We start from the raw sequence: 140,761 nt of genomic DNA, 5'->3' as shown, positions 1-140,761 counted from the left end.
TGTTTCCCAAAAAAAACTTGATTTTTAACAATCATACTTACGACCAACTTCCACCAAAGTGGTGCCATTTTATTCACGCTTCATGACCACATCGTCCACACCCTTGCATCCACAAATCTCACACCCACCACCCACAGACGAGCCCGTTATTTAGCTAGCCCAAACTCCATCCCACAAATAATGCCAATCCCGAGGCAAGGGCAGCAGAATCAATAGAGCAAAGCAGCGGATATTTTAAAATCCCTTTCTAATCGCATACCGACGGGGAAGTGACACCGGCGCATGGAGATCGGTTTCCTGCCAGCGCGCGAGAGGGCGTACATCCGAAAATCCCCAGATAAAGCCATCCACATGGCGACGAATCCGAGCGCGCGGCGTCTTCGTGCAGTGGCCAAACGCCAGCGGCAATTTTCACCATCTCGACCAGCGACACAACACTGGAAGTGGTCGCCCTTTTTCCACCCGACGATGGCGTCTTTGCCCGATCCAGCCACATTCAATATTCACTAATCCACCCGCACACCCAGTGTGAAGATTATCGGATTACGAATTATGCTCCTTCATATTCCTCTCTGCTGCTGCTGCTGCTGCTGCCGTTGCCACGACGTGTCTTCCTTTTCGCAGGAGCGCTTAGCAATTGTGTCACTTTGCAGGCCCTTTGCTTTGCTTTTTCGGTCCGGTTGCGCGTTTGCGTTGTTCGTTTGAAAATACAGACCCCCGGACCGGATCCGAAACAAAACTCTCCCAAGGACAGTCGTGCACGCGATTCCAACCGTCGGATGGTCGGCCCGGGAAGAAAGCTCACTTGGGTGGAGATATATTTTTCCTTTCTCAACGCGCATCCTCTTAGCGAGGCTCGAAAACCGTGCCACCACCGGGGCCGATGTCGCAACCGTAGGTATTTGTGAGCCTTTTTTCCACCACCATTTGCTTTCCCACTCTCGGGTGGGAACTGATCCGATTTAGCGCGAGACCTAGCGAGTGGGTTTGTGTGAGTGTGAGTGTGACGGTGGCGAGCAACAGACACTAACCGGAGTGCCGGGTACGGGTTGCAGCCTCAGGCGGTGGTCTGATCCTTGTCAGGTTGCCGCACGATGCGAAATGATGGCCACCACCAAGCACTCCCGTTGCCATCGGAATTTCCACGATGGAAAACGTGGAAATCGTTCCGTTTTGGCCGCGCGCCCATCCCACACCCGACTGGACGGGGGAAAAAAACCGACGACCATAAGCACGGAACGGAGATTAGCCCGACCGAGCGGCAAGCAGCGCCAGTTGAATTCACGCTCAAGGATCGCTTTTCATCGTTCGTGAGTCGTCGTCGTGCGCTGGGCTGCGAGAATTTGTTGCTATTGTTCTACGGGATTTACACAGCGGATTTCGATTTTTGGGGTGGATCCGCGGAAAAGGTCGCGTAGCGTGGTGGAGTTTCGAGGAGATGTTCTTGCTTTTGAATATCTGATTGTTGGACAGCCGTAGCCAAGGCAGCGGCACGCTCCGGCAATTTGACCGGGGACGGAGCGCACGTGGGTCCGGATATTTTGATAAGGGTTTCACTTTTCGCTACGATGATGCTGGACTTCCCCAGGACGGAAAACAGGACGTGGCAAGGGCACGACAGTCTCGGAGATTTCTTTTTTTTTTATTATTTCATTTTTCCCTTTTTTTAGGGATTTTTTTTTTGCGGACCATCAGATCCGGACAGGTACAAGGATTCCAAACCAGCAGGGTGATAAATGAGCGCGTCAAGTGGCGTGGCCTAGCGGGATCGAGAGGACATCTGTGGGTGGGTGGGTTTTTTTCTGCTTTGTTTCCTTTTCAACTACGCATTTGTCGTGCGGGCGTATGAAATATCTCGAACATGGAAAGCCAGCTAGCGCGCATCAATGAATAATGGTGCCTCATCTCGGGGCATTTTATTACACCGTTTCCATGACGACCGAACGGGAAGCATCCCGAGGTGGCCTAGAGAGGCCTGAGTTTACTCTTCCAGGAAGGTTGCAATAAAAAACGCCCAGAATAGGATGCGTTCATCCTCATTGACTGATGATATTAATCCCTACTCTGATCCTCGTTTTGCTTCATTTAATCCTTTCTAAACGCAGTCATGTGGCTGAGAGAACCGAACAGCTGCCATAATCAGTTTGAAATACAAATTCAACATTCGATATGACCAGCTTGCGAAGGAAAGCAGGTTGCAGAATGATTTCCACTGAAACAAATTACACCTTACTTGTTTCTGCGTGTGTGGAGACGATGGAAAATTTCTATCCCACAAAATCTTTGACGTTATTTATCTATTTATATACACTCTGACCAGCCTTCATGATACGACGGAAAAGTTCATATCGTTACGCATAAACCTCCATGTCTGGTGCACTGATTTCACTTCATACAAAATAGCCTACCTGCTCCATTGACGCGAACACTCTGGCATTTACGGAGTCATCATATAATAGCACCGATGGAAGGAATTCTAGCCATGTTTTGCGGTCGTCGGCAACGAAACGCCGAGTGCTTGTGAGCCCGAAACCACATCGCGCTAATGAAGGTATCCTTTTCCTCGTTTGCTTCCCTGCTCTGTTTTGCACTTCATTTTTCCCGTACTCGCAAACGTTCACTACCGAACCCAGGCTAATCCTGTACGAACTGCTTCACTAATCCGCAACGCCAAAAACAGAGCTCATTGGTGGTAGTGCCGTAGCGTGGCCTTAGTTTCGATGGGGCAACTTCTGCTGCCATCACGTGCCGGGTACTGGTTGGGTATAGCCTAAACGCAGCTCATTTACCGAGCTCGCGTTCGAGCGAAAATGGCAAGAATTCGTTTTGGGGGGACGCAACATCCACCCGAAGGATTCCTTTGGAATGAAAAATACAGTCACACTCTCACGTACGCTGGCAAGAAGTACACGGATTCATCCTTTTTTCATTAGGATCCAAGGATGTCCTTTTTGATTAGAGCCGCCTTCTTCGGATAGTGAGGGTGAGTGGGAGGAGGGAGGGCGGGTTTACCACGACATTCCAGCAATACTGACACGCCGTGCTTAATTAACAGGCTTGAGAATGCGCCCGACAAGCTCGAGCTACGAACGTTGTCAATAGCACAGTAGCTTTCGTAACGGCGTCGCATCTTAGCGTTGTGATGCGCGTTCAAACTTAAATCTAATGAAACACACATGAGCAGCTCTAATTTTTGGTGCTTGCAAACAAAATACAATGGTGTAGAGAAATAGCTTTCCGGATGACTCTTGAATACGCACAGATAGGATATTATATATTTGTGAGCGAAAATTGGCAAAAAAATGTGTGTGTGTCACTGTAAAACTGTAAATAGGAAACATGTTACCTGACTTGTTCCAGCCTTCTGTTGCTAATGTAATGTCTCTAAAATGCTTACTCTTCTCTCACCGGCAGACTTTTAGGCTCATAACACAGCAAATTTGTATTGAAAAAAGGACATCTCGTGTACGTGGTCGTTGTTATGTTTGAATGTTTAATTGCATACAACCAACATCCATGCTGATGTTTTCTTTTGTGTTACAAGACCTAATTATCAAACGACTAGCATTCATCAGATTTGTCACATGCTGCAGTATCACAAGCAATAGTCGTTCTGCTTTTCACCATCTGCTGTTTTGTGAATAGTTTCCTTATTCACTACTTCCCTGTTGACATCCAGAAGCAAGCTCAGGTTAATATTTGAGCACGATAATTTTCGAATTTAGACCCACCTCATGCTAAAACAGAGCCATCCCATCTGAGCTTGAGGCAAACTCACGCTACGTGTTGAACATCGTGCTCCCTTTCGTTGGGTAGTTTGCAGCACTGCAGACAGCACTTTACCCTTCTGTCGTCTAGAGACGCTCTGACGCAGTCGAAAAGTTGTTAAGCAACCGGTTCTTTTGGCTAAAGTTACACGTTTTGGCCATGAGTTTTTCTTCTACACTGCATTAGCTTTGCACAACTTTATCCGTTATAAAACTTCACTTCATGCTGAAATGCTGTGCTACGCACATCCAGGAAACAAGAAAGCGCTTAAATTTCTCTACTTTGCTATTCGCAAACCAAACAATTGCATTAAAAAAGCATTTCCCCATCGTTTTATGATTACTCTTTTAAAATTTGTTGCACATCATCAAGGAAGCTTTTGAATGCACTGTTCATCAAAATGGTTCCAAAAGCTTGCACCCATCGGAAAACTTGTTGTAATGTTCAAATCATTACAACAGATTTTATTTATGTTTGAACATTCAGAAAATGCTTCCGAAACGATTAATGACGCCGCGCCCAGCTTTGAAATGCGCTATTTACCGACAACACAAAAACGTACATTCCATGATTTCTTATCTCCACCACAGGGAAAGCAGTGAATGCTCATGTTGAATGTTAGTGCAAGACATTCCAAAGCCAACACGGCGCTGAAAGAGAGAAGCCACAAACTTCCCACAGAAAGGATCAATTAATTGCCAAGCAAATACACTTTAAGGCCAGTCTTCCGGTCGTTGAACAATGGTTCAAGGCACGATAGCAAACGTTGCCCGAGCGCTCCATGACCAAGTGCTACGAAAGAAAACATTAGCGCAAAAGGATGGCTGTAAAGTTGTGAACAAGCACCATATATCTTTCTTTGGTTTTTGCACAACCGGTTGTTTCCGGTCGCTATGGTACGTTTCGGTTTACGATGGTTCTTGCTCCCAAAATGCTACATAGACGCCGTGCAATAGCTTGTTCACGCTGGCGGCGATGTTGTTTTCCGTGGGCATGGGGTCTTTTAAATTTCTTACACACTAAACAGATATTGTTATAGGCGAACCAAAAGCTTCACATTTCTATCTATTAGGTGGACTGACGTTCTTTAACCATATCAAATTTGTTGAGCAAACGAAAGCTACTCTCAAACCGGCCACATTTCAAATGAAAACGCCACAAAGCACCTAAAATAAAGTGGGTGCAAGCGTTTGTGCATCATTGAAACGGCAGCGAGTATAAATGGCCCACCCTTTCGGTGTTTCCTGTGTATCCCTTTTATCGACTGCAAACTCTACTTCAATCCATCGCAGAGAGCAACGATAGATGGACGACATCGCTCGGTGCCAATCGAACGAAACACAACATCAACGAGACCCTACGAGTAGAATCCAACGTAAAAAAAGAAGGTTTGGTACTGAGACCACTATTCGAATACAGTTTCCATCCATTTCAAACAGAGAACGGAGAGGACGATCAGACACCGACGATGTATATTGGATGAACGACAACGGCCCTAATGCAAGATGCTTTTAAAGAAACCAGGTTCAATGTTCCCGTTTCGATGAGCGCCGGGAATTGCCACACAAATCATGCCTTTACCATTCACTCGGCCATGTTTCGTCAGCCATTTCTCATTGGTTCTCAGCCGCCCAATACGCACTTTCTGATAAAGGACCATTGCATAGCAAATGCTCGCTAAGGTGTGCGTGAACGTGCATCCTGTACGATAAGAACTGAAACGTGAACTCCGACTGTACGCAAACATGTGGTGAAAAGCGGATGAAAATTGTTTCATCACAGATCAAATAGTTCATGAACAAAATGAGTTCAATGACTATCTTTAATATGTTGTTTGAAATACATTTCTTAAACTAATTAATCTCGACAAAATTGCTTTACTTTATCAGACACACATCCATCAACTGGTTCGCCATTCCCAGAAACATGTAATATGCCTTTGTCAGCTCGTACTGCGAGAGCAACATTGTAAGCAGAGCGATAAGTCTGAAATTCATTAACGCTGTATTTTGGGAATCTCCTCCTGTCTCCTGGGATCAATTTTACTTCGTCCACCCGTTTTGTATGCCCCTTTCGTAACGATAAAAACCCGTTTAAAACGTCCGCTGAATTCGTTTCGTAATGCTCATTAATTTCGATTCGTCCCTATGGAGATGCACGAACGGAGATAAAAATCAACCATCTACGCCAAATGAATGGCATGAAGTTGTAAGCGGTTTTGCACCCGAGGATGCATCCACGGCCGAAGCATAATTACGATTCAACCCCACGCTGCGTTGCGGTGCGAATACGAAACGAGCCCCTCCGGTATATCTGCACACAATGTCATTGATTGCCAGTTCCTGTCGTACATCGCGAGCCATCCACGCGAGAACATTGTCCTTATCAGGTTCATCGTTCCCTGAGCGGAGGTAAAAACAAGCCCCGTGGTTGTGCATGTTGGCTTCCATCGTTGCCGGGTCGGTTTTGCAAGGACGATTTTGACGAACGATCAAGCATAAAAGACACCCATTAAACAACACAGAAAAACGATGCATTTATTAACCGAAAACGATTATCGGCAACTACAAAGGGGAATTTTTTCAATGATCCTTTTTCATTACGCCGGTTGTGGAGAGCAAACTGTAAACATATTTTATTTTACAAAAAGGTGTAGTACATCCAGCAGCCCCAATAAATACCGAGCCACTCAAATGAAGGATTGAAACACGCGTAAAAGCAGAACACATGTAAAAAATAGACATTTTTATCATCTCCATTTATATACCTCTATATCTGCATCATGATAATTGTGCAATGATGCGAAGAATTTCGTCAGCATTATTGTGTGACCGATTTATTTTTCGACATATTACCATTTTTTACACTAAAAAAGCCAGCATAACGAGTCAGAGTAAATAAAATGGTTTCTATATATCGCAGCCTACTTGTGCAATAAAACAACTCCCTAGGAATGGCTTTCAATGTAGCAGAGAAGCAACAGGAAGCAAACGGTCAACACAATCTCGAGGGATCCCTGATTCGTCAATTAGCGAATCCGAAGTGAAGGAACATTTATTCTTCACACCCTCGACACCGAGCAGATGCATCCAGCCGTGTAAATGCAAACTTTCCGGCCATGGTGATAGCCCGTTGATTTTGGCCAAAACTTTCCTCGCCCATCACCTGCCGGGGTGGAAAATAATTTCCGATCGGAAGGGCCACATTCCCACGGACTGTTTTACAAAAGTTTATTAATTAAGTTACCCCGCTCCATCGGCGCTCGGAACTACGTCCATCTGCCAAACGAAGTTGGTGCTGCAGAAAAAGGTCCTGCCGAGGTCCGGGTGCCCGGAGACTGGCAGCGTAAGGCTGGTTTGGTCCCGCACAGCTGTGGTAAAGATCTCTCCAGTGCAGGGACCGAAAGACCGACGCCGAGAGGCCCATCACTGTCAAACAAAGCCACAAAGCCTGCTTTCTGAGGCTCCCGCTCGAGTCCTTTGGCCGCACCCTAAGTGGGATGGTTCGGAAATTTTGTTTAGTATCCCAACCTGCCTGCCTGCCTGTCCGTTCGACCATCCACAGCTCACCTCGGACCATGCAGATAATGGACGAACCGGCATGCCAGTGGACAAGGGCACACCGTTGGCAGGTTTTCACATTCTCTTGCTAAATTGACTGCAAATGATTTCAATCCTTTCATCGTGCCCGGACCGGAGGTGGGTCGAGCTTTTAAGGTGTTTGAATTGCGGAGCACTCCCTAGAGCCATGGCACCGAGCGACTCTGCAGGGAGCCAGTATCATTCCGGTGCAAAACTTTCCGCCAAACTCGTCGGTGGTTGCGGTGTTCGCTCCGTGGTTGAGGTGGCCCTTGAGGTGGGTTTACCTAGCACTCGGCAGAACTGTCGGAGCTAATTCACTCGCAGCAGCCAGCCAACCAGCCACCCTGTGCGAGCGGTGTTGCGCCAGAACAATCTGCCGGGCGGTCCTCGAACTCGGTCCAACCCCAACCGGCTCAATTCTTACGCCAAGGGTCCTCGTCCTATTCTTCGATCCTGGCTAATGATTCAACCGAGGGCACTTGAACGTGACATCACATATCTCATCGACCACGGGGCGGTGGAAAGCCCTGTGAGTGACATTGAAGCTGCCCGTGGTCCTCCGAGGTCCTGTCGTGCAGGCGTGCTATAGGCTCATGCGTTCGTGTGTGTGGTCGATGCGCCACCATCACACATCCCAAGCGCTCGATTATCATTTCCCCGCACTTTTGTGCCGCACGGTGGATGGTGGGAAAATGTTCACACTTTCCCAGACAAATGAATCTGCCGTCCTTTGCCGGTGGCCATGCTGCAGTTCCAGCAGGATGCCGGTAATTGCGTACGGAAGCGACCCGGTGGCGGTGTCCCGGTGGCATTGAAAGCGTACGGGATGAGCCTGCCACATCGTAGCTGGATTTTATGAAGTGTTTCCTTTTTGCTGCTCGCAATTTTCATACGTTCATACGTTTGGCACAAGCTCACTAACGCTAACCACGGCACGGAACCTTCAAAGTGCTACAGTGCGCGCGCGGGGAAACACCTTGCTGCTAATTTATTCTATTTCCATCCTTCTAGATCTCCTGGCTCAGAATCGCTATCGCTCCAACCGCCCATTCGTTTCTAATGGGTAGCATAATGGCTCCACTGCACACCATTGCCGGGCAATCGAACAAGAACGCTGCTGCCATAAAACTCCAATTTCGATCCTAAAGCCGCCTGCGAACTAGCTCACAGACCAGGCATTAATGTTCGTACGGTCTATAACCACACACACACACACACACTCACGGACCAACTCCCCGAGCTGCACATGATTTGCTCCTGGTAGCTCCCGATTTTGGACAGAAATTCCCCAGCGCAGCGTAATGTTTCGATTAGGGTCGTATCGCTCAGTGTTTTGCGTTGCGTATACTTACAGATAGAACTCCGAGCCGCCGCGTGGTTTGCCTGCAATGACAGAAAAGAGAAAACTGTTATAGAAATCGAGTATGTTGCGTGGTTGGTATGGCACACACATTTGAATACTGCTAAATTGGTTGAGCTGCGAAATTTGCGCTAACGATATCATACACCGATTATTGGAATTCATTATGGGCCTGAAATCTATCGGATAAAACTCAATACAATGACTCAATTGGACATAAATTATTTGTTTGTTTGTTTGTAATGCATTCTCCTCGACAGTTAGAATATTTTGACTTTTTCAAAAACTGTTTTCCAGCCTATCATGTATCAAGCAATGACATAGAAAATTCACAGTAAACGGTGAGCAATATGAACAAAATTAAAAAAAACGATAAAATGCCTTCCCACGACCGATTTTCCATCTCTTTCAATGTAATTTAACAACCTGGCATCCAAGTAACCGAGCATCCTTTGATGTGACATTTCTAGCGCAACCTTCCCTTGCAGTTACGTCAATGAATACATGTGTCACCAAGCCGGAAAAGCGCTTCTTTCCTAAGTTGCGCTTCTTTTCTTCTCTCTCATGCTCTTGCTCTTTCCCACCCGTTTTTCTAACCCCTCACCATCGGGCCATCTGAAAGCGTGCAGCTGTGTGATAAGCTCGCCTCGTGTCAACACAAAACCCGGCGCCAGATTGCGAAAGTTAAGCCCAACTGCACGAGATATGATCTTGAATCGCTCGCTGAAAATCTGCACTCGTTCAGATTAACTTACTCGCCTGCTCGAGTGCCACTTCCGGCTATTTGCTCATTCCCAGCCGGGCAAACACATTACTTGAAAGCTTTCGGCTGTGTCGGCTCGACCCGCTCGGGCAGCGCACACGGGCCGGGCATCTTGTGCCGGTGTTCGCCAACTTTCCCATTTCAAACTAAGCCACTTAACGCTGATGCATTCACCGTGAGGGACACTGGAAATAGACAGCCACCTCCGACGCCGACGCCGCCGGATGCTGGCGGAGCATTAAATATTAATTTCCACTCCCGCGTGCCGAGGTCATCGCCATTGCGGCTTGCCGTGTTTTTCTCTCTCTCACTCTCTCTCTTTCTCTCTCTCGTCCTGTCTACGCGAAGATTCGCACTCATCGCTCCTGGAAAAAGCGATAAAGAAGTGTATCTTCAGTTTCAACAACGCGCTCCGCACCGGCGGCTAATGCAGCCGTAAAGTGGGTCTCGCTCGTAACTTCGAGCCGGTGAAGAGAAGCGAGATGGCCATAACCTAGCCACCGTCCCGTTCCGGTTAGCGGTAAGGACCTTCGCATCCTGCCATCCGTGCGGTGCGAGAGTGAAGGTCGATTTGCGTTAAGGGCTTGCCTTTACGATGATGATTCATATTTAATGTTTAATAAACGGAAACTTATCCCGGAGACAGTGAGCGAGCGATCTCACCACAGGGTGTAGTCTCGCAGGCTTACAGGGTGGTTCATCGAGCGAGAAACAAGTCCGGAAACGCACGTCACCATCGACGGTACGATCTGACAAAGTCGTTCACAAAAGAACACACCCGGTTCTGGTGGTCACGCTGGCAACGGTAAGTAAAATCTGCACTTCTCGCCATGGCACTTCAAAGGCGTTGTTTGTGGTCTAAATTCAGTCGGATAATTCCACAGCCTTAGTCCATTTTAGCGCCGATACAGCTCCCTAATCAAGTCATCCATTCGATCACACGAGAAACGACAGTAGCTTTGTCAACCGCAGCAGTGTTTGCATGAAAAATTTACAGTAATTTCGTGCAGTTTGTGCAATTGTCAAGCGACCGTGAAATCTCCCAGCTTGTTCTCCAGCAAAAACCGGTCCAAAGCTCACAAACACGAGATGAAACACGAATTTCCGGAAAAGCACAACCATAAACAGCCGTGCGCTAGGGAGAACGACAATGTTGATTCCGTATTTCGTCGGAATTTTTCAGCTGCAGTCTTGATTTCCCGTGAGACACCCGACTAGGTCGAAACTCGATGGAAATTCCACGCTCCACGCGAGATTAAGCGCTGCTAAGGCTACAGGAGAAAGATACTTCCGGAGGGCCCTGTGGAATCAATTCACTCTAAATTCGCACCACCACTTCCGGGTGCGCAGTTGTGCTTTTCTTTCTGCTATGGAGATTTGCTTTTAATTGCTTCCGTTGGCACGTTGATTTCTACGCCAGTGTCTTCGAGCGAGTGTTTCAAGCACTCAGCTATGCTACTTGGACTCCCACTCTAGCCGTGAGCCCCAGAGTATTGTTAACGCTGGGAATTATTTATGAACACACGTATCAACGTATGCGCAAATGCGTACCCCTAAAGTTTCGAAAAACTCCCCATCAAATTAGCACCCGATGACACTGCAGATGTTTGGATGGATGAGTTGTGTATGTGCAGTAAAGCCCGGCTACAGCGTGCGTAGCGCAAAATGGCGCCCGTTCCCGAAATCATTTGTTACGGCAACATTAGTCATTCCATCAACCGGGTTACTAATGATCTGCCGCAGCCCTCGAGACGGTCGCCCCTTTTACTGCGCGAGTTGGCTCGGTCAGCTAATTTTTGATTCTCATTTTGCCGTCATAAACACAACGAACCCAAAACAGGATGGCGCCCACCGGAACCGTCACACCGGCCGACCGTGGCGTTGCGAGATACTAACACCCCCTCCCCACTCTAAACCCTCGCTCCCGGTCCACGGTTCTGAAACATCCCGGCCGCGTCGTAAAAAGCGACCAATTTTCTTGTTTAATTAAGGTCGCCTTTTCGGAAAATTCGTGCTTCCCGACGACCACCCGTTCAAACCAAGCACGGGGGGCGCAATCAATCCCGCCCGGCTTCCACGAAAGCGTGGGCATTCTTACCTTCATCACCGTTCCCACCTACCCACCAATCCCGAGGCAGTTCTTCCACGCACCGTTCCTAACGCCGCACCCAAAACCCCATTCGATGAACTCACCATTCCCGGGACACCGGGAAAATGGCAAACGCGACGGTGGCAGCTTAGCCGGGGCTCCCCCACACGCTCGGACAGGATGGGCAGGCTATCAGCAGCAGCCAGCCGGGCTCGGTTTTTGCGAAACTGCCATGGCAACCAAAAACCATTCCGTACCACCGTCCGGTGCCATTTACGCAGTTACAATTTTTAATGAGTGTCATTTCCTTCGTCTCAAAATCAGATAATTAATTTCTCTACACACCGGTGAAATGCTTTCGCTGTTTCGGCTACATCAAGTCCTCACTTCGCCTGTGGGCCGTTTCCCTTCTCCCCTCCAAACCCCCAACAACCCCCAAAAAGGGCCCCCGGAAATTGACTCCACCCCACTCGTAGGGTGTGGGTGATCCGCCGGAAAATGCTGATGCTTGCTGATGGTTATTGCCCCAAGACGCCCGCCATTCAAGGACACCACCGATTGCCGCTGGGTCGGAGGGTTGTTCGCGCGAGGAAACTATTGTCGAAACCAGGACACTGCCACAGGCCGTGTTCTGCCATCGCTGTCGTTGATGGCAATGGTGATGAGCTCTCGGAATGGGGCGCACAACCCGGGTTCGGAACGTTCTCGTAACGCGGCTCGTGCTGTGTACGAGCGCTCGGGCGTGTTGCGCTGTAAAACGGTGGAGTGGAGAAGAAGAAGCAAAAAAAAAAAGACGGGGAAAACAAAATGCAGAACAAACACATTATTCGCTGCTTTGTTTTGCAGATTTTTCACCGCCCCACGGTCAGGGCAGCGCGGTCGTGTCGCGCCAGTGTGGTAGCATCTTAGCGGGCAAGTGGCTTCATGAGTGTCATTAAAAGTAGTGCCATCCGCCTAGATGCCGCCCGAGGACTCGACACGGGCTGACATCTGCTTGGCTCTTTGACTTGGCGGCGCGTCGCTCGTAAAGGTAGCGCGAGGCCAACGAAAGAGTCGGTGCTGGGGTGGCTTTCCGTTTTTTTTCTTTCTGCTCCCACACAAATGAGTATGCTTCACCTGAGATGACAAAGTGCACCGTCGCGCTTTGGCCTCATTATCTCGCAGCACTCAAGGAGGCTGCCCGGTGGCAGAAGGTACATGTTATTCGGCCATAGTACACCGGGGTTTTGTTCAGCTGAAAGGATCAGCCCGGGCCCGGTGGTTGGGCGCGCATTTTTCATTCGCTCCCTTCCGCGCTTGTGTTTGGCTGATGAGACCGGGATGCTTCAACGACATTGTACGTGACGTCGTCCTTTATGAGCCCTCCATTACCGGATGCCATTAGGGGAATGAAGATGCAAAATTAGGCCCCCATCAGAAGAACATCCATTTTGCTGCGTTGTGTTGCCCTGCTGCAAATCGCATACGAATCGCAGTAAAGTTGATTGTATTACAGCGAAAAAGGTTCCGGTTAAATTAATAACAGCAGTTGCAGCACGATGCATGGATGGATTTCGCTTGCTTGCTACTTTCTTGCTAAAGAAAAGGAAGCAAAACTACGACCCCTGGGGGATTGTATAAAAGCAAACTCAATCAAATGCTGAAAAGCATTCTGAGGAAAGTACTTGTTCCAGCCAGAAACGAACGATAAGAATCGAACGGTTGCAAATATCGGCTAATGCAAAGTGTGCTCAGAAAGCAAAATATTCAACTCCAGAAAACAATCGGTGCACAGTGAACGATGAAGCTTAAACAGATGGCTAATGCCCATGAGATGCTGCTGGCCTGCGTGCATTTCTCACAGCAAACGCGCCCGGGTGCGGGTAATTTGCAGATTCCTGTTTACCAACCAACCAGAGCTTTAACGGCTCGATTCGAGGCCAATCCGTGTGCTTCGGGTCGTCCCAAAATTGCCCCCATTCCCAACATCCCAACACGTTCCAGTGCCTGTCAGTGGCAGTCACCGGTGTTCGGTTGAAACTCCGTCTACGCGAGAGCCCTCCAGCCGAGTGCGGTGTTGGAGAAAAACTTTTACCGCTGAGAAACTTGCTCGTACCATCATCCCGGTCGATTTTCCCACGACCTCCATACATAATTTCTCACAGCTCGCTCCTGGGCTGGGCTGGGCTGGTTCACCGCTGCACTCGGATCTTGGCCCACTCGCACTCGGACCCATCAGAAACCGGCCACCCATCATACATCCTTTCTGCTGAAATGCGTTCTCATCCCCCGCACGCAAAGGAACCGGTTGGGATTCGGCGGGCGGTGACACTCCCGTACGCCCGAAACCGAACACTCCACGAGCTAGCCGGGCAGGTGGTGGGCAGCAGCATGATAATTGAATTGTAATTGAGTTTTCTACCGACTGCTGGCCACTGGTGTTTGGCTGTGGCGCTCCAGCACCAAAACACCCGGATGCCGGAGTTGGAAAACTCGACCACTAACCTCTTCCGGCGAGCGAAGGCGAAACAGGATAATGGGTCTACGAAACCGGGCAGGCTGGCACGAGCGTGATGCTGAACAGGTGTCGGCAACACTCGCAATTCAAGGACGCTACCGACGGGCACCAAGCCACACGCCCGACGCTCAAAAACCGGTCCCGCAAGGAGCGGAAAATTTATTACCTTGATTAAACGGCACCGGCCTGCCGCACGTGATCGGAAACCAAAAACTCACAGCCGCCTGCCGAGAGCTGGTAAGTAAGAATTACAGACCAGTGAAGGCGGCGTTGGTCTCGTGCGAACGGAAGTCTTATTTCATTAACCTTCCTCAGTGGTGGCGCGAGATCCTGCCGTGCCGAGAGCGCTATGCGGGAGCACCCTGTAATTGGTTGAAGAAGTCCTGAAACGGGTTCGCGTCTCCCCGATGAAATCATGGAAATTCGCACCTAATTACATTTATTTGTGCGAAATGAACATGGGCTACGTGCGTGTCAGGAGTCCGCTCAAGTAAACATCCAATAAATAAACCCCGAAACGCGTTGTTCTAGGGACGCTGCAATATTTTGCACCCCACGGGATGTAGCGAGCGATTTGATTGTGATCGCTATTCGTTCGCGTGATTAATACCTAGCTTTTGAGGTCATTTATCCAACGAGAACGTTCCCAGTAATAGGTGAGCCTCGAAGTTACTCGACGTAGAACAACTGTCTGTCTACCCGATGCATTCTGTAGTGCAATTTGCTGCACATTTTCTCTCACGCCGGGCATAAATAATGCATGAATTGCGCGGATCATCTTTAAACCAGCACAACTTTTCCGACCAAGCGTAAACTTTCCCGGGGCATCTCTGGCGCAACCCTTCCGTGTCACGGTGTCAAATGAAAGCGATAAGCCGCGTTGGAAGCCGAAACGCACCGATGAAGCGCAGTTGAAGGAGTTTCGCCGCGTTCGCAAGAATGATCCTTCGAGCACGCGAACCCACAAACTTTACGTAGCCAGGCTCTCGCTGGCACGCTGAAACGGAATACACTTCCGTGCTACAGGTGCAGAAAGTTTGGCCGTTTCTCGATCGAATTAATTATGCGTTCGCATTAGCGGTGTACCGTATCCAGGAAGGGTAGCTCGATCGAACTAACCCGAGACTCGAACGCTTCATCGAGTGGTGAGTTCAATCGTCGTATAAACTTTTGGAAACAGCTCTGCTTCATCTCTCCGGTCACTCGCTTCTGCTACTTGCCGTAAAAATATCGGTGTTGGGGTTTTTTACTCTTCATAGGCTCCCGAAAATTGACTCCACTCCAATGGCACTGGTTGGACTGATCGAACCGCACAGATTACTATGCCCCGGTCCGGCAGCAAACGGTTCGTGGTTTGGCTGCGGAAAATTACATCCCCAGGCCGCACAAGTACGAAAACAACAACCACTCAAACAACCCACATCACCCATCCGGCTCTGGTCGATGCTGCCCGGGTCGATCCGATAGCGCCTCGATCCGAACCTCGCACCTACACCAGCAAGCGAGCGATGGTTTGACCGATAAGAAACGACTCGAGAGACATCCGAACCCGAAACTCATTTCCCACCCATCCACCCACTGGCCAGGACAACGCCGCACTTACGAGCAGACGGCCGCGTCCGTCCCTCTGAAACAACAGCTGTCGTTTACGCCCAAGTGCTTGCGGTTGCGTGTCCTTGTGCCAGGGCCGCCAACCAGCCAGCGGTTCTTTGACCACTTCTTGAGCCACTTCTTTCTTCGCCGGCGGTGTTGCTTCATTTTCGGTCCCAACCCCCGGTACCAATCCTTTAAGAGGCATTATCCTTCCACTCCTCGGTTCACTTTACTCGGTTCGGTTGGTTGATTCTTTCGCCGCTCGAGCATGGCCCGTGTTTACAATTGTCACTTTGTTCCAGGCAACTTTCGAGAATGGCGCAATGGCGCGTTGACCGACCACTCGGAGCACTTGAGCAAAAGTTACCACCCCCCCCCATCGACTGCGCTTCCCCCGAAAACGGAAGCGAAGAATGGACCGAAATCCTCCTAAACCATCTTTCGCCGGCCCAGGACCGGAGATTGGTTAGCTTATTGCGAGCGCGCGAGCGGGAATGCCTGACCCGGTAAGTGCCTTGACCCGGTGGTTACCACGTGATGAGAGAATGTCACCCCGCCCGGTGACGAGTCTGATGAGGACGAAAGCGAATAAAAAAAAAAAGAGGACACAATGAAAGCTCTCGCAACAAATTGTGCGACGTGTGGGACGTATGAAATATCAGGCGCTATCGGTTTTCGCTACCGGTCGATGGGTCAACTACTTGAGTTGTCGAGTGTTTTCGAAGCGTACCGTAGGTTAACTGTAGGCTTGTCGATGACGTGTGAAAAATTCAATTTATTTTTTATCACAAGAGTGAAACCTAGTGGCAGTCTATTCCGTGAAGTTTTAGCAAAAAAGGCCAGGGCATATGTGAAATAAACAGGAGTTTTATGCACTTCTTGAAACCGGTTTTCAGTTACACTCTATTTTTCCTGCTACATAAATCATTTTAGACTTACTCGAAAAAATGTGACGTTGTGTCAATGAAATGTACCACTGCTGGGCAATGGTTTTTTTTATTGTTTTATTCGATGGAATAATATCAACACAGCGCCACGTACAAACTTATTATTCCAATCAACAACAAACACGAAGCCATAGCAAAAAGGATCCCATTTCATTCAGCTCGGCGGAAAAAATCGGACACCCGTTGCCGGTGGGTCATAAACTTTCATCTCACGTACAGCGCGTACTCAGGCGCAGCAATTAAATGTACGGCGATAGCAACCGGATGATGCGATACGGAAGAAGACAAAGTGCAACGCGGGCTAAACTATTTACCACCCACGCGGGGTCTCCAAAGAGACAAATGCAACACGCGTTGAAAACAACGCAAAAATCGATTCCCTACCGTGTCGTGGCTCAGTGTGTTGGTTTGTTTTTTTTCAGTTTTGTTTTACTAAACCAACATCTAGCCCTTTAGCGCTATACACGTCGACAGTGGCCAGTGATGGCGTTTGCGGCCCCGGTGCAATCGTCAAAACGCAAAAATGATCGATTTCAATTTGTAGCGGCCACCGCAAGAAAATACCACTACCAAGTGAACCATTGCACAGCTGGCAGGTCAGCTCGCCTATTTGTTGTGGGGTGTTGTGCTTTCACCCGAGCACGACACATTTACACTTGTACATGCGTGGTGCACCCAGCGTGCACAAACATATGTACAGGCCGCGATTGTCTGTCACTGTCATTCAATTTCCGGACAATGCGAACCAACGGGAGGTTTTTGCTTGTTTTTAATCCTCGTTACGCTCTTTACCATGGCTTTCGGGCGAAAGAAAAGTTTCCACCTTGTTGCCCTGCATACATTGATGTCGTTACCGGTCTATTGGGTGTTTTTTTTTACATTCTATATATTTTTTCCACAAACCACCAGGCGCCTCCATTTCTTTACACATTCAACAATGGGTCAGCGAGGAAGTGTACCACGGGGATAATAAACTGGAATATAATGGTATTTTGAAATAATTTTAATTATGAACTTTCAAAACTGCACCCATATTCAATAAAAAGCAATAAATCCAGAACTTACAAAAGGAATGTTTAAATTTCCTCTACGATTGTTCAACACACAATTTAAAAAAAAATTACTATTGATATTTTACTATTGATTATCAGCATTTTTTACTACTGATTTTGTCTGAGTGTTTCTTTTTTTACTGTTAAAATTGTTTGAAAATTTAAATTTACGTTTTTAACTAGCCTCCAAATCTTCAGCGTCAATTAAAACTATTATCAAAAGTTGTCGAATAATCAACCATCATCATTTCATGAAGAAAGGGATGTAATGGATGTAATGGGTCAGTAATGCTCAAACAGTTACTACCCAAAAAAAAGTTTAAGGGGTCCTTCTTCAACCACGCCTTGCTGTTTTTAATGCAGCTCTACTCAAAAAAAAAAGACAACTTTCCCGCAAACCACCACAGTCTAGGGTGGCATCACTGGCGAGGTGGCTGATGGAGAATCAGTTATTGGTGCGGTTAGTTGTAGGCGGCAATAAACAGCCATCAACTACCAAAAGTACGGTCGATGTCGCAAAACCAAGCCGCGCTCCCAGAAGCAGGCATTTCCCGGCAGGGTGTCAGCACCGAACGACCAAAAACTCGACCGAGAACCGTTCCCGGGTGTTGTTCCGGAATCGCAATAGAGTCGCAAGACCCCGTTTACGGAGCTCAATCACGTACAGTTTATTATCGCTATTAACACGAAGTGTTGCCATATTTATAGGGTAATGCCATGTCGCTGGCGAGCAGCTGCCGCCGTCCTTAATTTCCACGGGTGAAACCACATAATGGCTTTTCCGAACGGGTCGAAAATAAGTAGTGAAACGGTAGGCACTTTCGAGTGCCTCCTGGCAAGCGAAAGGTACGGGAAAGTCTTTCCCCTACTTCCAGGCTCCATTCAATTACTTACATGAGAAAATGCACCAACGGTCAGCACCAAATCGGCTCTATTTGCTGAGTTAAATTGCTGTACGTTTTCCCGAACGCACAAGGGGATCCCGTGCGCGAGTGCGTTCCGTAATCAGCCGGATGGTTAGATGGCATGCAACCGCTTGACCGACTGGCCCGAACCGGTTGGCAATGCACCACTCGAATGCACCGAAGCCCGTGTCCGGTGCTAATAAATATTCAGCAGCATTAAAAGACAGCCCGCTCGAACACGACGCACCAATCCCCGAGCTCGGACGCGCCTGTGGTTGTGGTAGCTCCGTGGAAAGTGTTTGCATTAGCAATGCATAAATAAAAATTGAATCGACCACCGACGCGGCGCCCTCGCGAGCACGCGTATCACGAAAACCAGCCCAGCTGCATCGCCGCAAGCCGGAACGTGTTATCGCTCTTGTAGATGGGCTCGAGCCGGTCGATGCAACGCCAAACTGCACACCGGCACGAATGCATTCACAGCGATGCCTCGGTGTACGTGCGAGCCCCCGCGGTGCATTCGATGCGATCGGTAAAGGCTAACTAGTTAATCCTTTCCTCCGAATATCCGGCTCTCCGGTGGTTCCGGTCAATTTCCCAACCGAACAGATTCCACCGCTTCCGTGCGTTTCGTGCTCGCGGTCGTCCCGGCGAGTGCATTTTATCTCCACGGTGCGCGATGTGATTGCAGCCTGCTCGGTTGCAGGCGTTATAAATTTTACTTTGCCAAATTTATCAGACCATAGCCACCGAATGGCGAGCAAAAAACGGTCACACACACACATACACACACACACACATTTACGCGCATGCACCCGCGAGGGACAAGGAACAATTCATCCACACTGCATTACGGTCGGGTGGTTTGCGTTGAGCGAATACCGAGGATTATATGGCACGGAACGAAATCAAACCAATCATCGATGGCATCGAGTGGGCCGAATTCAACGATGGTCCTGCGTTGCAAGCGCTTATGAGCATGATGGTGCAGTTTCCGTGAGTGGTTTGAATGGGCTATTGAAAAATATTATTCAATCATCGCAACAAAACTGCAGCCGGTTGGAAGATTTTTGTGCAATTTTAATAGTTGTGAGAATTTTACCACACATTTTAGCTGGAACCAGAATCAATTATAGATTCTGAAATAACAAGTCACGCTTGGCAAGATACGCTTCGAGGGATTCAATATCGAATCTCTCAGTTCAATATCGAATTCCTAGAAATCGTCCACATGTGTGAGCAACTGGGCGTCTCCATTGTACATAGACAAAGCAGGAAAAAGGGCAGTAAAGGATAAACTGTCTGCTTTATTTTCAAGCTTACCGTTACTAGTGAATGGCATAACGTTTAAAAAGGCAATCTTTTTCCACTTTAACCAGGTTTCTGCACGTTTAAAAAAAATAACACAAATTTCGTGTTAGATTACACTTCCATCGCAGCAAAAATGCTTCTCACCGACTCGCTGAGCGTAAATGATTTGCAATTGACAATTAAAACTTTATCTAATATCCTTTACGCACCAGGCACCGAACAGTTGAATTTCCGTTCGTTTCAAAAACTCCGAGGACCGCCTCCACGACGGCAACTCAATCAAAGTTTATCCGTTCCGAAGCCAATGTTCATAAACAAGAACCAGCAACGGGCGCGTTGTTTGCGTGTATTTGTGTGTGTGTGTGTGTGTGTGTGTTGCATGTTTTTGTTTTCTTTTCCGTTCTTAACGAACCCCACGAACCGGCCGATCCCATCACGGCCAACAACGGTAATCCATTTATAATTCCATGGAGATGGCTTCGTCCCCAGACATTATCACCTTATTTCTTGCTCACTTTACCGAGCACCTCAAGCCGCGGCTAGGCCAGGCCACCTAGGCAACATAGACGCAAGTCTGTGCCCACTTATGGGAGCAGCGAGGTTTCTGGGCCCGAGAGTGGGTGATCGACGGGGGGAAAACCCAGAAAACCATGGCTGATGTAGACCGTAACTTATGTCAAACAAATTTCGAAAATTTTCGGCCCTGTCACTCAATCCACTCAAACCCTCCTGTGACTATTTATTGCCTCGCACTCGCTCACCGGGCGCGCGCGTACGCTTTGGGGAAATGAAATTTTCCACGAAATAAAACTTTCACCCCAATCGACCTCACCACCCAACGGAGGCCACCATAAACCATCGTACGCACGCACATACACGCACGTTGGTGGGGGGGGGGGCGTCTTTCTTCATCCCTCCGATCGCTAGTCCGTACCCAAAACAAAGCATTCCGCGTTGGTTTGTTTTGTTTCGCATGGTTCCGTCCCACCGGCGGGCGGATTTGATGCAATCTAATCAAAGACCTCACGTAGACCTCACGCCGGGAAAACCCACCCTAGCGCGTACGCCCCACCGGGAGTATGGGAATTGGGAAACGCAACCACAACCACAACTGGACGGTTCCTCTGAATGGTGGGGACACATTGGTATTGTTGGTCCTTGCGGCGACCTCCAGCTGAGGGAGAAGTGGTCGGGCAAAATAAGCGTGAGCTCGGAAAATGGACTACGGGCTTCACCAGGGGTAACTAGATCTTATCGGGTTGCGGTGTTTCCGAAGTGACGACGACGGTATCCCGGGGGGAGTGGTGGCAACCAAGGGGGGGCATGCAGACGGTAGGAAATCGTCATCAAACGCGAACGATCCGGGAAAGGCGTACGCCAGAAAACTAGCGGCCAGGGAAAATGAGCGAGAAATCAACCGAGGAATAAATATCGCGTCCCATTGCCACGCCACGCTATGAGTCGTGTTTTGGGGTGGCCAAGCGAGAGTGTTGTGTTAAGTCTCCCCCCCACCCACCCACCCACTCCACGCAGGTCAATCATGCTAGGTCACGTCGCGTGCCTGCCTGCCTGCCTGCCTGCCTGCTTGCTTGGGGTTGGGCAATGAAGTGGCAGCGAGTGATGATAAATCATGGCAAATATTTCATTAGAAAACGGCAAAGTTCGGCAACCATCCGGCGAATTTTTCGCCCGAAAGACGGCCCGCAGGACGGAAGTGAAAGAACGCGCACCGGAAACGGAACCATTGAAACACGGAGCCACGTTTCGGAAGCTTAAAGACGGAAACAAACCGAAACGATGCACCAAACGAAGGGCAATCCTTCCGCATCCTTTTCGCGTTCTTCCGTGTCCACCGCCATTCAGCCATTGTGATGTGGCAGGTGCCGCAAGATGGCGCCCAGTGGGTGGTTTGCCGTTCGCTGCGACCTGCCTTTTGTTTTGCGCCCATTTTGTCTCCATCTCCCCCGGTGCACGTCATTCACACGTTTCGTTCGGGTTTCTTGCTCCTTTGGCGAACGAGTTGATTGGCCGCTCGCTTCGGCTGCCATCCTGGGTTGGCCTCGGGTGCGCTCCGGTTTTAATTTCGGTCCCATAAATACCGCCCACACCATTCACCGCGCTCGCCTTCACAACACAAATAAGCCGTAAGGCTATTGTGTGTATCGTCCTCGTCGTTTTTTTTTTATCGTGTTTTCATCCGTCCTTTCTTGTGCGCCCATTTTTAAACGAGCACACACTCCATTGACAAAAGGCACCCCAGTCTATTGTCCCACCCAGCGTTCCGGTCTTGGGCCAACAATCGCGGCAGGATTCGGTGAAGGGAGAAAAGCCCCCTCCGGAAAACCGACAGGCGGCTTCTAATTGGATCGATTTGAGATAAACTTCAATCGAAAACAATGGCATGAAATAAATGGTTCTCCCATGACAAACGGCTCCGGTTTTTGGGGCTGGAGTGGTGGTGCTTGAGACAATCAAAACCACCAGGAACTCGGGCGGGGAACCGAACCGAATGCGGGACCGGAAAATTAAGACCCATTTATGTGTTGGCACACGCGGGTGCCAATCGGAAGCATCGGCATACCCATTTAATGTCCGGATGACGTCCCTGGGCACACGTGTGAACGTGTGTGTTTGTGGCGATGTTACGAGAAGCAGAACGGAAGCGGAAATGGTGGGTAATAATTTATGAAAGCGAAAACTTCCAAACTTCAGCCCTGCATGTCCTACACAGCAATCATCTGGTGCGTGGGTTGGATCATGCAAGAGACCCACCACCAGTGGGTACATCCCGAGACGAATAATTAATTAATGTAAACCAAAGCACTGAATGATTAATGGCGGCCGTGGCAGAAGCGATCGCTCTCGAGCGACAAATATTTGATTTGTTTGTGAAAAATTAAAGCCCATTATGCGCCCGCACCCTCGGGAAAACCGGCTCTCCGGAAGCTCGGAAAAGATGGACCGTATTTGTGGCGGATGCCTTGGTCGGGTTCGTTCGCGATGGACGATAGGAAAAACACGCGAACATAACCGCGCTGACCGGGTGCACTTAGGTACCCGCGCGAGGTAATTTAATTATTTCTTCGACCCAACCGAAGGTACCCTTTTGCGCGAAAACTCATTACAACCCGCACATCCGTCCGCTGGGATGGCGCTGTCGGGACGAGTTTCGGACTTTCCGTTGGGACGAGTTTGATAACGAAAAACAAAAAAACAAAAAAAGAAAGAAAAGATATTTTCCCACACGCCCCACCGGCACGCAGCCATCCAGCAAACGTGTGTTTGCGGACACATGTTTATTTACCATTCATTACACCCGATCAACATTATTTATAATGGTTTTGATTGCATTATGGTTGCGGTATTTTTTTTTTTGTTGCTTCGCTTTTTCGAATCGCCCTTCAACCCATTTGCCATGACGCGGTGTATGGTTTTGCAAACCACTCAACTGAAAGTTTCCGTGTGGGCGAGGGAATCGAGAAAAAGGTAAAAAAAAAAAAGATGCTGCATTTCCCAACCACGCCAAACAATCCCAATCAATTTTGCAAACGATCCGCGCGTCCACGCACAGCTGCCCACCAGATGGGGCCGAAGCGGGGCGCGGACATGATTACTTCCGACCGGTCGGCGTCTAATTATGGTCGAGATTATAAATTTCATTCTCGTTTCTCGCCACCGCGCAGTCCGCAAACACTAATGACTCGGCGGAAATGCGAGCAGATAAGCGGAAGAGAAAAAGTAAAACAAAACGCACAGACAGAGAAAGAGCGATCGCACGCGCGGGTGCAAGTTTGAACGAAGAAAAAAAAACAACCTTTTCATAAACAAAGAAAGAACGAAACCGAACGCTGGGGAATGATAAAACTTTCACCCTCGAGAAAAGTGGCGCTTCCGCAGTACCGACCGGTGAAGCATTTCCCAGCCCTGTCGAAGCGATATGTTCGCTTACGATAGGGAGAGAGAGAGAGAGAGAGAGAGATAGAGAGAGAGAGAGAGGTTATCATCGAAATAATTAATGCTGAGGCATAAAGTAGGAATCGGAGGAGAGAAAAAAAAACCCATCCACTTTACGCGTACTGACCACGTCGAAAACTCATCCCGTAATGAGCTGCAATCCAATCCGCCAGCAGACGGACGACGTAGCGATCAAAATTCAATTACAGTACACTCCCCCCCGAATGCTTACCTTTACTCTCTCGTTCACTCTCACTCTATCTCTCAGCTGTTCCGGAAGCCAGTAACGACAGCCGTCGTGCAGGTAATTCGCTTGATCAAAGTGTAGCTTTCGAACCGGAAGCCCTCCAAACAGTTCAAAGGCGCTTCTGGCGCTGAAGGAGCCGTCTAAACAGCCGCCTCGGAGCCGGTGGATGCCGATGACATGATGCCACGCTATGAGAACGCCAATCTCCCGGCTTTGCTGGTTTTTTCCCACCCAACTCGCGAGTCCCCCCAATGCCTATCCTTGTGGCTTCACCAAACGCTTCGCTTCACTTCCGGTGGTGGTGCATGAGCTTTTTTGCCTGCTTCTCTTCCGTATCTGTTGTTATCTTTCCTGTAGCACCCTCACACACGCGCACACGCAACGACACATACACACCAATCGCACACGATCGCTTGCAATCAAACGCACACCGCAGTTATAATCACATCACCGCTCAGCTAGGCCTGCACCCGGTGGGTGGTTATTTTCACCCGTGAGGTACTAGGCGTCTCCACCGGGACCGAAACTAGCCCCGTTCCAGAAATCCCCCGTCCGGGCGCGTATCAAACGCTAATGACATTTGCTTTCCCGACCGCCCGTAATGAGTTGATCCGACACTACATTCACCGAACATCTACCGCGCGCACAGTGGCACCCTCAGCCAGCCGGCAGCCACACACACACACGGCTCCACCACGTCCCGACACCCGTTTCATCCCTTACAATCGCAAGTGGGGCGATGGCAGGACGCTCCCAGGCAAGAGAGAGAGAGAGAGTGAAGTAAATTAACGGCGAATGACAAGCGAACTGCGCGCTCGATGGCTAGTGTTCGCTTTTCCCGCTTACCGGTAGCCGGTGAATGCACAAGTTCAAGACGTCAGCGAGAACTTTTCCGACCGCGTGAGGCGTTGGGAAAAGTTCCGATAAGGGGAGGAAAAATCTCCGAAAATTCCTTCCAGCCCGCTCAGTGCCGGATTCACCTTGATGGAAAATCTCAACCACGAACACACCACGCGCTGTCCGGATGAATGGATAAGCTTTTCCGATCCACGCGGGAAAAACCTCCCGTCACTGCGATAAGCGAATCGTCGAACAGTCGCACACGCACAGATAGACGGTTGCCTGCGGTTGTAAGCGAATCGAAACAACAACACCGCCAGTTTGCGTGTTTCTCGACGTGTACTTTCGCGCTCGTGGCGATTCGTAGCCAGTTGATCAGCTGACGACCGATTCGATCAAAGTCCCGATGAAAACTGGCCGCCACGAGCTGGCGAATGAGTTTTCCACCACGTTTGTCATGTCGGCAGGCGGCCTGGCCCGAACATACGCCTTCGGTTCCGGGAAGGAAAACGACAGGAGCAAAAACAGGGCCAGCATCCTGCCACGTTCGGCTGTTGATGATGATACGATACGACCGCTTCGACGGTTTTCCCGTGGCATGTTGCACTACGACGCGTTAGTGCGCATGTGCACGTGGAAATTCCATCCCCTAGCGAGCGGCTAGTCCTGTATGGGTTGAGGTTTGTTTACGAATTTTCCCTTCTAGCAGGCCATGGAAGCAGACGTTAGCCGTCACGAGAGCGATTATCAGCCGCCTGGACAACTAGCCGCCCGGCGGCAGGTTTGCCTATGGCAACCGACAAGATGTTCATCGCTTGTTCACGGCGGCAAGTTACAGCTGCAAGAGAACGCCGTAAGGACCTTTACTCTCCACGTAAATTGTATTGAGGGCAGCTGATTCAAAGAATTATTAATTAACCGGTTTGTGTTTTCTTACTTCCAATCAAAAACAAAGAAAACTATCCTCTGCTGATGAGTATTAATGGACTCCTGGTGTAATGGAAACCAAATCGGCTCAACTTGCCAATGGTGGCATGTAAATTTCACAATCAACCCAATTCATGAGTGTAAAGATAGCACAGCTATTGTTGACTGCAAATTCCGCAAGTCATCAGCTGGTCTTGCAACACGATTAACCTACGTAAATACCAACAGAATCTCTAAGAACAATCAAGACATCCATAAATCACATAAAGTTACCACATTGATAGGTGGAAGCCCACCAGCGGCCTACAAACGGGCCTTTGAATCTTGCATTTGTCATGCAGTTACATTTTAGCTAAAGCAGAACAATCTCGTATGATAAAAGATGAACGAGATTTGCAAAGAGTTGGTCAAATATTCTCAATTGAGCTAAACGCACAAGATGACGCAGTCAATTGATTTTGTTAAATTATTCACAGATACTTGTTAGAAGCTTCGCAACTCTTGATGGCCTGTGACCGATGTTCTTCAATAGTGTGACGTTGCCTCTCAATAGGTTGCCATCTCATATCTTGTTACATTATGCAAAGGATTTTATGAGCGTCTGTCTAGTTTCAAAGCCTCAAATATTCCAGGAGCTATTTCTATTGTCCTACCAAGTGTCTCCTCAGCCATCACGTACCTCGTCTTAAGCTGCTCGTAAAACGGTATGAATGTGGTTTCATTATCACTTGAATTTCATATCGTAGATAAAATGCAATGCGTTCTTTCCAAAAAAAGAGTGTTCAGAAAAAAATACTGCTATGCGACGAACTTCAAAATTAGCTTTTTCAAGAGTGGATATTTATATGTACCTTTAAAGCTCACTCCGAACCACGCGTACCAAAATCGACAATCAAAATCAACCCTCTACAGCTCTCTCTCTCTCTTTCGTCTGCTCTGTTTGCATACAACATTTTTCAACCCTCAATGGGCGAAGAATAAACATGTTGAATTCACCTGAACAATCAGATAACGATGGAAAGAGAGCGTACACACACGCGAAAAAAAAACCCGCGCACAACCACACGTAATAGCAATTTAGAATGTGCTCGCTGTGCCAACCATTCCCACCATCGAGTCCACGGGTGTCCATTCGGCGGAAGCGAGCTGCCGCAATTTCGCATATTAAAATTGTGTTTACCGCCGGCATCATTCGGCCGCGATTCAACAGCTTCCCGACCACCGGAACGGCCGCATGTCGACACACGACACGGAGATATCGCATCCATCGTCGGGCTACGGATTATCCCTAGCCCTTTCTCCGGTATCAGCGCTGCTGACCAGAGCCGCGTGTATGCAAAATCATTATAATGAACAAACAATCCAGCAGGTGAGTATCGCTCGCACAGCTAAAGGACTCGACCATCGCCGTTTTTTTGTGGCCCACAAATTCAATTCACCCGCAAAGGAGTACGCCTTCTAAACGAGCCGCTTTTAAGGGTTCCCTTACCCTATTTGTTGTGCAATAATTGTGTTGATGATGTTTAATCTACCCACTTGCTAAAAAATTCCACACATCCCGTGTCGGTCAGGATAACAGGATAACGAGCTCCAGATCCGGAAAAATGTCATTTCACGTACCGTGAAAACTGGACAAGCCCAAAAGCCATATTTACATACGATCGTGGCATATCGAATAGCGTGTGTAAAAACAAACAGCACAGCGTCAGAAAACAAGATCCGTGAACGTAATTCCGACGAACGGACCCAACCAAACGAGTGATGAGTGGAGTTAGCTAACAAATAATTTCCCGCAAGGCTGGCATTCAGGTAAACCACCTGGCCACTAATGATTCTCGAAAGTTTCACCTTTACGATGGTGCGAATCAGCTGCACGTCCGATGTGGGAAAAAGATGAAACTCTCGAGTGTTCCAACAAACGCACAACTCCCCACAGTGCATCGTCCTTAGGGAATTGGACGCGTTTCCATTTTTAAAATAATATCACTTCGCTGCCGCGTGACTCGCCGGTGGTTCCAAATTCCCCAACATGGATGGTGTGTGTTCTTTCCGGTTGCACTGCACTCTTTCATACACTTTCCTCGGTTACCCGGCATATTCCCGTCACTCGCACACGGCAATGCAGCACCAATGGACGGACCAGTTCGGTGGAACCGACCGTCAGCAAACGCAAATTGAATCATACTCTACGGTTGCGCTCCAACATCAAATGAAGTTCTCGCGTCTCTGTGGCTCGAATTTGCCCGCCCGAATGCCGCAGTGCCAGGAGGCAGAAAATGACGCCCTAAACCGTGTCCTTTGGTGACCTTGGTGCTGGTCTCATCGTGACTCATCGCTGTAATGTGCAATCGGCAATGGTGCAGGGCGCATTGGCACACCCAACGGGACCTCGTTTTCGATCTCTCGCAAATCAACCGTAACCATGGCAACGTAGCGCCCATTTATCTCCACGCTTCACCCAAAAGGACGTTTCTTTCCACAGCACAACGAAGCATAAAAGTGCCACCCAGCGGTAAGGTAAACACGGCTCGACGGTACCCGTTGGCCAATATTTATTCGCGCTACGCGAGGATTAAAGCAGCTTACGGATTTTAATAATTCAACGCCCAGTGACCGTGAAATGGCGTTCAGGGAACGGTCGCACATCTCGTCCGGGCGGCTTCGATCATTTACTCGCTGGAGCTGCGTTACAATGGACGAAGCTGTTTAAATGAGATTCATGCGCTAACGCATGCACTTACGCACGGCGAGCAGCAGGCACGCGGGAAAGCGCACCGTGGCGAAGGGCGGCTGTTTAACCTTCGTAATTGATTTCGATTGCACGAACACACACGCGCGTGCTAGAACTCGTCCGAGGCTGGAAACTTGGCCAGTATCACCGGCACGTAGTCGTCGTACTGGGCGATGAAGAAATTTCCCGCCACCGGACTGCCCAGGCTGTAGCGGCGTGCGAAATCTCGCGTGCTAAACCGAATCCGTGGCGTACGGTTCCTGTGGGTGGACGAGAGTGTGTGTGCGTGTGTGTGAAAGAGGGAGATTTTATTTTTCGCCTCAAAGGACACCGGCTTTCCCAGGTGACACTGGGTGACAACTTGCAACGCACTTGCTTGAGGCACGTGGCGCTTCGGAGTAGTCATTCCACGACTGCTGCCGGAACACGAGCAGGATGTAACGATGGAAGCCAACACCAGACCTCGGGAACACCGGGATGTACTCGAACAACGTCTCACCATTCTGCACGTGTCGACCCGGGATGTTCCCAACGAGCCAGTGAGCGAACTCTCGATTCGACGGCTCAGTTCTGCTCGGTGAGTCCGGATCAATCAGGACGAGCGTGTGTAAATCCGTCGGATCGGCGTACCACTCCACCTTGGGCTCTTCACGCACCTCAGCCGGTGAAAGCTCCTTACCGGCGTCAACCAGCTTCTTGCCACGGTACACCACCTTAGCAAATGCGAGCGGTGCGCGATCGATCAACACCGGCACGATGTCGTGCTCGGCGAAAAACTGCCCAATGTCCACCTGCATCTTGACAGGCCGACCAGAGGCGACTGTGGCAATCACGCCGGGTTGAGCTATCGCTCCCGGTCAGGGTTTGTGTGTTTGTGTTTACGGCCGATAGAGGGCTAGAGCCAGACAAAATCGCAGCCAGCATCCGGGTGTCCCGTGACGAGGTAACCACAAGCACTCACTCACGAAACGAGTGATAACCTGCGCCCTGGGGCAATTCTGAACGATCGACAAACACCATCACCAACACCAGCGCAGCTGGCTTCGTACTTACCGGAGCGAGGCCAAGTGCAATCAGGCGGTCAGGTCTTATCAGCACTTCCGATCGGGCGGATTACGGCGCGCAACCGCGCATTGAGCACGTGCGCACGGGTGTTGACTGTGAGGTGTCTTATTTTTAGACCCAAACGAAGAAGGTCACTTCCTACGCGAAATGGCCCGCAAGTGGCAATGGCATCCCGATGACGCGTCGAATAAAACGCGCTCGTTGTTCCGCGGGCTGGAGAGAAAAGGAGAATTAAATGGAAGCAATATTAGCGTCGAGAGCATGGAATGTCGGTTTCGTATCTGGATTTATTTGCCAACCGCATCGAGATGAACGGTTGCTATTTATCAGCACTGATTACATCGCTTTTGCAGCCGTTGTGGGGTTTCCGTAACGAGTGCGTAATGAAAGCAAACCACGACGGCTGTACGATGCATTGAGTGCATTGCTGTCACGTTTTGTCGTTTCATGGCGCCGTTGAGAAACGAATACGGTTAAATAAGCCGTTTCGAGTGCCCGTTGTTAAACGGAACGTAGCGTAATGAGTAAGCAGGCGAATGCGATTGATAATGGAAGGTTTCTTTTCTTATAATAATGCAACGGACGTTCCGGTGTACGAGCGATGTTAGTCAAACGTCAACCGCGTAGTGATAACATCGCATTCCACAGCCTACTAAAATACTATAAATAAACGCACGTAAATCTTTTGGTATTGTTAAAAGCATTCCACTGAAAGCTCTCTACAATGTGCCGCCTCGAATAAAAGCCACGTGATGGTAAAACTCCACCAGCGGTATCGAATCGAATTCCCAAACGCTGCTCAACGCTGCTCCAACCGAACCGCGCTATGGTGCCACAAATTGACCCTACTTACCCCAGCAGCCACAAACAGTTTATCGATTCCACTAGAGGTTAAGCTGTTGCCACGGCCTATCTCCACGGCCGCACTTCAACAATAATCGCCTCCATCTTCCATCAATGGGCACCGATCACCGATCCACGGCAGTCGTGGGCTGTTCGATAAAACTTTTCACTCCCCCAAAAAGGACCCTCGAGAAGAGAAGCACCGGCCAGCAGTACAACAAACTGTCGCTCGAAACTTTTCGACACATTGTGGCAGCTGACCAGCCAACAATGGCGATTAGCAGCAATGATGCGCAATGCTACGGATTCCGCCATTCTCACCGTCATCGTCCGAAAAGCTGACAAATTGTTGCATATTTCCCAAGTGTCCCCGTGCGGCCGTCCCGTGGTGAATTGGTATGAAAAGCTACGAGCAGCACCGGACGCGGGTGACGCAATGCAGCGAGGTGCGATGGGTAGGGAAGTGAGCCGAAAATTATGAAAGCTCCGGCAAACTCAACCCGCGTACCCGTCCGATTCGTCCTGCTGCCAAATTCTTCACCCTGGCTTCACCCTAGAATCGAGGCGGCGTGGGAATGGCACGCCAACACAGCACGGAACCCACATCAAAGGGAACTTTTTGCGGGTCCGGGCCCTATGCCCTTGCGTCCTGCGCCACCACCAGCAGCACCGGAGATAAGCCTCCCTGTGTGGGTCCCCCGGGCTGGGCGGTTTGGGAGTTGCGGAAGACAGTTTTGGCAGTGGCGCACCCGCAACGGAACTTCATTAGCAGTATCATGCGGATGCAGACGGATCGGTGGGGTGAGAATTTTCCGACTCCACTCACACTGTTCACGGAAGGTGCCAGCGAGGATCGGAAAAGCCCGGGAAAAGCCACCCAGTACGTAGGTGGCGATGAAACATGCTGCCGAATATTTGCCGTGCACATTTCCTAGGGCACCTTTGGCCGCTTTCGGCACTGCAGTGGCCGCGGGCTGACGAACCGGACTGCATTATTATTACTGTCAGCTGCCCCGGACGGTTTATTTATGGTGCCTAGCCGTGAACAACCGTGACCAAGCACTTGAATCTGCAGAACAATAGCGGAATCAAGCTGACCGTGACCAATTTTGATGACAATTTTGGCTCTAAATGATGCGAAAGATAAGCCGTGAGGGTTTTATCTTTCGTTTTTTTTTTTTGGAGTCCAACACACCTTACAACACCCCCACGATTGAATGTAATCAAATTACACTCCAACTACTCGTCAAAGTCGATTTGAATTAAGTTTTTCCGCACCAAACATCAGCTTCGTCAATCAGCAGCGAACCGGTCGAAAGCGATGATGGAAAAATGTAAATATTTATTAAGTAGAAATGACACATTATTACAACACAGCAAATTATTAAAATTTGCAATACCATCGAGCTGTAAAGCTGAGGAAAAAAATCATTTCCTTTTAATTAGGGCTACCTCAGCACCAGCGAACTTCCGGTTGATTTGACACATGTTTGACGTTTAACTAATGGATTTTATTGGGACGTGTTTTGTGCTTGGTGTTTTACTTCATTAAATATTAAAATATGTACCACAAAAACCATAAACTTATCAACGACGTAAAGGCTATCGAGAAAACCATTCGTTCATGCGTCAAACACACACAAGGCCCTCGGACGGCTCGGTGGTAGTGGTTATTTTTTTTTTTGAGCACCAAAACCTCCCATCCCATTTCGTTCGAGACATATATATTAGCAACTCGGGTTGATAGACGCAAATAATTAGCACTTGCAAAACCGGGCATCAGCTCTCGACCACGAATTGCGGCACGAATTTCGCACCCTTCACCACCCCCCCATCGCCACCGCTAGCCACCCCCCAAAAACACGCCAGCAGATCTCCCTTCGAATCGTCCACTTGGGTGCCGCCATATCAGAAACTGCGGTTTTCGCCGGATGACAACCACCGGTGCCGATGTTTTTCCCCCTTGCGGCACGTGGGACGGTACGCTTCATTAGAGTGCGTTTTCCCGGCACCTCTTTCTTTGTGTGGAACGGCCTTTTTCCACTCGCTTGCGAACCAACCAACCAACCCGTCTCTTTGGCCGCATCCGCGTGCTCGCTCGGGCGTGTTTCTGCGGTCCATATTTCACCGACCGGATGTGCTGCCGTTCCTTCCGGGTTGCAAGTGGGAGCCCACTGCATGTTCTCACTCTCTCTCTCTCTCTCTCTCTCTCTCTCTATGCATATTTATTCATCTGTCTATTTTCACCCCGTTACCAGCGGGAAGCCTTTCTTCAGGGCTGGCGTCTCACGGAGCGAACGTGCCACCATTCGTTACCGTCAGTTGAAATGAATTAATTTATTTTATCTATTTCCCTGTTCCCCACAGCACGGTCCGTGTCGACCAGAGCGGAGAAGGACCACCCAGTCGAGTGGTGGAGAGTAAATCCTCTGTCGCATGTGCCCCGGCTGCTATGTGGTGCTGCTGCATGTGGCTGATTTTAGCCAAACGAGCAACACTAAATGGGTATCCGCAAACCGACGCACCGTTGTGGGGTGTCCTGAAGGTTCCAGACGGTGGCCACTGGGAGAGGGCCACACTGGGAAATTGTATCAAATCATTACGGGCATACATTTCACCCCCATTCCGCTCAGTTCCCATCCACCCTACTCACACATTGGCATGGCTTCTGCTTGTTTAATATTAGTTTCGCAAAACAAACACGGCAGGCACGAGGATTCGTTCGCATGGCTCTTGTTGCGAGGTGAAGCGCTCCTTATGCACCCCATCCGCCTTTAGGGAGAGGAGAGGCCCCGGTACAAGGGCGGAAAAAGAACAGCCATCACTTGTTTACCTTTCACATCCACCTCTCCCTCTCGTACACTCCCTTCCAGGCCACTCCGCCCACGATCAGGGTTGTGCAATCAAATAGTAGCAAAACTATTTCTCCCCCAACCACGCGTGAGGAGGCCACAGGCGAGTGCCCAATTCCCGACAGATGATGATGATGGTGCTTCAATTATGTTGGCGAAACATTTAATTTACGGCCGCACATTCCACTAATAGCTTTTTGCGATGTACTGCTGCAGCACCACGGCAGGTGTTGAACCGCGAGAAGCTGATAAAACGATGCGAACAACGGAAGAGTGCGGGAAAAAAAAAGGTAGCGCAACTCGCAACCGAAAGGAAAACGAATCTTCATTAACGCGACGAGATGCCACCGGGCTGGGAATATTAAATACTCTAATCGGTTTCGACCGAAAAACCCCCTTCGGTGGCGACACACTCAGAATGACGTAGTGGCGCAAGGCGCTCTGGGTCTTATTTGGTTTGAGCAAATATTTAAATTTATAGCCAACACATCAACACACACACACGCTGGCACACGTTGGTGACTTTTCGACTGCATCCACAGGGTGGTTTTTCGATTTGCTTAATACATTCCAATTCCTCTGCACGAGCAGGCCTTTTCCGCCCAGTCGTCACACTTTGTGACCTGTGACCATGTCGAAAGGTCTGTAGGTCGAAGGTATGCCAAAGACAAAACGTCCTTCTGCAAAGCTGTGCCAAAGCTCCGCCGAAAGCGAGCATGAGGGATATATTCTTCCATCGCTCAATGGGTCGGCCCCGAAGGGCGAGCGCCCTCAAAAACTGACGTCCGCGTCGACCTTGCGGACGCCTGCAGCTGGGAAAAGCGATCCGTCGGGAAAAGAACACCTGGGCTGGCTTGCTGACTCGAGCAGGCGGCCAACGTCAACGACGGGAACCACCAGCTAGAACGCCTCGGAGGGCCCGTGACCGGCCCGCGGGAAAAAGGGCAAATATTTGACCGAGAAATTTTGCACAATTGCAAACATTCTTACATATTTATGCGTCCACCGTTCTCGACGGCCAGGCGCCGGGTTTTGGGTGGTTCTCGTGTCGTGCAGGGGAAGTGACCGGGTAAGGGTGGCCACGGAATGAGGGCTCTTGGGCACACGAAGGGCTCGCTGTGAAGGGCTCGCTCGAACGACAGGGCCCGTGCGCGACATAACACCGCCGATAGCCGTGGGCCGGCGTGTTTACTTGTTTTAGAATCTTTGTTTGTAAAGCTTTCGCTCTCGGTCTCGCTTGTTATTTTGGTGATGGGTTTGGTGTTTTCTTTTTTCGGGCTCCACCTCGCTGCCCTTGGCACCCTGCCTCGCGGTGGCCCTGCGTAGACATAAAGCATAGCGTAAGCGTTGCAGACACGTTCAGCGAGTGACGTGGAGCGATAAATATTCAACCCCGCACACCGATATGACGTTATGACATCGAACATGCGCGTTTTTTAATCATTTGCAAAGTCACACTTTTTACCTTATCGGCTTCACTGTGCAATGCGTCCATTTTAAGGCATTTTTAGAGACACCGCCTACTTAGACCAAGGTGACCAAACACCAAGGTGAAAGCAGGACTATTTATGAAATTCTTGGAATCAGAACGTTCAATGCTCTGTGGCTTTGGGTAAATTGACATTCAGCAAAAATGACGTTACGCTTGAACTATAGAAAGCTTTGTCCATGCTCTGCAAAAAAAAAAATGAAACCCAAATGAAGGCTCCCTGTTTTATTGCCGATTTATCGTCTACATCGCAAAGCACACCTTCCATTATGCTTCTGCGAAATAGCTCCACGAGCAGCTAACAGGAAGCATGAATAATTTTCTCTTCTTACCGCAGAACAAACACACACACACACACCAGCACACAAAAACTACTCGAGCAATCCGCATCCGGCGGTGTTCATTTATACTAAATGAGCCATCACCGTTTTTGCCATCGCTGGTCTCATCCTGGTATGGGAAGATACAAAACTCCCGCCTTACAGTTGTTGCAGGACCCGCCAGCGACTACCTGGAGCCGGAAGCACCGAGCGCACACGAAAAAGGAGACGGTCGGTTGAAAATGGTTCATCCCGGATGTCGGTACTAGCCCCGGTGGCCGGGAAAATTATTCGCAAAATCTCGAAAGTAACCCGTATGCGCGACGGGTATACTTTATTCATTGCCCTTTTTCGCGGAAATCTTTACTCGTCGCTTTTCCTACCTTTGTCTCTCTCTCTCTCTTTCTCTCTTTCCATCTCTATCTCTCATTGGCTCGTCGTGCAAATGAGGGATAAACCAGCACCGTTGAGACGAAGCTGTGGCAGCAAAAAAACAAAGCACAAAATTAACGGAACAAACCCCCGAACGCGCCCTGATGAAGCGCAAAATGGGAAGTTTTTGGGGGTATTTGTGTGTGTGTGTGTGTTTTTGGCTTGTCTCCCTGTTATTCAGCTCGGTGAAAGTCTTTTTTCCCGCATTTAACGCCCACTCGTTTCCGCTGTCGCTGAGTTTCTTTATTTTCATTAGCTCATCTGCACCGCAAGATAACGACAGCGGATGGATGGGGTGCTCGCATTTCCCACAGTCGGTGGCCATTATTTGTGTGGGGTTGAACCGTCGCGACGCGGTCCCGAACCCGAGTGGGTGACCAGTTGGGATGAGTCAATTAATAGCACGACCTAACCTCAACCTCGAGCGTGGGCCCGGGTCCGGGTCCGGGTAAACCTAATTGCGGCCGTTCGACGGTCCCGGTCCGGGAACTGAAAACGGTCTAACGAACGAGAGCTACTCCTGACGACCTGCCCAACGCTCTATTATCATTCAATTAAGTGAATTGTGAATCGGTACCGGTGTTTGTCGCTCGGCTCGTTGTAAAATACTCCGTCATACATGGTCAGGGTGAGCACACAGCGGTAGCGTTTCACATGCGGGTTGCTCGGAACGATCAGCGCAATTGCGATTACTACGGCTACGGTGAACCGCGGATAATACTGACCATCAATTTCGTAATTGGGCTCCAAGCGAGCTGATTCACCGCTTAGAGTGGCATTCTCAGTGGTTCCCTCATCGCTGGCGGGATGGCTATAATTTTCAATATTCAATTTTGCAAAAGGCTAAACCCTTCCAATCGTACGCATGTTACGATAATCATCATGGTGAATCAACTTCAACGACGCTCGGCATTGATTTTCGTAACCCGTTTTCTACGCCATTACCTAGAGTCCTGCCCTGGCGCTATAAAGCAATCGATTGCCGAAACAATCACGTGACATTTATTTCATAAAATAATTTCCATTTCATAGCAACCGTTTGGGAAAAGCTCTTGCAATCAATTGCTGTTATTTGTCGTAAATCAAACTACTGCAAAATGTAGTGTCGTGCAATCACTCAACAAACTTTAATCGTATAATACGATTGCCATTGTCGGGCATATTTTCATCGCTTTCATGAAAGACATTCAATTAAGATCCGGTGAGATAAAGCTCGTTAGTCCATGATACACGGCGACAGTTATTTCTCACTGACCTTCCGTTTTCGATTTATTGCCCACTCTTTTTTGGTTAATAATTTAACATCGCGAGAAAGAGAAATGGAACTAAAAAACTTATGTGATAATTTCGATTGAACAAGAATAAACGACAAGCTTTTCGGATGGCATTTTAGAGCATTTTTATGAAGCTTCAAGCGCAAAATCTTTTCAGCATCCAAAACGAAGAAAAAGAATGAACTTTCGTTTAGTTATTCTCTCACGCAATACACCACACGTGCGATTGTATCATAAATGAGGAACGTATTTGATTTTCAAATTGATTCAAACTGCTCGAGTTGATTATCAAGCGCCACCTTGGCTGCAGAGCGCATTTTAAGTAATATGTTGTCGCAAAAAAAACGAACCAAATTCCAACGGCGTTCATCGTTCCCATCTCACATCAGCCGAGCGGCATTACCCAAGGGAATTGTTGCCGAAACCGTCGAGGCTGAACGATTGCGCAAGCACGGTGGCCAACTTTTCGGTACACACAGTCAAGCTTTCCACCGTCACACGACCGTGAATCGTAGGGCCGCGATAAGTAATTCGCACCGAAATGAATTCATTTCGGTGCCATCACCCTTCCATTGCGTTGCGCCGTGAAATCGTGACACAACCGGGCCAGAAAAGTGAGAAAACAAATCCACCCTCGAGTGCGCCCCCGTTACCACTCACACACACACACATAAACTCACACCCTACCTCCCAGGGGGTGGTGGATTTCGTTAAAATGCAAAGATCGTCGCGAAACGGCCCAGCAGCCGCGCGACGCCAAGATCCGTGAAGCCAATTTCGTTAAAGGGCGTTTACCAACACCAGCGAACGTTGGTGTTACATTTCGCTGTTCGGCGTGCTCTTTTTTGTGCCTTTCATTTCCATCATTTATCTCTGGTTCTCTCATTTGTTCGTTCATATTTTCTTTCTTTCCTGCAGTTTCTCTATACATGCTCCAGCGGATTGCCTGAGTCACTGCAGCATAAAACTCATCCGCCAGGTGGTGCGGCAAAGCTCATCGCACCAACACACCCGGAGCCGACATTCCAGTACCGGAGAAAACTGGCCACCCGTTCCACGTGCACACTATGGATATGGGCCAGTGGCCGAGATGTCTCCTTCGCTTTCGTCATTCCGTCACTGTACCGTTACTTGACACCGTCCTGGGAAGTTTCGAGGGTTGTCCGATAGTCAAGACGCAACAGAAAGAGGAAAAAAAAGGAAAGACAACATGCCTGATCTACGAGGAAATGCGCCGTCCGATCGTTGTTTGGCAACGCACACGAGCCAACCGTTGCCAGGCATCAGCAAAACATCAAACGAATGCTCCCGACGAGATGCAAAAGGGCGACAGGCGATCGGAATGCGTTTAGGTGTCCACCCTTTGGCAAACATCAAAAATGTTGTTGTTACGTGGTGCGTACGGATTGGGATTTTCCGGGAAAACCCGGCCGGGGAGCTTCGGTGCGGATAAAGGAATTTCAAACACCTGCCCCGTCAGGGAACGTTCAAAACATCAATCGCGCGTCTTCGAATCCGCAAAGCTTGCTTTGATCCGGACGATCCGGGCACTCGTCTGGCGGGGGGTTGAAATTCGGGCGAAAGCTTCATTCGACCCCAATCGGACCTGAAGCGACCCGTTCCGGGAACGAGTTTCGAACGGCGGATGAAATCGAAAGAAACGAAAGCCTCAACAGCGCTCCGTCACAATCGCGTTCGTGTTGCACACTTCAGAAGACTGCTTTTAGCCATCGTTTAGCGGCTCTTGATGACCGCTTTGGTACATCTGCGTCTCGATGGGAAGAGGAAATCACGCTGTGAAAAAGCTGCCCTCCATGCGCTACGTAAACTGGGTGTAATGCGATTGTTTAGTAAAACAAGCGTAACCTGTTTGGAGGTCATTTGGAGGTCGAGAGGTGCGATTTAATTTAGAGACAAAAAACTCAATTACATCGAAACATCCCGCACGACATCCGGTAATAATTACACGCAGTTCTTTCGATCGATCGTCGGCTCATTTACACGTGCAACAATTGTTTTGCTATGCGCCGGCTGGGGAACCCTCTAAAATAACGAAACAAATCGGAAATAATCCGACATAAGCGGCTTTCGGCGTGCTATGCCGATGCGAGTGGTGAACTTGTATTTATGGATGATATTAATTTTCTCTTTCGCTCGTTTTTCATTCGGTCTGGTGCACCGTATTGTGTTTGTTTTCCACACGTGTGTGTGTGTGTCGCTGGATTTTAACTGGTTCATGTTTTTGCAGCTTTTTTTCTTGCTTCCACATGAGCCCAAACAATACATCCTAATCCCTCGTAGCGTAAATCTGATGCGAGGAATTTAAATTGCACCCAATTGAATCATCGCTAGGTTCCACAACGATTTTTATTGGCATCAAGCTTTGTGCTAGAAATTGTACGGAACATGTTCTTTCACATTTATCGGCCGCACATATTGTGGTACAAAAATAAAAACCTTCACCCGGCGCGCGGGGCGTAATTTAAACTAACTGAGGTGCATAATTTGCTGACCACGGGAGTGGAATCAAAGCCAAACATTATTTCTGTGCCGCTCACAAAGCGATATAAATCCCGCTTCCTGTGCTCCTGCACGATCGCCACCAAAGGAAGCACTTCGGTTCTGGCAATTTCCGGTCTCTTCCCGCCATTGCCAGCGTGCGTATTTCATATGCTAATTAACGAGTGCGATGGCGGTCGATGTCGGGCTGGAAAAATCCACCCGCAAATACACACACACACACGGTGGCCATTGCTGACCGACCGGAAACTTTTCACCCCTGAGCGGGCTGTGGGAGAGCAGGATTTCATGGTAACCGCAAACATCATCCACATCTGCCGCGAAATCTCTCACCACGTCTGTTAATTTAGCACACAAAATAATCCTCCAGTCCCATTTCGGGCCGTACGTCAGAGATGACTGCTCACCACACACGATATCCCCCCCACTCACGGTCGGTTTCCGATCGTGATAAGCTTTCATCGCACCGGCTAAGTGATCCCTTTCGTCCTAGCCGTCAATAACGAGCCGCCGCGACCGGTAATTTCATCGACTGTAGGGGCCAATCCCCGTCGATTCGTTTGGTTCGATTTAGCTTTTTGAGGTACGCCACACAATGAGCTAACCGCAGGCTGACCAGACCGCATGTCCTCTATATCACACCCTGGCAAAACCACGGCGGTGAAACAGCACCAGCCTAACCGGGGGCTAGTTTTGTGTGCGTGTTAGTCTGGGAAAAGGACGATTTTAGCGGATCCGCCATCCGGTTGAACATTTTCAAAAGAATTTTTTACTTTGCACTGGTTCAAATTTGCATGTGGCCTACTTCAAACGATTGTTGCACTCGAATGCCGATTCTCGAAAAAAGGTAACTAAAATACCGAATAGGTGCTAATACGGGGTAGCAAATTATTTTAAGCCATAATTATTTACCGATATAAACGAATCACTCCCCGTTCGATTAGCGCTAATCGCAAATGTGAAACTTTGGCGGAAAAATGAATTTGTGCTCTAAATGAAAGCTCGTTTCAAAGGCATATTTTGCAGAAATCTATTTTCCAAACGACCAGATTATTTTCCACACGAATTTCGAAATTAAACCAACTGATTGCGGTTGTCGGTTTGTTGGTGTTAATATTATAATTTGATGGATTTTCCGCTACAATTAGCTCTATCGAGCGAAAAGGCAGACATAAACACTGGATCAAATCAGCAGCTAGTGAGAATAGGGGGCTAAAGGGGTGCGTCAAATTCCTTAAAACTTTTGGGGATTATGTTTATCTCATCGACAAATGTCTCAAATATGCATATATTAAATACAACGATCATGCAACGGAATCGACTTGCTTGAACATCTTTCGATTAAACGCTTTGCGACATGATAGTACAAAAAAAAGCCTCTTGCAAGACGTTTTGAAACTTGAGCCTAAACTGTTGATGTTGGATGAACCCTGCACAAAGCATAACATGTAACAAAGTGCCATCAACAGGAAATATAATGGCAAGTGCAGCCGTATGGAGTCGTCCTTATTTTTTTTACTTTCACCCGCATCACCCACGCACCGTTGCCTAGTAAAGATGTCGTCGAAGCGCGCAAAATGATAACCGCCAGCACACGGTGGCTGGTTTACCTTTGCTACTGTGACACAACTTCGCTACCATTCACCGTGCTCGTCCTTTCTACCAGCTCGATTGCCTCTCAAGAACGTTCCATGTCTGCTCCCACGGGTCCACCGCGCTGGGACCCGGGTGGGTCAGAAAGTGAAACCATCACCCCGATCTCGAGTGGGTTCCTCGGTTGTTTCTGCTAGCATATCCTTGCCTTTGATGTTGCCTACCGACGGCACATTACATCGTTAGAAGTACCCCACGAGCGACCCCACGGGGGCTGGAAACGTGAGCTGCTGCTCCTTAAAGCTGCCGAAGCTTCGTCCCATCGCGTCTCGTCTATTCGCTCTCACTCTCTATCTCTTTTGCACCTTCCTTTTACCTGGTTGTGTGCTTCATCACGATTAGCGCCACCTGGTGGCTGAAGCTCGCGGCTTGGTAACAGGATTTTCCTGCAACCCACGAACCGGCGGCGTAAAGCTAACTCCGGCGGCATCGCTGCATCCAGCCAGAACCCCGACGAACCCGGAGATTTGCTTCACTCTTCACCAGCGTGCTTTGATTTACGCCTCGTTTATCATTCAACGCGAGCCCGCACACCATTCCCGCAACATTCCGATCCTCTAAGGCTAAGGCGAGTGGAGACGAGACAAAAAAAAATCCACCACGAACGACCGAAGAACGTTGAAGGGGAAAATTTAATTAAATATTTATCCACCCGCCTGTTCATTCGCACTCGTGACCCAACCCCCTACTGTTGCTGGGGGGTAACATCTTGCCGTTGTGCGTAATTTACCCGCACCGGATGTGACCGGTGCCAGGGGGTGAGAAAAAGAATCTTCCCACCCACCCTGTCACGCTAATCATTGTCCTTATCCAGTAGTTTTCCACCTTCGAGCGCGCGCGCGCGCGCGCGATCACGACACGGCACTATGAATAGATGGCGCCACTTGGCTTTTCCCGACAGTAGTGGTGGGAAGGTGTGAAAGAGGTACCGTGCGAGTAAAAGAGCCGGATGGAGCCAGCGCAACATTATGATTCCACCCGTCACGGGAGGGCTGGTTCATTATTTTCTGGACAATTTGTATTTAAATGAAGCCAGCACTTGCCGTAAGTTGCGCCCTTCGAGTGCTCTTGGAAGGAGTTTTGACCGGTCCGGTACCGAAGGCGAAACGTTTCGTAACGTCAGAGAGAGAGAGAGAGAGCGAGAGAGAGAACACTTTTGCCGGGTGGATGTGCAGAAAGTTTCGGCCTTGCCACTCGACTCGCACAAGGACTTGCCGGGACGTGCAGATGTTGCCCCCGGGGGCAGCTGCGACGATGTAAAGCAACCGTGCCAAGCCGAGTGCACAAGTGCACTTTGCTATTCGTGGCAATTTTCGTTCTCTCAACCCCCACTACACACACACACACACACACTTTCGTGTCGCTTTTCCCTTTATGAGCACTTTTTTTTTCTTATTCGGTTCATTTTCTGGCATGTCAACTGCATGGCAAAGTTGCGCCAAACGAAAAGGGGGGTTGAATTCGCTACAAATTCGCCCGGTTCGGGCGCGATGTTTGGGAAGGATTATACAAACGTTCCTGCCAGCGGAACCGGCTAAGCCGAATGCTGCTATATTGCCAAAACAATCGGATTACTCGCAAACTGAGCGGTGTCTTACGTTCGCGTTCGAAAGTGGAACCACCATTCGTTCCATTCCTCGGCGGAAAACCCTCGGCACACAAAGTAGCACAAGTTTTGGTCGTACGTGAGCGCGAACATCGTCCCCGGAACGACGGCGATAACACACGCCCGGAAGGATGCAAGCGCGGCTGGAAAGTGCGATATCCTGTAGCCGGAAGTAAGGCTCGAGTGGGGGGGAAAAAAAAGCTGCACACTTTGCTGAAAAAAAAAACCCCCTCGAATGGAATGCATGCGAGGAGACGAAAGTCTAGCGAGGCAAACAAAAAAAAACGAAGGACGACGGAACCGACCAAATCATAAGCATTAATGTGTTTCTCGTGCGCAGGCCGGACAAAACTTTGAGCCGTCCACTTGCCGAAGGAGACAAGTTTCCGCAAGCCATGCTCAGCTATCCTGGGCCAAGTTTTGTCACTTCGCTCATGTGCACGGACCAAGCAAACAGGGCAAACTACTGACCCAACGAACCCAGCCAGCGTGAATCCATTATAAATATCATCAATTTTCCCCGAACAAACTTCTCAACCGGCGCGCACACTGGGCTGGAAGCTTGGCTTTGGCACCGATGCTTGAGCGACGCAGAGAGCGAAGAAGAGTTTCCGTGCGAAGAAAAACCTGCATGGTCGGAAGGCGAGCGAGAAAGAAGCGCAAGATTTATACACCATCCGCCAGCAACTGGAAACAGTCACTCGGAAAGTATTATGCAAAAGAGAATCAGGAACTATACTCGGTGGATGGTTTGTGACGCGCAGGAATGCTGCTGGTGCGAGGGAAATAACTCCGAATCTCGACCACAAATAAATCATGTCGCTCCGGATATCGCTCCGGCGTGGACTGAAGCCACGGTTTGCGCAACAACTGGTTGTCGCATAATGTCGGGTTCGGTTCGGTGTTCGGTGCCAAAAACCTTGTCAGATAATGGAGCGTTTTGCATCTACTTGTAATGCTCTCGGGGGCGCGTGCTCTCGATTTCGACGCTGGAGGACGATTGTTTGGATTAACATTCGCCATTGGATCGTTTGTAATCGCTGCGGCTTAAACTCACCGAGACTTTTGGAATGTTCTTGGCCCTTTATTTGAGTCTAGCTGCTTTGAGCAACTAAAAAATAAGCACATAAAAACATTGCGGGAACGCAAAATCATTTCTTATCTTGTCGATTTAGTAAGAAAAAAACGTACTTCAATGGGCAAGGCCTTATCAGGCGTTTTATGTTTGCTGCCCAATCTAATAGTTCTATTGCAAACAAAAAAGACTCCAAAGAACGTTACATTCCAGCGATGAGAATCACATCTTTAATCGAAGCACAACACACAACAAAAAGTTCTGTAGAATGAGAGTGAATACTAGTGTTCGCTTCTATCAGCTTTTGACCGGGTTTAATGCCACTCGCTTCAATAGGTTTCGTCTCAAAGTTATGCCACTGACAGCACCAGTCATCTTCGTCTTGCAGACGCTCATCGACAATGTGCCGGTAAATAATATACTTGCTTGCATTCATATCACCCTTCGAAAGTATTTCCAGCGCAATCAAATTTCAATAAGATGCCAAGCGAATTAACTACTTCTTGCACACGAATATCCGAGTCGCCGATTCGCAAGTCCCATGGCAAACATTCTATCCCGTTCACTCTCCCCAGAAGGGAGCCCCAAAGGAAAGCGCATTCGCTGTGCTGGACTGGAAAACGAGATGTTTAGTTTATTGTGCAGCGGAAATTAAATTTCATCCACCATTCAAACAACTCCGGAAGCGATTTGTGTGCCAGAGAGAAGGAGACCGGCATCGAGCTTGAAGCCAACGAAGCGAAACGCAAAATAGCGCCTTCAGCCAGGAGAAGAAGAGCAAAGAAATATCCGCATCTTTATTCCTCAGCCGTGCATCCACAAGCCCGAAAAGCGCTTTCGACGAAAAAGAAAAATAGTTGATAAAAACTCCCGGGACAGGAGCGCCTGGCGGATGGCAGATTTTAAGAAATTAATTTCATACAATTTTCTTGCGCGTCTGCACCGCGCGCGATTGGTTTTGTTCTTGGTGCCATTCTGCACGGTCGTCTCGGTCGGATAATATGCTGCACGGTACGGCACGGATGCACCGCGATCCTTGCGCGATTGTTTAGTCAGCTGTTCATCAAATAGATAGCGCAATACGATAAATTACGCTGCGCTTCAAAGACGCCTTGGAAGCGCTCCTTGTGGCAGCATTGGATTAAAGAAAGCTTTAAAAATAAACCCCATGACCCAACTCAAATTTACGCTCAGACAGGAGGCGTTAGACAGGGAGCAAATATTAACTCAATAACAAAGTATATGACAGAAGAGGTAAAAGAAACTCGGAACTCGGTGCTATTTTCATAATGAAAAAGGGCGCATTTTTTGCTCAGTCCAATCGTTATGAATTACGCCGTCTTAAGACACCAAACACATCGTATTTCTTAAGCAAACTCGTGAATCCTGATGCTAGTCTTGCCATTCCTAGCTTCCACAATGAACATTTCTCTTACGGCTTAAACGTTACATCATAAAGCCGATTTAGGCACAACTTTTAAAAAAGCACTTTGCAACTTCCCCACGGCGTTCCCTAATAAGCCCATCATAATCATCATCTACTGATGGGCAAATAAAAAACAAAACAAAAAACAGAAGCTTCGTCCACATTCCATCAGCATTTTCCGGAGTTACTTTGCGCGGTTTGAAAAAGTGCACACATAAAACCCACACCGAAACAAAAACGAACGGTACAATGCGCATCGGCATCGTAAAAGCCCGGCTGCGTTACTTTGCATTCCCACCATTACGATTCACCGCAAACCGACCTTCCCGAAGTGTGTCAAAACTGTTTCCACCGATAACCGCAAACCAGCTGGCTGTACTCGCGACCGTTTCGTTTTCCCAAGCCCACGGTTTTCCCGGTTGTCTGTTCCCCGCAAACGGCGGTCGCGAAAATGCCAAAACAAAAACCATATTATCAACCATTTGTAGCCATTTTTTATGCGCTCTTCGGCTTTCGGAAACACTCATACATGATGCGCGCCCGATGCTGGCGTAAAATTATCTCATCCTCTGCCACGCTGCTACCACTTACTGGTTAGTTGCTTTTCGCGGAACACGGTCGCCCTTTTATCGGCAGCTGCGAAGGACGTACTTCACCGTACGGCAAGGCAGGTGGGATTCGGATTCGTTCCGGTTGCGAAAGGAAAGCAACATTTCCATTCGGATGCATTTCGACGCTGCACTTGACAGTGCAACCGCAAGGTCCGTATGTCATGCACGCTGGCGTCCTGTGGCACAAGATGCCACTCGTCAACGGTTTGCGATAAGGCGAGGTTTCGGTGGTTTCACTAGACAGCTGGTAAATGCACAAACAGGACGAACATGGTGCACCTGGTACAATGGAACATTGGTGGTGGTTTCGAACATTGTGGGCAAGAATCGTTACACAAAAAAAAAATAACAATTTATCGATGATGAACCTCACTAGGGGTTTATGTTTTACAATTTTTCCAACTTTTACATGACTCTACAACATCCACACTCATCGCAAACACTTTGTCGACAGTTTTGTCAACCTTTTAAGATAGTTCCTTCAACAAAGCGCACGTTTGAACTCCGAGCATCATTTCCATGCGCAACTGCGTGTCCTGATGAGACAATTGTTTTGTCGTACCAACGTCCCTCGAACAAACAAACAACGGGCGAACGTCGTTTTGCATTAGGCTCTTCGGTCAGATTCGCTTCTGTCACCCTCGCCACAGCAAAAACCCTGCAGTCCGGCTGAAAGGAAGAAAAAACATCCTTCCCGACGTCCAAGGACACTTTTTCCACCAACCAACCGACCGACAGCAAGACATGGGGCAAATCCAAATCGACATTCCTAAAACCGCTCGAATCCGTTCCCACTGGGGAGCTGCCGCCGGAAGGGACTAGGTTTTTTTTCCATTCCGGTTTTTGCCTCTCTTTTTTTTGTCTTGCCCCATAATCGAGAAAACACTTTGGGGGAATTTGTGTTACCCCCGGTCCGACATTGCGTTGGTGAAGAACGATTTTCTTTGTTGCCCAGGCAGCGTTGTGTATCGAAATTTTGGGAAAACCAACGACCCTGGCTGGAAGCGAGTGCTGCTTCCGGCCAGGGAAGAAATGGATCGACAAACCAAACCGAGACGGAATTAGAATCAAAACCCCCGGCTAGTTCCCGGGGTGGTTGTTCATCTTCCCACCACCACCCGAGCGAGTGGGGTAGTATTTGGGATGACATTTAAATCTACGAATTCATTCCCCAATTCCGCAATGTCCGGGAATGTTTTCGGAGGTTGCAAATTCCGATACACTGTCGTTGCTGCGCTTCGAGAGCAAATGTATGTTGCTGGTACTAACAACGATGTTCAACATTGCTGATTATTTTGCAGTACGTTGGAACTGTATAACGATGAAAATGCATCCAACAACAAAAAATGACATCATAACGGCACATCCGTTTGAACGTTTTTTCCGATGGTTTGTTACGAAAAATAATATGTATATGGTATGTAAAACTGATATCATAAAATACATCTACAAATATCCAACTCAGTTATATTTCGCCCATTCTGTTTTCGCATTAAATTAATATCAAGGTGCAATGAAATAAAAAAAAATCCGTGAAGTACATATGCTTCTCAATTTACCACAAAGAGAGTGTAATATGTAAAGGATGCGCGTAGTTATTTATAAATAAACTGTGCTGCATTACTATGATGTAGTTTTTATTGAACTTTTCTCTCATGTTTTTATAGGATTTTTTTAAAACGAAAAAGATATTTAATGGGCTGAATCAGTGCAATGTGGAATATTTCCACTCGTACAATGGAGTAAAATTTTATTTACACGACCACAATCCATGTAACATAGTCATAGCATATTCACTGGGCACACAGTAGCCGAAATTTATTTTTGTTTCACTAACCATCCACGACACCTTGCAAGCACCGTCCCGACCGAGTTCGTTTTCCCTCCGGGTTGGTATCACGCTAGAATTTTGATGCTGACATGATTCCCTGGAGCGCTGGTCACCACGTATACCGTGCATAAATTTGCTCCCACACTTCCGGTGGGCGCTCAAAATTCTTCTACCACCCTGAGCTCCCTTACACGTGCCACAAGCGGTTACCTCAGCCAGGCAAGATGAAAGCACAGGAATGGGAAAAGGTTTCGCATCCGCAGTTTTTTTCCTAGTGTTATCTTTTTTTTTTTTGCAACACAACTCTTCCCCTTCGGATCGACCTCCCATAGGCGTTCGGATACGCCTTGGGGTACCAAATTTGCGGCCGTTCCGGCGTGTGTTAAGGTCCCCGGGAAATGCCTATAATTTTCCTAATTTGAATGAGCATAATGATACCGTTTATTATCTGTGCGCCCCCGATCGGTCGGCAGTTTCCGGGTGTTTCCCCGGTTGCCTAACGAACCGGGCCGGGATCCGTTTCGATCCCACAAGCGAGAAGGAAGTAGATTTCCACAAAAAATCCCGCACGGCAAATATTCTATGCAAATCCAGGAAAAACCCCAAAACTGATCTCTTGGCTCGTCCCGGTTCCTCGTATTTGTGCCTCACGTGCCCACCAAATCGTGAAGGGCTGTCGAAACCGAACCGAGACACGGGTCGCCCGGAGGATGGAGCGGAGGGTGGCGAAGAATAAATTCGCTTCAACATATGATTTGTGAGCGATCATAAATACGACGAGGAACCCCAATTTGTCGGCTTCCCGTTTAAGCGCCTTATTGATACCAGCGGCATCCTAATAGGGCCGGGCAACGGTGCCTGATTTTCGTTTTCTTCTGTTTTTATTTTTTTTTTTACTTTCACCAAACCGACCAGTGCGAAAGCGAAACAATACTGCCGCAAGGAGGGATTTGCGGATTTGAGCGCCGTTCAAGGACCTCTTGTGGGTGTGTGTGTGTGGGTGGGAGTTAGCAAGGAACCGGAAAACGCAGCGCCAGCTGAAAGCACCATGGGGACGAATTATCGTAGCGAATTTATGATACATCCAAACCAACCCTTCACCGTTCGGGCTCATTTGCAATTTGGTTTAGCGTGGGATGCGTTGTTTGCAGCCGGAAATGGGTCGGCAGCCTGCGGGTAACGTGAACTATGTCGAGGTTTATCGACGCGCCTCCGGCAGTCACATCCCATGCAAAACAGAACATGATCCATTTCCCCGGGGGCGTTTGCGTTTGTACTATCGTATTCAATCACCCGGATGGAGCCGGGCGCCTGGTAGCGCGGCAGATTTCATTTTCAATTTCCATGACGAAGGTAAATATCGATATCCTTCCAGGCAGCGCAATTCAAGAACGGACGCTTTGATCTAAATGTTTATTTTATTGCAATGAGCAAAACGTGGAATCGGCAAAAAAGGATTATAGTTACATGGCATGGTTCCTAGTAAAATAGCAATCGTACAGTTTTGTCATCAGATTCCACTTTTACAAATTACAATGAAAGCAGCCTACAGCAGCTACAATAATATCAATTACACGCGGGTACCATTTTATAATTGGTTTTTCTTTCTTTACTCTAGCTGCTCGGAGTAAAAGCTTACAAAAAACATCTGATCTGCACGCAGCGACTTATTGCACTGGTTAGAACCTCAAGATACGAGCCCCAAGCATGTAATATGCAAGTTTTAAAAACGACAAAACCATCACAAGCACAATTAAGGACGAGCTCTCTGCCCAAGAAGCTAGAAGCAAATTAAGCCCACAGTCCGCTGACGCACCGGTGCTGAAAATTGTTGTTTACTCGCCCACAAAACGCTGGCTCGCCCTCAAACGCAAGCCACCAATTGGCTAGAATGAAAGAACAGCAAGGGCTGCCCTAGCGCGACCTTCGCCCGTGCTGTCTCCCTGCCATGAGTCGCGCATGAAACTGGCGTCTTCGCTTAACGAAGGGCACCAGCCCAGCCCAGCTGATGCACTTGTCGCCACCGTCGCCAGCGCCACCGGAAAGCGGATGAAAAATATCGCCACAATAAATTCCGGATTGTAATTCAGACTTATTCGCTTCGCTTCTCACTCGCTGCTCCTGGCCGCGGTCACTGCAAACAACTGCGCGCCGTCTGCTCCCCCGTAATGGGATGCCGTTTTCCCGGTGCTGGTTTTTCCTTTTTTTTTGTTTCGATTTCTCTCTGCCACCTCTCTGGGCGGTAGTCACACCAAACTGTGAGTGCCGTTGTTCTGCCCATGCTGCAGTTGCTGGCGCCAACACCGGCCAACCCTTGGACGTGGTTCTTACACCGACGGAAATCGCGATCGCGACCATCCATGGCGAAAGTGGGCGAGTTTTCGCCGCCACACTTATGCGCTTGTCTGATTTCGGATGCTGGCTTTTTGTCGGTCCCTTTCAGCGGTCATAAGAGCACGCAGCCGGTCACGAACGGCAAGGAATGTTGTGCGGGATCGTTAGAAAACCCTTTTTTTTTGCACCCGCTCCTGGTTTGTGTTGGTTGAGGCGCGAGCAGTTGTTGCACTTGCACGCTACCCGCACAAGCAAAACGCACTGCAAGCGTGGTGCAATTTTTCCCTTTATAAACTCGTCACCACCGAATGACTAATGGGGCTTCTTTCTTCACGCAACAAGCTCGAGGTGTTCGCCTCTTTGGAATTGTTTTTTGGGGCACCATTTATTTTTTTTTTTTGAACATTTTGATAGGTCTTTCCCTTGGGCAAAGACGAACCGGATCGTACGACGTCGAAAAAGTCCCAATCAGCAGCGCTGACCACCGAGACAGGGGCGACAACGCAACAGCAGCAGCAACGGCAAACATTGAGGCCCACACTGAGCTGCGAACGCATTGCGAACGAGATGGACAGCTTTCTTAACGAGTTTTGCCATCAAACGGGGATGGCAGCTCAATCAAAATGTAAATCAGTCTCATCTGCGCTCGTTCCACTGCGGGCTTTCGAACACCAGCGATTGCCAGGGAACGGGAAAAAAAAGCGTCCGGGAATGGGGTGGCAAAAACACGCCGCCCGTTCATTAGAATCATTCAATAGTGATCGCTTTCCAAAGGCGATGAATTAAGGCCATGGGGCGCTATTGTTCACGGCCAGCAGCTCAGCAGAATACAGATGAACCGAGGGCGCTTTTCTTTGGCACCGAGTGAGTTTGCTGTGGTGTTAAAATTGAGTTATTTCTTCCACCCGCGAGTTGTCACATGGTGGTGAGGGTTTTCGTCCTGATGAGTGAAGGTTGCCCCACCGACAGGACAAATAGTTGTTGCCCTAAATAGTGAGTGCAGCAGTCAACCGTAGGCGTTCAAGTGAACCCATCTTAGCTACTGCTGAGTTGGGGGGTGGATTTTCCACGCGAGCCCGCTCATTGCGAGCTGCCGCCTGAGTTTGGTTTTGGTTGGAATTTCCCCCATCCCAAAGTATCCGAATCCCGTCTCGTGGAAGTTCACACCCACCACCTACAAGGACCCCACCCACGAGGACACGCGGGTGGAAAACCGCTCTCGTATGTAATTCACCAGCTCCCGGCAAAGCCAAACTTTTCCACTTGAATACGAAATCAGCTCGCAGTGAATGAATTTCAAATTGGGTGCCGAGACTTTGCCAGCAAACTTGGTTCGAGGGGAAAAACTTTCAATTTTCTTGCCACCCACGACACCCCCTTTCCCACGTGGCAATCACGGTGGCCCCGTGATTGTTGGCAATGGATGTTTAAGCTGCGGTTCGGGACGGTGTCTAATTCTATTCGAGCTGTAATAAAGGTCCCCCCAAAAAAGGGCAGATTCCCAACGGGGGCTCCCGAGGTCGCGGCCCAAAAAGGGTCGGTGAAGCGGGTGGCCAAAGAAAGAGGAAGAAAAAAGAAAAGCACAAGCGCCGGAAATCTCGGAGGAAAAGAAACACACCGCCCCAGCGGCCCCGTTTTGAGAGCTGGTCCCATTCCCGCGAGGGTGTAAAGAAGTACTTACCTCAATGTTTATACAATTTCGCGCCCGGACAGTTCCCGGAGCAGGAAACGGCTGCTGTGACCCTTCGAGCCGCGAGTCGTTGAACGGTGCCTAGGCTTATGCGGAGGCCTTGCCGCTAAGCTTCACTTCACTGTACCACCTTTTAGCCTTCATACACCTCGGCGCGGTACGATCTTTGGCCGGCGGGTGATGGTAGCAGCAGCAGCGCAAAAAAAAACCGGGAGCTTTTCGGATTTAACCGGCTGCTGGCCGATTTACGCCACACCACTTGGTACGGTCACCACTCGAAGGTAATCTGCAAACGCGCGTGTAGTAGTAGTGTGACTGCTAAAAAGAAATAGTCATCTCGTGCTCCGTGCCACGGCGAGAACTTTCAAAACGACACGAAATGGCTTGCTGAGATTTGCACTGGAATGGAGCGTAGGTTTTTCTGTATTTTTTTTTGCTGTAGCTGGAGCTGCAAATGAATGCATCATACGTTGGCATAAGAGCTTGCTTTCAAGGAATTCTTGCAAAGGGAAAGAACCCCGACCCGTTGAAGAGCCCATTTTGAAGCTGTTATGAGCAAAAAATAAAATTCCCCCGATCCGGTAAGCGCTGCTAATGCAATCTCGATCCCACGTGCTAATTCGAAGGCGAGTTAAAATACGGCAAGCCTTCTCCCACCGGGTTTCTACTAGCCCAAATTCCAGCAAGAGAAATTGAGAGACGAACAGCAGCAAACAAAAAACACAGCCCAACAGCCACCTCAGCAGCCAGAAAGGCCCAGAGAGACCCGCTCTTGCTGCGACCGACTTTGGGACGGGCCCTCAACCAGACTCCAGATCGACTGCGGACGTCGATCGTACCAATACCAGCAAGCAGGCAGCCTCACGGCATCTGGCAGCTCGCTAGAACTCAAAAGGGGGTGATGAAGAAAAACCAACCACCCTTTACTTTTCCCACCCATCGATCACTCATTTTCATCACGTTTCACCACGCGACCCTGTTAGCACTTTAGGGGTTTTTATTGGGACGAAGTGGACGTGTGTGTTTTTTTCATTTTTTTGCGCTTTCAACCCCTTCACACCTCCCAGGTCAGCCCACCGGAATAACGAAGAGGACAACTCCACGGCCCCACCAATGCACCAATACACGGGTGTTGCCAGCTTGGCGTGTACATGGTCAACCCACTTAAGAAGCGATCTCACTCCACGACGAAGAAACGCACGTTGCCAACGACGACGATGACGACGGTTTTCTATCGAGCATGATCACGACTTATGCTGCACCCCACCAATGCACAGGTCTGGCTCACGATCTCACTCCCCCACAAATTGCTTCAAAATGCTCATTCATTCGCTGACCTTTCGCGAGCTCAACAACAGCGCCACCAAACAAACAAACAAACGAACACCATGTTGCACGCGTCACTGAACTATCGAACGGTAATTGGGCACCGTCTCCTGCGGCTTTTTTGCTGTAACTTTTACCAAACGGAACTTCCGGATGGAAATGGGCGAAACACGCGAAAAACTGATCACCGATTGCCGCACATTGCGTGCCGTTTGTTGAACCTTCGCTTTTCACCCATGTTTCGCCTGCGTCGACGTGGGATCAATTTATTTTATCCAACGTGTATTTTTCTCTTCTCTCTCACCATCTCACTCACTCGTACTCGCTCTCTCCCTCTCGCTCTCTCTCACTCGCTCTTTCACTCTTAAAACCGCGATCTTTGACGGTTTCTTGATCGCTTTTGTTTCCCACTTTTGTTGCGCCTCACCGTCCACGGAACTGGCACCTGCATGTACGCACACCGAGACACTCGATCCCGTTCCCGATCGACGATCACTCGCTGGCCACAAACGGATGCGGGCCACTACGCGCGCACTTGGCGTGTTGGTCCGCGGTACACACTGGAATGAGTCCGGCACGAACAGCATCAACCCGGCCAGGCCTAAACGGTGCGATCCACCCCGGGTTGGTGTTGGTGTCATGCACGCGAGGGAACTTGTTTGGCAACTTTTTCTCCGCACGGTAGGAGGTTTGGGTTTTTTTACCATGTTTCCCTCATGACACCGTAGCGCTGTTGCGCCTTTCTCGCTCGCTCTCTCTCTCTCTCTCGCACTGAGGCCGGAGAACAACAAGTCGAGGGTCATAAAATATGATGCTCTAGCGTACCATGCACATCACAACCACCACCAGCAGTGGGGGTTCAGAAACGGAACTTTCGACAGGAGAGAGCTAACACTTTGGGTCGTTGATCACCGGTGAGATCAGAGACAGAGTCGCAGCATAAGAAATAACAAACGCCGGTGAGAGGATCACAAGACGTTAATGCTGGTTTATGTTGTGAGAGCGCTCAAGAGAGAGAAAGAATGAAGTGGCGCAGCATAAAATGCTACCGATCACGTACACTGTGCAACGATCATACGCACACTCGCCTGCGTGCGATCAACGTGAAATCAGCTGTTCCAAACTGAGCTGTGGCAGGGTTACCCAACGAACATCGAACGAAGCGCTAAACATGCGCCACGAACGAATGACCTTGCTGCTTGCCAAAAAATGATCTTAAATATTTGCCATTAGCCTAGCAAGTTTTGTTAAGATGTCCCTGAAAGGAACACGATCAGTTTGGTAATGGAAAAGCAGTCCTCAACATAAAACTACTCATTGATCTTGTTAGCGCGGTTCGCATTTCGCTGATTAATTTTAACGAACTTATCGGTAAGCATAATTTATCATAAGCAGTACAATGATGGTCTCGCACCCGAAAAACACACCCATAAATGTCACACCATAAAACGAGCACTACCATTGAAAACCCCGCAATAGAACCATTTCCAGGATTGGCTGTTATGAAAAATGCCAAAGCACTCACTCCCCCCCAGCATCCAGCATCGCCGTCGTCCCGAGCTGGTGATGCTGCAGCTCCCATCCAGCCATCTGCTTCCGGCATTCCCACGGCCTTTCCCTTTGAAGCCAGCATCGCCAGCACGGAGTGGAGATTCAATTACGACATAAAAACCCGAGCGCAAAAACACCGTAACAAAGCAGCATTAAAGCCACGCAAACGGAACGAGTAATGGCGCACCGGGCACCGGTTCGACAAGTTGCGGAGGAGAGAAAATTAATTTACTTTATCAAGTCAAACGACAACGAACGAACGGCCCTAATTCATTCGAAGGTCCGCACCGCCCAGGCGCTTAGGCAGGCGGGTTCACGCGCCTTGTTGTGTTTTTGTCTTTAGCTGCTCTGACCCGACCCGGACACCCCGAACGACCCCGGGATGGGCCAAGCCAAGTTCCACCCTTCCTTCCGGTCCAGCTGACGATCAAGATATCAAAAGGAAAAGCATCGGTTCCGGGGCTCACCCGACCGGGCATATGGTTGCCGGGACCGAGCGCCTGTCTGTTTCCTTTCGCCGTTGATGATTTTCTTCTTCGCTTGTATTGCTATGCCTTTTTTTTTTGTTTGGTTGTTGCGAGTGCGCGCGAAAAATGGATTTCCACTTCATTTAGTATGATTAATGAGGATACACGGTCGGGTCGGTTGGGCGGGTTTGACCCGCGGTGGGTCAAACTGTCGGTCTCATTACGGTTCGGTTCGGGCAGCGTGAATGCGGTAGCGCTACCGTGGACCGAGGATATTTCTATTTTCGTCTTTTTGTGGGCTGTTTCAAACAAAATTAACACGCAGAACCATGTTACACAATGATACATCGCAATGAACGCAGGAGAGTGCGGTCGAACCGTACGCCGTGATGGGTGGAGAAATTCAAGTAACGATTCGGGTCATCGCGAAACATCATTTCACCAGCCCTCTCGAGGGCTTTTTCACAACACCGGCAACGTGGGGGATATCATAAATGTAACAGGATGATTTTAAAGCTCCTGATGCTCGGGAACGATTATTATTAATTTTAAAGCAATCGTTCAGTTAATCTTTATTTAATTACATTAAAAAAAATCAGAACATGAAAAGTCCCCGTTGGGTAGCTGAAGTAATTGCAAATACGAATTTAAAAAACGAATCGTTAGAATCATGTCAATTGTGCTCTGTAAAGGTGGCTTCAGACGGTCCAATGTTAGACACTGCAACACAAAACCCTTCCATTTATTTCTCATCTTAAATCGTCTCGCATGCAGTATGAAAATAAAATACTCATCCAGCATCTCTACGGAAACTACGATTTTCCCGGTATGCTTCTGCCAAATGGCCAAAGCGTTCCACAATACCGTCAACACACCATGACGACTCGACTCGCGACTGTGACGTTAAATTACAAATTCTTTGGCGGCATTTAACGGCGTGCTGACTCCGCTTCGCTCGCTTGTAGCATCATTTGCGACGCTTTGTTTGATTTATGGCCTCACCTCGGTCTCGCTTCGCCCGCACAAAAGTAGCCCCATTAGATCCTGCAACCCCTTCGAATTCGCGCACGGCCCTGTGTAACAGTAAATGGTGAAATGTTAAACAAGCACAAATAGAGGCCACCGGAATACATTATAAGTGCGCGCCTGGAAGTGCGTGGAAAAGGGGATCCCACCGGCTCCAGGGTGGCACAAGCATCAAACTTCCACGATCCACTTCATAACTATTCATTCATCTGCGCAAAGTACGGACAAAGCGCGCTTCGTGTCACACCCACGGGAACTTGGCCCTTCATCGTCGAAGCAGCGCCCCAACGCACCCGGAAGTTTGTCGCTAGAAGTCCTTGCTGTGGGGGTGTGCACGAAGAAAAGGCTTAAAACAGAAATGTCAACAATTTTCCCTGCCATTCAAAGGCATCCCGGGTGGGCCGGGATCACCATCCGGCACCGCCAGGACGAACCCGCCTCCGGTTAATTCCCGGTCTAATGATGATGGAATGTCCATTTCCGTCGGAAGTGAAGTGTAAAGAACTTGCGTATGGTCTCAGTGTGGCGCACTGGCGCAGGAAAGCGAGGTCTGGGAGCCGGTTATTAAAAAACTTCCTGCAGCTTACGTAAACAGGACGTCGAGTCGAGGGGTTCGGGCGTCGTTTCGCTGGGAAGGGAAAGTTTTGACGTTCAAACGCAAACTAGAAAGGATTAACAAAGTGCAGGACGACGCCAAAGAGCGGAAGGGATTCTTTTTGCACAATCTCCACCACCGCTATTTGTCGCCTAATGTTTCCATTTCATTTGCCTTGCCCACCCACGGAGTAATGCTCGTCCGGCAAAAAGGTGCCCGGAACAACCTGCCGTACGTTCCGGGGACTTCGGAAGCAATTAGCACCAATGTGGTGACGCGAACAAGGCACGCTAGCCTAACCAGCGGGCTTACTTGGAGCGTGGCAAGGGTCATGATAAAAAGGGCCACCCGACTGACTTAATGGCACCGGCACCCCCCACAACGCGGATGGGTTGGAGTCGGTGTGGCAAAAGTTTATGCGACATTTATGCGATGATAACGGACTGGATTATGCAGTTCTTGAGGGAGCGAAAGGAACGCACGATTCGCAGAAATCGCAGCCACTCGGTGGCGTTGGCGTTAGGTGTGACGTTGTTAAAGGCTAACTTGTAACAAGAATCCTGCTAACGTCTGGGAATTTTATGTAACTCGTTTCATACATTCTTTGGATCGCTTGGGGGTGGATAGAGACTTTTCCACAGTATCAGGACCTTCGTCAGCTAGGAGAAATAAATTCAAATGCTTGATCGTTCATGGCGCAGTCGAAGGACGCAGCTGAGGTGAGCTTTTTTTCCTCCTAGAATGCTTCTAATTTTAGCAGTGCTTACGCAACCGGCAAGCATACATGTGCACCGTACGGACGTTGCCATTCTGAAAGGACTAATTGATAACCTAACATTTTTGCTCCACACGCCACGGGCCAGTCCGGGACGGGCACCGGATGCGACCGTGGCCCCGGCAAGCGTTCGGTAGTATCACGCCGGCGATAAATTCTGCGAATCCAATTAGGTCGCAGTACTTTATGACAGTTTGCGAGATAAGTTTGCCCGTGGACGTGGGCGTGTATTGGCGGAAAACTGCTTCGGGTCAGCTGTTTCTCCATCGCCGTGCTGCCATCGCGCCAGCAAACGGGCTTTAAACTTCCGTTCAGCAGGAAAGTTTAACCAAACGGAGCCACCCATGCGGTGGCATCTTCCAAAAGCCCGTGGTTCAGAAGCCACCGTAAGGACGGTGGCAACACCGGTGTCAAATGGCTCCGGGCAGGATGGCCGACAAGACGCAAGATGTTTTGCGAGACACGGCCCGTTCTCTTTTTGGAAAAAATTTCTTTCCCTTTTCTTGGCTTATATGGTGTTTTTTTTTTCTTTAGCTCATCTCACTTTAGATCGAGCGATCCCGAAAGCTCGTCGGCGCCAAAAGTATTGATGCGTGGTGATGATGGCGCGCGTGGTGGCGATTCATGACGATGGCAATGATGACGCCCGTGGGGATGCGGGGAGCAACAATTCATCCCGGGATAAGAAGTAGCAAAGGCAGAGATAAAACTTAATAAATTACCTTCACACCCGGCGGTGGTCGGATGGCGACTAGCAGCGTGAACATCGCGTGGAAAAGCGCCCGAACGGTGAAGCGATTCTACGCGAACCAGGACGAAATACAACCACCGGGAAAGCGTGAGCGAGGACGAGTTTAGCAAAAGTACCACACACAAAAAAAAGGAAAGCTTTTGCCACTCTGCTTGCCGTTCGCAAACCGATGCCGGGTGCAGAGCGAGATGCCGTTCGGTGGAACGAAAACTGGGAAAACTAAAAATGATATTCGCTTTGGAATCGTTTTGCTCCTCGCCCTCGATTGATTCCGGCGCCCGCAAGCGCTGCCCTTGTCAAGGGCCGGCAGTTCCCGAGCCCTAGCCCGTCCCGGGTCACGTCCCGTCGGGAGAAACCCGGAAGATGCGGCGGGTGCGATTGATATGCGAAATTCCTCCACGGGAAAAGATGATCCGGGACGATTTGCTCCCGTGGCGAGCGATCGAACGGTGCGCAACCGGGCAGCGGAACACCCGGCCAGCGGGTTTCCGGAGTGTTTCAGCACACTCCGGCTCGACATGATTGATGAAGTGCGGATTTGGCACTATTATGAAAAATTTCTGCAACGAAACGTGCAAATACTCGGCATTATGATGTGCGAAACCGGCTCGCATGGGGGGTGATTTTTTTTCTTTCTTAGTGTGGCTGTACCCATGCGTCTTCTGACACGTTCAACCGTTCCGGTGGCGCAAAACCTTCGTAAAATTGCTCGTTTCAAGAAGCCCAATCGACCGGAGAACACGCGTTGCTTTGAGGGAGCGCCATAACGAAGCCTCGAATGATGCCATCGAGAGGTTGGGCGGTTTTCAAACACAACAGTACACAAACGAAACGTAGCAATAATAGGTCGAGCTTATAGGGCTTTAGACACAGATATTTGAAAGAATAGTTGCAAAAGCCTCATTAAAAACAAAATAAAATAAACGTTTAAATAAGGACGGTCATACGATGAAGCAGGCTGAATAATCCAAATACCTTTAAATTATTGCGGAACGTTTCTCCTGATTCTCTTCAGTACTTTTCAATCCTTTCTTTAAGTCTGTTTGCCGTTTAATAAATATTCGGTTGTGAATCATAGTTTTTAAACGAACTCCGTGTCATAGTCAATTTTTAAACGAGCTCCGTCTCAAAATATTTTAGGCTCGTGCATCATACTTACCACCCACGTGGGTCTTTTAAAAATGTATCTCGTACTTTTCCAACAGAAAGCGGAAAATAAAAATGATCTTATAGCAAATATCCCATCTCAGTGTATCATGCCGTGCTTTTAGCCACGCCATATTTTCCCAGTTGCTTCCATCCATCGTTTTATCTCACCGTTTCCCGTAAGGCTAATCCCCGTCTCTGTTCGGGAATAAAAATCATGCAGAAGATACGTTGCATCAATTTGTCTCTATTAATTTCTGATTATGCCATCCCATATGGAACGCTCGGAAGGATTTATGCTGATGCGTCCGCCTAGCGATAGGCCATAAAATTCGAATCCATCCGTATAGGTTGAAAAACAACATCATATCCATTGCGTTATCCTTCGGGGCGCAGCCAACACGTTGGGACAAATCGCACGTACGTGAGTGGAAAAAATTGCTCGGATCGCAAGGTACGGACCAAAATGCAGACTCCGTTCAAGCAGATCTTTCTGCTGGGCATCATCGCTGGCAAGCTTGGGGACAGATGGAAACAAATGATGAAACGTTGCGTCCGAAGCGGACCTGTAATATTGAGAAATATCAATTTCTAGTAACCAGACGTGCATTTCCAATCCATTGTGTTCTACATGATTTTTAGTCGATATTATAAATCCGGAGGCTTAAGTGTAGCTGCATCAAAATTTCAGGAAAATATAAAATACCTTTACAATTCATGGAACATTTCTTTAAATATTCAGTATGGATGATTTTAGTAGAAATCATATCCATTTTCTCATTCAACAAAACGGAATAATAGCATTGAATAATACGGAGAATGTTAATCAGCTAGAGGGAAATACAATTGGAAAACATTTATTGAAGTGCGCTAACCTACACGGAGATTCCACACGCGAGCAAAGGATGCACCTGTTTTAACAACCCATTGTTGCGTAACAACATAACGACCTGTCATTTGCAGAGCTACGAAAAGCTGTCAGCCATCGTAGTAGCCCAAAATACCACCCATCAGCGCATTCGTCATAATTTCCATTGTCTACTCCTTTTTTATATTTTAAAAGCTATGACGCACGCAGCCTTTGCGGGAGTTTGCATTTCCTGCAAACTTGAAACCAATAGCCAGGTAACGGCGCTACAAACCCTGATAAACCACCCGCACCAAACCAACTTGGGTACCATTTTATCTCTCACGTGTTCGGCAGCTATCAAATTCGCCAACGTAAGCTGAAATTGCAAAACGAAAAAAAGGAAAGCAATAAACGTAACGCAACTAGATCTTTTTTTCTTGTTCCTTACCGTCTTCTGCAAACCTGTCATATGCCGTCAACAATCCCCTGGGGATCTGTCATTAATGCGCCAGCGGGTAGGTCGGAAAAACGGAAATCCGAACCCCCAAAAGAAGCCCCTCCTCAGCGCTTGTGGCCCGCTAGCTCCAGCCTGAAAGAACGGAAGAAGCGAACCACAAAATCTCTCTCGAATTTTCCGGTGCAATTTGTTCGGCCTTCTTTTATTTCACGGTTTCGATTCGTGTGGCACCGCACGGTTACATGGTTGGGTGCGAACGGGCACGTGCAGAAAGGTTAAGATATCTTGTGACAGAGTCAAAAAGTTTTAATTACTTTTTCCACCCTTCCCGAATTATTGACCGAATTTTCCGGAACAAGAACCTGCAGGCGGGAAGCACACAATGGCCCGCCGTCGTCGATGTCTCCCGATCCCGGCTCGTCTCCGTGGATGATGCTGCAAGCGAGGAAGTTTTTCCATCCGCTTAGCGGCACATGGCTGAACCGATTGGGGCATGTTATTAAATATTAGCCAAGAGTTTCTATTTGCACTTGCGAAAGCACCATCCGGAGAGGAATTCGTGGTAAAACGGTGCCCTGATCTGTTTCGTTGGCGGCAGGTGAGTTAGGCAAGATCGTCCTACAGAAAAATCGAATGTTTCAAGAATAAAAATGAAATAAATCTGCTCCACTGAATTGTGCTTTAAAAGGATTCGCTTGAACACGTCATATTGCAGTGTGTTTGATTTCATACGATAGCTATTGCATAATCCATCACAGTTCCATGATCCATAGCAATGTTATTAGCACCTTTTGATTAATGCAGAGAAAAAACTAATCAATGTTTAGTGGTGCTTTTATGTGTGTTGAACGAGGCGTAAATGAAAATGTGCAAAAGTGTTTATTTCATCAATCCTGTCTCAAAACACACGTTATGTAAAGCAAGAATCCCTAAAAACCTAAGCTCCACTCGAAGCACAATCCTGCTGAAACGTGAAAGTTCTGCTCAAATAAAGAGTTTTGTTGAACCATCAGCGTGCCCCCATCAAGCCACCATCTTGACGCACCGGTTCCAGGACCTTATTTTGTCAATCTGCTGATGCACCCATTGTGCGCACCGTGTCACCGTGATGCCGAATGAAAAACGCAAAACCCCATTCCAATTCAACGCAAATGCTGCGCAAAAACGCGAATCAAAGCCCGAGCGCGAGGGCTCGGGGTGGAAAAAGTTTTCCAATTGTTTGTCAAACGCCTGCATGCTTCAAGCGTGGTGCTACCAAATTTTAATTTAAGATCGCTCCTTTCTCGCGCCCCATCATTAATTCATTCCAGTGCTCGCCCGAACAATGCGAGCGATCCGCTCGACTGGAAAGGATAAATAAAAAGCACGACAGACCGTGCGAGGGAGCCAGCACTAGTGAGTGAGCGAGCGAGAAAGAGACATTCTTGCTGAGGGTGGGAAATCATTTTAAACTGTTGTTTCTTCTGCGCTAGTTGCTGGTTGATGTATTTCGAGCCTTCGTTTCTCTGCCACCCACGTGGCGCGAGCTCCCAGCGCTGTAAATGAGGAAAAGAAGCTGTCACAAAATTCATGACAACCCCAAAACAAACACGAATTTAAAGCATCGACTACAATAGAAACGAGGCAACAAGAGAGAGAGAGAGAGAGAGAGAGAGAGAGAGAGAAAGAGCAAAAAAAAGCAGAGCAAAAAAGGCAAAAGACAAAATGGTAGATGAATGGAAAACCGCCCCATTCCGCGCCGGCCGGTGGGCGAACATTAGGAACAACTTTTAATGAGTTTCGTCGGGACGCGACACGGCACGGGCCACCTCAGCCGTTCATTTTCCGCGGTTAAGGGATGCCATTTTAAGGGAACAATTGATTTCATTCTCCATTCTTTTTTTTTCTTATTCGGTTGCCTTTCGTTGGTCCTAATCCACCCCATACATCGTCGGTACTGTCGAACGTCGATCGACGACCCCAGGATCCTAAATGGGCGTCGGTGGTGGTGTTTAGGTAAAGCCCAAAATGACCCAAACATGCCTTCTTTTTATCGGTTTCTAAAGTTAATTGCGAGCGGGAAGGACTGTAAGGCGAAAGACAGGGGGTCAAGGGGGTCGCATTCCTCCCCAGACCCAACCGGATCACCGCCATTTTCCGAGCGCTCCGCTTTTGGCTTACTTTGTTTATGACCGTGTAACGATGATGAACACATAAATCTTAGATCTCCCAGAGTTCGCGTGCAGCTGCCCACCGGCAACGCCTCCTTCGTTTGCGACGAACGCACCGGAAACGGAAACGCAAACACTCGCGATTAGATATCGGTGACAGCGCGCAAGGACGATAAATTCAGCCACCCCACTGCCGTTACGCCGTTGTCACAGTGTTGCGAATCCATTGTTTTAGCACGTCGCCCGCACGATAGTTGATCCTGCGTTGCTGTCACAACCGTCGAGCTTTGAATTGGCCAACAACCGAGGCGTGCCTGCCGAGCGGAACCTGGCGGAGAACGAGGAGCCGAAAGAATACGCGAGAAAAAGATTATTTTCGGCAGCTTGGGTGCTTACATATTTTGCTAATACATTCTGGGACCCACCCAACGAGGCCAGCTTGCTTCCGGTCCTGCGCCGCCTCGCAGCAAATAGAGTGGAAACAAGATTTATGTGCTCTCAAGTTCAAAGCCCATTTAGTCGTACCGGTGCCCGGTTTCGGTGGCAATCGGGTAGGCCGGGTGGCGCAGGGTGATTCCTAAAAGGGTGTCAAAAGGATCACCAACCAACACCCACAAGTGGGAGGGAGAGAGAGACAGAGAGAGAGAGAGAGTGGGGAATAAGATGAATAGTACAAAAAAAGCTAAGCCGTCACCTCGCCCCAAGACGTTCGGGCGAACAGATCAAGGACCCGGAGTATTGCCGCTCTTTTCCAATTCGTTACACGACCACGGAAACACAATACGCCTCAACAGCCTGCGCCACCCCGCTGGCGACGGGGGCTAATTTTTCCACCACCCTCAAGCTCACTGGCATGGGCTCACCCTCAACAGGGCGCGTATTGACTTAGGCAATCTGATGGAAGCTGACAACACTTTCCGGACACGCATTTTTCGGCGTACAAATAGTCTGGCACTTCGGAGCGTGTGCCAAACGACTACGGAGAAGCTGCAAGCGGCTGGGAAAGCCCGTTTGGCTAATCTTTTTATTGCCCTTCTGGATCATGTTTATAGCGCCCTATGAAACGATGGTGGGAATGGAAGGGGAACGCTCTCGGGATATAATTTGTTGGCTAATTTTCACCATTTTTCCCTGCCCGAGTGTGCCAATACAACACTTCAGATGGTGGGTATAATGAAGCACGTGATTGTGAAATCAAAACATTCTGGAGCAATCAACATGCATTTTATGAAGAAAAATAACGATTTTTTAAACATATAACAACAATTCTCACAATAGCTAAATTTAGCGTCCTTCATCAAGTTATATTAGTCCCATACAATGAGCTGCGAAAGGATGATAGAAGGTAATTAATGTACTTGAAGTGTCGGCTACTTAAGGCTCTTCTACTCTGATCAAACAAAGTGCAAAGCTTGCTAGCCATTAATGAGATTACTTTTGCTTTAATGATCAATCTTTCTAGCGAGTATTAGATCTGACAAGTTTAGCAACGCGCTGTGATTGCACCGTTGGCTTTAGCGTTAAATAATATATTTAAAGCCGAGTCGTGAGAAAGCTGTATTATTTTCCTTTTCCTTGTTGCTTTCTTCTAGATATTGAAGATATTGAATTATTAGAAACAAATGTGAGTACTGTTGCATTGAATCCTTTAAATGATTTTAGATCCAATCAACACGACTGTTTTAATGAATAAGAAAGTTTTATTTTCATTGCAAAATGTGCAGATTACCAACAACCACGTGCGTTACTCAACTGAAATGGTATTGCAGATATTCATATAACAATTCATCCGATTTACCAATGAAATAAATATTATGCATTGTACCTGAAGTAGAAAATATTCTTCTTAAAACACAAACAATCTGAAAAACGTTGCACTTTGAATATTAATTACAATAAAAACAAATTTAATTTGAAAGTTTTCAACACTAACTAAATGGTACGTTATGAGCTAACCTCTAGTATTTTATATTCCTCCAGAGTAGACATATTGAATGGAATTTTGACAGTTTGGTAATAAAAATGTACACCCGCGTCAGAGCCCACGCACACAGCCGATGGCAAATGTCAGCGGGTTCTTCTTGTTGTTCTTGTAATCGGTCAATTGTCAAGTCGTTCTAAACGGCCCTACCTTCTTTCTCTCCGCCCGCTTTTGTTAATTGTATCATCCTGCTAAATAAACGGGCAGCTTTAGCGGCACTGACGTGGCATATTGTAATGTTTTGAATCGTGTAAGTTCAAGCATTACACAAATTACGCTAGTCCTCGCCAACGAGCTAGCAGTGGCAGAAACTACCAACTAAAACATACCCGAATCTGAGGTGGTGACACGACGACGTAGCGCAGAGGCAAGGTAAGACGACAGACAGGTTTTCTTTCTTCACCGCAGTTCATTCTACATGACGCACTTCGTTGTTGGGGCCGCGGCTCTTGCTGAATAACGCCCGCAAGGCAAACTATTAGTGCGTAGTGCGTTTTGAACACATCTAATAATGGTTTTTTTCAATTTCAGGACAGAACTGAAATCGTGGCATTGCTGTGAAGCACCATCATCATACGAAACCGGAGCAAAACGTAAACACAACCAACCTCTACAAAATGGGTCTGACGATCTCCAGTGTGTTGACGCGATTGTTCGGCAAAAAACAAATGCGCATATTAATGGGTATGTCTGGCTTTGTATATTAAATAGTCCTTAGTTACCCTCTCTGCAGAAGCTTTTTATTTCCTACATTCATTTGAAAACAAATTTGAAATACCTAAAACCGTGCACTCCAAAACATTTACTCGATTTTGGTATATAAAATACATATTTTTTTGTTTTACGAAAATGATTTCATTTAAATACTTGATTTGCTTAGAGCTGGTACCATATTACTATCATACCATAGCTACTTATCTAGATCGATAGCTCCCTAGGGTGCTGTGAGTTGGTAACATATTTTGCGGTTTATCCGTAGTGGATTTGCATCAATCGATTACCGTGGCAAGTTTTGCTCAATTTCAGTTGGACTTGATGCGGCCGGTAAGACGACAATCCTGTACAAGCTGAAACTAGGCGAAATCGTAACCACCATTCCGACGATCGGTTTCAACGTCGAGACGGTCGAGTACAAGAACATTTGCTTCACCGTGTGGGACGTCGGTGGTCAGGACAAAATTCGGCCGCTTTGGCGCCACTACTTCCAGAACACGCAGGGGCTCATCTTCGTCGTCGATTCGAACGATCGTGAACGTATCGTCGAAGCAGAAAAAGAGCTGCACAGTATGCTGCAGGAGGACGAACTACGCGATGCCGTGCTGCTTGTGTTTGCCAATAAACAGGATCTACCGAACGCGATGACCGCTGCCGAACTGACAGATAAGTTACACCTCAACCAGCTGCGAAACAGACATGTAAGTGGCTTTTCGTTACAATATTTTCCCTCGTTATTGGTCCCTTTTGTGGTATTGACTCTTTCCGATTTGCTGTTATCATTTTCTAGTGGTATATTCAAGCGACATGTGCAACGCAAGGCCATGGATTGTACGAGGGGCTGGATTGGTTGTCAAATGAGTTGGCCAAAAAGTGATGATAATCTGGTTGCCTCGACCGAATGAAGCAAGCAAGAGGTTTATTTTTAAGACGCTGATGTACCGCTTATACATTTTCATTGTTTCGTATGAATAAACGATAGGATGGAAATTCCAACCATTCACAGGAGTATAGGAGTCATTGCAGTTGTTCAACATGATTTTTTTACATTTCACGTATGTTTTTCTCGTAGCGCTATTATTAATAGTGCGCAAAGTATGGAACGCAATCGCATCCTTTGATTTTAGAGCCACAAATTGTCCAAGATGTACCAAATCTTGTGGAACGTGATGTCGAGATAAGCGTTATCAGAGTCAGACAGGGTTTGCGTTCCCGAAAGAAGGAAACATATTGCTCGCCCCTCTACTCGTTCTCATCCAATAAATCACTAAGAGAAAGCTAATCCATGGTTTTGTACATTTGTATATTCTTATACCCGACTACATCTGATCAGATAATGTATATTTTTATTTATTAATATTGAGCATATTTCACGTTCACCACACTTGCAAGTGTTCGTTTTATTGAATAAAAACATGCCTACAACCTACCAAATAACCTTTATTCAATTCCCTCCTCTTAAGGCGATCTATCATTATTTTAAGTTATCGTAATATTCTACAGCGGGAATGCGCCCAAGTCTTTTTGTCGTCCCTTTCAAATCATCCCAAGTAATCACAATTTTGGATCTCGTTCCTCCCACTCGAAACTATCTACACGATACTTCATCAATATTAATTGTTATTGCTTCTATTGCTTTCCGTATTCAACACATGCATGTTGTGTAAGAAATAAATGGGATAACACAAAGCCTGATCGCTACGCTAAAACACTAGACGACAACGGAATGCTACGGGACTGTTGGTAGCGTGTAATGCATACAAAATTTTACATTCTTGTTCAACTTGACGGTATAGTACCGTGTAGGAAAATCCATTGCTTGGTGCACAATTTCTGCTCTTCAATACAATTAGGGCACATTCCGTGCTATCTCATTAGTTTTAGCTGTCGTGTTACCGTAACCAGAATTCTTCTGCCTCCTAAATCCTTATCATTCTACGAAGGAACGGTAGTTAATTTTTTTTCTTGCTCAGAGGCACGTAGTTTTTGCTATTCTTGGTCTAAATTATGAAGTAGTGTCCTTTCGATTTTCTGGCAATAATCAGACATCTCGAGCACAATCAAACCTGCAGTTGTTTAAGAAAAAGTTAAGTCAAATATTGTCATCAGATAAAGTGTACTTCATCAGTTAATTGAGCATGCTGAAGGGTACTGCGATATGCTAGGACACACTATAGCTTGAGCAAATATTAACCTTAACACCACCCTTGAATTAAGAATTGAGTCCTCTAATTCCCCCATTGCTCTACGCGTTTTTCAACGTGATATTGTCAATGTAGCGCACACCTTGTTGCGTACGCATTGAATACCCCTTTAGATACTGGATCTCGGCAAGAGAAGATTGCTTGAAATACTTTGTCCTACAGCCAAGGAGTACATACTGTTTGTTCGTATAAAATCCTTAAAATAGTAGCAATTTAACGGTAATTTCACCATATGTAGCAGTGTTAGTAAGCACTGTAGCAAGAGCATCCACAGTGTCGATTAGAATTAATAACGAAATAATAATATATGATCACAGTTTACCGTTTACGGTATAGCTTTTTAAAGAAAGGAACCTCGAAAACAACAAGCCTTAGGTTGTTGGCAACCAATAGTTAATAAACAGGACAAAATAAGATAATCGGAAATAAACCGTCACACCACCAGCTAAACTCAAGGATCAGCATGAGAAAATACTGAGTATAATGAAATAATACGACTAATTGCATAAACCAAAGCAACAAGATGATTTATCATTCTCATTCGTTGTCCGTTGTTGCATCGCAGCGCCCCCGGTAGTTCCAGTTGGTAGTACACCACGCCTAAAAACTTGTACTAATTGGCAATTGGACCTAATTGGGGACGAAGCAAGAATAGAACGTAGTTAACTCCCAAGAACAAACCTGGCCCATTTCACAGAGTTCGCCATGCTTACTCAACAAGAATATTGGTGTCCACCAACACTTCACCATCGCAGTTCCATTTGGAACGGCGCATTCTACCCGTGGAAACCGCAGGGACTGCTTCACTATTCGCGTCGGTCTGTCCGTTGGCGACGAATCGGAACTCTTTCGTTCGGTAAATTTCGACAAACGGTAGTTCACTCTGTGAATTAAAAAAAAGGGAATTGAAAATAGGCCGCGTTTGCACCATTAGAAAAGCTTTTCAGCAGAAATACGTACCAATTTTTTGGTTTTTGACGTCATAGTCAGCAACAGTCGAAGGTTGTTAAACATCGACGTGTGCCGCACGAGCACCAGATCCAGCAACCCATCTCCAAGGTGGCAGTAGGGCGAAAACCCTTGCGGGCTGCGTTCGCACGAGCAGGAGATGTTAGCTCCACTTACCATTAGAAACTTACCGCGCACTACTAGGGGCTCCGTGTCGGTTTCCTCGAAACCACCGTTGCCGTTGCCTGCCAGCAATGCCTTTTGGCACCGAGAACACTTGTCAATGCAACGAACACCATCGTTCGGGTCTTGTTTACCACAACGATCAAGATGCACTACAATTTCTGCATTGTAGCCACGGTTTGCGATAAATTTCTTAAAACCTGCCAAAGAAATTATACAATTATAAATAAAAATACGGGATACGAGACAGTTGTTTCTATTGCTCCCAAACTTACCGGAATAATCATATCTCTTTGGTCCCATCCAGCGATACTTTTCACTATCGTAAGCAATATCGCCCAGATAACCGTACGAAAGTGCACTTGCGAACAGTTTCAGCAAACGGGGCCGTGTCTCGGAAACCATGGGCTGAATGGTGGAATCTCTTGCGGAGGTATCCGTGTCGTAAACCGCCGATATGTCCAGCCCGCTGTGCTGCCCCAGAATGATGTGTATAATCGAAGTCTTTATGTCAGTAGTGCCGTTTAGGCAGCACGCAACCGTATCGGTGCTGCCGGCAGGAATGATTCCGATCGGAATGTTCGGTTTTGGAAGGTAGGACGGGTAGTTGATGTCTATACCTGAAAACGAAACATCAAGAGTTTGATGTGCTGCAACTTGATCATGTGTTCTACTACTGTACCAAGATCCATCATTGTCCGAGTCACAAGTCCGTTGAACAATTCGGCAAATGTGCCGTCTCCACCGCAACAAACCAATCCATCGTAATTATCCAATACGATTCCCTTGGAGGTGACAATGTCGTAGATCTGTTGTGCGCGCTGTGTTATAATTAAATTAATATCCACATCCGCCAATCGGAACAAAGGCTTTGCGAACCGCTCGTACAAGGCCAATGCGTTCTTTTTCCCTCCGTATGGATTCAAAAATAGCAACAAATTTTTTGGCCGGTTTAGCTCTACAAAAAACAAATTAAATATTTAATAGACGAATTTAAGCATTCATCACATACACGATCGACATCAGCCAGTACCTCTAAGATCATTCGTTAGACGATTGCACCACAGTTCTACGATGCGTTGTTCGCTGTTGTACAACGCAACGGACTTCACACGCCAGCGATTCGATTTCATGCTCACGAGGGCGGCATAGTGGATGATCAGGTAGTTCAAATTGCCCGGTGGAGTGCTTTCAATATAAACGGCACCCTCGCGATGGTCAATATTCGAATCGAATAAATCATTGTTGCTTGCTGCAATAAAGTAAGAAATTGTATGTTGAGTATCCCATAGTACGATTGACACCGCGCAAAGGCTTCTTGACACAAAAACTCCACCAAAGCATGATTTGAAGTAATTTATGCGGTCATTTTTCGACAGTACTTCAGTTTTGCGCAAATCATTCTGCTTTGTGACGTAACAAGCAGCTCTGCAGCGAACTACCTGTTCGACGGAGGTCATTGAAACGGCTGCATGTAACAAGACTTCTAACGAGTAAATCGTGTTACGGGTTCTCCTTGGAACCCCCTTCGCTTGCTATTACCTCGGTTGCTGTGGCTGTGCGGAATGTTGCTGCTGTTCGTCGCGAGCGTGTTGGTTGTGGTCGAACTCGAGAGCACTGGAATACGATCGCTATCCAGGCTGCCGTGGGCTTCGTTTCGCGCTATGGTTGACGATGGTGAAGGTGGCTTGCTTCGTTTCGTCCATTGCTTGCTATTGGCATGGGGTAATTTTGATAGTGCCACCGACAACACATCCGTTATCGGTACGGTGTTTTTGGCTGTTGGAACATGACAAAAAAGAAAGAATAAAATTCGATTGTAGCTTTCGGTTTACGATGGGTATGATAAGATATATGTAATCTTTAATATTGTAGCAGCTTAGCACAAGATTAAACATTCCTCGCTAAAAAAATTATGTTCCTCAAGAAAGCATGAAAACTTTATGGTAATCATTTTTTTGCTTTCTTCATCCATGTTTCATGTTTGGTCTTAAAGCGAGATATGCTAGTTAGTTCCTGTTTGTGGTTGTTTGTTTGTTATTTTGCTTCTCAAGACCGATAAGTGTTACGTGGTTTAAGGTCAAGGCCATATTACGGCCCCTCCCCCACATGAAACGACTAGTACAATATCGGGGAACTACCGTTAAATACCTTTCTTGGACGATTCGTCTTCCCACACCAAAATGCCTGCATTATAAAATACACGATATCGTGTTTTAGCTATCACAAACGCGTTAAGCAAAACTTCGTGTTCTTTGTCCATCACGGAAATGGGGCTAAATGCAACTCGGCACTGAGTGTTTCCTGTCTAATGGAACTTTACATCGATCACGTATTCTGGAAGCGGCGAAGGCAGCGAAGAATGGAGCACACTCAATCGAACACACGCACGACGGCCAATCGCCAAACAAACCGTACTGGGCTAACTTCTTTCTGATTTTCCGTTCGTTGCCCGCGGACAGGTTGAAGGATTTTTTTCAAGGTTTTCCTTCCTATTCCGATCGCACTTCGTTCATTCCAGTTTCAAACAACACAAAACGTCAAAACACCCCAACGTCAGAACCGCTAACGGTTGAGGCGGTAAGTGATGGTTGATCGAGAAAAAGAGAGGGACTGAGAGGTGCACGGATACTCTCGGTCGTTTTTGCTCCTTGGCATTTTTTGGAAACATCGAAGATTTTGAATAAGCTCGTCCATCTTGAACGCTATTTTATACTAGGTGTTTTTTGTTGTTATTTACAGATGTTATATGTTCACAACAGAGAAGAACAGTAAATCGTATTTTCTCAAAAATTGTTTTTATTTTTAATTGAATTCATCGATCGTGAGTTATACATTGTAGTTCAGGGGTTGCATGAAAGATTTCGATCTTGTGTTGTATACCTACAATACGCGTGAAAAAATAAAACAAATTATTTGTCACGATTTTCCAGCGTAGGAAAATCAACAAATTCAAGAAACGCGTTCTGTATTCTATTCAAACGTTTATCCCTAAAGTACATTTATTTTGCTTCACCAAATAGCATTTTTTGTTTCCGAACATCAAACGGAGGTGAAGGATTATTACTAGCGTAGTGGTAAATTTCTACCGTAATTGTAGGCATAAAGTCGTTGCAAAATGCCCAAATACGATATGTATGTTAAACAAGGTAAATTATTATATAGCTAAAAACTACCGCAAATGATCGAAACATTCATATTATTTATGAATTCTTTTCAGAACTCGACACTAGCGGATTACTCGAGCTTGGCATGGACTGCAGTGAATCGCCCGAAATGTGGGAAACGAAAGGTAATTTCAACGTTTAAATCAATCCTCTTTATAGTTCACCAACATCGAAACGATAATTATTTGGTATATTAGATCAAGTTTTCGCACCACCCTCGTGGATGAAGGGGTTGACCCAAGACGATATCAATGCAATGTACCGTAAGTAGCAATTTTTGAACGAATTTAATTATGCACTCTTGTGTTCAATGACAACTGAGTCTTTTGAATCTACCGCAGAACTGGGCGCCCTATCCAAGAACGGTCTACTAACTGAAATTAAGAAAATATTTGATCAAGCCTACAACATCGGTCTGCAGGAAGCAAAAGAGTTCACGAAAGGCAAAAACCTGGAAATCTTTTCTACAATAACCCGAAGGAAATAGTTTTCATTGTTCTGAAGGTACATGCAATAATTAAAAATAGGCCAAAACAATGCAATTTCAATAAAACGTGTAGAGTTGACTAGTGCAATTCTAAAGATAACTACAAATTAAACGTATGTGTACATTCACACAACTGCTTTTCTAACGAACTAATACAAAAAACTTTTGACTTGCGCGGCACATGGCGGGTTTCTTTTTATTCATGTTTTGTTTTTGAAATTGCGGTTAGTTTCCGTTTTTGAAAAAACTTTAAAAGAGTATTAAAAGAAAACACCACCGGTATCATAATGGGCAAGAAGAGTGGAATGTAGATAGCGTACTTTTGTTCGTTAGGGAAGTACAATAAAGCCAGTAAACTAGGATCGAAAAACGCTCTTTCCGCTGATGTATAAGCCTCCCGCGCCAGAAGAGCCGCTTCTTCGAGGTTATTTGTTCTTAGCATTTCCTTTGCTTCGACAATTTTATGGTACGCATTTTTAATAGCTGCTCCAACCTCATCATTGATCACAATGTACTCGATACCGCCGAGCAGTTGAATCAACGATTGCAACGTCGTTGTCGCCGAATGCACCAAATAGATTGTGTTGGTTCGGATGAACGTGTCTACTTCCCAAACACGTGGTTCAATCGTATTGTACGGTACCAGTGTTGTGTCTAGCAGGGGCGTGTTGTTTTCAAGATCGAGTATTTTTCGCAACTGGTACAACAAAACAGGCATTACATCCTGTGCGTGAATGTATACATCGCTAAATTGTTCGCTCTCCATATACCGTACACAGGTTGCTTCAGCAGGGTTGGCAAAAATGATGCCACCCCATTTGGCGGATGTAAAAGCATCCACGTTACTGCTCAATGGTGACGCGCGCTGTCCGTCTTTTCTATAGATTTTAAGAGGAGCTTGTGCACAAGGTGGAACGTAAACGACCAGGTGAATACAAGGGTTGTCGGTGATTTGTGTGCCAAGTTTTTTCTCGAGCGACGTTATTATATGTGGAAGACTATCCTCTGACAAGGCGTAATGCCGGCCAAGTTTTGAATCATCTTGCACTTGCTTCGGTTGAGCACCTTCTATCCCAACTTGGTAGATCCACTGTGTTTTAATGGTGAAATTGGTGATTCCGGAGAGCTCACGCAGGAATGGTCCTATGTAATCTAAAAATACAAAAAAAAAACATACATTTTAATCGCAAAATTTTAAAAAACATTACCACATTTCAGTTTTGTAACACAACGATAATGAAAACTAACTTTCTGCTGCTGCTCGTGCATTCCAATGCACTTTCTGTAGGTCGGGTTTTGGATTTAGAACCGTTATTAGTACTTCATAACGTGATTGCAGTGGAGCCGAATTCAATCGCATTTGGCGTCCCTTTGTAGTTTGCTGCATATTCCTAGATCCAAGAATGGCTTTCAGCTTGTATTCTTGTAAAATCCAAGAAGATAGTACCTGATATGCTTTTAGTGATGCTGAAAAACAAAACACGTGAAAATATAACAAGCTCATAGAATGAGAATAAAACACTGTCCCTACTTGCACTTTCTGAGATAAATGCTGTCCGATCGGAAGAAACAAGAATATCATCGTCTAATTTGTGCCACTCAATAAACAAGAAATCTCCAACGGATGCAGGATAACGATTAAGTAATTCAGATTCAAGTTTCGCCGGAGTTTTAATCGTTGAAAGTGTTTCTGTGTCCAATGAAAGCAGCTGCAGTTCCAAATCAAACACAACTACAAAACAATATGGAAAATTAACAAATTCATTATCTGATTCATTCGCTCAAGGTGCGATGGTTCAACTATTCACGTACAGTTCTGTTCAAACTTTTTACGTAACTCAAATGCGAGTATTTCTCTCCGTTCAGTCGATCGGCAGTACAATCCTAACCGAAACGTTGCCTTGATGGGCTTATCGTTCAATGCTTGGATTTCGTCGTAAGGCAATGACACGCTGTTCGTTATGGAGAAAAAATATCATGTGAGAATGAATACGATTTTACGTACAATTGTACAATCCTTACCGATATACTTCCGTAGATTTCCACCACATCGGAACTCCAATGACGATGATTATGACTATAAAAGCGATCGTGGCGTAGATATGAATGCCAGCTGAAATCGTTAAAAACAGAAGAGCGTTGTTCATTATTTGAATATTAATTTTTGTTGCTCCTGTACTATTAACAAACAGAAACACGTGAGTCACAGATGATACGGGTATTAATGATTTATTGCGCAATGGACACTCAGTACATATGTGGCAAAAAATGCAACGCATGTCATTTATATTTTACTCTTTGTAGCTACATGACAGTATGTAGGTATATGCGTGACCACTATTGTTTGCCCTTTCGAGATGTGTATTATGCGAGACATATTTGGTAAACTTTGTTGTTCCTTCAGCACGGTACACCATGTTCAATACGTTATCCTTCGGAAGTATAGTCAATAGCACCGGATCCTCTTCGTAGCATTCCGCGTAAGAAGACGACGTCGGCTGTTCGTCATTTTGCCGGCCAGACGCTTGTTGCTGCTGTTCTTCCTCGGGCACTAAATACGTTATAACTCCAACGTTTTCCTGTGCATTAAGGTAGAACGTGAGATCTAGCGTGCAGTCGGCGTAAGTGGACGAGTCTCCAAGCACCGTATAGCAGCCACGTTCCCATCGCTGCAGCTCGATGGCACATTTGGGAGCTTTCGCCTTCTTGCCGTACAGATCCAGCTCGGTATAGTCGTACAGCAGACGGAACATTGTCCTGCTCGTGAACAAATCGTACAATTCGGCTAGCGGACTAGCTTTTGGAAGTGATTTAAAACTCAACACTTCATACTTCCTCAGATGCGCTGGTCCCTTAATCGTCCACTCTAACTTAGAATCATCGCACAAATTTCCCAGCAAGCTGGTGAATCGTGGCGCGAGCAAAAATTGCTCCAACGAAACGTCGGAGAACATTTCTACCTTTTTCTGTACGTTTTGTTTTACCTCGTCGACAAGGTAGACGCTGTTTATCCACTTCGACAGATCAATGTCGATTTTACGCGGACTAATATAGTGCATATCGATGATGACAGACGGTTGTTGAGAAGCGCTTTTAGCTTTTGCACTTTCCTCGATTGCCGGTCCGTGGAACCAACCGTTGATAGTTAACCGAGGGTATTCAAAAGTCGTTACTTCTCCGACTTGATGGAAAGACTTTTCGCACACTCGAAACAGTACCAGCTGGTTGTTTTGTGGGAAAATCTTGTTCGTCACCGGAAAAACGGGAAGTTGGTTTGCATCCGCTTTGAACAGCTCCAAGGCTCCTCCATCCGTTTCGGACCATTGCCTGTGACAATTCCATGGACTAATGTAGAACACGTATGCTATTCTTCGATCCGAGAGCAAATCGTCGTGTACGAGTAAATAGTCTCCTGCGTTGTACATAGAGCAGGATGCCGAAACGTGAGTAAGTTTCGTCCCAGTCAGTTCCTCCACCAGTGGCATCATTTGCTCCTTCAACACCGTGTAGAACGCCTGTAGGTAATCGCTATCAAGACTGCATAAATCATTTGTCTGGTAGAACTCATACAGATCCATCTGCTTCCGTTTCCAATCAAGTGAGCTAAATTCTGCCTCTAAGCGTTTCGTAGCGTTTGCGCGTTTCGCATCTTCCTGCAGAAAGTTTTGCAATACTGCTAACTGGAACGGATCCTGCTTTAGTTCGAAGCTGGCCCCAGAAATGCTGGTTTCGCTCTGCCAGGCTTCTTTGAATCGCTCACGAAATTCGTCTTCGAAAAAGCAACCATTAATTGAGACCAGCTCCGTGTTCTTGTCCACGCCTCGTTTGGTTCGCTTGGCATCCGGCGGTTTTGGGGTATCTGGAGAGAATGTTAAAAAATAATTTATTACAAGTCACACGTTAACCGGTAACGTTAAGCCCGCAAACCAGAAACACATCTAAGCCTTTATTTAATTTTGAAGAATGGTAGAAGCCAAACAAAGCAAATCACACTCACCCATCATTTTTCCAGAGTCTATAGGCCCTTGCGCCATGTGATTGAAACTAAACCATGACTGAAAACATAAGCACTTCGCGACGCGGCACGATACACGATTTTACCGATGGTGACAGAAAAAAAAAACAAAAGAAAACCTTTTTTTCACAGGTGCCTTCATCCGGTAAAATGTTGGATATTTGTGTGAATTGAACTTGGTACGAAGCAGGTGAGGAAGGTGAACAATGTGTTCTCTTTTCGGATGGCTGCAGGCAGAAACTCTTGCGAGTACGCAATAATGCAAAACGATATGGGGATTTTGTATAAAATGCAATGCATCGGAACATTGCAAAATAATGATCAGGCGCGTATGGTGGATCGGTTGCAGATGCTTAAAAGGAATAATGTTTTACCATCCTCGTGCGGTGAAGACCCGGCTTCCGACTTTTCTCCAGCACCATCATCATCGTGCACTCTCTTGTCGGAGGACATATCGTTAGCTTTGGTTTTCGTAGCTGTCTGCTCACTTGTATTTGCACTCATTTTCTGCTGCTCCAGTTGAGTTTGTTTGCGCGCAGCATATATACTTCGTAAGGGACTAGAGTACTGAAATCAGTTTTTTCACCACTTTACTACTATACGAAAAAATATAATGCTACGACACCCCCAGTGGATGTGTCAAACGCATGTTTGACATTTCAAAACATGTCAGAAAAGGAAGAAGCTGAAAAACAATCCTGTTGGTTTTCATTCAATCGTTGCAGCTTGAAGTTTACGGTCGTATCTGCCTCGGTTACTGTTAAGTTTCAGTAAAAACTGCATTTTTTGTGCTTGGTGTCGAACAGCGACATTTAGATATGGGAAACAAATCGTCACTATTGCTACGCGAGGAGGAGATCGCTCAAATCCACGAAGAAACCGGATGTAAGTAGTACGTTCCTGCATATGGATTCGGTATGTCGAAAATATTGCGATTGCATTTGGAGACCTTGACAAACTATCGCGATGCAGTCATCCCCATCGGGGGGCTTATGGACAATGCAACGCAATTAGAAAATATGAAGTCGACGGAGCTCGGTGGTTGGCACCTCGAAGAACTGGAGCAGCGTTTTTTTTTATCTATTTCACCTTCGTTTGTCCAAGTGCCCGTAATTAAATACATACGTGATAAGAGGCTCACCATATCGTGAACAGGGAGGTTTGCTTATAGGTGTAGTAACTTAGAAGCTCTGTTCCCTCGCCCTTCGGAGCCTACAGATAATTAAATGCTCTCACAGCAAATACCGTAGCTAATGAACGACCGACGTCAATGGGTTGCGCGTGTCGGTGCATATTGCCATCGTAAGATGAATGAATAACATGTTTTTTTTTGCTTGTACGTGGCTGTTTTTTACATCCTTTTTACCTTGATCGAATCGCTCGATCGATCGAAATTTGATTTAGAGTTAGTTAATGCATTACACAAATTTTCGTAATTATACAATGATTTGTACATTTTTTTATCTATTTTGTTCCATAGTTACTCCCAATCAGATCGAAAGGCTCTACTCACGGTTTACCTCCCTGGACCGAAACGATTGCGGAACACTTTCTCGAGAAGACTTCCTACGTATCCCTGAACTGGCCATCAATCCGTTGTGCGAACGAATTGTGCATTCGTTTTTTGCCGACAGCAGCGATGATCGGGTTAATTTCCGCCAGTTTACTCGTGTGCTCGCCCATTTCCGACCAATCAAACCAAACAAGGAGAACAAATTGAATAGTCGCGAAGAGAAGCTGCGTTTCGCGTTCAAAATGTACGATCTGGATGACGACGAGACGATCTCCCGCGATGAACTTCTTAATATCCTACAGATGATGGTCGGAGCGAACATTAGCCAGGACCAACTGAACAGCATTGCCGAGCGTACGATCGTCGAAGCGGATACGGTTGGAGGAGGCAAAATTTCTTTCGACGATTTCTGTCGTGCATTGGAGCGCACGGAAGTGGAACAAAAGATGTCCATCCGCTTTCTGAATTAAGGGACAGAAAGCAACAATGACTATTTACAAATGTTTACCACAAAAGTAACAGTTCGGTCCAGTGTTTGCCACCGTATCGCAGCTTACTTCCTCATTCCTGTGTAGATATTAGTTAGAATACAATTCACCAGGCACAAAACTTATTTCCACGTGTGGTGGTATTGCTAATGAGACCCAGATCAAGCATTGGTAATATTAATGTATATAAGCATAGTAAAGCAGCAAAATAAAACACGGATTGTCGAAACACTGGGTAAAATATGTTTCTGCACTTACTTATCAGATACTTAGTTAACATCTTTCAATTGAACATAGCTAGCAAACTTCGAAAGAGTTCTCCAGAGTATTGCTGCTCGTTGTACTAATGATTTAGTAAGATATCAAAATATTCAGCTCAATTATCTAACTATGAGTCTCACAGATTGCCTGCTGCTGCAAACTGAATTGCTTTCTATACCGAATTCTTCAGATCAACTGATTTGGACTAACCCTAGTACCATAAAGAGTAAGAGTAGTTTTGATATACAATCATATATGTTACCGCTCTGCACGACGAAACTAAGCCTAAATAATGTTCAATAATTTATATTCCTTTGATTTTCGGACCAAAAAGTAATCAAAAACGCATCAAACATACCATTTTATCCCATACGAAAATTTGAATTATTATGAGAAATACATGTTATATTCTTATAGGATCTATTATACTATTGTGTTATATAATTTGTAACTATCCAACCGAACAAAAATTTGTTTGCGTTTATCTTATGTCCTACTGTAACTTCATAAATCCGCTAGCATTACACAAAGCTGAACTATTGATGAAACTGCACTATGAATCTCCGGTGTTATACACGGTCCAGCCAACAGAATGGGAGCTCTTTTATTCCACAATATCCCTGCCCTGATGTACGCTGGGAAAGTGGATTTAATTGATCGTTCAATTGAAACCCATCGGGAAATGGTGCCTATCCGACTATTCGGTGTTTAAGTTGTCGACGAAACAGCCAATTTTTTCAAATGCTCCATGAATACTTGTAGCGATACATCATCCGTAAGAACAGGGGCTCCACCGTCCTAGATAAGCGATCGAGTTGATTAATGAAATTAGGAAACAAAGATAAAGATCATTTAATTATGGTATGACAGTTGTAAGTAGAAATTCTCTCTCAACAAGCATATTGTTAAAGGCAGATAATATAACATATGATATAAAATGACAGATTTTTCACCATAGTGTATATTTTAAAATACATTATTAAAGTTAGTAATGTTTTTATTTCGATTTCAGTAAATCAACAACTTTCCACAAAAATGAAACTGGAAAAGATCTGTAAACAATATCCGTGAATCATTAAATCAGATAATAAACTTGATTATTTGAGAAAGAAGCACATTTATGTAATATTCCTATTTTTTACAGATAAGTAAGTAAATGACGAAAACAAATGCCTGAGAGAATGTATTCCATCTAAACAATTATTTACAACCGTAATGCAAGTGTTTATCTACAAATATTAAATTGGAATGTATTTCTCCACCTAGAGTAACTTTGAAAATAATAATAAGAAAAGTATAATCTGATATAAGAATCCCCAGTTAGCCAAAAAAGAGACATGGTAAGCCCAGTTATTCCCTATGAAACCATGTTTATATACCAAACCCAAAAGTTAGTAGACAACCTGCCATGTGCTACCATTCCCGGGGTGAAATATCGTATGCACAATTTTTATAATAAATTATAATTATAATTTAAAAAATAAAAAAAATATCTACCGCATTCGGAACCTGCATCTGCCAATGGTGTCAAAGTAAGACAGAAAAATACCAATTCAGAAAGTCAACAGATAGATAAAGTGTATGCATGTTTGATTGTTCCACGAGGGTGAGGACAATTGTGTATGCCCGTACAGTGTACGTCGTTTGTGACGATGGCGTGGCGAAGGAGTTACCGTCAGTGTAACCATAAAACCATGATAAGGATTCAAACATGATACAATAACACACACGTGGGGAGAAGGATACAAAATTTCATAAGTAAAAATAATACGATAAAACATTTTTCATCGGAATAGTCGTTTCGTCGAAACGAACGGTTTTGATTTTAGAACTTACCTGTCCATATGCATACATATTATTGTGAGTTTGCGAAGGGTTAACCTTCGACAGGAGGAACCGAGCCTGCGATCCACCCTGCTCGGTATCGATGTATCGCGGCATTGGGAAGCGAGTCAGCAGAATTTCCTGTGCATCATCCACAGGGGCTTGCAGTAGTTGCTTGAAGTTTTCGTACTCGGGCATTTCCTGGTATTTATCTTTGCGCCATTGCGCGATGGTCTCACCATGGAAGATGAGAATCTGGAAAAATGTGTCCATCAACAGAATTCGATCGGGCTGGATGGACGAAGTGTCTAGCAGAACCGGTTCCGGGGGTCCATTAAATGAATACGAGTACAGGATGGGTTGGATCATTATCAGCGATTGTGTAAGATCCTCTCGCATCAGCATATGACGGTAGAAAGTCGTTTCGTCCGGACTGTTATTGAACACCTGCAAGAACTGCGACCGACGCAAATGATACATGAATTGTGGGAACAGCGAAAAGTTCTCCGCCAACCGGAAACTGTTCGGATCGTCTTTGCCGTACTCGCCAAACTTCTGACACAAACGAATCAACTGTCGATCGATCCAACGAAGCGTATCCGGTCCGTCGTCCGATTCCGCACGATACACGACCATACGTGACATGAGGACTGCCGCAGCCTCCTGATCAAAGCCTGCACTGATCATGTGCAGGTTTGCAGTGGCATCAGCCCAGCTCCGTGCGACGGTTGTGACCCGAATGCGTCTCTGACCGCTGGAATGCTGATACTGTGTGATGAATTGGAGACAACCACGGCCACCCTGCGGTATCGGAGCAGCGTGCTGATTGGCGACTTCGAAGAAGAATGCCATCGTCGTGTTGGGACTCATGGTGCACAGTTTCCATTGTACCGTATTACCCATGCCTATCTCCGTATCCGACACGGAGGCATTCTTTACGTTCAAGGAAACGCATGATCCAATGCCACCTTCAATTTTCAACTCACGCGAGCACTTAATTTCCAGTGTTCCGTTGAACGCCATCTTCAGCTCATTCTTCTCGTCACCGGCGAAGACGCGTTGAAACGTTTGCTTAAACAGCGAGGAGTTGAATGAATCACCCATGACCATGTGACCACCGGTTGAGTTACAACATTGCTTCATCTCCATGAGGCCCGTCTGATCGAGGGCACACGAATAAATATCAATGCAGTGACCGTTTGTGGCGGTACGGAGGGCGAGTGCCTCGTAATGTTTGATCGCTCTCTTCATAAACTTCGCATTATCCTTCTGAATATCGTGATGCGAGCGGATCGGGTGCTTCAGCTCATCATCGACCACTTGACCGGGGCCTTGTGAGCAGGGACCGCCGACGAACAGCAAAATGCGACCACCGGTATTGGGGTACGTGCATTCCAACAAACCTACCGCGATAGAGAGTGCTGCTCCGGTTGAGCGAAGATACCGTTTACCTTGGGGCACTGGCCAAGGATCGCGCTGTAATTCTCCGAGCAAATCAGTAAGCGCCATGTCACACCTGTGCAGCGGTTGCAAGAATCTATTGGCTGGCGGAACAGGTGCTGTTGCACCACGCATCGCCTGCTGCTGTTGGCCTGCTTGCTGTGGTCCAGGACCGCGTCCGATTCCGAGCATGTCCTGTATTTGCTTCGCGGATAAATCCTTAGTGCCGCGAAACACATAGCTCTTCGAACAACCCTCCGTACCGAATTCGTGCACTTGCACCATCTTGCCGAACGTGATCAAACCAACAAGCGCGTTTGCAGGAAGTAAACTTAGCGACATTTGCAACGAGTCCTTCAGTGCGGTCAGCTCTTCCTCGTCCATGCACGTGTCGACAACAAAGAGGAAAACCGGCGGCATGCACGGGGCACGAGTGATCGTGTACTCGATAGTGCTGTACCCCGCCACCAACTCCGCCGGCTGGTGTTGCTCAGATATCGCTGCATACTGTGCTGGGAAGGCATTCCGCTGGAAGCAGAAATTACACACCCAAAGCTTCGCGCGATAGTCTACCTGACACAGGGGGTTTAATATCGCTCGACACGTCGTGCGAGTGCAAATGACCGGATCGTACAGGATCGGGGGAAGATCCGGTCGTTCTTTCAGCGGCTGATAGAGGCATCCCAGTGGAACGACGAGGCGCGTTGAATCAATACGACTCGAAGGCCAAACGTTCCATGTAAAGCGAATGCCGTCTCGATCTTCGTTTTGTTGAATAAACTCCTCATATGTCGTCATCGCGATTGTTCTAGAAATAAAACGTTATTAAAGCGCATTTACTAAAAAACATATCTTCAATGAAGCAAACCTTCAAGATGACGACAACAGTGGACACTTAATATTTAATTTTTCACGGAATTTTGCTCGAAAAAGCAATTATTTCACAGTTAACACATATTTTAACTTCGTCAGTACTCCGAAACGTTCCCAACAAAACCACCACGTCAATCGGACTTGCGCTGTCAAGCTGAACACGTCATTTCGCCCGTAATTTTCGCCGGTATGTCAATGGTGAAATTTTTAGTAATTTATATCAAGCTAAAATCAACAAAATTATTCTTTATTTCAAGATATAAAAGGTTCTTCAAGATACGCTCGAAGAGATAATAATATTTAAACAAAATTCAATGTTCATTTGTTAACAATTTTGTGTGTCAACAAATTGACATCAGCAGAGTGTTAGCAGCCCTGTTTCGCCCGTACGTGATTGGGAAGATCTGTGCCGTGTGTTCGTCATCATCGTGAAGTAAGGCAGAAAAAGTACGTAGCATCTCGGTCGAAAGAAGAAAGTGTCTGCGTTCTCTGCCTTCTCGGTGAACGATAGCGGTCGATAGTGAGGCTAGTTATCATCTCGCAAACGCAACGTGTTTCGACATTACGTACGCAGCAGTGACCTCTGCACGCAGAAGATGTGTTAATGTGGCAGCCAGAGTGCAAAGCGCAGTGCAGCGGTGGTGAAAAGGCTGTTGTCCTCCGCGCAGGATAGGAGGAGATGAGAAGGAGAAAGCTGCATACAACATCACTGCGCTCCAGCTGTGTGAAAGCAGCGCATTTTTTGCCCCCTTACCCGTAGAACTGTAGCGTCTACGGGAATTTCCCATTCGTTCGCGGCAATATATTATCCTGCGCCATCGCGACGTATACGAAGGAGCAAAGTGCGAAATCCGTCGACATCGGAAGCGGGAATCCATCGTGCCACGGCGAAAAGCTACAACGCATTATTTTACGTCGCATGTCGCGCTTCACCTTCGCTTTGGGGCCGCCGCGGTCTCATAATCGTGATTTGAGTTCATACCCCCTCCGCTCCCGCAGTTCGTGTGTCGTCCCGCTGCAGAAGCACTGAGGGGTGGCCGTGCCGTGTGTTCCGTCGTCGGTTGCTTCTTTTGGCGACGTTTACATACCGTTGTCGGGTCGACACAACTGTCAGTCAGCGCGACGGAAGAGCGAAAGAGAGCGACTCCCGGAGAACAGGCGCCATCTGTGCACGCGAGAGCGAGAGAACGAGACAAAAAACAAAAATAACACTATGAATGAATAGCGGTACGAAGGCGCGGTGGATTAGAGCAGAGCGGCGAGAGCTTCGTCTTCGCGGAGGTGTTTACGCGGAGTTGCCTAGGTTCTTAAATTAAATAGATTTTCATTTTCTGCCATCATTTTCCCGTTCGCGCCACTGTTCGCCGTTTGTTGGGTTTTTCCTGTCCCGGACGTACAACCCAGCGCAGTGTGATTTTCTTACGCGATCGTGGGTTGTTTGTTTTTTTTTTTCAATTTTTGCTCACTCAAACGACGTTTCCCCAACATGTGCCGTTCATTTGCGGAAAAAGGTGCTACTGTAGATAGTTAGCACGCAAGGGAAAACGAAGATCAAAGTGGTAATGAACCATCGGATTCGGTGCGTCGCTAATCTTTGCTGATAACAACACACAAATACGAACACCCCCATCCAATCGGATCCCACCCACATGATGTGACAAAGAGTTGTGTAGGCTGTGTCGGAAAAGTGTCGACCACTATTTTAGTGATCCCTACGGTTCGTTGAAAAGCGCAAATTTATCAGGTCCCCCTATCCCTGATAATCGTGGTTGCTGTGAACCAAGAGTGTCGGAGATTAATCGTGCATAAATAGCGTTGTGGATTTTGCTGTGAAACAGTTCAGAGAGCGAAGTGAAGTGCAGTGCGTTTGTTTAGTGAATCCTCTTTGTGTGTGTGTGCCTATCATACGCAAACCGTGAATTGTGAACAGGCGAAAAGAAAGAAAAACACTAGCGAACGGGGGCGTTGGTCCGTATGAAACTTTAGCCCTCGAAGGTGTTTCCTTCGACAGTTGGGTGCTGCAGTCACGATAAAACATCAACATCACAATGTGGAACCCTTCGTACGATATCATCGTTGAAACGTTGACCGGATCGGAGTTCGAGGTGACGGTCAACGATCGGGACACGGTTGGATATCTCAAGTCCGAGATTCAGAGATATGAGGGTAAGTAATTGAGGGCAGAATTAGTTTCTTATTTTTTTGTTGTTTTCTTTTTGTAGCGATTGTGATCGAAGTTCAAGAATGTATGCTATCGGTATTCGGATTGCATGGCGTTGCCACGAGTATCGTCACGAGTGATAAGGCAACATTATCTCATTGCGAAGCTTTGATTTAGTTTAACTGTTTTAATTTTTATTGATTTTATTTATCAGACATTACATGCTAGACGTGATTATATTCACGCAATAAAGACGAATTATGCTTCGATCGTAAGATCCTCTTGTTTAGGATTATGCAGGATGCTTTGCTATCCCATTTCGCTATTGAACTGAAATCCACAGGATACTTAAGGATTGCTAGCTTCTGCAATCACATCACAAGTTTTCCTCTTTATTATGCAATCTATACCAGGAAAGACGATTCTAACCAATGCTGTTGTTACCCAACTCAAAGCTACGGATGAAGAGCGTTATAAAACCGCGCTTCAGAAGTGCAGCAGCTGATCCTGAGCTGTACTTGAAAGTTTATGCAACGTTTGTAGGATTAACGCAGGAGTTTCGTATGAGTCTATCAGTATGAGTGCTTTACGTAGAATTTTGCTAAATGGATGCTTTTCGCTTTTCGGAACCATATCATTTTTGCACCGAGTAAGCGTCATTTTATTATTAAAGCAAAATTATTGGAATCGATCGAGTTATTAATAGACTCATCAGGGACAGCTAAAGTTAAAGCTATTCGTTAAAGGAGTAATTTCCAGGAGCCGACACCAAGGCTGCACTGCAATGCACGATCGCTTCACGTGCATCTACTGCCGCGTGTCATAGATTCCGTTGCACTGATAACCAACCTACAGAATCATGAGTATGTGTGCATGATGTCTGTCAACGCCCGTGTGCATGATAACAGGTCGATGGTTCTCGTGAATTAGCTCACCCACCCAAATCGGCGGTCGATTGAGTTGGTCATGTAAACGCCTCAATGGACTTCGAATCCTTTCGATACATTTTTTTTTGTTCCTTTCGGATATGTTTTATTCAATTTTTTAATTTGTATTTTAACATTTACGCTTTATACTTTGCAAGAGCGCAAAGTATATCAAAAGACGATGTTGACGAACGATCAAGGTCTTTAAGCGTATTTGCTTTGTAGCTCATTTTGAACATGTTACTCAGATAATTATCCGTGTGTCACGAAATTTACTAAATCGCACTGCAAGATACGAAGCAACTCTTGACACTCGTTGTTAGGCAGGTCTATTGGTCTTCCAGTTGAGAAGAGGCATGTGTTAATTATCTGTATAATTGCTTCCGTCCATTCCTGAAGGTGTTATATTTTTTTCAGCGCACCAAACAAGCCCGGAAAAAGCGAAAACGGTGTCGGAAAGCTCGTGTACGGATCGATTCGGTCGTCATGTGTGCCAGTGCACGACACGGAACGACACCCGCGTGGTGCGAAGGGAAATCGTCTACGAAGAAAGATGCAAAATAAGATTCTATTTATAAACTATCCCAGTCATATGGCGGTGCAGCATTTGACGCCGGCGCACATGCCGGGCGTAATTGTGCATTATTATTAGTTTGCTTTTCAGTCGTATGCCGTCTCCGGATGCTAGTGTGCGACACGAACTTGATAGTGGGTGTTGGATGTTCTTCTCTTATGTTTGCTTCTTCATCCCTGTAACATTTCGTCGTTTAGCATGTTTGGTGTTTGAAATATTTTGTAATCGGCTCTTTGACAACAGTACTAGCAATTACTAACAATACTTATTTATTTCTATCTTTTTTGCTCATATCAGGAATTCCAATCAGCCAGCAGCATCTGCTGTACAATCACAAGGAGCTAAGCGACACGATGGAAATGAAGGACATTCCGCTAGTAAAGGGTTCGCGCGTGAAGCTCGTGCTTGGCATGAAAGGAGGGCCAATCTCGTCCAAGCGGCTTTTCACCATTTCTTCTGACTACGATAATTGGCTCGACATGAGCGATGTGCTTTCCGGGTTAGTATAGCGTCTACCATCCAATAAAAATACAACAAATCCATATTAAGCGTTTACATGTTTCTTAGCAAACTGCCAAGCCACTGAGCGGTCGAATCTTGCACGTGGGCACGTTTTTTTTGTTTCACGGCTTAGCCCGACTTGTTCTTTTATTTTTGACCGATTCTAGCATAAGGGCGTGTCTCGTGTTCGTTTGGCTCGGATAACCGATCGCCTTCTTCCGGATGTACTCCGGGAGGATGAGAGCAGAAAAAAGTCCGGACACTGGGACCGGTCGGGAAACTATTTTTAACTATTTTCACGATTACTAAATCACGCGACTCAGTGGGAATGGGTACGATGTGACCGTGTTGGTAGTAAAGTAACTACGTGTTATGCTGGACTAAAAAAAAATAGCCATGCGAGGTCATGTAGATAGCGAAAGTTTGAATGAGAAAAGAGCAAGAACAACAAAAAAATATAAACAATCACGTTTGCATACATGATTGTTCTTATGCCAGTAATAACAAGATTGCATCAGATTTCGTATCTTTTCTAACCGCAAACGTTATTTTATGTGTTTTATTCGGTGATACAGGGAAGACTTGATTAATCTACAGAGCCCAGGACTGAAATTACTTCTTTATAAAGACAACAAGAAAAATGTTCATCGGTTGATGAAGGTACGAGCGGAGAAAGGTTGCGATGGCATGAAGGGTTCACTGTCGCGTTCCATCAATGGTAGCGGTGCATCTGGCCAAGGAGCATTCGGGGCTGGAAATCACATCAGTCAGAAGGAACGTGATGCAATTATAACAAAACAGGTATTTAAAGAAGTCTCTTAGTGCCTCCCTGGAATCTAATATACCGTGCCATTCAACTAAACCGTTTACATTACAGAAAATGGATCAAATCAAAGCTAAATTGAGCATGAAAAAGAAAAAACTGAATGCGTTGCATCCAACAAATTCTAGTGCAGCTGAGGGTGATAATGGACTTCAGTATCGCCAGAAGATCGAAAATTCAGGGGAAGAGCGGGCAGGACCAAGCTCTGGTGACGCCGCGGATGCCGGTATCAAGGCCGTACGCAATCAGAGTCATTACCGACATAATAAAAGGCACCACCATTACCACCATCACCACCACCACCACCATCATCAGCAACACGAGACTGTGATTAAAGAGGAAAAGACTCCAATTGGCTATCGTCCGGGCGCAAGTCGCGGAACTGCAAGCAGTAGCGGTGGTGGGGCGGCCCTTTTAGCCAGCGGACACAATTCATCGATGGTGGGTGCCGTCGGATCGATGTTACCGAGCGCTGGCACGACAAGTGCATCCCACCGAAAGTCTGTTCCGTCTGTGATCGATGTAGGCCGCCCAGAACAGGAACATACGGTGCCACCTTTCGGATATGGGTTGATGAATCTACTACACGGTACCGCTTCCACAGCAGGGCGCACACCTACGCTAGAGCTGGAAAAACGGTCACAAATACGCGAGCACTTGCAGAGGAATCGTTCATTTAAAACAATTAGTGCGAAAAATTTTGACTTTACGCGTGACAGTTCACCACAATTTGGTGTTGGCGGAGGGTCCATGACTGGCAGGTTGTCCGGCTCTGCAGGTCTCGAACGGTCACTATCGTTCCATTCAAACGGTGTGTTAAATCGAATGGGTTCCGAGACGACACTCGATGGCTACAGTAACATTCGACGATGTGGTACTGGCGGCCAGATGCTCAGTAACCCGCAGCACAGTACACGGCTGAGCGGTAGTGCAGCAGGTGGAGCCTTTACCACGCAATCACTGCATAAGCTGGACGAAAGTGCGGAATCGTCTGCTTCGTTGCATAATCTGATCCATCTGCTGAAGTACACGCAGTCCAAACAACATACCATTTCGAACGATTCGCTCAACAAGTTAATGTTGAAGTATTCGAAAAAGGTGTATGTTCCCCATCACCTGTACCACCATTCTCCGGTTGGGAAGAAATCTCTTCCAGATATAAATCCCTCCTTGAACAACATCGATGAGTACGTACCAGAGTTCGACTTTGGTTTAAAAGCGCCTTCCAGTACGGCAACAGCAGCAGCGACAGCGGCTGGTGCCATTCCTAAGATGATAACTCGTAGTGAAGATGGCTCGGGATGTAACGTATCCTCTGCGGAATATGCCTTCAAAAATGCTGGCGGTGGCGGGTTCGAAAAAACTTTTAGAACGCTTTACAAGTCAACATCCGACGGTAGGTTTTACCCTTTATTTTATTGCATCATTTTCATTCATTGGTGAAATGATGGTTTCCCATTTGTAAAGCTTATAAATGCGTGGCCAAAATTTCAACAGTATTGTAATGCATATTTTTCTCTATTCTCTTTCGGTGTATTTCGATTCTACCCAATACAGACAGCACAGTTTACGAACTACCAAAATTATTGATACGCGAAGATTCGCCGGTGGAATCATTTCTTGGATCTTATTCCCAGCTGGAAACAGTTACCACGCGGCGTGCAGATTCACCCAAAAATAGCTTCACATCAAGCAAAAGCTTACAGAACGTCGACACCAACAGTGTAGAAGATTCGGATACGCAAAGCGTACGACCCGACGCCGGTCTGATTGAGCTGAGACCGTTAGGTACGAACTCTACACCGTCGATAGTTGGTGAAACAAAGCTGTCGTCTGAATCGCTACTCCAGCTAGCGCAGATCGCTGCGGAAAATGTTAAATCGTCCACTGGTACCACAGCAACGTCTGTGCCATCGGCCAGTATGTTTGGAAACAATGGAAACCTTGTCAGCTCCGCTGTTGGTAATAGCAGTAGTAGCACGACGTTGATGGGTTCGGATGAAGGTGGGAGTTCCTCGACCGGCTGGTGTCACCTTTGGAACCATCGACAAAAGCAGCAAAATCTCCATCATCACGAGGATCCGGTTGTTTCTTCAAGTTTACAACAGCTAAACAATTTGCACCATCACCATTCGGATTTGGGTATCAATGAGTTGGAAATGAAATTTGTCCATTCCGATGGTGTATCAAACTGTATAGCGGGTGAACGCATCACTGAAGCCATTGACGAACTAGCTAGCAAATATACCAACAGGATCAAGCTTCCTGCCATTCCGAACGTGGAAGCTGATAACGGTTGGCTGCAGCTGTCCTCGTGGGATACGATTCGTTTCGGAAGAGATGACGAGGATGCCGACGATGAGGATATACCTTACGAAGAGGAAGTGCCAGGACAGGGCGAAGAAGAAGAAGAAGCGGATGAAGACGACGACGAAATCGGCCAAGATCAAGGAAGAATTACATCTTCTTCCTGTTCCTCTGCAAGACGACCTCGAGATTCTTCGAACTCTACCAGCTTCATTCACAGCCATCTGTCGATATCGTCAGATGAGGACGATCTTCTAAATGTGACTGAACTGCGAGAAGTTGCCGGTTTAGCCGGAAGCGCTTACAAACCCGGTAGCAACAAATCGAAATCAATCGACCTCAACGAATTCCGGAAAGCGTTTGGTAGCAGTCCAACGCTACTGAATGGCTTTGGTGGCGGAACGAGCTGCACGCGGCTTGTACCACAGCTATCGCGCCTTGAGACGATTCCTTCGCAATACAGGCGTGGATACACAAATCTAAATGACGCCTGTTTGTCGAGCTCTACCTCGGAGCTCGAGTGCGTTAGCAATGGTGCCGCAAAGAAGAAACATCCGGGATTGTTACCGCCACCGTGCGATGATTCTGGTGGTCTTTCGTCAACATTGTTGAAATATCGCAAAGACGGGAATGTTCCTTACGTGCGAAGTAACGAAAATTTGAACCGATACAAGGTGTCTCTTTGTACGGGTTCGGCTTCCGTGAACAGTACGGCACGCAGGCGAATGGGCGACAGTGACGAAGCCCTCACTGGAAACGATGCTCTATATTTGCGTCAACGGCAACAATCGCTTCCTGGTAGTCGTCATCTGCCGGGGATACGAGATCACCTAGCTAGCATTGCTGATTCCGAATTGAATGATTCGATCAATGGTAATGGGAGCAGTAACGGTCGATCGCATGCAACTGACGAAAACGGTAATGCGAATACTAGCTTCACAATCGGTGGGGATTTCGAGTGTCGATTTTCCAAACTAAGCTGTTGCTCTGCTCCTGATGAAGAGGGATCATTGAAGCCTTTATCTCCGGGAGGACATCGAGCTACAGGAGCGAATTACCGACGTAAAGAGAGTTCTTCTACCGTTGGTAGCAATGGCTTGATGCATGCCGATTCTTCCACCGATGATTCATCACGGTTTCTATTCGGTGAGGATGGAGCTTCGATGCAATTCAACGGTACATCCTGCAGCTCTTCTTCGACGCCACTACGACCCTGGGATTATTACTTCAACTCGGACGAAAGTTTGTTCAATATGGATTCGTTCTTCGACGACTTTGTCGAGATTGACTCTTGTCACATTGTCGACAGTTGCGAATATGTGAACATCAATTCCGAGCCTGTAGGAAGAAATGAAGACAAATCTCCCTCGAGTGCTTCTAGTAATGTGTTACTTCCTGATATCCGACCATCTCAACATCACCAGCGACAGCAGAAACATCCGCAGCACGAACAACAATATCCCTACTTCAGTTCAGAAGAAATTCTAGAATTGCAACAACACCAGTTTTACAACAGTGTCAAAGCTGCTGGAGCGACAAGTGTCGACGAGGCAAGAAACAAACATTTTTTCCGAGCCGTTGACCACCGAGGAGGAGCAGTTGCGCCTGAGAGTGATGGCGCTGCCGAAACACGTTTCTCCGGCCGTCGTGCTTTCCTACAAGCTGGCCAACAAGCGGGAGACAACGAGGAAGAAGGTATTGCTTCGATCATCCAACACATCGACAGGGAACAGCTCTGTGAACAGCGGGCTTCTTCGGCTGATGCGACCATTGCTTCCTCGATAATCGTACATGACGATAAGGAGCGACTTCTGCGTCTTGCTGAGATACCACTGGATCGAAAATCGCCCATCGGTGGTATGGGTATCGACACCACGCAACAACACACGACAGAACAGATCAAATCAAAGAAACTGCGATGCGCCCAGTGCAATAAGAAGCTGGGAGTGATTATGATCATGAAATGTCATTGTGAAAAAATTTTCTGTGCCCAACATCGGTATGCCGAGGCGCACAACTGCTCATATGATTTTAAGGTCGAGGGTCGCAAGATATTGGAAAAAAACAATCCTCTTGTGGTGGCGGATAAGTTACCCAAAATTTAAATGTCACTCTCGGTAAACGCACCGAAACGGTAACGTGAAGATCTTTTCGAATATTCCTCATATCCTTTTCGGGGAGTCTAATATCTAATGCGATGTCTAATAATATCTAAGGTGATGTCATTTTTCCAGCTACATGGGTGCGTGAGTATAGATGTTATAAACAACAGGCTACTGGTTTTTTTGTCGTTCACTATGTACTAAGAATACTGAAACAAATAGGACGTAAATTAAAAAAATAATCCAATTCATTTATATTTCCATGGGCTAATTTGTTCTTACAATTAAACCATGATTTTAACAAATTATCTTTTTCAAATACCATTCGTAATCTGTATGTAAACTGTCTGATATTGTATTTTCATTTCGATAAGCATCAATTTGTAGTTAATGGACCGTTTTTATTTTATTCCCACTATGGATATTATAAAAGTTACCATGCGCATAGGCTGTTTCTCGCAAGGTCAAAAGTATCTTGGAAAATATGGATAACACATAATCTTTATCCATGTGTTTACGAGAAACAGTCGAGCAGTTCCTATCCCATTTGTAATTTTTGTAAAGCAATTTCATGCCCTTGAATTAGTTTTTATAATAGATGACGGAAATTTTGCCACCACGCTGATACCCGTAGCAGAGCATCAAGTAAGGTGCTAACGAGTTTATTTTCTGATGAATAGTTGATTTGTTATATGGGCTTACAGTAAATTTGTTTGATGAAAGTTAAGTGTAGGGTAAACAACAGTAGCATACTCTATTTTTTTCATTACGGCAAGTTACTTTTTATCATGCAGCACTTCATTGGCATTGATTTATTAGTACTTGCTTTAAAAATCTTTTATTTTGATGCTTCAAATTCTAAAGCAAATATAGTGATACATGTTATTTATAGTTTTTCCCTATCTATGGGGTTTTTTTATAAATAGCAGTACCTATGGTACGAAAATATGTTATATCATACTTATTACACTTCCTTATGTTTCCAATTACCTATTTTTGTAACAAACCTTTGAGGGATACAGGTACACAAACGGATATTTGTCATTCGGTCATAATACAATGGATACGGCACTTATTAATTTAAATAGACACAGTAGCTTGCTTGTTGTCACAATGGCTTACCATACATTCATTTAGTGTGGAATTATTACTAAAGAAGCATATTGTTGATAAAAAATACAACAAATATTGCTTTGTTGTACATAAAAAAAGACATGAGAATAAAATTAAAATGTACTAAAATTGATTTGCCCAGCTCACACAGGACTAGACGCAGCATAAGATATACCAGATGAACAGTTACATCTGAATTAATGGCTTTATTACAAATTAGTATATATAAAATCGTACCATGTACGATAGAACTCAAAGTTATTGGAGCATAATCTTAGATAGGAATAAATAGCATTACTAGCTACATGTGACAAAAGTCACATGTAACGTGATCAAGCTGGTTGCTAGCTACATTCAAAATAACTTTCATTTAAAATTTACATGTTTTTCTTCTGTTTATTTGAGTTTAAATAACTCGAAAAGTAGATTCGTTCAATCTTCTAAATGGTGCTTAGATTCGCACAACAACTGAAGAACCCACAATAGTTTTAGCATTATTTTCATATCATATCTAGTATAGAATCAAAGTATAAACCTATTCAAAAGTTCCCAATAATCTAACAAAATTTCAAACAAAAATAAAAAGAAAAGCATATCTTATCAGATTATAACCCAGGATTTTATTATTTCGCTCTAGTGTTTTGTTAGCAAGCTTCTTTAGTGGGCATAATAGCGAAGCTTAATGTTTTCATAATTCACTACAGATTTTTGCGTTTGTAATGTTCGCAATTCGCTTGCCACGGAACGAATATTCATACCAAGTTGTAAAGGAATGTAAAGTAAATGGGGTTTGTCATGAAATTATTAATTGCTCATAGAAACATGTAAAAAAGAGAAAAAGAAACGAAAAGAATAAAAATACTACAAAGGCTTGGGTGCAAAGGCTGGGCTCTTGCACATCAAAAAGGGGTCGAGAAACTAAACATGATATGCTTTTATGTGCGGCGTCGAAATGTCCGAAATGTATAACAACAAAAAACTGTTTCCCTACTCCAGGTACGCTTTTTTTTTGAACGAACGAATAAGACTGAAGGCAGCGCATCAATGATTCGATTCGATTCAACACGGGTTACTACGATCGGTTGCACTGCGAAAGGAGTATGTTATTTTCATTGCAATACCATGGTTACGCTTGGGTGATGGTAGTTGTGCAGGACTCGTGGAATTGCAGTTCCTTGTCGCGGTAAAATGTTCGTTTGTATGCTTGAGGTCCATGCAGAAAGGAATTGGCTTTCTCCTGCTATTGTAAAAAGGCATTTCCGTACATGCCGCTTTAGGAAAACGGTGATTACATTGCAGGACATGCCATGCAGCGAGAGGCGAGGGTTAAGAGTTCAGTTACCTTGCCATTAGGAGGGAGAGCTTGCTGATGTACACAGTTAGTTTCGATTTCATGGTATGTTGCAAAACATTCTAAAGCACGTGGGGTGCGTTTCGTCCCCCAAGCTGCCGTTGCTGCTCTTATGCTGAAAAAAAGCTCTTCATAGGCGGTGTATATTAACATTCATCATATGAATATTCAAATCTGTCCTAATTCCCGAAAAAAAGAGCAATTGAACGTGGCAATAGCTTGAACATTTTTCACCTCTTAATTCATTCTTGTAGAGCCAATCATCTAAATAGCAGTGATAATAGATTTTTTTTCTCAGCAATCAATACATCAAATTCACAATCTACCGTCCCGGTTGTGCAGTTTTTATGTTAAACTTACCACGGGGGTCTCCTAGTAACGGTGACTAGTTGTAAGTATACCCAAAATACGAGGGTGTTGCCATAATAGCAGTTACCTCCAATGTGGAGACAGTTTCTAGCCGTGGGTTAACATTGCGACAATCAAATTTCGAGCTCTTGTTCGAATTTGTTTGCGCCTAGTGAATTCGTGGGCGTGGGCGGAGAAAAGGGTGCACAGGATTGCTTTCCACCGATAAAACTCACCCCCCGTCCCTCGGGACAACCCTTAACGAGCGAGTACCGTGAACGGTGGCATGGGTGTCCTTAGATACGCAAATGTTTGAGTCACCGCCGGGACCTATTGTCTGTCCTGTCCAGGCTCGTGATGAGGCGGTTAGGAAGGTTAGAATAACGAAACTGGCGTAGATCAATTGGTGAGAACTGCATTCGATGGTATGTGTATGTGGAGGGTTCCGGTTGTCCTTTAGCGGTAGGCTGTCTATCATTATTTTCTACTCGCGTGCGCGAATCAAGCATTCAGCCAACATCCCGCCAGGATCACACACTGTCACACAATTCCTTGGGGTGCTCGGTTGGGTCTCGGTTTGGTTCGGGTTTCAGAAGTTCGGTTTAGCTGACCGTAGCCAGTCCCAAACTAGCACACATTCTGCACGGACGGGCTCCAGTTGCAGGCAGGCAAAATAGATCGAAACACTTCGTCTGTGGATATACTGCAACCGTGAAAATTCAATCACTGCGCTACACCCGATGTGAATAAAAGATGAAGCTTAAGTGGACCCCTGGGTGCACACAGCGGTTTTCTAACGTACTGCATGGAGCATAAATGAAGCCATTACTTTAGTAACTTCTTTTTGTGTGTGAAGTGTTTCCCAGTGTGCAATGCTAGTTCTCGGTTGTGGAATTATTTTCTGATACCAGCACCCTCTTGAATCAACGGCAAATTCTGTGTTTGAAAACTAAAAACGGAGCTATATAAACCACCTGCCTACAATATGCAGCAGTTTTGTTGTTGCTTAAGCAACCGTACTGATAAAGTGTCGCCGGGCGAATCGTTCGATGTAGGTAATTTAAAAGTTTGGCTTTCGGGAGTATAACGTTTGACCGGTGAATTGTTCGTTTCATGCGTCCAGCACTCTAAATCACCTTCCCCGAGCAGCGATGAATCGGACAATATCTTCCGAACCGAACGACAATGCACGGACATACTGTTTATCGCACTAAAGGCGGCCTTCATTTTCATCCTGGTAGGTGTATATTTTTTTATTCGTCCTGAAAGTTCAAATGATCTGACATTTTGATGGGGTTTGTTTCTCTATATGCATAATATACTTACTTCGTAAAACTAGTCTATTGTTCCTTTAATCTTGAATATCATGTACCGCTAAACAATTCTATTTCCCCGTCCAATGGCAATAAGCTTAACAGGGTTATCCTTATCAATCGAACCATTCACTATGAAATGTCCAGCTTAGATCGACTTTTCGAAATGGGTATGCTTATCTCGCTAATTGATCTGCCAACGGTCCATTCGAACATGCCATTCGGGTGACCGAGCGTGAAAGAAATGCGCGCAAAACATGTTGATGATGTCCTTGCGAGTCCCTTGGAAGCGGTTCTGAACGATGCACAGAACATGAATCACACGCACGTTGAAAATGCCATAACAGTGCTAGCTAAAAACTCGAAACCCCACACGGTATGAATAATTTAAATACCAACCTTACCACTCTTTTTGTCGACCGTTTCACGCTGCCCGATCTGCTGGACTGTTTGCTTTTCCTTGCCATTGTGCCCCAGCTGGTGCTCGTTATCTACTGCATGGCGTTCGGCGATATCTATCGCATAATAAATGGCTACGATGACTGCGCCAACGTTTGCGGACGAGACAACAAACCGGACCAGAGCCTCCCATGCAAGGTAATGCGCACACCATAGTGCCAATTGCACGTGAGCCATCGAGGACGCGGGTTTGTAGTCGGCCACGTGGGCCACCAAACATGCACATGCTCTCAGAAGTGACAGTTGGCTAGCGGAATTAATCGCTGAGATCCTGAGGACAAGTTAATTGTGTTTGCTCGCATTCTCGTCGACAGGGCGCGGATAGGACTAAAGAACAATTTTTGCTAGTCGAAGGCACCGGCGTGACTGAGAGCGATCTTCACCGTATGTGCGTCTCCAGCTGCTCGGACGTTGAAGGATTGTAGGTGCAAAACAATAAAAAAAAAAGAATCCCATTAACAAAAAAGCGATCGTTCGTCGGAACATGACGATTTCTCTTCATTCCTAGCAAACCGTTCCTGAACCGTTGCGTTCGCAAAAACAACCCCACGGAGGAGGTGGCCACTCGGACAGGGCTCAAGAATTTCTTCCAACAGGTGTCCGAAGATCTGGAAGCATGCCACCAAGAGATGCTGGCACTAGCGGCAACGGCGTTCGTGTTTTCCCTGCTGACGCTTGTGCTGCTGCGCGTAATTCCCGGCTTGATCGTGTGGTTGGTGCTTCTGGCCGTTGTGTTAGCTTGTACAGCCGGCACGATCTGGCTCTGGTTGCGTTGGCGCTACGAGTCCGACCAGCTGTCGAAGGACGCAGCCGATTCTGCACGCATGAGGATGAACAACTGGCTGTACTACGCCATCGCGGCAACCATCGCGACGCTGCTCGTGTATCTCGTCATACTGGTGATGCGCAAACGTATCAAACTCGTCGTGCAACTGTTCCGGGAGGCTGGTAAGGCGATCGCCAGCATGCCATTCCTGCTCGCGGAACCCATTCTGGTGCGTATGGATCGGTTTTTAGTCAACCCCTACTACTGGCCATCCCCATTGCAACGAAGGACACGTTTCTGGTTTCGCAGACATTTGCCACCATCGCCGCGGTGATCGTGCTCTTCGTGTACTTCACCGTGTGGATCGAAAGTGCCGGCATGCTGGTGGTCGAAAGCAACAACAGCGCGAAGTACGTGAAGGACTCGACCATGCTGTTCACGCGCTGGTACAATCTGCTGGCGTTCCTGTGGTTTTGCCAGTTCATCATCGGCTGCCAGCACATGATCATTGCCGGGGCCGTCGCATGCTGGTTTTTCACGCGCAACAAAGCCAACCTTAACAATCCGATCGGGCGAAGCTTCTGCAATCTGTTGCGCTATCATCTTGGCACCGTGGCACTCGGTTCGTTTTTGATCGCTGTAGTTCAGCTGCTGCGAACCATGCTGAAGCTGCTGATGGTGAGTGTGGAAGGATACGGGTGTCAGCAGTCCAGCACGATAATAATCCACAACACTTCCCATTTTCAACGTATTCCGAACACAAGCACACCGTCCGCAACCCACAGAATCGCGTCACGAGCTTTCTGTTCGAATGCTGCCAATGTTGCCTGCAGTGCTTCGAGAGGTTCCTGCAATATCTAACACGTAACGCTTACATTCTGACCGCGATGCATGGCGATCCGTTCTGTCGGGCAGGTAAAAATGCGTTCCGGCTGCTAACCAGCAACGCACTGCGCGTTTTTGCCATCAACTCCGCCGGGGACTTTGTGCTAGTACTGGCCAAAGTGTTTGTCGTCGTCGCGACAGGCTTAATCGGGATGGAGCTGATCCAGAAGAAGCCGGGAGTACACCATCCCTACGTGCCGTTGATACTCGTCGGCATCTTCGCGTACCTTGTAGCGCACTGCTTCATGACCGTTTATGAGGTAAAGTTCGACAAATTTCTCCATTCGGAATGTGTCGCTGTACTTGCTGGGGTCTCTCAATTTCTCCGGCAGATGACGGTCGACACGATTTTTCTATGTTTTTGCGAAGATTGCGAAACCAACGATGGCATTAGCCGGCCCTACTTCATGTCTCGCGGTCTGATGGAATTTGTCCAGAATTCGAAGAAGGCACTGTCGATCGCCGACCAGCCCACGGGAGCAAATCCGGCAATACGCGACGGCAAAGCGTGGACGGCGTCCAGCAAAACTACGCCACCGCAACCCGGCGGCATGGGACAACGTCCTACGGCCATATCGGAAACGGTCGACTGAGCTCTTTACATCATTAGTAGTATATATCATTTTCAGCAACAACGGCGAGTAAGTATGGCATTCGTTGCTGCTTGCATGTGCTTGGCGTGGTTTTTTCGTATCAGAGTGTGAACGTACGGCTTTCCGATACATTATATACCTGTTTTATTTCAAAACAGCTTTCGAGACATTTAGCACATCCTTTTTTGAAGGAATCGGTATTTTTGTATAGCGAATATTACAAGTATATATAACTTGAATAAAGCAAAGCGTGGTATAATACTTAAAAGCATATGATACATCTAACTCTTTTGGTTTCGAATAACAAAAGAGATTCATGAAAATTCGGAAAAGGGGGTTTCGTAAGGTTCATTAATCATCGTTCTCAAATATTTCGTTACAAACCAAATCTGATTGTTGTATTAATTTTTTGTAAAGTTTTATATTCTTTTGGATAATTCGTACTGGATCTTTCGTTACCGCCAGTAAAGCTAACTCTTAAACGTGTTTATGTTGTTGTATAAGGAAAAAAATCACGATCTAAGAACTATGTAATTGTAAGTAAATTAAACTTGACCATCTCTGTTTTAGCTTTCTGTGCTTTTGATAGTCATATTCATTCTGTTTTTTTTTCGACGCTGAGTTGTCTTTCGATACCCATGTTACTCTAAACGCAACACTTAGTAGAGATGAAAATCAATGTAATGTAGAGAAAGGAACAACACCGCACATGACACCGGTGCACAAAATATGTTTGCGCTTGTTCCTTACTGATACTGATACGGTGCATTAGAACGTCTTGCACGCCGTCCGCCCGGTCTTCGTATAGAACCTTGTTGTCTTTGCTGCTGATGCTGAAGTTGCTGTTGCATCTGTTGTTGCTGCATCTGCTGTTGCTGCTGCATCTGTTGTTGTTGATGCTGCATGTGCATCTGTTGCATGTGCTGTTGCTGCATCATGTGTTGCGATTGGTAATGCTGCGCTTGTGGCGGAGAGGCCATCGTTGGTGGGCCTGAGCGATTTAGAGCTACAGAAAGAAACACAGATAAAATGTTAAATTTCAGATGCTCATGATGCGTATAATGATGATTATAAAGCTTACGTCTGCTCTCGTTCCAAGTGATTGGTGTACGATTACTAGATCGTTGAGTATAACGACGTCCTGCAGCTCGGCGCTGTACTGATGTTACGCGATGAGTTGCAGTACGTGATCGCGTGTTACTGCTCGGAGTTTCTAGAACATCAGCTTCGCTGCTTTCTTCCATCTACGATGCAAAAAATAATTAATCAGATTTGAGAAATAACTAAACTGCTATTCGAGAAAACAGTAACCCGAGGGCAATACATAAAAGTTTACTCACAGGTAACTGTTGCAAGGTGGTGTTAAGTTTTTCTCCTTCTGAGCTAACTCCATCATCGCCGGCTCCAGTATCTGCTTCGTTTTTTCTGGAAGCGGAAGAAATTCCACTGGTACCAGCGGATTCAGAGCTCTGCGACGTACCCGCTGATAATCCAGTTGCCATGCCAGAACCGGCAGACGTGCTTGGGACAGCTGGGGACGGTTCAGTACCTGTTCCTCCAGCCATTCCCCCAGATGTTGTAGGACCTGAAGTTGGGATGGAATGTTTGGTGGCAGTTGTTGCAGTGGTTGTGGTTGTAGTCGTCGAAGATGAGTTTTGATCTTCCATGTCGACGTCGTCATCTACATCATCGTCGGTACCGATAGTTGCGTTTAACGCGGCTCTAACTCCCCGAGCGTCCCCTTCGGCAATACCATCGTCGACGATATTGTCGTCGTCATCTTCTTCCAGCAACTCTCGCTCGCTACGATCGAGTGCCCCAGCCCCAGCATCCGATGATGCTTGAGCCTCGGATGTGTAGGACCCTAAGAGGGGTTCGATACTGCTGCTACTGGTAGTTGATTCAGGGATATAACCATCTGGAAATATTCCAAAATGATATTTAAATTTTGATGTACGATGAAATGGTCCAAATATTCCACTCACCTCCAACACTAGCTCCTGAAACTAAAATATCAGGCACCTGACTTTCGCCTCCACCAGAAGATAGTCGTTCGCTGCTAGTGTTTCCACTGCTAGACGATGGCCCTGCCACTCCGACCGTAGCCATTAACGAATGTTCGGTGTGTGAGAGCTGCGGTGTCGTGGGCACGCTGCGTCCTCCGCTGCTGCTGTTTCCAGCTGTTGGCTCTTCCAGCTGAGAAAGATCAATGCGTGTGTCATCTATCCCTTCCGGTAATCCAACTGCTCCGGCACTAGCACTGGTAGGTACTACGCCAACTGACTGACGGCTTAGAGAAGTGTCCCCGAAAGTGAACCGAGCAGTTGGAACCTGTGGGTGCGGCGAACTTACATTGAAGCTGGAAGCGAAAAAAATGGCATAAGAAATTATAAATCTAGTAGGTGAAAAGGAGTTCTATGCACGGATTATAAGATAGAGTTACAACGAACACGAATCAATAATGCAATAATACAAAAGCGAACCCCTCCAATTAGATATTGGAAATATTGACTAAATGAAATGTTTTCATCTCACACCTCTGTTTTCAATAACGATATGTATGTTAACCAAAAATGTTAAGAAGACGTACATGACAAAATCTGTGATACCTGACGAATGATAAAACCTGCATGCACAGCAAAAATTGCACCTGTTGCATGCCAGCAAAAAATGATCCTGTTTTCGAAATGCCGGCCAATGGTGTCGAAAAACTTTTTCTTTCTTCTATTGAGTATATTAGAGAACACTTCGCGAGAATGATTTTTTTATAAAACTAGAAAAATACATACATTGAGCGCCCTAATAAATTTGAAATATGTATAACAGCTAACTATTGGTTATTTCTTACACCTCATTTAAAATGGCTTTAGCTTAATCCTTATGCCTATATCATTTAAAATGGAATAAAAAAACTCCTACATTAAAGCAAGTCCTTGCTGTTTTCGGATTTCTTCTTGGCTAGGAAGCATGATTTGCTTATCTATTATACTATCCCGCAGTTCGCCTGCATAATTAATTCAGTGTGTACCGTTTGCGACTTTGGGAATCTGTGCTCAGCAAGCTACCGTTCACTTCCTGCCACTAACAGTCAACAAGCTTCAGATTCGCAGGATCCAATAAATAATGTCCCAAAAGAACGATGTAGTTCCCAAATCCGAGCGCAGGTCACTCGGAAAGGGTTATTCGAGACAATTCATTTATTGTTTTCATATAATCTTATCTGAGAATTGCTCTCTGCGAATTTATTACAAAGAACAGCTTGCGCTATTTGAACATCTATTAAGAATCGTATTGTAAAATAAAAGATAGACACCTGGATTTGAATAGCAAATTTGCAATTATCCCACATACTAAAAAAAAACTACTGGAATGATAATAAACACTCCAATATTGATTAAAATTATTTCAGTTACAATCAACAAGTCTGATTTACATATATCTTAATTACCTAATAAAAAATAATTTTCAAACTATTCGAGTATACAAATCTTCCTAAATTCTAAATAAAACATTTTCGCAAGGAGTCCTGTTGATCAAGTATGTCCCGCCTTTCCTTCATCACTGCTAGATTCTAACTATTGCCGTGTTCGATTGACTCAACGGCCGCCCGCCCGTTGTCTGTAATGGAGAGACACAATCGGTCTAGTAGTATTCTTCTTTATAATATAGCTTTCTGTCAATACAGTCTCTCCCCCGTTGGTCTACGGAAAATGTAAAAACGTGGGGACATTAAAAGAGAGATTGTTAAAATGAGCATTTGTAATAGTGAAATGAAATAAATACACATTTACATTAGACCTCTAGCAACACTGCTATCATTTACTATGTTACCAATTACTTTGTTCTGATATCATTCGATAAAATTATAATAATTATCGAAAGATTTGAACAATTTCAAGAAACAAACAATTCTTGCTAATGCTTTTACGTGGGAATAAGAAAGAATGTGTTTTAGAAAAGATACTACAAATAAGATAAATGTGTAATATTTTTACAATTTAAATTTGGTAAAGTTATGTATAAAAATTGATGCGCGAGATTTTTTAGGAATAAGAAAATTCACTATATATTCAAAAAATGTGTCATAGAAAAAGGGGGTTAAACTTTTTTAGTTCATGCAAAAATTTGGAATTTATAACACTACAGAAAAAAAAATCGATAGTGTAAAACTTAATTTACAATGTACCCATATAATTAAAAAAATATATTCATGATATAAAGCCTTTCAAACAACAGTTTTAAGAAAATTAGTAGCAAATTCGTTGCGATCAGCGTTCATATTCATGAATGAAAATTCAGATTCCAATATTGAAAGAGAAGAATATGATATGCGCTACTACGAGCAATATATTGTGTATACGAAGTATATCTTACCCATCCGTTCGACGAGAGGCATACAGTGTCGGCGTACTGGGAACAATTCGATCATCCGCACTCTCATGATGCTCAAAGTTTTGTTGCATCAGCATCAGGTGTGCCGCCTGCTGTTGCTGACGGCTAAGCGGATTGACTATCTGTCGTGCTGTGGTAGCTACGTTACCAGCAACGCCGATACTAGCAGCAACGGCCTGAGAGGGTGCTGCAACTGACCCAGATCCGGAGGATGTCGCTGCTGTCGATGGAAGCGCAACGGAGGAAGACGATTGTTGGCCGCTTCCGTTGGATGGTTCATTAGGACCAGCACCTGTGGTGCTTTGAATCTGGGGCAGCTGTTGCGCATCATTTGTTGTGCTGCCACCGATGGTGGAGGAGCTAGTACTAGCACCGCTTTCTACGGCAGACGACGATTCCATCGAAGTTGACGGTCCGGCTGTAGGAACCGAACTAGCACCGGCGGATGCCGTGGTACTGCTCGTTTCAACGTCCGCTGTTGTATCCATTGGATCGGCATGTTGACTTGGTAGCTGCTTAGCCGACAGCAAGGACGACAATGTAGATGAAGAGGTAGTGGAGGAAGTACCGCAAAGATTTGGAACTTCATTATCTTCATCTACGTCGACCTCGTTGTTGACGGACTGAATGTTGTCTTCGTCAATGTCCGGGCCTTCACCCTCATCATAAGCTCCAACGCCACCAGCAACGCCCAGTTCTTCCGTTTCATACCCATCGAATGGACCGTCGTCCGCCTCCGCTGTACCTTCGTCAACCATTCCAACGTCCTCTTCCTCGTCATCTTCATCTTCATCATCGTCGTCTTCTTCTTCGGAATCTACCACAATAATGTCATCCTCTTGGTCTCGCTGGGATGACGTCGGCACCTGGTACTCCACATCCAGCCCGGACTCGCTGACACCCTGCAAAAATGACAGAACATTAATTAGCATGAACGACATGCACGTGTAACCCTTTATGTACACTACCTGGAAGCCATCCGCCGCAATTTGAACCATTCGAATACGCTTTTTTGCTGGTGCCGGTTTGCTAGCCAACGGCTGCCCAACGGTATCAGTAGAACTATCACCTTCAACGTCACGTGGTCTTTTGTGACCAGCCTGCGTCGTTGTCACAGTATTACTAGACGAAGCCTAAAAGAATTATAAAATAGACAAGATGTATTATTGACATCAAATTTTAATCCTAATTATTCTCATCCTTCACAAACGGTGAAAATGAATTTAAACTTCAAATTTGAAATCGACAACTTACTTGTGGAGCAGGTTGCTGCTGCTGTTGCAACTGTTGTTGCTGTGGTTGCTGTTGCACTGGCTGGGAGGATTGTTGAGTCGCTGATTGTGGCTGAAGTTGTTGCTGCTGTGGTTGTTGTTGTGATTGTTGCTGCTGTTGTGGCAATTGTTGCGACAGCGGTTGTTGAAGTGCCTGTTGTTGGCCTACACCTGCTTCGACGTGAGGCATAACCATGGCAACGGCGGCCTGCAGCACCTGTTGCTGCTGCAGTTGTTGTGCCTGTGGATCGTTGCTACCGACCTGTTGCGCGTTATCACCGTCGGCCTGCGAAGTGCTGGAAGACGAAGACGAGGAACTTTCGGCAGTTGAGGTTGATGCGGTACCCATCGGCGGCACGGCTGCAACGGCCACACTGGCCGAACTCGTCGCAGGCATATAGTCTGTGTGAGAGCTCGTAGGAGACGATGACGCTATTGACTCGTTCATTACAGCATTGATTCCACCGCCGCTACTGCTGCTGCTGCTGCTACTGCTAGTGGCTGTAGCGCTGTGAACCTGCTGTTGCGGTGGCACTAGAGCTGTTGTGAGACCACTGGTTGATGCGGCACCTGTTGCTCCTCCGCTTCCACTGCCACCTGCAGAGCTGGAAGTACCTGGCGCACTGCTACTACCAGCCGCTACAGTTGTGGCGGTAACATTGCTATTGCTTGCCGTAGCACCACCAGATACTCCAACACCGGAGGCCGGAGTAGTCGATGCAGACGATCCTTGCACGATCGCGACATTTGTACTACTGCTCTGACTGGTCGGTAGCACGGCAGCCGTGCGGCTACTGACTGCCATCGGTCGGATGCTGGCGAGCGGTGTTTCATTAACTCTTCTCGGTGTGACGGCTGCTGACTGCTGCTGGCTTGGTCCTGCCATTGGTTTCACATTTGCTGTACGCGGGCTTTCACCTGCCGGTTTCTCCGATGCTCCTGCTACACCAACTGCACTTGTCGTCGGTTTGGCAACAGCCTGTTGCAAGCCAAGCTGACGGTTTAGCTGGCTCAAACGCATCGACAGCTGTTCGTTTTCGCGCGTCAACCGGCTAATCGTATCCTTGCTTTCTCGATCCGCATCTGCGCTCTCCTTCTCACAGCGAGTCATTCGACCCTCGTACTGAGCCTTTAGCAGATCAGTTTCCTCGCGCATCTGATCGATCTGGCCTTTGACTGCGCTCAGCTCACGTGTTGCATTATTTTTCTGTTCGGTCAGGCTAAGAATGCGATGCTTCGCATCCTTTACCAATTCCATGCTTCGCTCTGCTTTCTCCAATTTAGCACGCAACAATTCATTTTCTTTCTTAAGCGTGTCAATTTCCTCAGCTGCCGCATCGATTTGCTTACGCATGTCTTCCAAATCTACAGCCCCCTCTTCAGAACCGCTCGCACCGGATGCAGCAACATCGCCTGATGTGCCTCCAGCCGCAGCACTGCCAGCACCATCCGCTTCTCGCTCGTCCGTTTGACGCTTTAGTTCCGTAAATGAGTCCTTGTAGCGTTTCGCGATCTTCCGAATCTGGCTTTCTTTGATGCGTACCTCCGCCAACTGCTCTTCTGTATTTTTAAGTTTTGCTTTTAGCGTTTCTGTTTCTACAGACTGGGTGGCAGTAGCCTCAAGATCCTCAGTTAGGCGCTTTACTTGCTCGTTGCTAGCATGCAGCTGTTTGTTCGTTGCATTAAGATCTGCCTCGAGGCGTGTTCGCTCAAGCTTCAGTGTATTGAGCTCCTCGTTGGCATGCTTGAGTAGGTCCTTTTCGGCCATGAGCATCTTTGCAAGATTTTCACGTTCCGTCTGCATGCGCTTCCAGTCATCCGAATTGGTTTTAGACGAGCGCTCGACTAACGTAGTCATACGCTGGCGTTGGCGTGCCACATCCATTCGTAGCGTGGTGTTTTCATTGGAGGAAGACTCCAGCTTCACGGAAAGTTCGCGCACCTTTTCCTCCAACGGGAACAACTTATCTTCGGCTTCAAGCAGTCTCTGGGACAGCTCTTTCACCTTCTGATTGAGACCGTCCCGCTCCTCACGCAAAACGCGATTGCTATCCGTAATGGCGTTATATGTGTCGAGTTTGCGCAATATTTCCTCGTGTTTTGCCGCCGTCACAATACCGGTATCGTTCTTCTCCCGTGCCTCGGTCAGTTCGGCATGCGACTCCTCAAGTTTTTTCTGCACCAACATTAGCTCCGATTGCAAGCGTATATTCTCCGAACGCAGCACATCAAATTGAGCCACCGCTATGTCTTTCTCTTTCCGCAAGTACTTTAGAATCTGCATTAGCTGTTCGATCGAGTGCTTTTCCTCGTCGTTCAAAGACCTGTTCAACAGAGAGTTGTCTCCAGCCATGGACTCATCTGCAACATTCGCGTCCGTTGCTGACGTCGAATGGTTAAGGGCCGCAGCATTGATTGACATTCGAGTGCTGAGACTCTCGATCTGATCATGCAGCGCACTGTTTTGCGAATTAAGATTGTTAACCTGCTCCTCCAGCTGAGCCATTTCTTTACGAAGCATTTGCTCTCGATTTGTCCAACACTCTTCGTTCGTTTTCAGCCGTTCCTGAGCCTGTTCGCGCTTTTCACGGAGCTCGTCAAACTGTGCCTTTGTTCGTTGCATGTCTTCCTTCATCTGCGCCAGCTGCTGAATGTCACTCGAGTGTTGCGCCATTTCTCGTGCATACTTTTGCTCTGCCATGTGAACCTGCTCAGTCAAAGAGTTACACTTTTCACGCATTTCACGCAGCTCTCGGCCCTGTTCTGCTACCTTCTCTAGCGTATCCTTCAGCTCTAGCTGCACTTTGTGCAATTCGGAATCTTTGTCTCCTGTGGTTAGTTGTACACCGGTGATCTTAAGTGATACCTCTGTTTTCAGTTCGTCCACTTTAGCTCGCAGATCTTCCTCGATTTTACGGAATTTCATCAACTCGGTTTCGCTCATTTCTTTCTGGCGGTTGTATAGCTCCGTTAGATCTTTGAGCTCTTTCTCGGCAGATTCGGCAAGATCCGTATACTGCTTTATGTGTTCTTGTGCCGTTACGAGTTGTTCTTGAAGTGACTCAACCTCAACAACGTTCTCTGCCAAGCGCTGCTCCAACTCGCGTATCTTTCGCTTCGCTTGTGTAATTGGATTGTCTTCGTCGTTCGGTGAGAGTGTTTCTTGCAATTTACGTTGCAGATCATCAATTTTACGCGACTTGATTTCCAGTTCGTCTCGAACATCGCGAAGTTCGGCTTGGTGAGCTTCCGCAATAGCCACTTCTTCCTCCATGCGCTTTTGGGCTGTTTCCGTCTGGCGCTGCATGTGCGCCATTTGCTCGCGGAAACGATCTTGCTCCTCTTGTAACCGGCGCCGCAAGGCCGAACATTCGCGAGATATTTCATCAACACGTGACTCAAGCCTCAACCGACCTTCGCTTTCCGATCGTTCCATGCTCACCTTAATCATTTCAAGATTATTCAACAAAAGGTTCTGATTACACCGCTCTCGGTTTAATATTTCACGCTCAGTCTGGAGCCGAGACTCACTGTCTTTCAGGATGCGACACTCGTGCTTCAGATTCTCCAACTGCACTTCAGCCCTAGCTAGCTTGGATTGTGCGTTCATAGCATCATCCTTGAGGTACATTATTGAGGCCTCCTGCTTTGCGATCGTACTTTCGTAGTTACGGTTGCGCTCCTCTAAGGTCGAAATCTGGTTCTTATACGTTGTAATGTTCTTTACCATCATTCGATTTTGCTCTGTATTAAAATCGATTGAGCCCATCAACTTCATGTTTTCAGCTGACATTTCACCGTGCTCCTTGCGTAAATGCTCAAGTTGCTCGTTTAGTAGCTTATCATTCGAGAACTTTTCTCGCCGGTACGATTCGTATTCCTCCTTCAAAACATTCATCTCTTTGCGCAATTCCTTAATCTTGGCTTCCAGATCAACAACCTTTCGCTCTTTCTCCACAATTATTGCCGACATGTTGCTGTTGTTGTTGCAACTGCTGGCGTCTTTCACAACCGATCTGCTAACACCCGTGCTATCGTGTGCAAACGATATCTCATCAACGCCTTCCATCGTTTCGTTTTGCGAATTCATTTCACCGTTCATGCTAACGGATGTAGTTGCCCCCGGGTTGTAGCTACGCATTGCATCGTGATACATTTTCTTGTAACGGTCACGCTGTTGACTGCACTGTTCTAGCATGTGCCGATGCTTTTCTACGGTATCCTTCAACTCGTGAATACGTTTGTCACATGCCTCTAATTTAGCCTCGTATGTCGCCGAACTCATCGAATTTTGCACCTTTTCCATTTCCTCTACCTTCGCGCTCAAATCGCGCACAACGAGCAACAATTTGATGTTATTGTCTTGTAGACTCTGGATGTTGCTAAAAGTAACCATCTTTTTAGAGATGACATCACACGGAATAGCAGTGCTCGAATAAGATTGATCTGCGTCAAATGCACTAACACCGTTCTGAATTCGTTCGATTTCATTCAGCAGGTGGCATATCTGACGACTAAGATCAGCCCGTTCTTGGCGGAATTTTTTGTTTTCGCTTTCCACATAACGCAGTTTTTCCCTCAGTGCGCCCATCTCTGCACGAACTTCTCCGCTCTCCGCAATCATTTTGTTGAGCTGCAGCGTTATCTCCTCGTTAGCGTCCTTCAGATTTTGATTCTCATTCTGCTGGCGCGAAATCTCGGGAGCTTTTTGTTGCAGCTCTTGCAGAATGTTTTGCAGTTGCAACTTCAATTTGCCGTTTTCTTTCTGCTCTTTCTGTAGTGATTCCATAGTACGTACGTATTGGGTGTAAACCTCCGTTAACGACATGCCGGTTTTTATCATGCGGCTGGTTGCGGCCGCCGTCGGAGCTATCATTTCGACCGCGTGTTCAATGTTCTCTTGCTGCGCTTCAGCCAAAAGTTCGTTGGCACGTTTCAACTCTTCTTGCATATCACCGATGATTTTCTCTTGATGCGCTAGTTCCTCTCCATGCTTAAGCTCGAGCTGTTTCTTCTCGGTTTCGATTTGTCCGCACGATTCGGTAGCTTCGCTGAGCATTTGACGCAGAGATGTAATCGAATTTTCCAACTCCTTGGTTTGTGCAACCTGGTCGTGTTTGTCTTGCTGTAATAACTCACACAGTCTGTTTTGGGATTCCAGTTGTTTGTGGTATGTATCCATCATGCCGGACATCTCATTTGTTAGCTTCATGTTCTTCGTCGCCAATTCTTCCACCTTTGACGAAAGCTCGCCGTTTTGCTCTGAAAGATGCGTGATCGTTTGGTTCGCAATTTTGAGCTCTTCTATTTTTTCCGACAGCTTCGACTCCACCGTGAGCGATTTGATGTTTTGATCGCGTCGGATCGCCTGCAGCTCGCGCAACGCCTGATCCAAGTCCTGTGTCAACCTTGCGATTTGATTATCGCGCATCGACACCTCCTGGTCCATGCGTTTTTCCTTAAACTCGAGACTGTGTTCTTTGCTCACTATATCTTCGAGTCTGGCCAACGCTTCACACTTAGCTGCGTTTGCCGACTTGAGCTTTTTCTCAAGCTCGACCACATCATGGTGTAACCGATCGACTTCCAGTTCCTTACGCCGAAGAGCACTGTCCATAGTATCACGTTCGGAAAACGCCTGATTGCGTTCTTGTCGGCAACGGTTTGCTTCCGTATCATTGAAAGAAAGTTTTTCCTTGGTTTTTACAAGCTCCTGCTTCACATCTTCTAGATGGATACGCATTTCTTTTACGCTCTGCTGAGAGGAGTGATATTTGGCCGATTCATCTTCGGCTTTCAGCGTTAGCACTTCGATTTTCTGCTCGTAATCAATTTTCAGTTTTTCTACGGAATAAATGAAAAAATAACTTTAAAAATATAGTTTCGTGTGTGGGCTACTGATTGAAGCAGCTTCATGGGTTATCGATAATACGGTAAACATATAAACCTAACCAAACAAATGTGCCATCTACCACCATCGAGCGTCGTCGGCATTGATGGTGAATTTGACAGCTCGTATTCCGCGTAAACTGAAGATTATTCTGATCGCTTTGAACTGTATCGATCAATTTCGATCGGGCATACTAGCGTAAAACACAGCTACAAACCTATAGGCACTTACCTAGGTCAGTCTTTCTGGTTTCACATAACGCTTTTGCTGTGAGGAACTCCTCAAACTTCTTTTCGCAAGCATCCTCCAGCTTCTTTATCGTTGTTTCAGAAATCGCTTCCATCTCTTCGGTGCTCAAAATCGAGTGCAACACACCCGATGCCTGGTCAACTTCCATGTTTGCGGAGTTTCGTCGCCTGTACTTCAAAACGGTAGTGTAGGGAAAACAATCGCGCAAAGGCGCAAAGCTGTGTGCTGCGAATGGAGGCAGGCAGTCGAACGCGTTTTTCCGTCACCGTCTTTGCTAATTGTCGCCGTTGGCTCTTTTGACAGCAGCAGCCATCGACCAATGGGAACAAAGCCTGTTTGCAGTTTCACCGGCGTCGAGCTATGGCCTCGATAGCCTAGAGAGGTTTATAATTCGTATGCTATTGTTTCTATGATGAGTTTAAATGCCGTATTTTATTTAACTTTCTTATGTGAAACATGTGTCATACGTTAATTCTAGTAATGTACTACAAACTTTCACATTACACATTCACATTCACAAGGGAACAATTCTTAACGCAGGCAATATTTTTCTCTAACTATTTGAATCGAAACGCACTGCTAACCAAGGGATTGTTTTTTCTGTAAACCTGCCTTTTTCACTGCAAGTTCAACTCATACCCCACGGAAACAAGAATAATGTGTGCTATATTTCTCGGCTTCCTAACCACGGATGCTTTCACAGGTAACTTCAAGCAGACTGACTGACACTGTTCTTACCCGACGCTACTTCCAAGATGGTCGAAGATGTAAGTAGCTTTAGATAGGTGACACAAATGGTACGCTAGTTTCTAAAATTCATTACCGATGGTCTAAATCAATTGCCCATTTCTTAGTTTTTATCACCAGAAAAATCACTAGCAATCGTTTTGTCGAGCGCGTTTGAAACTATATCGGCACTCCACGAAAAAAGTCAAAATTTCTGTGGGGCAGGCAACCTAGTGAATCAGTGAAATTAAAACTGGTCTAAAGGGTAGCAAAATAAAAAATGCGAAACGAAATATTTATAGTTCTATGTCATGGAGAAAAATATAAATAGATCGTTGCAATGAAACGTATTTTTTAGACAATTCAAATATCATGGGAAAATAATGATTGATATATTGAAACATAAACGAAAATCATGCGCTATACAATTTGGTTGTTTACCCCTGAACAGTACCACCGACAATAAGGTACTATGGCAATTTCATGACAGTGGTTTGCAAGTATAGATGGAAATTTTAAATTTCAATATCTGTAATAAAATTTAAAAAATATATGTTAATAAAAGAATTTGCAAGCATAGATAACTTCTTGTAAATAATGATGGTTTCGTTATTACTTATCACTTCTGTGATAATACAGGTGTTGAGCATTATTCTCTGATTAATAATTATTATAACCAGCGAATAATATAGTGATCAATGTTTCTTTTAGCACCTTGCGTGCCAAGCGTTTTTTTTAGGAAAATGCTCAAAATACCACGATTCAAGCGTCTCTTGCTCATACGTTAGAGCTACGGTTGCACCGGCTCTAATTCTTCACGTTCTACGTTTGTGATGAATTTTTGGCTAACTTTACGTTCATTCGTATTTCTGTTTGGTTATAAATGTGATAAGTGGGAATAATAGCTGCTCTAAATATTCAAAAATTGCATTTTAAAATGAAGTGTTTTTGCCGTAACCCAAAAATGGGCGACATGGCATTCTAGCAAATTTTCCGTCAGTCACTTTTTAACTGACATGGCAGTCAAGGTGTTAATAATTGTTCACAGGTCGGAAGATTCTTTACTTAAAGCAATCAAAATCAATTCCTTTTTATTTCACTAATATACCCTGTTGCGAGGAAAACGGCTTCTTCTTCTCTGCTTAAATAGTTCAGCAACCGTTGTACGGTCAGGTCAGACCTCCTCAATATTTTCATGACTTTAAATTTGCACGTAACTGTAAAGTCCTGCGTACAGGTGAGGCTCACTAAAGATTCGAACCCGACACCATCGTCCGCCTGTGTGTGGAATTGACAGCTTGGAATTATACAGTTGTCTAGTTCTGTAAGGCCCGTGCAAAACTACACCCAAATCTTCTGTGGTGTGTCTATGAGTTCGTCCGGTGAGCATATTCACTTGTTCCTTAACTGTTAGACTATACCAAGGCCGGAATAGTTATTTTTCTGCTAGTATTACACTAGAATCAGAAGTTGTGCTGTTTTCTTCTTCACTCGATTGTGCAGAACGATTCCTCGCAGTATCAGTTACCGATTCTGGATATAAGATGGATTTGGAAAATAAAGTCGCAATAGTAACTGGTGGAGCTACCGGCTTGGGTAGAGCCTTCAGTGAAGAGCTGTTGAAGCATGGAGCAAAGGTGGGCAAAATAATGCAATTTAATGTAGTTCACATAGTTTGTAACATATTTAACGTGATTGCAGGTTCTCATCTGTGATTTAGACTACGATGCCGGTGAATTAGCAATGTCAGAGCTAAAGAAACAATATAAAGGAAGAGTATTGTTCCGTCATTGTGACGTTACCGATTGTATACAATTTGAAGGTACAGTGCGGAGAAAAGTACTTTATAATTTTAATTAGTAAATCTAGAGTGCAAGAAATATTTTCGATTTTTTTACAGAAGCATTCGAGTATGCATTATGCATGTTCTTGGCTATCAACATCGTGATAAACAACGTCGAAATCATGAACGATAATTTTTGGGAGCTTGAAGTGGATGTCAATTTAAACGGGACCATTCGTGGAACGCTATTGGCTCAAAAATTCATGGGAAAACAAAGAGGAGGTGAAGGAGGTGTCCTAGTTAATATCGGCTCGGGAGTCAGTATAAAGCCGCAGGTTTCCACACCGATTTACACTGCAACAAAGCATGCCATTCTCGGGTTAACCAAAGCATTCGGAGATCCCGTTAACTACGAAAACTGCTTGGTACGGGCCTTTGCTTACTGCCCGGGTCCTATTGAGAACTCCTTTTCGGAGCAAAAAAGGTTCCAGCTTCCAGGTTTTGATAAGGCAAAGGAATGTGATCTGGCTGGTATGCAGTACCAAAGGTAACAATTGAATTTCATGTTGCAGGATTATGTGTAATATCATACAATTAAATTTCAGCATGGAACATGTGGCAAAGGAATTGATACCCTTACTGAAGAATGCTTCTCCCGGATCAATATGGTTTGTTGCAGATGGTGAACCTGCGAAAGAAATTCCTTACAGCAATATTTAAACACGGGCATTGAATAGAGATAACCATAGTTCATTCCTTAATCTATTTAAAATATCTTGCTATGCAGTATGAATACCATTTTTCCATCGCTGATGGAACAGTCTAGTCATCTAAACCGCAATGGAATATCTTACGCTTTTGTAATATTTTTAAGGTAGTCGTAAACAAAAAAATAATCTAAAATACAAAAGAATATCCTACGCTTTTGTAATATTTATAAGATAGTCGTGGGTAGGCCACCGGAAAGAAGTAATTTACCAATTTTGTAAGACAGGATTGATATGTTACTTTTTAATGTCATAAAAAATAATATTACAATAAATATTATAAAAAAAGAATAAAAATCTTTTTCAACAATATTTGTTGAGAGAAAAATATAGTTTTCTTGTATTCTAGGTGTTCTAGATTACCATCCATATTTGAGATGTAAAACGTAATTAAGCTATTAATGTTGTTTGGACGATTTGAAGGCAATTGCAGTGAACAATATCTTAAAATTTGTGAATATCTTTATGTTAAAAAACATTTTGGGAAGTCAAACAAACTATCTAAAAAAACAGACGCATGCGCACAAACCAAGAGAAATGAAAAAAAATAATATTTTGAAAACATATTAACAATTCAACCAACGAAACTAACCAACCAAACCTAATAACATAACTAATCAAACTAATCAAAATAAAACAAACTTTAAATAAACCAAACAACACAAACCATAGAAAAACAATTACAACTCAATCTATCCAAGGGCATATGACTCCAGCTAGTCGAGCCTACAAAAAAGTGGTCAACCTTTGAATATACTTGAAGTGGCCCCTGGGGGTATTGAATATAGAAGGCTACATCCCACTTCGCAGAAGAAGAAGAATACATATGATTATTTTTCTTTTTTGTAGTGTTTTAAAATTTCCTTATTTATATTTAATTCAAGAACTTGAAAATAGTACACCAAAGTGATATAAATTACTAACAGCATGGCTGGCTGGGAGTAGAAAATGTTATGCATTTAGCGCAACACATGAAGCGTTTGATTTCCTGTCAAGTAAACGCTTCGTTTTGGTTCGATAGAAAGAGCACGGCCTAAGAAACCCCAGGACGCTCGGATGCGTTTGTCAAATCTGCTTCACTGTGTGTTTTCTTCTATTGTTTTTCAGTCTTTAAAGATGTTAGCTCGTCGAGAGCACCTCCCCAAGAAGATGCTAGCGTAGCGAAACTCTATCTAATAATGGAGCATGCAAAGTTCGCGGTTTCGTTCGTGCTTGAATCCATGTGGTAGTTCAGTTGTGTGAGCATCACCCAGCGGGAATTCGCTGTTCGTTTGTTGTGCCGTGGCGTGTGGAACGAAAAAAAAAATAACGCGTTGAAAAAACGCTAGCAGCAAGTGTGTGTCGGGTAGGCAGAAGAAAGTTTCAGTGCCGCAGCTCAAACAGGCGCCGCACCCGGGGCAATAGGAAGTAACGCCTTGGCCCGCTTGGTGAGGGAGTGCCGTGAGACGAATGCACCGTGGAATAACGATGTGTATATGTGCCGCCCTCGGTAAAAAAGTGAGCATATCCGAATCGTTGGCAGCGGGGCAAAAAGTGTGCGACGCCCTAACAAATTCATATTGGCCTTCGTGGAATGCCAGCGACGGCATCGCAGTAACCCAGTTCGGAGATCAAATATTCAGCTAATTTTCCACCGGCTGGCGAAAGCCGAAACGTGCGTGAAAAGTGTTGTTCGCTTGCGGGCGTGTGTGTGTGCGTGCGCGTTGCGTCCCAGTGGCATATTTTAGGGCGTTTGTTTTGTTTTGTGCTGCGAACAAGGAAGTCTCGTCCCCACTCGAGGTGGGTCGAACTAGCGTTTTTCCGCAACATTCTTCCAGGATCCCGTTTAGTTTCGGGACACCTAAGATCCACGGACAACACGTTGTACGAAGGTAAGTGCTTTCGCCTACGTAGAATTTTCCATCATCAGGACATCTAAGTCCTTGCGCTTTTCTCGAGAGGACAATAAAAAACAACGCGAGCCTTGTTCGAGCTGTGCCAAAAGAAAAGGGGGCCAATTGGTGGCATAGTTTGTGCTTAGTTTACCATCGCTGCCAACCCACACGGCAACGGTGTTGTTTTCTTTGGCCAGAGAAAATCGATACCAGAAAATAAGGTTTCTATTTTTCTCCATACCTTATTGGCATCGCTCACGACCGACCCTCCCTGATTGTTTGCTCGCTCATCACGATCGCTTTCTCTCGCTCACTCTCTGTATCCTGCGTTGCCTCTCTTTCTCACTCTATTTCTCTCGCTCTCTCGTCGTCTTTTGCTCATGGACTGGTGGAGCATCCCAGGTGGCTGTGCCTCCATCGACATTTGCACCATCGTACTGCTGCTATCGAAGAGCGGTTCACTCAGGAGGGGTTTCTTTGCCGAACGCTCGCGAAATCTAACGCAAATTTTCATTTGAATATCTCCCGTGCTCTGCGGAACCGCTCCATTTGGATTAGAGGAACGATAGGTTCCCTGCTTTCGTCTGCTTTCCCTGTGTGTCTTTCCGCTGTTTGGTGCTACTAACAACCGAACTGGGGAGCAATGTGAGAGATTTCCCTGCATTCCGAAGGCCTGCTAGTAGAACCTGAGCGCAGGCGGAAAACCATTTCAATCGGTGGTTGCCGGTTTTTTTTCCTTCGGTTTCTCGTAACCCTTTTGGTGAGCGGGTGGTGTAGAAATCTTTAACAAATAGCTTATAAATAGGGGAAATATTATGTTGTATTTTTTATTTGTTTCCAACACTTTTTTCTGTTGAAGAATTTTTTACTCGTGTGGATCTAGATGTGGATCGTGTGACTCATAAATGAACACCATCGTGCACATTTTGTATTATATGAATGATTTAAAGTGGCAGGTATAGGAAAATCCTTTCGAAATGGCCTTGCATTATGTAGCGTGAAGATGAAGTTCGTTAAATCAAAAAGAATTCAATATGCGAATAGCGACTGCAGTTTGCATGATCAAATACCCCTCACTACCGCCAGTAATTGCTAGGAGTGGTTGTAATATGCATAGGATTTTTTTAAAAATAAAATGCTTTGGAGCATCCGGGATGATCATTCGTACTGTTAATCACAATAATCATTTTGTAACACAAGTTTTATGGTGAGAAATTAAAGCGAGATATAAAAAATTTGCCTATGATTAGCCCATTTTTATCGAAGATACAGTTGAAGTTCTTATTTTTGGTAGGCTCTCCACCTCTTCACAGAAAATTCAATCCCACGCGGATTGTTCGTTAATTTGGAATCAAACCAGCCGCAGGCGACCGGACTGCGTAAAGTCACTTTTTCCATTAACACCATCTCCTGTTTTTTTATTGATTAGAATTTGCCGTGTGGGTCCCGGGCAGTGCCAACGAGGATATGTAAAAGGTCGACGCAGAAAGCCCGGCACCCAACATTCATTCATGCTTCGGAATATGGACCCGTTTCTCGGGACCTTTTTCTCCATCGCCTGGATGTTTGAGGAGGGTTTGGTTGGTTTATTTTTACTCGCTCCTTTTCCACAGTCCGCTTCTGTTCGGTTATCTTGCACGCCATACTTGGAAGCAGCTACCGGCTTGACATTTAATGAGAACCCAAAACCCTCTCATGATGGGTGGGATGGCGTGCAAGGTTTTCGCCTCCAGCACACGCCAAACGCACTAGAAAAGTGTTGGTGTTGGGTTTCCTTCACCTCGGCTACCCGGAAAGCCAAGGTCGGATGGGTTGAATTGGACGTTCCAGTGGACATACTTTCACCTCATCTTCCGCTGCTCGACAATGAACCCATTCATGCATGTGGCTGTGTTCCTACTGTCTGTTTGCTACTGGGGCACTCTGTGTTGGGGATGTGCGATGGAAAACTGCCGTTTTTGCTAATGGTAAAGCGACTTGAGGTGTTGGGAAATAGCTAATTATTAACGTTGCCACCGGGAGTTTTAAAGGATCAATTGAACAATTTAGGATGCCCCTATTCCTTGACGTTTGCGCATAATATTTTGACATCGTTTAGCTTTTTTAAAATCACGCACCGATTCTTGCGAGGCTCCCTTTTTTGACTATGTTTTGGAGCGCTTACGTTGTAATATCGATCCGATTCTGGAGACAATAAAGTGGTATAATAATGTGACCTTCGTACAGCTCGTGCTCTACATCTACATGCTACCCAGAGCCTTTAAACTGTTACACATTGTAACTGATGCACGCGAGATTGAGCCACTGTACAACAATTGCCTTTGTGTCGTACAGAATTCAGGGACGTGTTGCTTCAATGGAATGTGGGTGTTGGCTGTCCCTTGACCTATGTTTTTTTCACCAGTCCGCTGATCTGCTCCCAAGTACCGTATCCGGCTCTGAATGGTACAACGAAGCTTTTATACATTTGTTTGTTGCACATCTGATGTTGCGCTGATGATTGTACGGCAGTATATGCAAAAACCACGGTCAATCAATGGCTGTGCGAGCCGCGAATGAAAGGTGTTGTTCTTTTAACACATATTGAGCACTTATACCGCCTTTTATTCACGTGGGAAATAAGTGCCGCTAGAGGCTCAATTTCTTCGCGATAAGCTGGCAAACTTCTTTGAAGATGCACTCTCGCGCTTGGTGCAGTAATAAAAAATAATAATAACACAGTTTCATCACCCCGCCAAGTCATTATCGCTTGTAGCCTGATGCTGCCGCGCGGTTTATCATTTAAGGGGCAGTCGGACCAAGGAAAAAGGAGGGGTAATCATTAATTGAATGTAATTATCTTTCAATTATACGCATCTTATCGCGCTTCCGCCAGATGCAGCTGCGCGAGATGCGAAGTCATATGCCGTTGTGTGTGTGTGTGATTTGGAACGCTTTCCTTCGCGTTTGTTAAGGAAAGCGGATGAGGCATGATAATGGGGGAGCGGTGAAGTTTTATGTAGAACTATCAATAAACATCCTTCAATTGTGCTAAGCAATTACACAAGCACGCTGGCGGAATGTTTCAACACTGTAAAATGTTTAAAGATGTGAATTTGTTAAAACCTGTGAGAGCTTAAAAAAAACAATAATTTTTAGCGTAACGGGAATACTTTATACTATTGAAGTATGATTAAAACAGAAACAAATATGTTATATTTAATATTTTACTCAAAAGCAAAAATATATATAAGGGTTTCGTGTGACATACATGGTTTTCTCCGTATTTAACGTTACGAGACGTGTATCTAACGCAGGTCGACTGTCCGGCTCCTCGTAACCGGTTATCCAACTCACCCGTTGGGAGCAGGCACATTGCCCAAGACAGTAAGAAAGTAATTAGTTGGATCTCAATCGAAACACGAACCCAGTGGAAAACCGATCGTGAAAATGCGCTCACCTTCTCGAGGGTAAACTTTTTTCATTTCCCTTGTGCTGCTAAGCGAAGGCTGGGTGAATGGACGAATGGTAAATGCTACGATCAATTTCTTATAAACCCTCATTCGTTATCATGTGTATCACACACGCGTAACGTTTGTTCCATTAGAGGGATTCCAATAGAGGGGGTATTTTTTGTGTAAGTAATATTTTATTTCCACGCTAAGACAACGTAAAATTAAATATACCGTTACCGAATGTATATCTGGGCTGGTTGGAGCACTCTTCATTGTTTCAATGAGCCTCAATGGGAGTTGAAAATGTCTCACTAGAGATACAGCCTGACACTAGCAGGCTACCACGAATAAATTACATTCCATCGAACCCGAATGCGGATGCGCATTGTTCACATTGTTGCGGTGCATTTTTTTTTCACCTCTCACTTTTTCTTATCAACCGACCCGTGCGTGCGCCCGGTGGGTCGCCATAAGGCCTAAAGTTGCCTGTTACCTAGCGTTTAATCGGCGCTAGTGGAACGTTGGAATGAAAAGTGGTCCACTAATTCGCTACTACAACTGGCCCCTCTCCCCCTCCTGCTTGGCAGTAAATCTACCGCTACACCTTTCTCCTGTTATCCAACTTGTTTTGGGGCTTCTTTTTCCCATCGTTACACTCGCCTTTCCACCATCGGAGACCCGTGCTCGCGGGGTTCAATCAACTTTTCTGCGCTGGAAAACCGTACTCTGCTGCCTTTTGCGCTCGGTTCGTTTAAGACCATATGGTGCGGCGAAAAGAGAAACCAGGCCTTATGGCGTATCGGAGGGCTGTGGGTAAGCAAGGCCAAAAATGTTTTGCTAAACCCGAGTCAAAACGTTTCGTAGTAACAAGGGGGAATCGTTCCACAATAGCAAGCGCATTCCACAAGCCGGTCACAAATTGCTTACACACGCTTTTGTCGTTTATGCTTTTTTGCATACTTTTGCCATGCCACTGAAGAATGCGCCTGGGCAGCATGTTTCAAGGGCTAGTATGTTACCGTTGCATGATAGTTTTGGTGTGTTTGTGCATTCTTTTTCGCGATAGTATCAAAACATCTTCCAATTAGCATCAACTCCTGATGCATTGTCACGTTACGCCTCTGTGCTCTCGTTGTACTATTGATTGAGGTGTTTTGCCTGCTATAGCTTGCATCTCACATCAACCACCACATCAACCCCATCGTTATGAGCCAGTTGCATACGCTTACATTCGCCTGACATCGGTGGTAACCTTTTCGTTTACACTCCGTCGATCACGTTTGCAAGCAGTGGCTGGGTACATTTGGAAAAAGAAATCCACCGTCCAACTGCAGTGGGACATCGCTCGTAATCATCCTCGATCACGTTTCGATCGCAAGCATCCACACCGCTTCGTCATCGTCGATGACGTCTGCACGATGATGCTTGCGGGTGTAATCTCTGTTTTGATGGGAAGCAGTTGAAAAAAAAATAACACCCTTCGCCATGATTACGATCGTTCTGGGAGACGTGTGTGAGTGCATAGTGCTGCATAGTGTGTGCAAAAAAAGCTGCTAAAAGCTAAGCTAGGCGACCCTTTCGCACGCTGATAGTGGGAGTAAATGATCGTGCACGATAAAACGTATGAGATGAAACGTGCATGCATTGCTGCAGCGGAGTGTTCGAGTGCAAAAAAAAAAAGAGCATGCAATTTTCCCTTCACTGGTGTGTGTTTATTTCTGTCATGATGAGCATCACAATCATTTGCAGAAGCGCTGAAACGTGTCCACGATCCACGATCGCGTCTCAACCTGCGTACCTGCGATCGCCAAACACGTGCTCAGAAAAGTGTGTGCTGCTGCAGTGTTGCGTGGCGGCGTGCTTGGGAATGCTTTGTTTTGCTGGTGCTGCTTCTTATCTCCTCCTGCAACTGCACACAACTCATCGAAGGCAGGCCGGCGGGGCGCGTGCATTTCATAATTAATTTTATTGCCGATGCTTTTATGGTCGTTTCGCTTCCACGGACGGGCGGCTCACGTTTCGCGATCGGTCGCTGGGCTGGAAATCGCTAGCGTAACGGGTTGACAGTTCCGTGCACGCGTTACCCTGGCAGGATGGCGTGGACGACGATGCCTACGTAAAGAAGGGAACGCAACGCGTGCATCGAAGAGATCAGATCGGTCACGGTTGATTTATTCTCTGGAGCGATCGTCACCGTATCGCGTGATCGGATCAGGTGTTAAGCGTCGTGCAAAGTGGCCCCTTTTTTCTTGCCTCGTCAACGAGCACAGGTGTAGGTTGCGAAAAGCGTAAGTCGACGATTAGCGGGTTGTTGCGTGGGTGGGCCAGCAGGTTTGCTGATTGCTGGCGAGAAAGTAATTGACCATCGACTCGGAACCAATGCCGTAGTTTACTGATAGATTGTGTTGCGCGAAATGTGCACACGTCTGTGGAATCGTTTTGTTGATAAGGGTTTTAGCTACATTCATTAACATGCTGAATGGTTTGGAAAATTGTTGCAACGTGCTTAAAGAAAAACTTAAAACAAATGCAACGTGCTTTAACATTTGCTTAATTGTGCTGTGTTTACGAATCGGAGATTTTTTTCAGACTACACCAGTTACTAGGGTATAAATTCATTCTTACGCTTTGTCTTTGGTACGATAATCAATCATTCTGCTGCAAATGGCGGACTTTGGTCATCGAGGCGCGTATGCCGCCCTTGTTCGATTTCCAATTCCAATTCCGGTGGACCTGCATCGATCCGTCCTTGTGACATATTGCGGTAGTGTGCTCCTGCGTACATCAACGCGTGCCACCGTACGTTGTGAGACTCTGCTGCAGCAGTAGCGCAGTCGGGGAGATGCTTTTTTTTTGTTTGTTTTCCTTACCACCCCATCGGCCACGGTTCTCTTTTGACTTCCTTGCTTTGTCTGAGCTCTTTCTCTCTCTTTTTGCACTCACTCCTGCAGTGGCGCTGCAGTGTGCCACGCTGTTGTAGGTTCGCACATGTCGAAGGGGATTGAAATATCTATTAAATTGATGTTGACCAACGACTGGGAACAAACCCGGGTGCAGCGGAAGGATCGTCGCCGGAAGTGGTCGGATGGCAGAGCGAATAATGGTACCGCGGGCCATTGACGTTTTTGCTCGTGCTGCCAGGACTGGAATGGCTGCCGGAACGTCGAGAGAGTGAGAGAGAAAGGAGAACGAAGGGGCTGCGAAACGTCCCCATGAACCCATCAACCCATCAACCCTGGTGTTTGCAATTTAACGAATGACAAATCAGGTTACGGTGCTGGTGCGATCTTGTGTACCGGGTGTGCTGTGCTCCCTGAAAAACTTTGGCACCCAGATGTTGGTGAGTGTGTGTGTGTCTGTGCTGTAAGATGCAATTGGGGGATACTGCTGTAAGTGCAAGCTGCACAGCATTTCTGGGCCGTTGATTGCGACGTACGGAAATTAAATTTTGATTGGTTCGCAGTCGTGTCTACAGAACAGTAAAAGACCATGCATCAAGAATATATCGTTGATTCTATAGCCTAATTTATGTACAGCAATTTGTTATCTATGTCTATGATATACTATATCAACCGGTCAGTGGAACTTGTCCTTTCTTCGTCCTTCGATATTTATTCCTAGCCAATTACGATTGGAAAGCAAAACGGTATTTTTGACGTACTGGTACGGGTACTATCGTTTCAAGCATCCGTACATTCCACGGCTCCGCGCCATTCCGTCAGAAGTTGTGCAAAAAAAAGAAAAATCGTTTTCAAAATAGAAACCCTTCGCAATACAATAGGCACCCTCCCGATATTATGGTGCAATTATGGCGTATGCGGCATTAGATAAATAGGGAGGCAAAACATGTTTGCGTACAACCGGTGTCCTATAACGACATCACGAGCGAGGCGCGGTAGTGGATGCTTCTTAAAATAGTATTCCTTTTGGGTGTTGCTGTTCGAGAAGCGTCGCCCTTTACTCTAAACATGCCATGTTGCGATGTTTCTTTCCCACTGCATCACTTTATTCTAGGCGCTTTAACGATTGTGCAGGAATATGCTGTTGCTTATTTATAGCATCATAAGGCTTGTTATCTCACGCGGGGATGCTTTTTTATCGTGACTTTCATGCCTTTCGGGTTGCCAGACGGCGTGTTGTGACCCTCCTCGCTGCTTTAGTATGCGCTAAACTGAACCGCTTTTCTTTTGGCGCCGTTATTTTTCACCAACGGCAGCAGCTATTGGAAACAACAGTCGAAACAGATCAACACCAACCGGGGGGCTCTCGGTTTAGAAGGTAGCTGAAACGGGCAGTGGTTAGCTGAAAAGTAAAAAAACCAATATGTTTCGTTGGAAAGATACAGATAGGAAACAGCGATAAACGCGAGAGGGGAGCACACTAATAAACTAACGAGATAAGAAAAACCAAAAAAAAAATGCTCTATCAGGTGTGCTGGCAGCAGCAACACGGGTTGAACGAAAAAAAAAATAAAAGCGTACTTGCCGGGTTGGGTGGATTTTCTTATAATTTCGGCACAAACTAACCGTTTCAGAAAACGTTATGTTTCACAGCTTTCGCTGCTCCAACGGTCCGTTTAGGGAAAGTTCCGTGGATCGGGACTTGAGGTTTTTCATTTGCTCACTCATCGCACTCAACAGGCGTTGCAACACTTCGCATATCTTGTATTTTTCATTCGAAAGAATGTAAAAAAATTGCCCATGATAAAACGAGTGGTTTTCTATTAAAATTGAAAATAAAAAGCAACTGAAATTGGATCCACTTGTTTGCACAAGTAGCTGAGGCAGCATTTAATACTGCTAATGCTCATTTTAGGAATAACTAACGGAACCGATCGAGCGGGAGAATGCGCGAGAAAACGGTTGAAAAGAACGTTCGGCTGGTGGAAACTCGCCACTTGGGATGTTGATTAAAAGAATGGAGCAGCTAGGAAAAATGTGGTAGGAAAAAAAACCCGCTACTCAACACCGATGGCCGAAGATGGGCCGGACCTTTCCCCCCTCCTACAACTGGCGGTTGTGTGTCCGTATTTGGAGAGCATAAGTATGCTTAACTCCGAACAACCACACTCGTTTATGGACCATCGGGTCTATGCGAGCCATCGGTACGGAACTTTATCGTGCTTCGAGTTCGCGCGGTTCAAATAGCTAATGATGATGGGTTTTTACTTGATTAGCGATATCGGGGTCACCAAATGCGCCGCTACTTCCACTCCATCCTCGACACATCGTCTATCAGCAACCCTCTGCTAGTGTTGAGGTCTCGCTCTTTCTCTTGGGTTTGATACCTATTTTTTCCATTTATAGAGCCTCTTGATGGTTGTGCGCTGTTCGTTGCTATGCTCCTCGCATCTGCACGGATGTTGGGTGGGAGCTATTTTTTAAAGCACCTGAGCACGGCTGTCCAGATCCGTTTGATCGGTTGACCGGAAGTAATTCACAGAAATGACTAACACACCCCCGGCGTTGAATGATTGAAAATAAGTAACGTTTTTTTGTTGGTGTGGTGGATTTTTCTGTTATATGTTCATACAACTTTGGTATTTTGAACGATGTTGTTCTCAAAATAGTAGTTCTAAACCACAGTGACCGGTAGCGTTCGATCGCTCAATATCTGGAAATAAGTAGCTCTTAGCTGAAGAGTAGAGAAAGTGAGAAAATCGAAAATAAGGGTAGTTTGAATCATCACAGACACAAAAACCACAGGCGGCTCGGAAAATGGACAAGTGTTTCGAAGTGGAATAGGACCCGGTTGCCGGAGAGAATGGTACGGTTCCCATCTGCGGAAGGCGAATCCCTCGTGGAAATATGCAAACCATTAGAGGATCGTTAGACTCTCTAGTATATTGACCAAAGTGGAGTTCTTGGCGGTTTCGATTCCCGTCGTAGAACAGCTTCGGTTCGAAATGGGTTTGGGTTTCGGCGAGTGGTTTTTGGGCGATTCTAATTTTAAGTCCCCATCGAGCGAATTTAGCGAGTCTCCGATCATGGGGCAGCTAAGCTTTGGCAGGAGATGAATCGCTTGGGAAACCCTGCGAATGATCGAAACCGTCTCGCACACGGATATTTCTGTGCGTTAAAGGCAGAATTTTGCGTGTGTCGTTTGCGTGCTGTTGGAACGCATTCTCGAAAACCTCCTGAAGATCTCTGTACGTTTTCGTAATAAAAACCACCGAAAAAAAAAACATCCTGTGGTACCAACTCGTGGGGCGACCTTCTCCGGCAAATTTATGGCATCATTAAGTTGAGGTTGTTTTGTGTGTACAACAACAACAATAACAAAAACAGATATTTCCTAGTAGGTTACTATTCCGGACGTGTTTATACTGAATGGAAAAAATAACGTCACAGTCAATTGATTTCAAAACATATTTAGTATAAGTGATAAAAACAATACTCATATCATTATTCTTGTATCATTTGCAGAGTAATCTACAACTTCAGAACGGATTGAAATAGAGAAAAATGTAAGTTGCTCTCTATGAATTTATACCTTTCAAACAAGTCACGTAATCTTTTCCAACATTATAATTATTTGCTGTACTAGTGCTAAAAGAAAGGCGTGTAAGGGAAAAAACTTTATATCATGATGTTCTGAGCGAAAAGCGCGTGCTATTTCCATTTGGCTGATGAATTATGTCAGAGCAGTTCATAAAACCATCAAACAACAAGCGAACGTATTTATTTTCGCCCGTGGCGTAACTTGATATGGGTCTAGTTTGCTGTCGATACGCTGCCGAATGTATACGTAATGGTCGTTAGGCTGTCGAATATAATTATACCATGATCTGTTCACTCCCTATTTGATGGAAAGTTTAAGTAGAATTTTCCAAGTCCATCGAAAAATCCAATTGATTAATGGAATAAAATATATTGTGGTGGAAATAATTTTCCAATATGCCTTAGCTTGGGGCCAGTTTGACGCTTATGGCTTATTGTGTCTGCTTGAATCTGAGTGAGCATCCTTAGTAAAAAGGAACCAACCGAAAGGCTAGCGTTTCCGTGCGCGCAAACCCCTTTAGTGAAGGGACATGAACTTTGGCATTGACGCAAACTGCCGCATGGATTCCCGAGCAAGCACAGACTGGAGTTGGGCAAACGGGGGTTGTAAATGTCCCCGGGAAAAAGCACGGTCTCCTTCCGCCCAATGTACTCTATCGACCCGGCTGCTCGTTTACCGTCTCTGGGTCAACGATGCTTACGCCACGCGCGTTGGAGGACGCAGCAAAAAAGATAGAAGTCTTTCGTCGCCGGCGGCAGCCTTCCGACGGCAGGAGTAGCAGGAGTTGAGTTCGCCCCGGGGTATGCGGCCGATGTTGGAGCCGCGAGCGCTGCTGGGTTGTTTATTTTTAAACCCATTTCACCCCAGAACTGAATTAAGAAGTGAGAATGACAACGCTGTCGCTGAAGGCCACCCTGTGAAGTTGGAATGAGGTATTAAGTTATGAGGGAGAAGAGCAAGTCGTGGAAAAAAGGAAGAGATCGCGTTAGCGAGAATGAGAGAAAAGATATCTCAGAACGTCCGAGAGACACTCCCGCCGAATTCGAAATAATCGTCACGCCTCTGCTTGTGCGGGAGGACAGATGCATACAGCTGTTTGCATGTGCGTCGGTTTGAAGGTGGCCCACGTCACTGCAGACATGTGGCACATTTTGAGCAGCGAACTGAGAAGACGTTTCAATTTATCGCACGGCTGCAAAGGGCCGCTTCCAGTGTCGCGTCGTCTTCAAGATCAAGTTCGCTTGAAATACGAAAATCATCTGACGATCGTCATTTCGCACTAATCTGGTGCAAAGTGCCAATGTAAATAGGTGGCAACTCAGGCATTCGAGAACGATAGTGAGTGTGGATTGGGGGCTGGTGTTTACTTAACTTTTTTGTACATCAAAAGTAAAAGAGTCATTGGTTGTGAAAGATCATTGATAGCTTAGAGGTAGAAAGAAATGCCATTTTTGTTGTCTTGATCATTTTATTAAATTAGTTTTCGAACTCATCCAGAGTCAGGAGTAGGGACCGATCTTTTCTATAATAAATCCTACTCCATGAAAATATATACAAGTACATTTGTAACAATATGCTTAAGTGTATTGAAAGCTTGCATTATTTATTGGATAAAGGAGTAGTTGGTTTCGAAACATATCCGTGTTATGTGTTTCTAGTTCCAATCTAGAGGACCTGTAGTACAGTGCTTGTCGATACCATCTCTCCTTTGGTCATCGTCTAATCAACACCCACAGCTAGATATAATCCACTTCCGTGGGGTGGGCGAAATGCAACGAAACTAGTGCCCCAGGACGTACCATTTGCGATCATCAATCAATCAAGCAATCAATCAATCAATCAAGCCCTATCCATACACGATTGGATCGTCCCATCGTCCTCTGCGTTATGCCAGCTGATTGCACTGTCTCGCAGATGCATGGAAGGACGAATATGCACCACCCAGTCACGCTTCCACCAGCATGTTACGCCCACATGTTGCTCCATGTGTGCGTCTTTCGTCCCTTTACATTAATGTCGGTTTGCGAATCGAGTGATGAATCTTCTGAATCCCCTTTCCAGAGATGTGCTTTCTGGTTGGTTTCGTGTTCGGTTCTAAATTATTCACCCCACGATGCTCGGACCTAGTTGGTTCGTGCAATTTGGGAAAAATGCTCCGTTCATTGTGGCAAAACGAGAGTCTTCGATGCCGTTCCAAATTTAGAATCCCATCCCACATCCCGTTGGTGTGAGTGTGCACAAGGGTGGTTTCCGACGCTGCCATTAGTTCATCAAATGTCGTGTTTTAACTCGCCTCGGTACCATCGGTAAGCCTTGAGGATTACTTCCGGTCTTAAAGAAACGACCTGAGGAACGGACATGATGGGTCGGATGGGTAGATCTGAAAGATGGCTGCATCTGTGCAGGGTAGCTAGTCTATCGAAAGTGCAACCAAATATTCAATCGATCCGTTCGGCGATGATGATGATGTTGTTCGTCTTGCCTGGGTTTACGTGGGTTATCTTGACACTAAAGAATCTTGATTGCTGGTTGCACCGACCAATGAGAACGAGAGATGATTGTTCGGATGATCGAACTTTGATATATTACTAATGGTTTCAACATGCATGTATTGCATGATACATGACATAGATCATGCATGCTAGAATTTGAACTAGAGGTACACCTTTTTCAATGTTCCATTGAGATTATAGAGTGACTGTGAGACATGCGCATCCCAAAAAAATGGAAAAAGTACTAGACAACCGAAGGAAAGTTAGTGCTTCGGTATACTAAAGATTATAAAATAAACATCCGTCAGACAATTAGGCGGGCTGTTAAACTGTTAAAAGCCCTGTGCTCATTGCATTATTTGATGAAAGCTTTTTTTAAATGCAAATTTATGTTGCTGTGTGCTCAATGGATCGTTCAATGCCACGTTGACACCACCGACTGGTTTTAATTCCGCGCTCGTAAGCCGTATTTTTTCCACTCTGGATTCGCATCCATTCGCACCTTCCAGCTGTAACGTAAAAATCGAACCAGTAGCTTATATCAACTGCCAATGTCAACCACCGGGTGAGTCGAGTGCCGGTGGTCAGTATGAGCCTTTTGGAGTAAATGTCAACACCCGGTCCCGGCAATGCACTGTGGATCCGGCCGGCACCGTATAAGCGACCTCTCTGCGGCAGCTCTGTTGACTAATTTAAACACGAGTGTGTGCTTTAACCAGCGCGAAGGTCAAGTGCGTGGGATATGGGCGTGAAATGTGATTAACGATGGATGGGTTGGCGCTGAAGAACCGCTCTAAATTTAATCGATGGCCATCGACGCGTTCTATCTAGTGTTTGCTTGTTTTTGCACACATATCGGAAAGAGTTAACATTTCCCTAGGATCAGCAGACGGTTTCCCACCCGCCAAGCTACGGACGATGTCGCGCACGTATTTATCAATGAATTTTTCATCGTAGCACAAGGTTTTTCAACGAAAATAGATACTCTTGCGACCGCGTGAATGTGCCCTTTTTCTTCTTCATCGCTGTTCGCTTTAAATATTCCTCTTCGTGCACGGGTGCGAATTTAGCGAAGCACGAGGAGGATGGTTCTTAGCAACACACGTCAGAAGGTCTGCAGTGCCTCGGGAAGGATTGATGAAATTCGTCGGGACTGCGCGGGCATGACGCACGTTCAAGGACCGTCCCGGTCGTCAGTGACTCCGGAGGACGAGGATCCATTCTAATAATTCCAACGCCAGGAAGCCGATTTTCGTTTGAACATGCTCTTTTTTACGCAACTCTCGCGCACGATGGATTCAGCGGCCAAAACTTTGTGCGGATGGTGGGAAAAGATGAAAGGTGTGATCTACGATCGGTGTCGTTTTTGAATATGCGTGTATTTTTTTTCTCTTCTTCTCGTCGATGACGCAAATCCGTTGAAGCATGGAGTTCGGGTACGAATAGATTAATATTTTGTCGGTCGAACGAAAAGAAAATGTTTTATATTCTCTAAACCTTCTTCTTCTTGTTTTTTTATCAAACCTTCCCAAATAGTTTTGAAACTACACCTAAAAATGTCTTAGCTGAAGAAGCATCGGGACGAGTTAAACTAGAGATGATAAATTAATCGCATTTCGTTTTAAAATTGGCTCTTCATATCTTTTGCTTTTGCTGGATGGTGAACGGCATCTGCAATGACCGGTGTGCCACACGGGAAGGTGAAGCTGTTTCGGTTTCACGGCACGGTAGCAGGCCTGTGGTTTTTATTTTTAAAGCGATTGTTTTGAAATTATGTTGAAAAAGATATATTTTTACACATGCGTTTGTTTGACGATTTAAAGCTTACGGCGCCGGTAGAGCGATTTCACGGGGCGAGAAATTAATTCGTTTGAATCAAATTTATAAACAATTTCACGCGACCATTTGGCCGTCGTATTCCTTGGGACGTTTTGTCTAGAAGTGTACGTTACTGTGCTTTGGACGTCTGAGTTCCCAAACGTGGCTAGAGATTGCGGTCAAGAATTAATCAAACTCAATTCGTTCTTCTCCCCTAAGGGAGTCCTTATTAGTATAGTTTTTTTCGGACAAGAAAAAAAGAAAACTAAATGATAGTAAACTTGTGTGATCGATCGATTGTATGTCCTCCTTGTGTTGCGCCTATTTTCCTGATCCGCTAGCTTGAAATTGAAATTTCAACACAAGCAACTCTAGCACTCTTGCCACACCGTGCACTAGGCTCATGTTTGGCGTTAAGATATCACGGGTCAGCCAAAGCAAAATCGTAGATGTCTCACCACACTAATCACCATTGTCCGCTTGTTGTGCCTTTTCCAAAACCCATGTAGTGTCGTCGTGAGTTTGCTTGCCCTTTTTTGTATGCTTATCAGCAAATGCGGATGTGAGCAACATTGCGATATGGCTAACGGCGAGGGCTCACTTCCCATTCCGTTGCTTTGCTTTCATTTGCTTTGGCGCATCAGTTCATGGACCTTATGGTTGAAGGAGACCGATAAAAGTCAAGGTTCCAAGGATTATATGTTACTTCTGGCAGTGACTGATAATAGAAAAAAATTGGAACGCCACACCCTGGCAAGAAAAAGCAGCGAGACGGCCCCATTTAGTCTGCTGTAGCACCTCCAATGTCAGTTCTCCGCACCGTGTCGGTGTCTTATCGGTCGGATTGGGATGCTCATGACACATAGGCTTGGATCCGGTGTGAAGGTCGATATCGTGGAAGGTTTTATTTTGTGCACCTAAAAAGCTACCGCCCTTAAAACTGCATCCCGAGGGCATGCTGACTGTAGAAAAATTAAAGGCTGTTCCTTTTGGAGATTGTATATACCAAAATTGAAAGAGATGAGACACTACTGTAGATCCTTCCGCTGCTCAAAAGCCATGATGAAGGATAGAGGGTAAGCGAACTAGAAGGGTGTCTAATTATAGTCCTTGAACGATCAGGGAAGCGATGGAAAAGAGAGAGAGAGAGAGAGAGGTTTGCGGTCTGGTTAGAATATCGGAGCATCTAGCGAGAGATTTTTGGTCCGCAAAGACCCCCGGATATGAGCAAACCCGCCGTGGGTGGATTGGTTATGCCCGGTTCAATCCCCATCACCCTTAGAACGTGTTTCGAGCCGGATGATGGGCCGTGTCCGTGTTGGCATGAAGTTAAATTTAAAATTGAAAACAAAAACATTTTGTTGCCAAAATTAACCATCCCCCAGCCAGGCTCCCTTCCACCCAGCCTAGCGTGTGGCCGATCCTTTTCCCCGATCTTGGCCTCCTTGTCGGGGGGTCGGAAATTGTGAGCGGTTTTTCCTTCCTGCTTTTCCGCAATATTTACGCCACCAACCAGCGAACCAAGAGAGTTGTTGTGGTTGGCAAAATGCGAATGAAACCGGTGGAAAGTTCTCCGAATGAGTGTGCTATTTTCATTCAGTAGCTGTACGAGCTGATTTTCCTGCACCATCGCAAGTCCCTGTGTGTGTGTGTGTATGTAAAGAAGAAGTGCTGCTGATCACCACAGCAGCAGTATGAAATGTTTGGGAAGCATCAGCTGGGGATAATTGCACCAGTGAGGTGCATTTTCTCATGTAAAATGCGGACCGTTTTGAAGGACCTTTTCGATGTCACTTGTTTTCCGGAATTTTTAGGTTTTCGCCTCCAGTTAAACCCACCTCTTAGATGGAATGGAAAATTTGCTCCGTCCTACGTTGGTCAACGCAATTCCGGGGACGAGACCAAACACATACTCACACACACACATACACCGATCCCCGGTCGCTTGGTCGTGTCTCATGGGTGGCGCGAATGGCAGATCGCCGTCGGTTTTTATTATTATACAACGACACCACCCACCCACCGATGGCGATGGTCAGCATCATAAAAACGGCGTTTCGCTTCCTACGCGACTTTGACCATAGATTTCGCGCTAGCGGCCGGCGTTCGTCTGCAAGCGGTGCCAAGAGGGCCACGGTGACGAAGACACGGATTTGCTCTACATACCGTGTGCCAACCCAGGGGGCGACATTGGGACATTGGGAGGAAAGTGTTTTTATGCTACGTTTTGCGGACCTTCACAGCGCCGCGATCCTTTCGATCGTGACACCCGGGGTGGGATATATATCGCACACCAGCGCCGCCAGCTTGCTTAGTTACACGCAAAGCAATGTAAGGTAGTGGTTTATTTTTTTTTGTTTGACCCAACAACCACGACCAGTGGACGTTTTGGCACAACCCGCATCAGCCGGGGTTTGTGATGCTGCCAAAATATCCTATCCATCATCGTCGCGAAGGTTTCGAGGATTGAGGGTGATGGCACGGACGGATCGAATTATGTAATGCCTTTACAGATCACCCCGTTTTGCCGTCGCCAGATCGGATCGAGGGTGACTTCGGCAAACGCGCGCGTACTGCATGGGGTGGAATGGGTGATATTGACCTGTTGCTGTGCTCTTCCGCTCATGCGATGTTTCTCGATTGTCGGAGACGTTTTCAGCAGGCACAGGACGGCCCAGGGTACGGAAGGCTTCAATCATTAGCGCTGTGGCAAACTGTTTGCTGACCCGTTTTCCCGCGCTAACGACTTAACATGGCTTAATCGTCAAGCCTAGTGCACCACTTAAACATCTCTCGACCAAACGAACGACCAGATGGCCGGGGAATTTTCAGTTTTGTTTGCGTTATTGTCCCTCGTATACGCGTGCGGAGTTAGATAAGCTCCTGATGGCGGTGTTCCTTCAGAACGGAGCGATGGCGTGGCTCAGAACTGGAGAGACCACCGATTAACGATGATTGACGGTGCAACCAGGACTAAGGCCACAGTCCAGACATCGACCCTTTTGCGGGTTCGCGCCCGGAAACGCGAAGGATTCGTAGGCGAGAGTGACGGCGAATCGACGTCAGTATCTCCTGACGGAACCCCTACAGCTTTTGGGGTTTGGTAGTGGGTGGTGCACTCGTCTCAGCCACTCGCGGATGTCTTCATGGGTGTGCCATTCATGTGGCAGCAACACTTCGCTGCTACGCCTTCGAGCTTTGTTGCTGCTTATTATTACGATTATCCGAGTTTGCGCCCCCCACAACCAGCAGACGAAAGAAGGTGCACCATGATCTGCGATGGAGGCGCATTTTCGTTACTCACCCGGTTGATGCTGCCATCCGGTGGTGTGCGTGTCACGTCGAGTTTGTGGCCGTTGTGCGGCAAATCCCGTAGGTAGAACTGGATTACTAGCGCCCAAGAGTGGTGTTCCGACCGATATGGTATCGAATTCGATATGGTGTGCTCATGGGGGTTGGCATTCGCAGTCAGCTACTCAAGAGCTGGTACAAAAAAGCAACACAACCCCCCCAGTTGTGTAATTGGCAAACGTGCATAACTGCCTTTGCGCCAAACCTGTCCACGGGGCAGGCGAACAGGATCGACAACTTGTAGCAGCATGTGCGAATGTTTACAGCATGTGTGCACACATTCAGTTGCCCTTACAGGCATGTTGAGTTCTATGAACGCAGAATTCCGTCACTTATTTTTGTTGTTGTCTCGCACTCCACTCGCTGGTACCGATCGGTTGTCTAGTTGTGATTAAATTCCAGATAGCTGAGCTCACCTAGCATAGAAGCTGTTATCGATGGTGTCTCCGGGGGGGTTATGGGCTATGGGGTTTTCAGGTAATTTAACAGGTCCGTGTGTTCGGTCGGCGAGTTCAACGTACCGATGGACATGGGTGTCCTTTTGTATTCTTTTTTTATTTTATGAACACGATGATCGCGCGAGCGGCTTGATTTTACAAACGTTTGTTATGTACGTACAAACGATCAGTTTTTTTAGGTACGAACTCAACATTTTCTTATTGTAGTGGGTTAATAAACTTCAGTTTATTAACGCTGCTTAATATCGAATTGATGAGTTATATTTGTAATCAATGAAACGGGTGGGTTGTTCCACACCCACTCTAATGTGTATGATTATATTAATAGCCGGATGCGTAAAGCTATATGATTCATAGTGGTCTGCTGGATAATTCACTGCCGACCGGGCCAGTCGGTTGGTAAAAATATGTCTTTTGGTAGCTTTAAACGTTTTGCTGTAATATTTGCCTTTAGTGGGGAAAAAAAAACGATACACCAGTTGGCTACAGTTTTCCCTCACAATCCCTTACACATTGCAATAGGCACATCCTTGTCCGTTGCTCGTAGGCAAGATAATCCTATTTGAAGGAAATTTCACACCGTCTGCGCCGATCGTATGACCGGTTCCATTTGCCTTTCATGCAGGGGAAGCCATTTTAGTCACACGAACTCATGCCACGTGGATCATATCCGGTTGAGTTCTATTCTTTTCGCTCACGTTGCGTGAAATGGGCGTTATGGAAGGTGCCTACCGCTTGCGTGCGTGTTGCAGTAGCCCTATGCGACTGGCGTTGCATAAAGAGGCGTTTGGAAATAGCAAAATATGGTACCTTGATTTCTGCTCTCAGACTGGCCCTGAATTTCTTAGTATGATCCGTATGTTTGAAACAGTACCTGGAAAAGAAAGTTATTTTCCTTATTAGCGTAACATAGTTAGAAATAACCTTTTCGGTTGGCTGACCTCAAGCAGAATGTTATCTAAGTATATATCCTATCGATTTAATAATAATACATTAATCTGCTTTTATTCTACAGAAAATAACACATCGCATCGCTAGATGGCTTTACAAGCATAAAATAAGGTTCGATCGACGAGGAGCTCCTGGAGCTTACGAAAGTCATTCGAGATCGTTCGTCTCTGTGTCGTTTGTCATAGTGAAGAAGGCGGAAGTTCATCGTATTCCAAGATCAGCCGCAGCTTCACCATGCACAGAACGTTTGGAGGACTTTCGGCGGCCAGCAGAGCAGGCGTGTACGATGGCAAGATCGCCGGTCTATACGATCTGGAGGAAACGCTTGGATCAGGACATTTCGCCGTGGTGAAGCTTGCCCGCCACGTGTTCACCGGCGAGAAGGTCGCAGTGAAGGTAATCGAAAAGACGAAACTAGACGACATCTCACGGGCGCACCTATTCCAGGAAGTAAGGTAGGTTCTTGTATTACGGATGAAACGAAGCGATCTTCAACTATCTTTAACTCATCTTCCCCCCAAACATCCGTTGCAGATGCATGAAATTGGTCCAACACCCGAACGTAGTTCGATTGTACGAGGTTATTGACACACAGACTAAGCTTTACCTCATACTCGAGCTTGGCGACGGAGGGGATCTATACGATTATATTATGCGGCATGAGAAAGGGCTGTCCGAAAATGTAGCCCGAGAGTACTTTCGACAAATTGTGCGAGCCATATCCTACTGTCATCAACTGCACGTGGTCCACAGGTTCGTGTAATGGCCTATGTGTCCCGTAAAGGATGCTTTTTATTGCGTGTGTTTTTTGTTGTCTATTCCCTTACGCCGGCAGAGATCTAAAACCAGAAAATGTGGTGTTCTTTGAAAAGTTGGGCGTCGTGAAACTCACCGACTTTGGATTTAGCAACAAGTTCTGTCCGGGTCAGAAGCTGGAGACGTCCTGCGGTAGTCTGGCATATTCTGCCCCGGAAATTCTACTTGGTGATTCGTACGATGCACCTGCAGTAGGTAAGTGTTCCTGGATGATCCTTTTCATGCTATTTTTTGACGATTTTGCGAAACTCTGGTTAATTGGCTCTTTATTTCTTAGATGTGTGGTCACTGGGTGTGATACTGTTCATGCTGGTATGCGGTCAGCCTCCTTTCCAAGAGGCTAATGATTCTGAGACGCTTACTATGATCATGGACTGCAAGTACACTATGCCCGCTCACGTGTCGGACGGGTGTCGGAAGTAAGTGGATTCTAATGCAAACATTCCTATCAGCAAAAATTCTGCCAACTCTGAACAATGTGTAATTTTATGTGACACTCTACATTGCATCTCGTTGCCAGTCTCATCAGCGAAATGCTCGTTCGGGAACCAGAAAAGCGAGCAACGTTACAGCAGATTGCCCAGAACGAATGGCTGATGGAGGGTAGCTGCGAAGAAACGCCAGAAAACGTTCCCCTGGTTAGCCGGGAGCAGGTCAGTGAAGAGGATCATTCGTTGATCATTCAAAAGATGATTAATGGTAAAATAGCAACCAAAGAGGAAATATTAGAGTAAGTACGAGATGACTGAAAGTGTCTCATAGTGCATCGTTCTGAATGCGATACATATCATTGCAATCCTCGAAATAGGGCTTTAGATCGTAACGAGTACAATCACATAACGGCGACGTACTTCTTGCTGGCGGAGCGCAAATTACGCGCCCATCGACAGGAAGAAGCGCAGAAACGGAAACCGGAGCTTACGTTGCCGGTGTCGAATTCAGCAAGGTAAGTTTTTCGATGTGCTCATACGTGTGTCTGTTTAGATTTACGTTGTTTTATCATTAGTTTCATTCTATTTTCGTACGTATGTATGGTGGGAGTGTGTACATCTATTAATTTGTGCTTGTGTATTTTGATGTAAGTTTTTTGTATCTTTTTTCCTTTTCAATTTTCTGTTTTCGATCAGTACATTCAGCTATAATGTAATGACCAATGTTTCATTTTTTTTAGTACACGTTATTTGTTATTAACTTTTGTCATGCATTATTTGCTGTTGTTTGTTCGTGTTGGGTTGGTTTTCTTGTTTAAGTTACAACTTTTGTGTGTTTTTGATTTTTTTCCAGTTTTTGCCTGTAATTGTACGTGTGGTTTAAGTTTTTTTTGTTTTTAAACTTAAAATGAATTGTATCAACCATATTGGGTCAATCATAACCGCGCTATAACTGTGCTGTAACCCGTAAATCTGTCATGTAATGTAGGTAGTACTCGTTAAAGATAACAAATGACCATTTCGGCACCATTATGAGTTTTTCAAAAGGGCTAAAATAAGAGTTACTCGTATGGTAAAGAGTTGCCTATTGGTGCTTGAACATTTGTTCATGTTCTCATGAAACGTAAATGTATGTGAGCCGATCGATCATTACATTTCACATAATGCTGTCCTGTTTACACATCGACGTTCACTAACGGCTGGATGCTGCGCTCAGAATGAAACATTAACTCGGTGTTTTCTTTAAACTTTCTAACACTATTCTTTCAGGAATCTGTCAGTGTTGGGCATGCAATTGTAAAGCGAGCATGTATAACCGAATCGTGCTCTTGTAGGTGCAAGGGTGTAGGCTTGTAGTTAGTACTTGTTTCCAAATGACAATTTCCAAGCAAGGGACTATTTTAGTGTAATTAACGTGTACTCGTTGTTCTCTTCTTGGCGCAATGCTACCACTTCCTGTTTGATGGGCTATGGATTGGGAAAAATGAGACAGCTGGTGTGTGGTCTTTTACTCTTTGCATGGCTTTATGATGAAAGCACGTATCAATAAAAGAGCAAGTACATGTGTTGTTGTACGAAAGGACTTGCGTATATTTTTCAATAGTTTATTTTTTTTTTTGGATAATAATTTAAAGCGTACATACGGACGAATCTGATCAATGTTTATTATGTACCGATGTCGTATGTTTTGCAGGCTGCTACAAAATTTTAAGAAAAATGAAACAGATGATGATGAAGACTCACAAGGTGGGCTTTTGTCGACTCGACTGGGCATGCATTTGAGTGTCCCTCGAACCCCTGGCACTGAAACCGGACAGGTAATGAATTGTTGAGCAACGACGATTAGAGATTGGATTGTTCTTTTAGTGCTAAAGATATTTTTTTTTCTATTTCAGTCTGGTCGAAGCCGTAAGTGTAGTATCGTGCAAGAAGAGGAAGACGATGAGGACGACGTTCACTGTGCTGGTCACGAGGAATTGTCTACACCACTGAATCGGCGAGGATCACGTTCCGAAGGTCGCATCAACGTGACGGTGCAAGATCGATTAGCAGAATCCGAGCGCTTGAAGCTGGAAGCGAAAAAGTATCAGCAAACGGAGTTAAATCAACAACAGAGCCGTAATGGCACCGACGAAAAGCAACAGAAAGGACCGCGAGTCTGCGCGAAAGACGAAGCGGACGGCAATCATCGTTCGCCGGTAACGCAAAATGTACAAATGTCGCCGCTGCTCGGTGGAATAGGAAACGTAACGTTAATTACCAGCGAAAACAGCAACACGAAGGATCGATTAGGAATCGCTGGAGGTGGGCTGCATCGCAAACCGATGCCGGAACTGAAGCGAAACGTTGGCGGAAGCATTGATTCAAAGAAATCCTCTATACTGAAGCCGACGTTAGTGAAAATTACGGACGGTGTCGGTGCCCGTTCGGGGTCCTTTGACCAGTGCATGCGGGGCATTGGTAGCGGCGGGGGCGGAGAACTAGTGACGACAAAGATAATCACGGATAGTTCCACCATAACGATCCCGATTCCGACGCTAAACATTGTCACGGCATCGACGATACCAAAGTACAAGACGATGCCCTCACCAACGAGATCTAACGCGATTCTCACCTCGACGACGAACTGCTTGAATGAAATCTTCGAAGAAGGTACTGACGTGGGTAGTTCGGACAGTACCAGTACGACTCCGCGACCCGTCATCCGCAGCCAGTTTGTGGCGGCCCGGCAGCAGAGCCAACCGACAGGAAATGGAACCGGAACCGGAGCTGGTGCTGCGACGTCAGCATCTACGGGACATAATGTGCACCGGCGTAGTAAATTTAACAAGTCCCGCACTGCGTCTTGCAGTAGCTCGGACGCATCGGATGATGATTCCGAGAATCGGAAAAAACGTGCACATAAAATTGTGGACGCCACCATTAAGCCACTTTCGCAACGACGAGACTCACACGATGATTCAAGTGATTCGCAGGATCAGGGAAGCAATGCGGCAGCCGGTGGTGCAGGAAAGGCACAGATTAAGGGAATTTCGACTACTACTAATGGCGGCACGAGTAACGGAGGAACTGGTGGTGGTGGCGGCTCTGGAGGCGGTTCAGGTGCTCAGCCTTCCTCGGGGGATGATAAACATGGGTCCAATAACAGGCAGAAAACGTCACAACAGGTCGATTTCAGGCGGCATCGCGGTCGAAGGAGACCTGTTGAAACGCGGTTACGCGAAAGTCAATCGCTGAATCGTATTACAGAAGTCCAGGAGTCGGAGGTGAGCGCTGGACACTCGGCTACGCAACAGCTAGCAAACAGTACGGTTGTTGCTACCCCGGCAGTAGCAATGATTACGTCCAATAGTCCCAATGCTAAATCAACGCAACCGCCGACAAACGATGCAACATGCACGAGTAAGTCGGAAGACACATGTGATAATTCGTCACCGGATCCAGCGCCAGAAGAAGGAATCGAGACGAACGTTGGTACAGAGGAAGCTACCAATCTGTCGAGCAGTGGTACGAAAACGTCTGTTTCGAAGACAGCATCTTCCCGGCAACATCATCACGGTTCTACCAAACCGAAAGGGCTGAGTGCGAGGATATTCCATACGTTCAAGAAGCAACCCGTGGCTTCGGCCGCGTCAGTATCTGCTAGCTCGACTAACACATTCGCCGATCCACCATCGAACGGTTCTGGAGATGACATTGAGATTGTGGTTGAACTAGCCAAGGCACTCAACAATGCATCAGTGGAAGGTGGTAAAAGTGCTAACACGAAGAAAATTAAAATTCTCGGGCGTTATTTTCAGGTAAGCACGCAGGAGATGAAAACATTTTATTAACTAATTAGAGTCTTGCTCAATTCCGTGTCTAACGATTGTACTGTTATTGGCATATAATATTGAATATGAAGTGCCTGAAATATCTAGCAGATTTGTTAGAAATCCAAAATGGACATTCAAACGATATTGGATTGGCAATTAAAAATTAATTAAGTTTAATTATGTGACTAACATTTCCATGTTTAATTTCATTATAGGTGCATAAAAAAATTTACGTTCCACTGTCTGGTCTGTTCCAGCGAGGCCGGCTCTATAAGGCGCAATCGTGCGGATCAATTGTGCGTGACAAGGTAAACGTAAACCCGAATGGTAGCGGTGCAGGATCGCACTCCAACACCACCGGTCGCCATTCGACGATATTTAGTGAAAAGAATCGCATCATCAAAAATTGCCTTGGTGGCAGCGGAGATGCCGGATCGCGGCACCTCGGAAGTGACGGTGATATCAATCACAACAACGGAGGTGCCCAGCATCACCATCATCACAGTAGTAGCGGGTTCCTAGCGTCGCTTTCAGCTGGCAACGCTCCGTCAACGGAGGGGCTCGTACGAGGTCCTTCACCAATCGAGCTGGTGTCGAACGGTCGGTCTGGCATGATTGACCATTCGGCTAAGGTGCTCGGTGCTACCTCCGTTACGCCACCGGTTCCCATTAAAACGGCATAATCAGACAACGTTTTGATTTAAACGGAACTTGCCTAATGGCAGTCGTTCGAATGAACGCC

General features: G+C 46.1%; 13 protein-coding genes across 17 annotated transcripts; 7 read left to right on the top strand and 6 right to left on the bottom strand.

Annotated features, from left to right (window-relative positions):
• Positions 1-28,366: 28,366 nt before the first annotated feature.
• Positions 28,367-29,362, bottom strand: LOC128732119 (protein D2-like). The gene is made up of 2 exons (XM_053825285.1): positions 28,938-29,362; positions 28,367-28,825 (listed from the first exon to the last, which is right to left on the bottom strand). Exons 1-2 carry the CDS (start codon positions 29,360-29,362, stop codon positions 28,675-28,677), a joined length of 576 nt encoding a protein of 191 aa, XP_053681260.1. The 3' UTR covers positions 28,367-28,674.
• A 35,482-nt stretch (positions 29,363-64,844) lies between these two features.
• On the top strand, positions 64,845-66,393 carry LOC128721467 (ADP-ribosylation factor 2). The gene is made up of 4 exons (XM_053815223.1): positions 64,845-65,033; positions 65,193-65,345; positions 65,688-66,076; positions 66,166-66,393. The coding sequence occupies exons 2-4, from the start codon at positions 65,279-65,281 to the stop codon at positions 66,250-66,252; spliced, it is 543 nt and encodes a 180-aa protein (XP_053671198.1). The 5' UTR covers positions 64,845-65,033; positions 65,193-65,278; the 3' UTR covers positions 66,253-66,393.
• Positions 66,394-68,076: 1,683 nt separating this feature from the next.
• On the bottom strand, positions 68,077-70,973 carry LOC128732108 (ceramide kinase). Its single transcript, XM_053825270.1, has 8 exons — positions 70,862-70,973; positions 70,253-70,489; positions 69,744-69,962; positions 69,393-69,668; positions 68,986-69,330; positions 68,540-68,910; positions 68,293-68,462; positions 68,077-68,209 (listed from the first exon to the last, which is right to left on the bottom strand). The coding sequence occupies exons 1-8, from the start codon at positions 70,971-70,973 to the stop codon at positions 68,077-68,079; spliced, it is 1,863 nt and encodes a 620-aa protein (XP_053681245.1).
• Positions 70,974-71,727: 754 nt separating this feature from the next.
• Positions 71,728-72,458, top strand: LOC128720371 (protein lin-52 homolog). Of its 2 annotated transcripts, none has more exons than XM_053814037.1 (4): positions 71,728-71,859; positions 71,931-72,002; positions 72,081-72,140; positions 72,219-72,458. In XM_053814037.1, exons 1-4 carry the CDS (start codon positions 71,829-71,831, stop codon positions 72,362-72,364), a joined length of 309 nt encoding a protein of 102 aa, XP_053670012.1. In that variant the 5' UTR covers positions 71,728-71,828; the 3' UTR covers positions 72,365-72,458. The 2 variants fall into 2 exon arrangements, with proteins under 2 accessions (XP_053670012.1, XP_053670011.1); XM_053814036.1 differs by having other exon boundaries at positions 72,075-72,140.
• Positions 72,459-72,560: 102 nt separating this feature from the next.
• LOC128730292 (GPI transamidase component PIG-S) lies at positions 72,561-76,943 on the bottom strand. Its single transcript, XM_053823334.1, has 7 exons — positions 76,754-76,943; positions 76,162-76,164; positions 74,387-74,477; positions 74,177-74,316; positions 73,896-74,096; positions 73,613-73,831; positions 72,561-73,516 (listed from the first exon to the last, which is right to left on the bottom strand). The coding sequence occupies exons 1-7, from the start codon at positions 76,881-76,883 to the stop codon at positions 72,561-72,563; spliced, it is 1,740 nt and encodes a 579-aa protein (XP_053679309.1). The 5' UTR covers positions 76,884-76,943.
• Positions 74,656-76,151, bottom strand: LOC128720856 (prolyl 3-hydroxylase sudestada1). Its single transcript, XM_053814555.1, has 2 exons — positions 76,125-76,151; positions 74,656-76,017 (listed from the first exon to the last, which is right to left on the bottom strand). Exons 1-2 carry the CDS (start codon positions 76,149-76,151, stop codon positions 74,656-74,658), a joined length of 1,389 nt encoding a protein of 462 aa, XP_053670530.1.
• A 166-nt stretch (positions 76,944-77,109) lies between the features above and the next one.
• Positions 77,110-79,087, top strand: LOC128720305 (calcineurin B homologous protein 1). The gene is made up of 2 exons (XM_053813969.1): positions 77,110-77,264; positions 77,860-79,087. The coding sequence occupies exons 1-2, from the start codon at positions 77,198-77,200 to the stop codon at positions 78,360-78,362; spliced, it is 570 nt and encodes a 189-aa protein (XP_053669944.1). The 5' UTR covers positions 77,110-77,197; the 3' UTR covers positions 78,363-79,087.
• LOC128720303 (protein transport protein Sec23A) lies at positions 79,014-82,703 on the bottom strand. Of its 4 annotated transcripts, none has more exons than XM_053813965.1 (3): positions 80,478-82,703; positions 80,139-80,156; positions 79,014-79,439 (listed from the first exon to the last, which is right to left on the bottom strand). In XM_053813965.1, the coding sequence occupies exons 1-3, from the start codon at positions 82,701-82,703 to the stop codon at positions 79,350-79,352; spliced, it is 2,334 nt and encodes a 777-aa protein (XP_053669940.1). In that variant the 3' UTR covers positions 79,014-79,349. The 4 variants fall into 4 exon arrangements, with proteins under 4 accessions (XP_053669940.1, XP_053669941.1, XP_053669942.1 ...); XM_053813966.1 differs by having other exon boundaries at positions 80,139-80,150; XM_053813967.1 differs by lacking the exon at positions 80,139-80,156 and having other exon boundaries at positions 80,457-82,703.
• A 2,123-nt stretch (positions 82,704-84,826) lies between these two features.
• On the top strand, positions 84,827-92,175 carry LOC128720805 (uncharacterized). The gene is made up of 5 exons (XM_053814500.1): positions 84,827-84,944; positions 86,737-86,938; positions 87,516-87,741; positions 87,818-89,159; positions 89,321-92,175. The coding sequence occupies exons 1-5, from the start codon at positions 84,827-84,829 to the stop codon at positions 92,173-92,175; spliced, it is 4,743 nt and encodes a 1,580-aa protein (XP_053670475.1).
• Positions 92,176-95,969: 3,794 nt separating this feature from the next.
• LOC128720772 (choline transporter-like protein 1) lies at positions 95,970-99,000 on the top strand. Its single transcript, XM_053814466.1, has 8 exons — positions 95,970-96,035; positions 96,108-96,221; positions 96,775-96,894; positions 97,071-97,177; positions 97,265-97,751; positions 97,832-98,200; positions 98,287-98,667; positions 98,740-99,000. The coding sequence occupies exons 1-8, from the start codon at positions 95,970-95,972 to the stop codon at positions 98,998-99,000; spliced, it is 1,905 nt and encodes a 634-aa protein (XP_053670441.1).
• Positions 99,001-99,435: 435 nt separating this feature from the next.
• LOC128721710 (nucleoprotein TPR-like) lies at positions 99,436-110,950 on the bottom strand. The gene is made up of 8 exons (XM_053815490.1): positions 110,785-110,950; positions 104,647-110,507; positions 104,361-104,525; positions 103,375-104,294; positions 100,986-101,359; positions 100,341-100,918; positions 100,082-100,244; positions 99,436-100,006 (listed from the first exon to the last, which is right to left on the bottom strand). The coding sequence occupies exons 1-8, from the start codon at positions 110,948-110,950 to the stop codon at positions 99,747-99,749; spliced, it is 8,487 nt and encodes a 2,828-aa protein (XP_053671465.1). The 3' UTR covers positions 99,436-99,746.
• A 2,122-nt stretch (positions 110,951-113,072) lies between these two features.
• LOC128721711 (15-hydroxyprostaglandin dehydrogenase [NAD(+)]-like) lies at positions 113,073-114,367 on the top strand. Its single transcript, XM_053815491.1, has 4 exons — positions 113,073-113,165; positions 113,230-113,350; positions 113,429-113,858; positions 113,917-114,367. The coding sequence occupies exons 1-4, from the start codon at positions 113,073-113,075 to the stop codon at positions 114,029-114,031; spliced, it is 759 nt and encodes a 252-aa protein (XP_053671466.1). The 3' UTR covers positions 114,032-114,367.
• Positions 114,368-135,191: 20,824 nt separating this feature from the next.
• On the top strand, positions 135,192-140,702 carry LOC128731362 (serine/threonine-protein kinase par-1). Its single transcript, XM_053824477.1, has 9 exons — positions 135,192-135,412; positions 135,492-135,710; positions 135,793-135,968; positions 136,051-136,192; positions 136,294-136,503; positions 136,582-136,719; positions 137,898-138,021; positions 138,100-140,004; positions 140,235-140,702. The coding sequence occupies exons 1-9, from the start codon at positions 135,192-135,194 to the stop codon at positions 140,700-140,702; spliced, it is 3,603 nt and encodes a 1,200-aa protein (XP_053680452.1).
• The last annotated feature ends 59 nt before the right edge of the window (positions 140,703-140,761 follow it).

Source organism: Anopheles nili, chromosome 2 (assembly GCF_943737925.1).
Source record: "Anopheles nili chromosome 2, idAnoNiliSN_F5_01, whole genome shotgun sequence".
Taxonomy (NCBI): domain Eukaryota; kingdom Metazoa; phylum Arthropoda; class Insecta; order Diptera; family Culicidae; genus Anopheles; species Anopheles nili.
This window is presented reverse-complemented; position numbering and strand designations above follow the sequence as displayed.

Bases quoted from the DNA above. Each gene is read 5' to 3' on its own strand.
- LOC128720305 (XM_053813969.1), top strand. From the start codon at position 77,198: ATGGGAAACAAATCGTCACTATTGCTACGCGAGGAGGAGATCGCTCAA. The intron at 77,265-77,859 runs GTAAGTAGTACG...TTTGTTCCATAG, and splicing joins AATCCACGAAGAAACCGGAT to TTACTCCCAATCAGATCGAA.
- LOC128720303 (XM_053813967.1), bottom strand. From the start codon at position 82,703: ATGACGACATATGAGGAGTTTATTCAACAAAACGAAGATCGAGACGGC. The intron at 79,440-80,456 runs GTTCGTTTCGAC...TCGCTTATCTAG, and splicing joins TAAGTTCTAAAATCAAAACC to GACGGTGGAGCCCCTGTTCT.
- LOC128720772 (XM_053814466.1), top strand. From the start codon at position 95,970: ATGCAGCAGTTTTGTTGTTGCTTAAGCAACCGTACTGATAAAGTGTCG. The intron at 96,895-97,070 runs GTAATGCGCACA...TCTCGTCGACAG, and splicing joins ACCAGAGCCTCCCATGCAAG to GGCGCGGATAGGACTAAAGA. The intron at 97,178-97,264 runs GTAGGTGCAAAA...CTTCATTCCTAG, and splicing joins TGCTCGGACGTTGAAGGATT to CAAACCGTTCCTGAACCGTT.
- LOC128732108 (XM_053825270.1), bottom strand. From the start codon at position 70,973: ATGGACAAAGAACACGAAGTTTTGCTTAACGCGTTTGTGATAGCTAAA. The intron at 70,490-70,861 runs GTATTTAACGGT...ATGTTCCAACAG, and splicing joins AGACGAATCGTCCAAGAAAG to CCAAAAACACCGTACCGATA. The intron at 69,331-69,392 runs GTACAGTAGTAG...TTTCGTTTTCAG, and splicing joins TCGGACAATGATGGATCTTG to GTATAGACATCAACTACCCG.
- LOC128730292 (XM_053823334.1), bottom strand. From the start codon at position 76,883: ATGAGTGCAAATACAAGTGAGCAGACAGCTACGAAAACCAAAGCTAAC. The intron at 73,832-73,895 runs GTAGGGACAGTG...TTTGTTTTTCAG, and splicing joins ATTTATCTCAGAAAGTGCAA to CATCACTAAAAGCATATCAG. The intron at 73,517-73,612 runs GTTAGTTTTCAT...TTGTATTTTTAG, and splicing joins TGCACGAGCAGCAGCAGAAA to ATTACATAGGACCATTCCTG.
- LOC128720805 (XM_053814500.1), top strand. From the start codon at position 84,827: ATGTGGAACCCTTCGTACGATATCATCGTTGAAACGTTGACCGGATCG. The intron at 86,939-87,515 runs GTTAGTATAGCG...TCGGTGATACAG, and splicing joins ATGAGCGATGTGCTTTCCGG to GGAAGACTTGATTAATCTAC. The intron at 89,160-89,320 runs GTAGGTTTTACC...TACCCAATACAG, and splicing joins TTACAAGTCAACATCCGACG to ACAGCACAGTTTACGAACTA.
- LOC128720856 (XM_053814555.1), bottom strand. From the start codon at position 76,151: ATGGTTGCTTTTTCGAAGACGAATTTC. The intron at 76,018-76,124 runs GTGAGCGATTCA...AACTTTCTGCAG, and splicing joins CTTTTTCGAAGACGAATTTC to GAAGATGCGAAACGCGCAAA.
- LOC128721467 (XM_053815223.1), top strand. From the start codon at position 65,279: ATGGGTCTGACGATCTCCAGTGTGTTGACGCGATTGTTCGGCAAAAAA. The intron at 65,346-65,687 runs GTATGTCTGGCT...GCTCAATTTCAG, and splicing joins ACAAATGCGCATATTAATGG to TTGGACTTGATGCGGCCGGT. The intron at 66,077-66,165 runs GTAAGTGGCTTT...ATCATTTTCTAG, and splicing joins ACCAGCTGCGAAACAGACAT to TGGTATATTCAAGCGACATG.
- LOC128720371 (XM_053814036.1), top strand. From the start codon at position 71,829: ATGCCCAAATACGATATGTATGTTAAACAAG. The intron at 71,860-71,930 runs GTAAATTATTAT...AATTCTTTTCAG, and splicing joins CGATATGTATGTTAAACAAG to AACTCGACACTAGCGGATTA. The intron at 72,003-72,074 runs GTAATTTCAACG...TTGGTATATTAG, and splicing joins CGAAATGTGGGAAACGAAAG to ATCAAGTTTTCGCACCACCC.
- LOC128721711 (XM_053815491.1), top strand. From the start codon at position 113,073: ATGGATTTGGAAAATAAAGTCGCAATAGTAACTGGTGGAGCTACCGGC. The intron at 113,166-113,229 runs GTGGGCAAAATA...ACGTGATTGCAG, and splicing joins TGTTGAAGCATGGAGCAAAG to GTTCTCATCTGTGATTTAGA. The intron at 113,351-113,428 runs GTACAGTGCGGA...ATTTTTTTACAG, and splicing joins CGATTGTATACAATTTGAAG to AAGCATTCGAGTATGCATTA.
- LOC128731362 (XM_053824477.1), top strand. From the start codon at position 135,192: ATGCACAGAACGTTTGGAGGACTTTCGGCGGCCAGCAGAGCAGGCGTG. The intron at 135,969-136,050 runs GTAAGTGTTCCT...TTTATTTCTTAG, and splicing joins GTACGATGCACCTGCAGTAG to ATGTGTGGTCACTGGGTGTG. The intron at 136,504-136,581 runs GTAAGTACGAGA...TCCTCGAAATAG, and splicing joins ACCAAAGAGGAAATATTAGA to GGCTTTAGATCGTAACGAGT.
- LOC128721710 (XM_053815490.1), bottom strand. From the start codon at position 110,950: ATGGAAGTTGACCAGGCATCGGGTGTGTTGCACTCGATTTTGAGCACC. The intron at 110,508-110,784 runs GTAAGTGCCTAT...TTTATTCCGTAG, and splicing joins AACCAGAAAGACTGACCTAG to AAAAACTGAAAATTGATTAC. The intron at 104,295-104,360 runs GTAGTGTACATA...TCATTTTTGCAG, and splicing joins TTGCGGCGGATGGCTTCCAG to GGTGTCAGCGAGTCCGGGCT.
- LOC128732119 (XM_053825285.1), bottom strand. From the start codon at position 29,362: ATGCAGGTGGACATTGGGCAGTTTTTCGCCGAGCACGACATCGTGCCG. The intron at 28,826-28,937 runs GTGCGTTGCAAG...GTCCACCCACAG, and splicing joins GCGCCACGTGCCTCAAGCAA to GAACCGTACGCCACGGATTC.